The sequence below is a fragment of the Meles meles genome, chromosome 1 (genome assembly GCF_922984935.1).
Source record: "Meles meles chromosome 1, mMelMel3.1 paternal haplotype, whole genome shotgun sequence".
Classification (NCBI taxonomy): Eukaryota; Metazoa; Chordata; class Mammalia; order Carnivora; family Mustelidae; genus Meles; species Meles meles.
The window spans coordinates 45,088,127-45,232,305 of NC_060066.1; the positions used below are offsets into that span (position 1 = coordinate 45,088,127).

The 144,179-nt window shown below is 37.9% G+C and overlaps 1 protein-coding gene across 1 annotated transcript; it reads right to left on the reverse strand.

The window, feature by feature from the left end:
* Positions 1-2,070: 2,070 nt before the first annotated feature.
* SLC26A7 (solute carrier family 26 member 7) lies at positions 2,071-116,639 on the reverse strand. Its single transcript, XM_046020188.1, has 18 exons — positions 116,447-116,639; positions 88,123-88,233; positions 86,084-86,253; positions 66,936-67,100; positions 54,240-54,392; positions 50,362-50,444; positions 47,853-48,000; positions 45,741-45,854; positions 32,056-32,133; positions 30,955-31,050; positions 26,429-26,535; positions 25,281-25,347; positions 21,416-21,553; positions 17,642-17,690; positions 7,911-8,011; positions 3,382-3,436; positions 3,196-3,299; positions 2,071-2,273 (listed from the first exon to the last, which is right to left on the reverse strand). Exons 1-18 carry the CDS (start codon positions 116,637-116,639, stop codon positions 2,238-2,240), a joined length of 1,968 nt encoding a protein of 655 aa, XP_045876144.1. The 3' UTR covers positions 2,071-2,237.
* Between the last annotated feature and the right edge of the window lie 27,540 nt (positions 116,640-144,179).

The window sequence follows — 144,179 nt, forward strand, 5'->3', positions numbered from 1 at the left end:
CCTTTGTTAATGCTTGCTTTGAAATAAATATGTGTATTTTAGATTCTTGTGTGTCAAAAACTTATATTCAACTTTGGATTCTCAGAACTGAATTCCAAGGAATTCTTCCAGGTTAACAGTCATTGTGATTTTGTATGCAGAAAAAGACAGAACAAAGAGTTTTACATGGTGCGTGGTTTGGTCTTCCTTTACTTTGAAAATAATATTAACATTTGACACTCAAGTCCGTGGCTTTAAAGTTTTATCCATTAAACTTCTACATAAACACTGAAATGCATTCAAATACACCTGCTCAGACAACACTGTGTCACCTTTAACAATAAAATAGAACAAAGCATCCGCTGATTAACTGTAGTGATTTCAAGGTCATCCATGGCCTATAACCTTTAACAAATTATAAAATGCCAGCAGTGCATGATTTTAGCTATAGGTCAAAGCTGGACAGCAAAATACCAGTTTATAAACAACAAAATATATTTTCTTTTCTTAACTTTCTTTAACTTATCTTTATGTGCCAACATCAATGGATTCTGGATGGTAAATTTTGCCATCATCCAGCCCTGGGATAATTTAAATGGATAAAAGAGTGAAATTCCTTTCTCTCAAGAAATTTTACCTCCAACTATTACTTCCACTTATTCTTGGAACAATACGTGATGAGAATGAAAGTTGTCCTCACTCATTTCAATCCAAATCAGTGACGAGAGGATTGAGGCTTCCTTTAGGGCAAAGACATTTCTTTTTCTTTTTCTTTATGTCAACCAAAATTGAAACAGAAGGGGTAAGTTATGAGATTCAAAACATCTATTATTCCCCATCATTTTATTACATTGTCCTCCTATGACTTAATGTGAAAATTAAGGGCCATGTGAACGGTCACCACACATTTGCTAGGGACCTTTATATCACTTGGCAGGCATATTCTCATACAGATGCCCATAAAAATATCCAAATGACCAGTCTTTAAGTTTTGTTTTCAACCTACTTTTCAAATTCAAGTACTTTAAAGTACTTGGTTTTTTGTTACACTGGTAATTTCAAGAATAGTTCCAATACCTTCAAACTGAAGCAGACCTATCTTTGAAAATGAGATTTCTTCTTAAGTGTATCCAATTGCCTGATAAAAATATGAAACTCTGTGTAATTGTACATGATTGAAAATATATGTACAAGCATGAAAACAATAATTTATACAGGTCACCCTGGCCTATGGTGTTTTTCAGTTATCCTACTGATTTGGTATTTTTACAGATAATTGCATATCTCAGTTCTACTCTGGCAAAAGAAAAAGAAAAACATACAGTGGAGACCTAAGTGGATAGAGAGATAAATGTATTATATTATATTGGCTGTTTCTCTGAAATAGGAAAGTCCCAAACTACTATAATTAATTGTATTTTAGAATAGCACAAAGCTATTCTACTGGTGGTATTTATTTTCTCATCTAAAAATCATATTTGTGACAAAATATAAAATGTGCAACTTCCATATGCTCTGGCTCCAATGAAACCTAAGGTAAAAACAGAGACTTTTGGGGGTTGGAATGCAGAATTTAGGACTAAGCATTTCCAATATTCAGAGTAACACAGACTAATGTCCAGAACTTGGTTTCACTGGGACACTGGTTATCTTGAAAATGGTCTTGAAAACTTCCTTGCATGGAAAGACTTGAAGAACAATGGTTTCCAGTTTGTCATTTGTTTTTGTTGTTGTTAATTTCTGTGAGTTTCTCATATTGTAAAGAAACATTTAATCTTACTGATGTTTACTGGCTTGTTTTTTAGAGGGGAACATGGCACATTTGCTAAGTTGTTTTTATGTATTAGTTACAGATGATCCTGAATTTTTACAAATGTCTTGCAAATGTTCTAAATCTCTTATGCAAAGTGTTTCTCAGTTTTGCAAGTTTACTTACAACAAAAGAGAAATAAGACACAAAATACTGTGGCAAAGGAAATAAATTCATGTTTACCTTTTAGTACACTAAAACTAAATGCATAACAATTTTTATAAAATAACTGTACAATAACCTACTAAGTAAATATGCTTACTAGCAAAGAGTAGGAAAAATTGCTGGTGAATCTCAACCAGTGGCTACATGGTCATTAAGTCACACCCTCCTTACAGTTGAGGTCATCTGCAGGATCTCAACAACAGAAAAGGTTGTGCAACATGCCAGAGTACGGCCTCTTCAGGGCAGTTGCTAAAGGCAAGAACTGAACTGCAGCAAAAGGGTCTCAGACTTCACTGTGATCACTGAGTTTGCTCAAATTCTAAAATAGAAGAGGAAGAAATAAGCACATGTTCGACTCTTAAATTGGTACCATAATCAAAGAACAGTAGCAACTGATGCAAGTTGTCCAGCCAAGTGAAGCAGACAGACATTCTGTGAGGCATGAGAGTTTGGTGAGTATCTACCTCATAAAGTTGTGGCAAGTCTAATGAATTACTATAGGTAAAGCTCTTAGGATACTTCTGCAATATAAGGAATACTCAATAAATGTCAGGTATATCATCATCATAATAATTGTTCTGTCATTGTTATCATTTTGTAAATATGTACTATTCTGACTGAATGTGATGGGGATGACTCTGGGAAGTGCCAAATGCTGTTCTAAGGATGCGAAAAGCAAAACGATTCAAAGTCAAAGAAAAATTGCAGGAAGTCAAAGCTCTAGGAACTGCTCTTTAACTATAAAGCCCAGTATTTGGAGGATAAGTGTGATGCTTCACATCATGGGAATGCTGGGCTCTGCAAATAATATTTCCAAAGATGGCAATATGAACTTAGAGGTCAGAGTATTGGAGCAGAAAAAGGCTATATAAGACTAAATCTAAAGTTTTAGCATTTGACAGAGGTGAATTCAAATTCCTAGGATAGTAGATTCTGGAAGAAACATTTATTTTTACAAGCAAGCAGTTTGCACTTAATGGGTGATCCCTAAGTCCTCTAAGCCATGATATTGTTGGAGACCCAAATTATTAAACAATGTTCATAACTGATCCAAGTTGGGAATGGAAACATTCCTTTATTGCAGCAGAGGATTCTGAGAGGGGAAAAATTGTCATAGATTTTAAATACCAGAGAGGTAATAAGCTAATACAAAAAAAAAAAAAAAAAAAAAAAAGGCAAAGCCCTGGATTCTACATTCTAACTTTTCTTATAACTCCTGCATGCCAACTTGCATGGCTCACCTTATTTGAGTAGATGTTACTTAGTGCAGCAGATACTGAATCAAAATAAATTGGTTTCTCTGAGTCTGGGTTTCCACAGTACTTCATTGCTTTTACCAAGGAAGCTACAAGAAAACACAAGTAATTTAAGGCTAGCTGGAGCGGCAGAAGGATCCTGTTCAGTGTTAGTCAAAAATCCTCCCTTACCTGTGCAATGGGCTAACGAGACATCCACACTTCTGCTCTTACAGTCATTGTAAACCTGGGGGAATGAAGATAGTATCCTATAATTAATACAGGAGAGCAGGCAAGGAAGAAAAAGATGGGCTTAAGAAGAAAGGAAAATTCCTAGTTAAAAACAACAAAAAGCCAATGTGTCTGATGTCAGACCACCAGAGGGAGACATTGCTACACAGTCGGGCACACCCTGGCAAACTTCTAAAAGACAGCCTTAGCCAACACCATTAAGGCGGCAGGGTATTCACCTTTCCGGCAACTAAATCCAGCTACTTAATAAACGAAACTTCATCTCATAAAAACTAAAACACCACATTCCCTTCCCTGTAAGAATGCTAGAAAGTTGTTCTCAACCTTCTTTTCCTGGAAGTCAAGGACCCACTTACAAAAGTGATGAAAACTGCTGACCTCCTGCTTAGTTTAATATTTTACAACAATTTGTGCATATTCGTGGACTCTCAAATCCCATCCATGGATGGTAAGCTGAGAACTAACAGAATCGAAGCCGAGTTTGATTGCCCAACCTCCCATTTTTTAAAGGTCCATCAAGATGAAAGATGCTAACTAACGTGCTTGGTGTATTTTGGAGGCTTGCCTCATTCAGGTCCTAGGAAACACCATGGAGAAACAACTTATTGAAAGCCCAGATTTTAAATTCACCCAGCCGAAGTCAATCCATGAAACTCGGTGAAAATAAAATAAGAAGTTTTAGCAACAGTAGGATGGATTTGGTTATGTAATAGAGATGTATCTTACATATAAAATAGAGAAAGCATTTACAACACATTCTAAGAGTTTGCACGATACATTCAAAAATTTTCCCTTATATTTTTCCGGCAGTAAGTAGTTATATGGTGGAAGAATTGCAGAATAATAAGAGATGTGTCACTCTGAGCATGAATAAATAAGCAAACAAATGAACAATACATGGACTGAAACTTGGCCAAAATAAATGGCTCCTGTTTTTATAAAGTTAAAAGGATTAATTCAAGGTGACTGGTCAGTGTTTGACTTTTTCCTCAAGCTCAGAAAGCTCAAACACATTGCTACAGGTGGTTTATTGATGTTGATAAACATAATCTCCAGTTCACTGACCTTCCCAGTATCCTAAGTAGAAGAATAAACAGAAGTCATTCCATTTCCTCCAATCTAGAACTCACAGGGGCATGTTCCTAGCACTACAGGGACTAAGGAAATAAATGAGGAACTTTAGGAAGCAGGAAGACACCCTGGGGTTCTTTACTCTAGACCCTCTTTCAGTGGCTGAAACTAAAACAATAGTATTATTTGCATTTTAAGAAATGACTTTTGCAAAATGAAAACACATAATAAAAGCTAGAATTACTGAGTACTTATTAACTTCTAGAAACTTTGTTGTGTGCTTTCTTTGCAATGTATCACTGTAAAGCTTCACAACTTGATGAAGCAGGTATGTCTACTTTCAGCTTACAGAAAAGTAAATATGTTAGCCCAGATCATAGAACTCGTTATATGGCTAATACTCAGAGCCAGGGTTAATCTATCTTTAAAGCCAATGTTCTTAAAATACATCATAATTTACTGTAATCATGATGAAATAAATCAAACAGAAATAAAGAAATTATAAAGGGCAAATTGACACAAAGCTGCTGGTGTCCTATATACAGACAGGAAACACTAGGCCAAGAGCAAATGTTATTTTTTGCTAATCTAAAAATAAAATGCATTGGCTGATTTATCTCATAATTCCATTGTGCAGTATTTTAAAACCATAAAGATGAATGGAAAAAACAAAAACCAAGGTGTCTGGATGGCTCAGTAGGTTAAGCCACTGCCTTCAGCTGAGGTCATAACCTCAGGGTCCTGGGATTGAGCCCTGCATAGGGCTTTTTGCTCAGCGGGGAGCCTGTTACCTTCTCTCTCTCTCTGCCTGCCTCTCTGCCTGCTTGTGATCTTTCTCTGTCAAATAAATAAATAAAATCTTAAAAACAAAAAAAAAACCTCTTTCTCAACATGCTTAGTACCTGAGTTGTTTGGATTCCTCTGAATTTTCAACTTTAGATCTTAACCTTAGTGGGAATAGGTAACCGTTTCCTCCTGTTTACTAACTCTAATACTGATTTGTAGTCTCTAGAGAGGGGTGCTGATAAACATTTGAGCATATTCAAAATAAATTTAAAATACAATTAAACCAAAACTGTACATCCTGGTCTTTCCCAGTAAAGGGACAATCCTAGTCTAGTGTTTCCCAGACTATGATCTTAGACCACTTGCCTCAGAATCACCTGTGGTTGTTTAAATAAAGATTCCTGGACCAAAACTAAGACCCAGACAACCACGTGGCGGCCAAGCAACCCAGGTGAGCCCTTCTGCACACCCACTGGAGAGCACTTTTCTAGACCCTGGTGATGCAGAGGAAACAGAAAGGCCGAACAGCCAAGAACCATCTGTCTACAGTCCAGATTTGGATGCAAGAAAACATGACGTATTCAGGTTGAACTATGCCAAACTGTGCAGTTTTTATAGTGAAAGAAACAAGAAAATGAAAGCATATTATACGGGGGGAAAAAGGGTGACATACCAAAAACAGCCACTGGATTTAAGTCTAGAATATTTAAAACTCAACCATTTCTACATTATTTTCTTCCTAAATATCTGCTCATACTGAGACAAAATCCTCCCCTCATTTTTACGAGGGGCATAAACAGTGACCTAGGGGGCTTGGTGATATCCCTCATGCCTCACAGCTAGTGGGATAGTACTAGGACCACACCCCGACTGTCACGCACTACCCATATTCTCACCCTTTGTTCATAAGAAAGCAATACAGAAGTTGACCTTTGCACTGTGTTTCTTGTCTTTGTTTTTGGTGTGTGTGTTTTGCTTTTGTTTTTGTTTTTTTGGACTTCGCACTTTCTTAAATCTGGAAGTTTGGACATTCCAATTTTATATTTATAAATGGATAGAGGCACAGTTACGCAACACTAGAGAAAACAACCAACACCCATAATGTGAAACTGTCCAAAAACTACTGATCTTAACTCTTTAAAGCTCTATTTCCAATTTCTGCATCTTGCCCTGATGAGTAACTAACAAGACTATCCCATCCTCCATAAAAGTAGACAACCAAACAAAAATATACCAACAACTGTTTTCAGACAGTGGGGACAGGGAGCACAGGACTGAGTGCCCTGAGGGAAAGAAGACAGATGAAGAGAAGCTCCCTAGGAGCTCAGCTTTCTGCACAAAGCAGCTTCTGGGCCAGAGAATGATGGATGCCTGAGTAAAATGCAAGAGCTTCACTGAGCTGAGCAGACGGAAGTAGAGTTCAGGAAGGATTAGGTGGGCGGAATCAGTGGGAGAGAGTAATGGAAATGAGGGAGATAAGCAGAGAAAGAGCTCCAGAAATGTTCACATGATTTTGATTAGGTTTTTGGCAGAATACAAAATTACCCATGACTATGAGGCAGGGTAGAGAGCCCGTGGGGAGCAGATACCCAGAGACAGGTAAGCTGAGCTCCATGCAGCCGAAGCTGGTAGAGGACTGAGGACAGTTGAGGAACAGACGTTGCTCCATCCTCAAGACCCTCCCCCAATAAATTCAAGACGCTGAGAGAGAGAACAAGTGGAGAAAGGAGGTAACTTCCCTGTTGACTTAGTATTTAGTAAAAATAAATAAATAAATAAATAGGGATGTCTGGGTGGCTTAGTAGGTTAAGCATCTGCCTTCAGCTCAGGTCATGTTCCAGGGTCCTAGGATCGAGTCCTGCATGGGGCTCCTTGCTCAGCTGGAAGCCTGCTTCTCCCTCTGCCTGCCACTTCCTGTGCTTGTGGATGCTCTCTCTCTGACGCATAATCAAATAAAATCTTTTTTTAAGAAAGCAGAGGGAAAAAATTCCAGAAGTGTCTGAGTTTTCCTTGAATTGGAAAAATTAGGTGTTGTTCTTCCTGTGGAAATGTCCTGTGAGCCATGTGCATTTTACGGAAATAATCAGTTTTATATTTTGCACACTAGGGCCATGGAGACACCATGAAGATCACAGGGTAGAGAAGTAAACACTATTATCTGACAGAATGGAGAAAAGCTCCTGCACTGGGGACTGTTTGAGAGATCAGATAAGGTATCTGGTGATATTAGACCCATCCATGAGGGTGACAGAAAAGATCCTGCCATGACCAGGGCCACTTTCTCATGGAGGGGACTTTTCTTTTTAGAAGCTTGTAAGCTGACTGCCCAGCAGGCACTATGCCCACTACATCTCAAGCCTGTGTTCTGTTCTCTCTGATCACCCCATGTGATTACCCCCACCCCTGGCCCCCACACATACACACACCGGAAGCTTGGTGGGATCTCCTGAAGACAAGTCTATGGCAGAGGAGGTGTCTAGTTCTATGTCCTTTGGGGAGAATGGGTGAGACGAGCACTGAAACAAGTGGAGTCAAAACCCCGGGGCTGTGAGAGTAGCCCTATTACTACAGAAAAGGGAAAGAATCAGTCCAAACACAAGCTATGTAAATACCTCAACAAGCATGGAGACTCCAGAATAGTCAAAAAAAGTCACTCCACTGCAATCCAGGATTAAAAAGCACTTCTCACTTGGACCAGGCTGGGATGCTTCCTCTGCAGGAGAAACAGAGACTCGAGTTAGGGAGAATTCTCAGAGATGTCTGCTGCGGGCTGTGCTGAATGTGGATGTGTAACAGCCGCCTCATGCTTAACAAGACTGATTCCAAACACTCTTCAATTTTTATGTTTTTCACTTAATTACGGATTACTTCTGAACTCTTTAACATTTAATGACTCAAATGTGACTTCAGATACCTATTACATAACTCAGAGAGGAAGATGGGATGGGTTAATTACCTCTCATTTCACAGAGAGACAAGCTGAAACTCAGCCATCATTTTAAACGATTTGAAAGAACACCGGCAAGTCCTCGCCAAAGACAGACTGGAATGGAGGCCTCCAGGCATCCTGAATAGCACTCCTTCCACACAATCATACCATTTCCTTCATGGGCATGCCCAGAGGTAGAGCCCTGCTTTGTGGTGTCCAAAGCTAATATAGTTTGGGGTCACATTTTAAGGAAAAGATTCATTGCTGGGGCTTGTCTCTTGGGCATGGAAGGGATTTGTAAGAGAGACCCTAAAAAACGAAGCTTTCTTTGTTCACTGTAAATCAGCCTCTGAATGTACCTGAGGGAGAAAAATTTACTCAGGACATCATGGATCCTGACCTCTCATTTGCTGATATCTTCACCACCACAGTTTTCTCATGTGATATGGTTTCAGGCAGACCATGTCTAAAGTCCCTCTAAGGAATGATATGGCTCTCAGAACAGACCATGTAAAGTAAGATAACTCCACTGTTGGTAGGCAAAATCTATCAAATACATTCCAGGTCATTAGTGATTATGAAATTCTCTGAAGAAATAAATTCTTAATTGGACCAGTTTTGCTATTTAAAATACCCATGATTTTCCTTCATAGTGGCTACAAAACCATGGGAATATTATTGTTTCTCAGTTAGCATTGGAGAGAAGTGTAAGGGAAATTATCTATTTTTTAAAAACTGCTGCTTAAAGGTAGAAAGAGGTGGGTAGAAAATATAGAACAAACACTGAACATTTACTTTTCGCAGTAACTGCGAGCAAAAAGAGAACTGCCACAAAGTGATTTTAATGTATTTGAAAAATGGTATTCAGGTATAGGATTTGTTTCCAAGTTTCACCTTTAGATCTATACTTCTATTTATTACTTGAAATAATAACTATAGAGCAGGTACTCCATTCAGGGAAACTTTTTGAATATAGTTGTTCAAATGTAGTTCAAACTACAAGGTTTCAACATGGTAGAGGGTAATACAAGTCAAATACTATCCCTTTCTTCTAGAAGCTCATCCTTGAGTGCCAAGGATAAGATTGGTATATAAATGACATGATAAATGAAGACAAATGGACATTTACAAGAAGGATAATTCTGTGGAGTGATCACTCAAGGCTTCGGGCAAAGTAGACTTGTAGGATGTGTATGATTCCAAAAAGGAGAAATAATGTACTGTGAGTATTCCATATGGACAGCTGTAACTGAACACTAATGATAGTTTGAGATTTCAAGTTCCTCTTCACTCAACAAGCATATATTAAGGACCTACTGTGTGCTAGGCACTCCAGCAGGCCTTCTGTTTTCCTATTTCTCCCGCAGAAAGGAGGGCTAAGGAGTAAATGTAGGTTTAGGCTATGCTTCCATTGGCCCAAACAGCAAATCAGGACTTTAAACAAAATTGGGAATAACCACGACTGAGATCATCCACTGACCACTCAGTAGTAATCACTCTCATTCACTATTTGCCTCTTTAAATATGGAACCTACCTCTACTAATGCAAAGACTCTTACTTATATCCTTAGATATAATGTGCCCTGCTCATTATTAGAGATAAGAGAGGATCTCCTGTAAGATCACAGGGAAAAGAAAAATACGTATCTGAAGCAAAGGTAAATGGTGGCATGCTGACTGACCTTTATTCCTTCTATCTCTCAGTCCCATAAATACACACATATACACACACACATATATACACACATAAGTTGGTACTATAATAATTGCTGTATATATACTGTTATTTCATTTTGCTTAGAATTACAGAGAAAGAATCACCAGATTGATGTTAAAAGAGCTTCTACAACATTTGGCTCATTATTTGATCCATGATATGTATTTCCTTGAGTATTATTTTTAAGATCCATAAGCACACTTTTTTCCAGTTCAAACATTTTGTTGACTTTCAGAGTATAAAAATCTCCCTCTAATGATTAAATTACCAGATAAGCTTTCTTACAAATGTTCGATAATTCATGATATCCATATATAAAATGTATACAATAGATTAGACATTTTCTCACAAAGTTAGACATAAGTTTTAGTAAGACTAATGTTTGCAATGTACCATTGAATTCAATACTTAAATGATTTCTATGCAGATACTTTCAAATATATCAGTCTTAGAAATAAAATTTATGTGATTTCTTTAAAGGCAGTACTGGGTTGGAGCCAGCTCATACCAGCTCTCTTGACATCTCTTCAGTATGTCAATTGTGTACATATCTTCTCAACTCCAAGATTAAGAACAGCATGTTGGTAGTTTGGAATCAGTAATGGTAGAAATATTTACACCATGGAAATGGGCAAATACTACACATCAGTTCTTCTCCACCAACTTACCTCGTGCTCCCTGTTCCAAGAGTTTCTTGTTATTTACCAGCACTTCACTGTTTAAAGTTGGAGATGCTTATTAAATATAAGGAATGCAATCAGTAATTTTTAAAAATCCAGTGGCTTTAACTAAATACTTTTTTTTAAGATTTTATTTATTTGATAGAGAGAGAGATCACGAGTAGGCACAGAGGCAGGCAGAGAGAGAGAGGGCGAAGCAGGCTCCTCGCTGAGCAGAGAGGCTGATATGGGGGCTCTATCCCAGGACCCTGAAATCATGACCTGAGCCAAAGGCAGAGGTTTAACCCACTGAGTGACCCAGGTACCCCGCTAATACATTTCTTAAACCACTTCCATCTTTAGCAAGAAATCTTAAAATGACAATGATGACACAATTTGATATCAGAATCCCTATAGCCCATTTTCCACCCATTTACAGCACCATTCTTAACAAATGACATATGTCTTTTGCAAAGTAGTTCATATTTCAAAATAAGCTACAATTTAAATTCTTAGTTCAAAAAATTCTATAGAAAAAAATTATCATTAGTATTTAATCCCAAAAATTAAAAATTAAAAAATATGAATTTTTCTGAGAACTTTTTCATTATTATTTACTTACTAAAAAACATAACTGTCGTTGGTACTATCTATGAGAGAAGCTTAGAAAAAAAGTAACTATAATCTAAAAAAATACTAGAATTGTTTTATTTAGAAATGTCAAAAGAATGTCAAAGTATTGCTTTTTCTGAAGGAAGACACATAAATTATTATCTGTAACTATTACACTATGGCATGAGTTCTATCATACCCATTCCTCAGCCAGACAGAAATGGCTAATCAATCATGGTACTTTTTCCACCGAGGTCAAAGAGCTTACAATTTTTATCAACTCCCTGCTTCAGGAAGCCACTAGTAGTTCACAAGAAATGTATCTGTCAATCTGAACTCAATACAACCGTGAAAAAAACAATCTATTTAGATATTATTTAGAGGGATTGATCACTGGATCTAAATGACCAGAAAATGGTGGTAAAATGTACAGAAAATTCTTTAAGAAACAATTTTTTCTTTTTCCCTAACCCATCACACTTACTTCACTTATAAATTGCACTTGTCATTCTCTATATTTTCTCATGGTTATTTCATAATTTAAGTGGTGATAGGGTGTTAAGTATAAAAATGTTTGGGTTTTATCACTAACAGTTCAAAAATTTCCCTTCTATCATCTCAGTGGGCTTGCTTTGTCTTTCATCCAGTTTCCTCTTTCTTGTTTCCCTCATCAAAATAGGGCATTTTTTCAGACCATTCAAAATGAAGCAAAATAAAATAAAACAAAAGAATTGTGCCATGTAGTTGTAGGTAATTATTTAAGTAAGCTATTTTAAGAGAAGCAATTCATGATGCCTTTTCCAAATAAAAAAGACATCTTTAGTGGTAAAGTTACCAATTCACTCAAATGAAAATTTAAAGACAATGGACACTTCTGAAATCTTTCCACAAATAAGTAAAGTTTTCTTTTACACAGGACCCTCTCAGTTCTGCCATTGTACTTATTTTATGGCTATAACCTTGTGTTTTAAGATTCTAAGTAAATCAACCAGTGCAATAAAAATCACATCATCATAGAAAAAAGGAAAGTGAATTCACAGCTAATATCCTGCCTTAAGCAAAATGACGTAAGCTTGGAGCATGTGCAAAGGAGACAACTAATCTATACCCATGTGGAATGTGGTAAATGATGGGCTTTATCTACAAAACCCAACATTTCAGAAAGAAATTAACCATCAGGTGTGGGTGTGCAACTAACTCCAGACTGTGGAAGCTAGCTCTTTCCTGTAGAATATTCATTAACTCATTTAATTAAAAAGTATTCATAGCTGCATAATTTAGGAATGCTTTTCATATACTTCAAAAGGTTCTTGACAGTCTGTGAGTCACTCATAATTTTTTAAGAGAAGGAATTTTCTGTTGATATCAATTAACTATTGAGAAGCAGATTTACATCTCTAATTTCTCAAGAAAACAGGGAACTATGAAATATTTAGGACAAACCACAACATTCTCTTTGGAAAACATGTGCACATATTATCAAGCATCTCATTTGTTCGTTCATTCATTCAAGCAGTCAATATGGGCGTATTCAGGGCTCTGAATGCTGTCCTAAGTAAGGCAAGTAAAATGGTGAACAAGAGAGATGATGTTCTCTGCCCTCAATAGGCTCACAACAAAGCCAGCAAACCAATTGACTGAACTAGTAATCTGAAATATTCTGAAGGCTGGAAAAAAATATGCACAAAGAGCTAAGGAGATATAGGAGTGACCTGGTATGGGGTTAGAATAATGACCCCAAAGATGTCCACATCTTAATTCCAAGACCTGTAAATAGGTTGTTATATGGCAAAAAGAATTCTGTGGATTTGATTAAGTTAAGCACCTTAAAATAGAGACATTATCCTAGATTATCCGGGGGGGGTCCAATATAATCACAGGGGTCCTTATGAGAGGAAGGTGGGAGGGTGGGAATCAGAGAAGATGTGGTCAGAAGAAGAGGTCAAAGAGAAATCTGATAATGCCACCATACTGCTGGTTTGAAGGAGGAAGGGGCCAGGAGTCACAGAATGCACATGGCTTCTAGAATTTGGGAAAAGCAAGGAAATAAATGGATTTTCTTCTAGAGCCTCCAGGAAGAATATAATCCTGCCAAAACTTTGATTTTCTCCTGTGGGATTCATTTGAGCCTCTGTCCTCTAAAACCATAAGATAATATATGTGTGTTGTTTTAAGCCATTATGTCTGTAGTGATTTTTATAATATATGTGTGTTGTTTTAAGCCATTATGTCTGTAGTGATTTTTACAGTAGCAAGAGAAACCAATACACCTGGGTTGCTGGTTTGGGGAGTGAGGAGTGGTGGTGAGGGCATGGAACTTGTTTTAGACAAATTGTAGGATCCGTGATAGCAGAAATCATGCCTACTTTCATCAGCCTTGAATCTACAGCACCTACCATGGTGCCCAGAACCTAGTAAATGTTCAGTGAATACAAACTCAAATTCAGATTGCTGAGGAAACAGGACAGGAAACAATGGATGCAGGAATGAAGAGAACAGAACATGTGAGTTAGAAGTGGGGCATGAATAGAAGTTGCGTGGGTGAGAAGGGGGTGGAGGTACAGCTGGCCAACCGGAAGCCCAAGAGAGACGTGCGCAGGAGTGCCTCTTGGGAATGGCATAACATGACTATAATGTTTTGGGGGCACAACCTCCCCAAATGGAATGATAATGGAATATTTCTTCACATTTGAACAATTTTTGCTTTTATTCAGATAAATATGACTGCCATCTTATCATTTACATAGCTTGTTTCAATATATTTTGATTATTCAATCATGTGCTCAACTACAAATCGTCCCCTTCTGTGAAAATTATTGTGGGGAGTGTGGATTTTTTTATTTTCTTCTCTGTTTCCCACTCCCTTGCTCAGCTATGTCTCCCTTTGATTTAGTTACTTCTAGATCTATTTGGTGTTCCCCCTAAACCCGCTGCACGACTCTTGGATGACCTCCCAGCATCTTCAATTCGCCACCCTCCAAAGTAAATTTATCTTCCCATTTTCTCCCTCAGGTTCCATGTCATCCCAGTGTGAGAGGTTCAAAGCTTCAAAATCAAATCATTGTTTGTTTTGCCCTCTCCCCTCCTCCAACACCCAAACAGTGCCAGCTGTGTTCATAACATGCTGAAATCTCTTTCGAGTTCATCCTCTCCCTCCATTTTCATAGCCTTGTAACCAAAGCAGAGGTATTAACAGTGCTTGTCTCCCTGAAGACTTCTTTCAGACCAAGCTCTCCTGTCCCAGTTTTGAGCATCTCTTTCTGTATGCCTGTCCAACTGCAACAGGGACCCGTGTTCTGCCTCTATTCCTATCTAACTGCACAATTCAGAGCAAGTGAAGCAGCCTCTGCCGGCCCCAACTTCTTCATCGGTAAAAGAAGAGTATCCTATCACCTATTTGAAAATGGAAATACAGTATTTACTTATTACTTATTTCAGAGTTATCAAGAATGTCTTCTGAAAACTGTCCAGTGCTGTATAAATATCATCTATCATTATAATTTTCATTCATTGACTAAGTAAGTGTCCATTGGACAACGAAAGAAAACGCAGTGAGAATTCAAAATGCATTTCTTGCCTTAAAAATCTAATTAGAAGGAAAATATGCAGAAAAAGAACAACCTATAACCATAGAAGACATTATATAACTGAGTGAAGCATGTGTTATCTCTGTTTTTCTATTACTATGATCTCTATCTCATAGCTGAAGATACTGAACTCCACGCATGCTGGCAGTATGCTTCCCTGTATGGGTCTGGTTGACTTCTTTTTCTGCCTAATGGGATTGCCAAGTAGTGGGTCCTTCAATTTACTTTACTTCTCTATTAAATCTTGAAGACAGTATAAGGTTTGAATTAGCAGATGGAGGAGATGGTTCTATTCAGGAGAATCCAAACACAGGCTCAGAGCCAGGGATGACTGAATTAGATACAGGGATCATGAACTGATTTATCTGACATGGATGGAGGACTTGTGTAATGTGGAATAAAGGGAAAGCAGTTCAAGAAGAGAAGGAAGAGCTTTAGGTGCTGTACTGAGGAGGGGAGGGCACTTGATCCTCAAAAGGGAAACTTTATGATGAATCATAAGACAAATTTTTTTAAGATTTTTTTTAAAATTTATTCATTTGAGAGAGATGCAGAGACAGAGACAGAGAGAGGACAAGCTGGGGTAGAAGCAGAAGGAGAAGCAGACTCCCTTCTGAGCAGGGAACCAGACATGGGGCTGGATCCCAGGACCCTGGGATCATGACCTGAGCGGAAGGCAGACACTTCACAATCTGAGCCACCGAGGAGCCCCCTTAAGACAGATTTTAAAGTAGCGGTGATTTAATATTAATCTGTCATTACATCAGAGAACAGAGTACCAGTAGGATGGCAACTGCATCTCACCTTGCATGTCAATACCAACCATTTGCAGTAGCTTCCTACAGCCCTGGATTGAGAAGACTCTCAGGCTCACCCCCCCTCACCTCTACCCCCACCCTCGCCACCCACCCACCTCACCCCCCTCCCACCCCCGCTCATAGAACAAAGTGCCTTGATCTACTAGTAGTTCTACTAGTTCTGTCTGGGGTGAGCATAGGACACTGGATATTTTCTATCCATGGACTAAAGCCAAGGATATCTCATAGCAGAAAAAAACAAAACAAAACAAAAAAAACCCACTCACTCACTTTACACATGATTAAGGACAGAATCAGAGTCGCAGAAGTGAAAATGCAAAGTTAATAAAACCAAGAGTTATAGGTTTTAGTAATTAAATGGAAGAAAAAAATCAAGAACGTGAACAGTAGATGTATCGTTAGCATTTAAGCACAGGGAGGGGAGAGTAGGATGGTGTTTCTGAACAAGAAGGAGAGATGAGAGAACCCAGGTGTGTCAAAAGAGGGAGAGGAGGAAGATACTGGAAGAAACATTCTTTCTATTAGTTCCAGCATCAATTAGTTCTGACTTCCACAGAAGGGACCCAGCAAAGGTGATGGCGCCCATCAGCTACTGGTCTGTGAAAAGTGGGCCTGGGCTAGTGAGACAGAGGGGAGAACACCCTTAAAAAGTTTCCAGATAAGCAGGAGACGAAGACATTCAAGAAGTGATCATTGAGTCAGTACTATACCAGTATTATGCAAACATTCTTTGAGAGCATAAAGCAGAAGAAAATCAATTTGCCACAAAAAGTCAGAACAAAACAGAGAAGATGGCATCTGAGCTACACCCTTGTTGATATGGGTCAATGCTGTTGATTCATTCATGTATTTATACAACATTTATTTTATTCTATTCTATATGTTATATATTCATTCAGAATATATTTTATACAGTAATGTAAGTATTACAATATGTTATCCTCTTATATAAACATTCCATGTGTTCTTTATCTATTATACTATTAATTTATAAAAATTATTATAAAATCATACAATTATAAAGATATTTCAGTTGTCTCCAGATTTGGGGGAATCTAAATTTATATTTTGTTTACCACTCTTAGGATTTTGATTCACCTGGTAGAGATTTGGTGGTATGGTGTGTGAATTACAATGAGTAATTTCATTCATTGTAGACACATGTCTTATCATTGTATATTAGCAAGACTGTCCTTTCCTCACTGCTCTGCAGTGCCAGTTTGTCCCAAATTGAACACTAGTATGTGGGGGATTTCTCTCCCCTTCTGAGGCCCCTACTTTGTCCTACTGATCTGTTTATTTATCTTGGAACCAGTATCATAGTGCATTGATTATGAGAGCATTATAATATATCTTGACAGTTAAGAAAACCTTCTCTCCCCCTTGTTCACATATTTCAAGAGCATAGGACAATGCTCTATTGTCTATTGGTCTATTCTTGGTCTTTGGAATTTTTATACAAAATTTAGAATAAGCTTGTCAATTGCCATTAAAATGTCCCATTGGAATTTTAATAGGGATTAAATTTATATTTATAAATCAATTCAACATATATAAAACTGACACCTTTTCAATATTTCTAACCAATGGACATTGCAATTCCCTTCCATTTATTTCTAAATACCCTTTACTTAAGTGTTGCAAGTACTTTTTTGTTGTTGCAAGTATTTTTAATACCTTGTAATAAAGTTTTACAATTCATCCTGTGTAGGTCTACCCATCTTTACTTAAATTTAATTCTAAAAATGAGTAGGGGGTAAGATGGAGGAGAAGGAAGGGAAGGAGAAGGAGGAGTGAGGGAAGAGAGAAGACAGAGAAGGAAGGAGGAAGAGAGAAGTAGAAATAGGAGGAGGACTGGGGAGAAGGGCAGAACAAGGAAAGGAGAAGTAGATGGAGGGAGGGAGCAGAGGTGGAGCAGAGAGAGAAGGAGTAGAGGGAGGCAGAATGGCAGGAGAAGGAAAGAGGACTCTGGTTTATACTCAAGACAGGATACTTGGATTTTTTTTTTTAAGCTAACTCACCATTGCAGTTGCCGTTGGATAGAGAATTGAGCAATGTGTTTTGTTCACACTGAAATGAAAATGAATATAAAGAATAACATTATAAAAATTTACTTCTGTCCCTGAGAACAGCACATTTTTTCTTTTCTCCATAAATAATAAAAAATTAGGCTCCAAATATTATTTTTCACCAGTCCTTTTTTTTAGAGTGATAAATACAACACTTTGAAATAATAAAGTGACCATTGGTGCTAAGTATTCATTAGCTCAGGAAATAACATACATTACCAAGTCAGAGTATCTTGTTTAGAACATTTTCTTCAAGATTGTTTGTTTTGACTTTTGATCAGGAATTAAAAATCTGCATCTCTTTTCATGTAGTGTATCCAATCAGAAATTAACCTCATTAACACAACATTCTCTGAGAGAGAACCACTGACCATATATTTCATATAACATGAAAGTGAACAGTTCACCTGCAGCTCCAAGAAAATGTCTGAGAAACAGTCCCAATTTATGGAAATGCTGAAAAATGAAAATAACTGCATCCTACAACTGAAGTTCTTTGAAAGTGACACTAATTGATGCCGCTAATGAAATCACATGCTATCTACTGCTCAAATGTTACTGTTGATGATGATGATGATGATAGTAATTGAAATTTTTTACTACTTGCTATATACCAAGGACTCTATATTAATTATTTGATTCTCAGAAAAATCCTATGAAGTTACTAATCTCATTTTCCATAAGAGGGAGCTAAAGATTGGAAAGGTTAAATAACTTGACAAAGTCACAAAGCTGGTAAAAACCTTGGCTAAAACCAAGGCTCATGCTTTTCCATTCAGAACCTCACGCTCTCCAGCACTACGCTATACCACTTCTCCGAGACATCCCATCAGTTTCATCTTAAAGGCTGACTACAGAACATCTATCTGGGACACTGTCACAGCGAAGCAGAATCTAAGGAGACAAGACAACTAAATAAATGTGATATCCTAGATGGAATTCTGGAACAGAAAAAGGACACTCAGTAAAACTAAAGAAATCTGAGTAAAACATGAACTTTAGTTAATGATAATGCATCATTGATTGTGACAAGTATGTCATACTAACCCAAGATGTTACTAACAGCAAAAACTATATGCTGCAGGTTGTATAGGGACTCTCTACTAACACTTTTCAATTTTTTTTGTATGTCTAAAACCGTCACAAAAAATAAAGTCTATTTAAAAAAATACCTGGTCTGAGCAAAAGAAAACTTTGGATAAACAGCAAATTGAAACTTCCTTTGCAAAGTGAGCTCACAAACTGGTGACTATTACCTGAGTTTCTATATATAACCTATATAATAATGACCATGAATCCAATAAACACTAGGACCCTGAGATCCTCCAAAGCTTCTACATTCAGGAAGATATTTAATGATGACATACAGGAAATATATTGTCACAGTATGACAAAACGGGAAATCCTTTATCAATTTGTGTTTTGAATACAGTATGATTCTTCTTGACCTAGGGTGTTTTAAATGCCCTCCCATCACCTCCATCTGTTGAAAATGTGGCTGGGAGAGAAGACCAAGACCCCAGCAGAGCACCCCAGTTTAAGACAGAACGGTGGACCTCTGTATAGGGTGCAGCAAAAGGAGGTAAATCGGTAGTAGAAATTAAGTGATGCTGTCTCGTTACATTAAAACTGAAACTGGTACAAGCACAGGCCTTAAAACAAGTAGATACCCCAGACAGTGTATGATAAGAATAATATGAGATGTCCCAAAGAACATCTGTGCTACTCAAGACCATCCATTTAACCATTCTGAATAAAGGTTTATCTCTAATTCCTCAGACAGCAGATCTTCCAGATTACCATGTGCATCCTTAGGGTATCCTTTAAAACTCACAGTCTGTTAATACACAATATTTGCATTATTCTCATTACAGTGAAACATACTCTCAAGAAATCCTTTCTTACCACCACAGAGTTCTGAGTTAAAGAATCCCTTTGGATGTCATTATGTACCAATAACTTAGATTCCATGAACTCTAGTTGATTATTAGACTCAAATTTCTTAAGTCCCAAGTAGGTAAAATCGTGTATGTGGAACCTCTTCCCAGAAGGCTGCATGAATGAGGTTTATTTCTGACTTCATATGCTACAAGATAAACCATATGCTAACTTTCAATTTCTGAAAACACATTGGAACAACCTTTGTCTTTCAGGAAAATATTCAAAGGAAAATACTATCAACTACCAACAAATAACTGGTTATAAGAATATTCATGTCGAATACTCTACTAGTAATGATAAAGCCTACAAAGAAGCATATCATTTCAAGAAGTGAATTTACATTTTCGTAAAATAAGACTACATGTTTCTTATGGGTTAATTAGGTTATTTGGAACTGTGGACAAATTTTCCCATAATATTATTGTGTATGGTGGTTGTGAACTTACATCAGCCACAAGAACCTGCCTATCTTATAATAGAGCTAAACATTGCTATGAAGTAAGCATGGCTTTGTAAAAGAAAGAGGCCTTGTATCCAACTTGAACAACTAGGAATGACGTCCATCTTAGGCATGAGAGCAAGTTCTTCTCAACCCAAAATCACAGGTAGGGTTCCTAGTAATCTGATGAAAGTGACATAGTAAAGGGTAGAGTGAGAGGAAAAGACAGAGCTGGAGATATGCAGGCTGAGCCAGTCTCATAGGCTTGCAACCTGTGTGGTCATACAGGGTCCCATTCTTAGAAGGGTCTCCTACTTGGTTTAATGCTCTGTGAATGCCACCTTGAAACTCAATAATTTTTGAGCAAGGGACCTCACATTTTCACTTTGCACCATGCCCAGCATATAATATATTTGAGCCTATGTTTAGGACCTCTGTGGGGTGGATCAGAATGAGGCCCAGAGGTAGAAACAGAAAGCTTCAAGGATCAGGAATGTGTTACTAGACAGCTTCTGCAATGCTAGAAATGGGAGAGTCAATACTTCCTAGGTACCAGAGTGACGGGATAATATACACTCAAGGACACAAGAGAAAGAGACTTGTGTAATCTGAAGTAGTCAAGGAAAAGCTTCATGGAGAAGGGACTACTTGTGCTCAAACTAGTAATATTAGTTAAGATTTTATAGTATTGAGTAGGCCAGACTCTATTCTGAGTGCCTTGTATATATTAACTCATTTAATCATCCTGATTATAGATCAGAAAACTGAATTACAGAAGGTTTAATAACTCAGTTAATTTCCCACAGCTCATCAATGTTAAACCTAGACAGCTTCACTCCAAAGTCCATGCTTAAGGGCTTAAGTATTCAAATGATCACCGATAGCTTATTTACAATCAACCTGATGCACATTTGATATCTCTGTTAATGAAGATAACTTGTGCAGATAAAGAATACTAGTTTTTTATAATAATGTTACAAAATGATGGCAACAGTTAACACATTGCTGAAGTCATTTATCATAGTCTATCTCTTTTATATTTGGATCTGACTCTTCTTTCTTTTGGTAAAAAGGTCCTTTAGGGTAAGTGATTTATTTATTCTTCTCAGGGCTATAGTACCTAGTACACATGTCAACTAGATATATGCTGAGGGAAGGAATGAATGGATGAATGAGAGTAATTACACTAACTACAAGAACTAAAGTTTAATACAACAGAAGGCTTTGCTGAGGGAGAGGTCTCCAAGCACTCTTATAATGTGTTAAATTTCAAGATTCATGTCTTAGTATCATGATATAAGGTTATTTGTAGTACATTATTGTAATCATGAATGAGCTGATCCTACCTTGCTGACATCATCCAGTAGCTGGTTGTTCACATTTTCTTTTTGGATTATGGTCATTATATCAGTATGAAACTTCTTTGCATTCAGGAAAACAAGAGGGTTGTTTATTGAGACAATTTTCAGCTGCTGCAGGGTTTCCTTTTGGAGGAGAATAGAAATAAATTCAGAATTCTGAATGAAATAAGAGGATAACTCTATCCAAAGAATCTAAATCTTATAAATCCGAATATCACTCAATGATGGAAGCAATTTCTTAGCCAAGGTTGTCATTATTATAACTTTTTAGAGAAGTTAGTATATTATAATGCTTCTTATGAAAAACATGTACTTCCTCTTTACTAAAAAACATCAATAACTATGAGATGATCCTGCATCTTTTCAGAAAATGGCCCTTATTCCTATTGATTTGAGGAAAGCAACACCCTAGGATATCCAAAGAGTACCAGGAAGCCCTGTCTTCCCAGAAGTACCTCTTCCATACAATCTAGAAATCAAAATTTCATTCACCTGACCATCAGGTTTTTTTTTTAAATGAAAATCTGTCCTAAAGGGTCAACTCTCAGTCATTTACCTCATAAAAACATAGCTTTCTTTTGGCTGGAATTATAACCTTACAAGCATCAATAGTCCTAACTAGGAGAAAGAAATCAAGGAGAAGTATGGGGAATTTGGTTTCACTTGAGGCAGGCCTGGGTTACACCAGATTGCCAGGATGCAAGTAAGAGATGCAGGAAGGGAAAAGAAAAAGCTTCCAAACAAAATGTGCTGCTTTGGCCACTGCCCAGGTCTTCCTGGCACCAAGTGGTTGTAATGCAACTGAAATCATGCTCTCCATGATCTTTGGGGCAGGGGTCTGACCTAGAAATCAAGAAGCTGGTTAAGTTCTATGAAATAACTCCTTCCCAGTTAAATAAAGAGATACTCCTTCAGGCTTTAGTACTTGCATAAAAGAGGAAACTCCGGGAATAGGGAAGCATACAGTCAGAGAAAGAAAGAAAATATTGGGTGTTACTCTTCAGCTTCCTCATCTTCTAAGTAGGTACATTTTTAAACTACATAGTCTTAAAACATTTCTATGGCTACACAACTGATTAAACTCCAGAAAGTGATATTTGCTACAAATAAACTATTCCAGAAAGCAAAAACCTTACGTTATCAGATTAACTTTCAATCAAGAGTAAACCTCTTACAGAGGAAGACAAATCAAGAAACAGACTATTAATTATAGAGAAGAAACTGATGGTTGCCAGAGGGGAGGAGGATAAGGGGTTGGATTAAATAGGTGACTGATTAAGGAGGGCACTTGTAATGAGCACCAGGTGTTGTTGGAAGGGGTGAATCACTATATTGTAGACCTGAAACTAATATAACATTGTGCATTAACTCACTGGAATTAAAACAAAAAAAACAAAAAAACAAAAAAAAACTTTTTTGAAAAGAGTAAATCTCTTACATACCAAAAATAAAACAATTTCTGGGCCTGTAATATTTAGTTATCACAAAGCCCCCATATCAGGAACACCTGGGTGACTCAGTTGGCTAAGTGTCTGCCTTTGGCTCAGGTCATGATCCCAGGGGCCTGGGATCAAGACCAGCACTGGGCTCCCTATTCAGCAGAGAGCCTGCTTTTCCCCCTACCTCTGGTGCCCCCGCCCCGTCAAATAAATAAATAAAATCTTTGGGGGAAAAAAAAAGCCCCACATCGAAGATCAACCCACCAATCATACCACATGATTGGGCCAATATGTTGCTTTAAGTTAACTTTTTTAAAAACAGGTATTTGCTTAGGAAGAAAGATTCAAATTGTGTTAGAAAAGAAATTCTCAATGGGGTTGAGTTCACTCCAAAAGAGATCTCCCCCAAGTCAAGACACTTGTTTCATATGAAGAGGTGGGAGAGCATGAACAGAGGAAGGGAGTGGGGGACAATTGCCATGCTTGAAGTTGGCTAAAAACTCCACCTAAACAGCTCATGTTCAAATCTCACTCTGAGAAAGTCAATTATCATATGGTTTCACTGACTTGTGCAACATAAGGAGTAACATGGAGGACATTAGGAGAAGGAAAGGAAAAGTGAATTGGGGGAAATAGGAGGGGTAGATGAACCATGAAAGACTGTGGACTCTGAGAAACAAATAGGGTTTTGGGGGGGATGGGTGAGCCTGGTGGTGGGTATTAAGGAGGGCACGTATTACATGGAGCACTGGGTGTTTTACATAAACAATGAATCTTGGAACACTGCATCAAAAACTAATGATGTATTTTATAGTGAATAACATAACACAATTAAAAAAAATTTCGCTCTGAGCTTTCTTTCCTCTTATTTTTAATACAAAATATTAAATAATTAGTGAAGATAATGTTCCAAGAAAATTAACATTTCCATGTGACAGAGTTATTATTCAGGTATGTGACTACACTGGAACCAATGTTTAAAGATGTGTGAATTTTGGCATTTTTATCTTCCTACAAATCCTCTCATTCACTTGCCCATATGTTTAACCTGGAAAGAAGGAACAGATTAGACAGGACTTATTCTTCTGCATAATCTTTAAGCTGAAAAATGGTCAAACTGGAATTCTATTTCCAAGCTACAAATGTCAAGGGTAATGTGCATAGCCTTATGTGTAGGGTGGATACACAGAGGCTTCTAGGGGCCCAAGAGCCAGTCTAGGACTTTGTGTGAGCACTAAATTCTCATGGAAAATTTAAAGAAAGAAAAGAAAGGCATCACTGGTGGAAAGCTTGAGCCTGGGACACTCTTAGGGCTCTGGACTCTAAAAGTTCTCTATGAAGCAAACTTTTTCACACTTATTAAAAACACAAGCTATAATGTATATAAATACTGAATTGCTATGTTATATACCTGAATCTAATACAATAGTATATGCTAATTATTCTTCAATTTACACACACACACACGTGCATATTCATGTGTAAACATGTACGCCATTTCCCTGCATGTCACAGAGGACTCCTGGTGCTACTTCCTACTTCTGGTCTACTCAGAAATACCCTGACAATAGGTCCTTCTGGTGGAATGCCAATTCTCTTTGTTCTGAAGGCAATCATGAGGTACCGAAACAAATAAGATAAATAGAGGAGAAAAAAAAAAAATAACAGTTAGTCAAACATTTACAAAGCAGGTTCAAAGTGCGGACAATTTTTTTAAATGGGCAAAATATTTAAGTCAACATCTTTCTCCTCACCTTAAACTTGTTTTGGCCATCCTTCAGAATGTATAAGTTATATAAGAAAAGAACTCAAACACAATTGGCCTGCTCTAACATGCACAGGCAAGACTATTTCCATAAGCTGTTTCCTTAAAAAAGTTGTCCACTGCGCAAGAAACCAATTCTATTAGCATTCCATAACCATTGGACTTAGTTACCCTCTGCTAATAATGCAATCTAATTGTGTTTAAAAAAATAAAGCGATACCATGATCCAACCTTGCTTTATTCTCTTCTTTATTCCCTATCTTCTTCCATAATTTAATTCAGAATAGACTATTTGTCTAGATTGACTATTTTATGCAACTTAGCAAATGGAAGGGGTTTCCAAATGTCTGAACTAATCTGGACAAAGATTCCACTGTGAACTGTAGTTCTATGACTATCATCTCAGTGGAATGTTAACACAAGAATTTTTGTTGTTCTGTTGATTTTTTGCATGTCAACTGCCACGTGTATGGTGGTCACAGATACCATGGAAAGTTCATGCCAATTAAAAATAAAATTATCATGACTTTAAAATCACTTAAATGAATTTAAAATCTACTTAAATTCCATTATCTACTTTGATACCTTAAAACGATCTGAATGAAATTTTTAATAATTACACAAAGGAAAAGAAAAAGAAACTTACACCATCCATTTCTGTCTTCACTTTCAATTCCATTTCTTTCATGTTTTTTATACTCAGAGTCTTTGCCCTAGAATTCAGTCAGATAAAAATAAAATGGCATTTCTAAATCACTACATTAGCAATGAAAATGTAAAAAGGATGTCACTTTATTTTAACAAATAGAACTTATCTGTAATGGTTAAAATCCTACATCCCATTTGTTCATAAAACATTGGTAAATCTATATTTCTCTGGGATCCTCAGGAATAGAGAGTAACACTGGAGACATCTAGGTAGAGATTAATCAATATAATTTACCTCATCTGGGTTCCCAGAACCCCATATGTCCAAGCCACAAGAGGTAGATTAACCAAAAGGATGTAATAAGAGAGTGGATAGTGTTTGGGAAAATCTTGTTTTAGGGGAAAAAGAAGTAAAGAGGGAATCAGTGGCAAGATAGGACCATACTAATGAATTTACACAGATTTCTACAGAAATCTCTTTATAGAATCTATAGAGGTAAAACTTAAAGTGTTTTTGAAGTATATTATTTCACAAAGAATTTCAAGGGAAGGAGAAATGAGTAGAAGCATTATCAGGTGATGAACACTTGAAGTAGAAAAATAACTGGCCAAAATAGGGGAATGGTTTACAGATGTTCAGTAGAAATCTTCAATAAATTATCTAGAGCACTTCAATAAATCATCTAACTTATCTTTAATAAATTATCTAGTTCTTCAATAAATTATTATGTATATTATATATTTATGTATATTATATATATATATATCTGGTTCTGAAAAATTTACTGAAGTTATTCAATTTTCTAAATGATTAAGTTTTATGTAGACACTGCATAGTATATCACCTTCACTTGATTAAAAAAAAAAAAAACAGCTCCGCGGCACCGTGTATGGGTATGGGTTAATTTATTTACTTTGCCAGACTTTATATGTTTTACTTTATAGTGTGGACAAGATAAGTCTCTTCATTAAGACCAAAACTGTTACATATTGTATGTAGAGAAAGCTTTTCCCTTCATCTCTAATTCTCTGATACCAACTAAAACATGATCATAGCACTCAACATTCCACGGAAATAAAAGTAACTGGCAATATCATTGACTTTGCTGCTGTGTCAAAATAGACAGCATTTAAGTAAGATCTTACCTTGGGAAGCGACCGATTATGATAGCTATGGTACAGACCACACCAAACAGCAGCCCCACGTTGGCAGCAAAGCATATTGTAAATACATATGTACTGACCCAGATGCCCTGAAAGAGAAGGAGGAAAATAGGAGATACGAGCCCTTTGGTAATTTCTCATCTTTCTCATGATCGCTAAATTCCTCACAATCTTATTCTACAACATTCCTGTGACCAAATCTCTTAGCAAGAATATATTATTTAAAAAGGAGTAAACAGAAGCCTGGGACAGAGAGAGGAATCCTGGTTCCATCAGACTCCCAGCAGCAAAAGTGGGAAAAGACACATTCTTTCATTTCTAGAAACTGCCAGCCCCCAGTTCAATCCCCGATAACACTTCCTTTCAGATCTGTAAATATTTGGTTGATGTGTATGGTTCAAAAGCATGCCATACTCTCCCACTGTTTTCTCATTTAATGTAATATTACAAGCAATTGTTAGCAGATTTTTGGTCATTCCCCATAATGCCTGTGTTCTAAGATTGTTATACAAAGAACAAATGTAGTTTATTACTACATAAGACCCACAAAGCCTAACAGTTAAAATGACTAAATCTAACACTACCAATGACACTTTTAGATCAGCCACTATAGAGATTGTTATAGTTTTATTTGCAAGGGGCAACTTCTTATGACATTGTGAAAGTTGAAAAATCTGGGCCAATTTAGGCCTTGGGAATATTTCAAAAGATGGCAAGAAAATTATTTTTCTTCTTTAGTTGGGATTCCAACATTATTCAACATTATTACAGTTTTGTCCACCTCCTGAAATGACAATCTATCACAAAACACTGTATTATAGTTGACATTTCTAAGTTTATTGTTGGCAAAAAAAAAAAATCTTCAAGAGCAAAATAATTTGTGAAATCCAGGAGGTTATATTTCCTAAACACAATATCCTGCATTCATCAAATAGTAGACCAACAAAATGTTCAAGCTCTCTCTTTTCCCTCAATTATTTGCATCACTTTTACCTATGCATACAATTCTAAAGTTCATTTCTTTCTGTCCAGATGGCTATATTAGAACTTTAAAACATCTTCAACAACCTAATTCAATTTCATATGCAAATGAAAAAGTTAGAAACTTCTCTATAATCTGAAGATAGCACAGATTTTTGTGGGGCGGGGTGAGACAAGTTTGAAGCAAATGTTTCTAAATAGCATTTTTTTACTCAAAATTCTTCTCCTTTGTATTATTTAACTAAATGGAGCTTGAGTGGTTCTTTGTGATGGGCTATTTAGAAAAGCCAAGCCCTTGAAAGCAAATGGAGGGATTTTTATTTATCAAATTCTTTTTGATATGGAAGAAACAAACATTCTGAAGTAAAAAGAGAAAATATATTTTAAGTTTTCTCATATTCAGATCCATCACCAAGAAATGTAATGCTAAGTTAAGACTTATTATGACATCATCCTCAGCCTGTCGTCTCATAGGTTAGACACTGATATGTTTTTCCTCTATTCAGGCAAAAATACAATCATTTGAGTCTTTTATATGTATACAGTGTAATCTTCCCCCTGAATGTATTACATTATGCTTCATCACATACAAAATAAGGCTGCAAGTTTTTGATCATTACTTCAATTTGCCATGATTGCTTTGTTTCTTACTCATCCCTTAATGCTGACTGAACCCGCCTGGGTGTGGCAGAATAAGATTTTACCCGAAAGCTTTATAAGTCCAATTCCTCATGGCCAACCTCCATGATTCAATATAGCATTAGGGAACTGAGGATCCTGGTTCCTGCCATTTAAAAAAAAACCACAGAGCCCAGAGGCCATGATTCATCAGAGCAACCAAAAATTTTGGTACCATCTGGTTCTATTTTTAAAGCATATTTACTCTCCCACAATATCATCTATTGTAAGTTGGGTTCACAATGCTTAGTTATTTCCTGGGGCTACATTTATAGCTTTGAAAAAAATACCAAATGTAAATTAACAACACAGCCAGTATATAGTTCCATTGGTTAGCGTTTTTAAGTCCCATCACTATTCTGTTACAATATCTATTAAAGATCCAAATGTTTGTTGTCACAGCTATAAGGGATTAGTTAACTCCCAGCCTCCTATTTTTTTCATTATGTGTTCCCACTTGATCCCTCCTCTATTAGTACTCATAGCCCCTAAACACAAGCTAACTCCAAAGCTGACCTCAAGTAGGAAATACATAAACACATAAACTCTTATACATTTGAGCAGCTACTCAATCACTTCACCTCTTCTTGATCTGTTCTGGTGATTGATATACATTATTATATTTCTGTAGATGTGAATTCTATTCCCACTGTTCAGTTACTCAAACTCAGCTCTGAGCCCATGGTCTCCATTTTGGATTCCTATTTCCTTATTACCTCAGAGAGGGTTTTGATCTAGAGCTCAAAGTGGAATCATTATTCAACTATAAACAATTTAAAGTAACAAAAATTTCTGACTTTTCATGTGAGAACTGCTTACATGATTTTCTTAAACTTTCAACCTTCAAATTATTTTGCATATATACACATCTTTGGTAACTTCACTTCCATGATATTTTAGGTATCTATTGAGTAATCTGGACATATTCTGTCTACTGGGTAATGTAATCTACATCCAAAAAAGTCTGTGCAATATTCTCACTATAAATACTATGCCCAGATTGTATCCCAATCATCAATGGCTTCTCACTGTTAAATTCCTTAGCAACTAAAAAATACCTGTCCACTTCAACCTTGTATATAATCCTTAATTCTGAGGTCAAAAGGACACACTGCTCTCATAGAAACTTGACGCTGGGTGTTCAACCACAAGAAATATTCCGATAATATTACCAAACATCATGGCAAGAAAGAACTTCACTGAACATCCATGCAGAAAACTAAGTCACATAAAAAACAAACAAACAAACAATCATGTTAACTTGTGATTTCTCTGTCTTATCCCTCAATACCTGCAGATAGCGCCAGGTCTAAAAAGTCCTATGGGAAAGCATTTTAGACTCATCACCTTTTGACGATGTCTCACTGCCCTCAGAATGACGTCTAGTCTTCTTTGCACAACATTAGCAGCCTTTCCAAGTCCAACTCATTCTTAAGTTTTGCAACCCCATCTGTCACTACTCCCACCCTCACACTAGATGTTCTACCCATCATTTCCTGGCAAAAGCCTTCCCTGACATCACTCCCCTTCTAATATGGTAATGTGCTCCCTCTTATGTAATTAATGCATTCCTTAGAAATACCTTTATCTTAGGGTTATCAAATAGCTTGTTCAGTAAGTCTGCATCCTCTAATTTCTCTATATCCATGTGGTACTTCACACATATCACCTTTAAAAAGTCATGATCCTCCATGAGTCTGACTAATTTTAATCCTTTGGCCTGCCTATCAAATATTGTTCCTTCAAGTCTCAGTTCACATTTCAGCTGTCAGACTCTTTCATTTGGACCAGTCCAAATTAAACACTCCAGCCTCCATTTTTTCCCCCAGAACTAAACTTGTACTTTTGCTTCCAGGTCATATTGTATCGTGCTTTGCATAATAAGTTGATGTTTCTATGTCTGCTTCTACACAAATATTCTGGAATATATATAAGGGAATATAAGTGTCTGGAGGAGACAAATAGTTCTTTATCTCTGAATTCCCCATGGCACCCAGCCTTGTACTTTGGTAGAGTAATACTGAACCTTGGGAAGTATAATATGAAAATAGGCACCAGCACAAATAATCCCCCCAAAGTCTCTCTGAACAAAGAATCTAAAGGAGGGGAGATATATAGACAACTGCATTTCAATATGGTGAATGCCATCATAGAGCTAAATAAAGGGTACTTATGAAATACTTCACCTATGTTGGAAATGTAAAGTATTTTGGATGCTCCTGCATAGCTACATTTCTCTAGAATATGTATGTTAAACATTTCTGTTAGTAAAAGCCACTTGATCACTGATCAGTAATATTTAATCTCTAGCTGGCAACATCCTATTAACATAACACTCCTCCCAATGTAACCCCTTTAAAACTAAGTTCGTGAGACTATATTTAGAAGGAATATGGTCACTGTTAAGATGTTCAACCTATATTAATGCAACACATTTCTTAGCAATTAATGATAGTTTTTCATATGTGTTCTATTAGTGTGTGCTTCCTTGATGAGCTTCATTTCCAGAATCAATTCAAAATGGAAACTGAGAATCCCTAATTCAAGTTAGCTAGCATTTCATTAAAAGTTCTCAAACAACACATCAATCAAAATTTGACAAAATTCCATTTCTGTTTTTTATATACCTCAAATAAATATTTTCTATTTTACAGTCTATATATTTACAAAAATAGTTTACTTTCTATATTTTAATGCCTTTATTAAGAACTTAGACAATAAATGGTAGCTTATGAAGTGTACAAGTTTCAAATGGCCAAAATTATTTTCTGCAAATAAAAATATTACAGTTGATTTTGCAGTCCATGTTAAAGCCAAAGAAGGAAATTTTAGGTCAAATTTCTACTTACCCAATCAATTTTATCCACATTCCAATATTTTTTTAAGTCTCGAAACTGTATTAGCATTCCCTTCAGTCCCACAACAATAATACTTGCAAGAACACACTACAAATAGGAAATAAGTTGATGAAGAAATAAGATAAAGATTTTAATCTGAATTTAAAAATACCAAGGAATTTTTATGCCTTTGTTTTTAAAGTACTTACTAGAGAAAAGCAATCACCATTTAGAAGACTAAAGCAATATTCATTTTGTTTAGAACTAACCTATTATTGTACTTTAGGAATATAATATCAATTCTAGGAAATCACAATATAAAATTTATGCCATTGTAAAACATAAGAAAGAAAAGAAAAGTAATGAATTATAAGGGTGCATGTTATAAAGCCGAATGTCCTCTTAACTTTAATTAGCCACTACCGTTTGAAGTTTGTTGCAAAAAAATTAAATATTTATATTATATATTTCTTTATAATTGCCTTCAGCACCAATGATCTGGTATCACACATGTGGACATTTATAACTCTTTTGAAAAGTGAACTTGATTATTAGAAGATCTGCTGTGGAAATGATTGTTACTCACTATATGAATGAAGAATTAGAACAAGACAAGAATGAGATGCTCTCTGGCTCTCTGAAGACCAGGATCTTACTTGGGTCACTTTGGTGCCCCAGACTTATGAAAAGCACCATGGTGTTCTGGGTCACCAGAATCAAGATATCAAGGGTGGCAAGATGTATTTTGTTCCTTACTCCCTTGCCCTACGCACATTTTTCTAACAGTCCGAGTTCTGATAAAATTCTCCCAAAGTGTGTGCCTTACACCAGAGATTGCCCAGGTCTGCCCTCCAAACGAGCACAGAATAAATCTAATTCCACAATGCCCTTTTTACACATAAGCCTAAAAAACAGAAAACAGCCACAGTCTCTTCCCATTCTTCCCCCATCAAATGTGGTCTCTGTCCAATCCCCCCTCCATTCAATCATTACTTCTGTCATATGGTTTTCAGATGTAGGGCCATTGAGACTACTCTTCTAAGACATTTTAATATACAATGATTTCATTAAAAGTAAAGTTAAAAAGTAGATAATGAAAAAGTACTACCATACCATGGGCAGCCAGTAAAGCAAGGGTCCTACCGCATAGATGACTATCAGGACAAGAATGCAAGATATTAAACAAGCCACCTGTAAAAAACAGGACAGATGAAAAAGAAAGCTTTGAACTTTATTATTCCAAAGTCATAGGGGGAAATAAAATTCTTAGTTCATCTTGATTATAAGAGACCAAATGTTGGAGCATGATTGTTAAATTGCATAGACTCCCATTATCTATAGTTTGCAGCTGAGGGAACCCAAACATGACAGCTGACAAACTGTTGCAATCAAATTAAGTCAGTGATGGGAGAAAAGCAATTCCACACAAAGAAATAGGACACCATCAACTTTTATCACACATCATAGCAATGGCTTTTTTTGTTTAATAGTGAAAGTGACATTTCAATTAAAAGTCTGTTAGCCTGTTGTTGTTCAGCTTGACTCTCCCCATTTCCTAGCGAGTTGTTTGAATAATAACTGAATATGCAGTTTGGGGTTTTTCTCCGCTGATGATAAATTTCCACTAAAGCATTTACTCTCTTTGGAGTTCTTTGTTAAGAAGGGTTCTAGTATGAAGCAGTTATATGGGATTATAGGAGCAGTCTCTGTAGTCAAGTAGACTTAACTTTATTAATCCTGAAGAGTCATTAGTATCAGGTTCCAACCAACTCAACCTGCTGACAAAAGGCAATTCAGAACACCTGACTCCTAGCTATGCTCCACTTGATGGAGAACCTGATTCCACATAAACAAATATGCATGACTTAGTAAAAACATTTAGCTAAATTGTCAGCTTAATGAGAGAAAAGTAGTTCACAGGACAACAAAGATGCCCAGAATATCATTAAGGAGATCGCAAGAGAATCAGGATCTAGTAGGATGGCTAAAATCAAAAATAAAATTATAAACCATCAATCAATATTAAGGATTGACATGGACTCAAAGCAACTAGAGCTGCCAGACATTGCTGGTGGGGATGTAGTATAGTACAACCACTTTGAAAGGAGTTTGACAGTTTCTTATATAGTAATGCATACACCCACATGTGTCCCAGAACTACCTAAGAGAAATGAAAACACATGCCCATGCAAATACCTATATGTAAATATTTATATCAGCTTTATTCATAAACACCGAAAACTATAACTTAAATGTCCACCCCTTGGTGAACAGATAAGCAAATTGTGGTACATCCACATGACAGAATATTACTCAGTAATAAAATAAAAGAACAGACTACTAATATATGCAACTGTATGGATGAAACTCAAAACCATTAAGCTGAGTGAAAGTAGGCACAGGTTCATTTCATATTTAGTGGAACTCATCTCCAGCACTCCCCAACATATAAATAGGAAAAAAAATTCTTCTGTGGGAAAAAAATCATTACGGAACCAAAATCACTCATAACACAAGTCATGGTACACCTAACCGTTACAGTGATCTTTTAGGTATAACTGGTTATTTTACAGAAGAATTTTTAAACAACAAAATATGTCTGACATTCCAGTAGGCTAGAGAAAGGCCGGTGTCAGAGAGCAGCAGATCATAGGATTCATGCAGATAGCTCAGTAAGTGAAGTATGTTTATGGAAAGAAAAGGGTATTGAATGCAAAGGTTTATTTCATGACAAAAGATAATGAATGGCTTGCACCCCTGCTGTGAGACTCTTTACTCAATACACTTACAGTGTACTTGAAAATAAGACTCTTAATCTTAGTTGTAGTTATGAACTTTGGACAGCTACAGTGTAAACTCCTGGGAAGGGTTTGCGGCACAAGGAGGCAAAGTGACTAGTTCAAGGTCTTAGAACCTGGGAGCCAGAAGGCATATGGATTATGAGCCAAATTGGGATCCATAAAACTAAATGTATTTTAAGGTTCCTAAATATCTTATAATACACTGAAGTTGTTATAGAAATTACAACCAAAGTAAATAATTTTATTTAAAAACACTAAATTACAACTACCTTTGGTCTTTTCTCTAATATTTAACTGATCTTTTGTTTACCTGATGCTTTGTAGGTACATCAAAAATTATGCACTCACTGAACTACAATTTCAGTCATTGTCAAAATAAGTCAAGAGCTAAATGGATGTTATTTCCAAAGGTGAAAAATATTATTTATGGTACCTTCGATGGTAGGTCATTTAATGAAATAGATCATATAAACAAATTGCTTAACTCCTTCAATGCACTTGTCTCATCCCTGTTGATGCCCTAGCTCAAAATATAAGAGTATGTAATTGCACAAGAAATTTTTATCAGTTCTGCCCAGTGAATCTACTCCTCAGACATAGAAATCAATAATATAATAGTTTCTGCCCTCAAAGCTCTCAAAATACTGACATTCATTGTGTCCCCAATCAAGACCCCCATATGCTGAAGTATAGATTTGTAAAAAATCTTTGAGGTCATGCAGTCCAAGTCATCATTCATACACGGCTGACTCAGCAACTGTGCAAGAGGTTGAACAGAGATTAGATATTTGCAGTGCTATCACAGACTTCTCTAACTTAAGGTTTCTGGAATAACACAGTTGAGCTATATTTTCAAGTATTACCCAGTTTCTGAATATCTGTTACTCTGCATATGAAATGCTACCTTTTATATATCTCTGATCTACCAAGAGAAACGTTTTAAAGGTAGGTTGCTACCAAAACCAAAGAGAATCTTGTTCCTTTTTTTTTAAGATTTATTTATTTATTTGAGAGAGAGAGTGGTGGGGATGAGGGGCGATGCACAGGGAAAGAGAGAGAAAGAAAGAGAATCTCAAGCAGACTCTCTGCTAAGTGCAGACCCTGATTCAGGGCTCCATCTCATGAACCTGAGATCAGGACCCAAGCCAAAACCAAGTTGGACACTTAATCAACTGTGCCACCCAGGCATACTCCCCCCCCCCCACTGCTACTTTTTTCCAAACCTCAGAAAACAAATGTCACTGAAGTGCCTTCTTTTTAATAAGTTTCAGGTTGACCTCTGTTGCTAACCACTAAGGAATTGTTCTCACCCCTAGTGATGCACAGAGCAAACAGTCTAGGTATTTTACTCTTCTTCAACTCTTTCCACGTCATACTCACTAAATGGCTAGAGACATTTTATTTTTTGCTCTAAAATCTAATTACTCATATTGAGTTAATTCTGCATAAAGGATAATGGAATCTATATTTTCTTCTTGTTACATTATTGTATGTATGGTGTATGTTATAGGTTGCTTACAAAGATGACTGCAGGCATTTGTGTTACCCATACCTATATAGACGGCTGAAGGAAAGGTAAGATGTTAGCCATTTCCTTCCTAAATAGTTGTTAAAGAATGCAAAGTTGACTGGGGCGCCTGGGTCGCTCAGTGGGTTAAAGCCTCTGCCTTCGGCTCAGGTCATGATCCCAGGGTCCTGGGATCGAGCCCCACATCGGGCTCTCTGCTCTGCGGGGAGCCTGCTTCCTCCTCTCTCTCTGCCTGCCTCTCTGCCTAGTTGTGATTTCTCTCTGTCAAATAAATAAAATATTAAAAAAAAAAAGAATGCAAAGTCGGTCAAGAGCTCACTGTATGCACAGCAAAGTGGTAGAATGGCAAAAGTGATGGGAAAGGGCATCAGGAGAGAGAGGATACTGGGTAACTAAGGCTAGATTTTAAAAGCTTTAAAGAAGTTGGAAACAATAAGCCAAATTTGAAAGAATAAAAGAATATAGCTTGGCAAATTGGAACCTAGAGGCAACATCAGTGTTGCAGAAAAACATGCCAGCTGTCGTTTCCGGCTGTGACCAAGCTTCGCCTACAGCAGATGCTGCCTCTCATCCTTCATGGTTCGGTTATGTCTCCTGTACTGCCTGCAGAGCACCAGTGTATCTACTCTGCTGGAAGCAATGGGAAACACAGGGGAGAGAGCCAGGGCATACTGTGCTCCCTCCCATGATGACCAGTCCTCAGAGGGAAGGCTGGAAGGAGGACCTGTAACACTGCTTTGTGCTGTATGTCTTCGCAGCACCAAGACATTCTTATTCCTACATATCCTTGCTCAGCATGTCACATCTTAAGGGAATCAGTGTTAAAGGGTTTCTTTTCTTTTTTTTTTTTTTAAGATTTTATTTATTTGACAGACAAAGATCTCAAGTAGGTAGAGAGGCAGGCAGAGAGGGAGGAGGAAGCAGGCTCCCTGCTGAGTAGAGAGCCTGATGCAGGGCTCGATCCCAGGACTCTGGGATCAAGACCTGAGCCGAAAGCAGAGGCTTTAACCCACTGAGCCACCCAGGTGCCCCGTTAAAAGTGTTTCTTTGTGTGGAGGACAGAAGTGTATTAGCCTCTTGGGTGCCTGGCTGGTCAGTCAGTTAAGCTTCTGGACTCTTGATTTCCGCTTGGGTCATGGCCTCAGGGTCCTGGGATCAAGCCCCACTAGTGGGATCCATGCTCAGCAGGGAGTCTGCTTGAGATTTTCTCTCCCTCTGTCCCTCCCCAACCCCACTCTCTCTTGCTTGTTGGCTTGCTCTCTCTCTCTCAAATAAATGAATAAAATCTTAAAAAAAAAAAAAAAAGAGCAGGAAGGGCAAGATGGCAGAGAAGTAGGAGACCCTGTTTCAACCAGTCCCCTGAAGTAAGCTAAATATCTACCAGAACACTCTGAATACCCATGAAATAAGCCTGAGATGTAAGATTATTACACTTCTGGATCTCTGTGGGGGCAGGAGATCATCTGTGGAGAGCTATACATTCCTCAACTACCTCTCACCAAAATAACTAGGAGGAGAACTCCTCTTAGGAGGAAAAATTCAGAGACTGCGACCTCTGTCACAGAACTACTGGATATGGACATCAACAGTATGTTAAAAATGGAATTCAGGGTAAAAATTGCCCAGGCAATGGCTAGGTTGGAGAAGACCATTCGTGGCAGCATAGAATCTCTAAGGGAGGAAGTGAGAGCTGATCTGGCATAAGTAAAAAATGCTATCAATGAAATCCAATCTAATCTAAATACTCTAACAGCTAGGATAACTGAGGCAGAAGACTGAATTAGACAAGGAAGACTAGAAGACAAACTGATAGAAAAGCAGGATCAGGAGGAGGCCTGTAACAACTTAGAAACCATGAAAACAGAATTAGGGAAATAAATGATGCCATGAAACATTCCAATGTCAAAATTATTGGGATCCCTGAGGGGGTGGAAAAAGAGAGAAGACTAGAAGATATAGTTGAACAAATACTGGATGAAAATTTCCCTAATCTGGAGAAAGGAACAAGTGTTTGTGACCTGGAGACAGAAAGGCACCACCTCCCCAAGATCAATAAGTCTAGAAAGACATCTAGACACTTAATTATGTAATTCATGAATCATAATTTCAGACAAGATGTCTTAAGGGCAGGTAGGGGGAAGAGATTCCTTACGTACAGAGGAAGGACCATCAGAATAATGTCAGACCTGTCCACAGAAACCTGGCAAGCCAGAGGGGCTGGCAAGGCATATTCAGGCCACTAAATGAGAAGAACATGCAGCCAAGACTACTTTATCCAGCAAGGCTGTAATTCAGGATGGATGGAGTGATAAAGAGCTCCCAAGAATGGCAAGGTCTAAAAGATTATGTGACCACAAAGCCAGCACTACAAGAAATATTAATGGGGAGTTCTATAAAAGAAGAAAGAACCCAAGAGTGACATAGAACAGAAATGTACAAAGACAAAGTATAGAAACAAGGACTTCACAGGCAACATGATGTCAATAAGAACTTATCTTTTTTTTAATATTTTATTTATTAATTTGACAGAGAGAGAGGTCACAAGTAGGCAGAGAGGCAGGCAGAGAGAGAGGGAGAAACAGGCTCCCCACTGAGCCGAAGGCAGAGGCTTAAACCACTGAGCCACCCAGGCGCCCCAAAAACTTATCTTTCAATAATCACTCTCAACATGAATGGCCTAAATGCCCCCATAAAAAAGCACAGGATTGCAGACTGGATAAAATGACAGGACCTGTCATATGCTGTCTACAAGAGACATATTTTGAATCTAAAGATACATCCAGACTGAAAGTGAAGGGATGAAGAATCGTCTTTCATGCAAATTGGCCTCAAAAGAAAGCTGGGGTAGCAATTTTCATATCAGATTAAATTCATATCAGATAAATTAGATTTTAAGCTAAAGACTGTAGTCAGAGACACAGAAGGACACTACACCATCCTTAAAGGGTCTCTCCACCAAGAAGATCTAGTAATTGTAAATATTTACGCCCCCAACATGGGAGCAGCCAACTACATAAGCCACTGTTAAACAAAATAAAAAGTCATATTGATATGAATACATTAATTGTAGGGGATCTGAACATGCCACTCTCAGCAAAAGACAGATCATCTAAGCAGAAAATCAACAAGGAAACAGGAGCCTTGAAAGACACATTGGACCAGATGGACCTAATAAATACATACAGAACATTCCACCCTAAAACAACAGAATACTCATTCTTCTCAAGAGCACATGGAACTTTCTTCTGGGTCACAAATCGGGACTCAACTGATACTGATACCAAAAGATTGAGATTATTCCCTACATATTCTCAGACCACAATGCTTTGAAACTGGAACTCAACCACAAGAAAAAGTTTGGAAGGAATTCAAATACTTGGAAGCTAAAGACCATCCTGCTCAAGAATATTTGGATCAACCAGGAAATCAAAGAACTTAAAAAATTCATGGAAACCAATGAGAATGAAGACACATTAGTCCAAAACCTATGGGATATGACAAAGGTGGTCCTAAGGGGAAAATACAGAGTCATCCAAGCCTCACTCAAAAAAATTGAAAAATCCAGAATACACCAACTCTTTACACCTTAAATAACTGGAAAATCAACAACAAATTAAGCCAACCCCACACACAAGAAGGATAACAATTGATTAGAGCAGAGATCAATGAGTTAGAAACTAGAGATACAGTAGAACACATTAATGAAACTAGAAGATGATTCTTTGAAAGAATCAATAAGATCAGTAAACCACTGGCCAAACTAATCTAAAAGAAAAGAGAGGAACAGGGTTAGTAAAATTATGAATGAAAGGGGGGAGATCATGATTAACACCAAGGAAATAGAAACAATCACCAGAAACTATTATCAACAGTTATATGCCAAAAAATTAAGCAATCTAGAAGAAATGGATACATTCCGGAAACCTATAAATTTCCAAGACTGAAACAGGAAGAAATTGACAACAAGAATAAACCAATATCTAGTAACAAGATTGAAGCAGTGATCAAAAGCTTCCAAAAAACAAAAGTAAGTCCAGGACCTGAAGGATTCCCTGGGGAATTCTACCAAACTTTCAAAGAAGAAATAATACCTGTTCTCCTGAAGTTATTTCAAAAAATAGAAACAGAGGGAAAACTTCCAGACTCTTTTTATGAAGCCAGCATTACCTTGATTCCCAAACCAGGCAAAGACCCCATCAAAAAGGAGAATTCCAGACCAATATCCCTGATGAATATGGATGCCAAGATTCTCAACAAGATCCTAGCTAATAGGATCCAACGATACATTAAAAAGATTATCCACCATGACCAGGTGGGATTTATCCCTGGGATGCAAGGGTGGTTCCATATTCACAAATCAATCAATGTGATAGAACAAATCAATAAGAGAAGAGAGAAGAACCACATGGTCCTCTCAATTGATGCAAAAAAAAAGCATTTGACAAAATACAGCATCTGCTTCTGATTAAAACTCTTCAAAATATAGGGATAGAGAAAACATTCCTCAAACTCATAAAATCTATCTGTGAAAAACCCACAGTGAATACCATTCTCAGCTGAGAAAAACTGACAGCCTTCCCATTGAGATGAGGAACACAACTAGGATGCCCATTCTCACCACTGTTGTTCAACATAGTACTAGAAGTCCTAACAGCAGTAAGACAACAAAAAGAAATGAAAGGTATTCAAATTGGCTAAGAAGAAGTCAGACTCTCTCTTTTCACAGATGATATGATACTTTATAAGGAAAACCCAAAAGACTCCACCCCTAAACTACTAGAACTCATACAGCAATTCAGTAATGTGGCAGGATACAAAACCAATGCATAGAAATAAGTTGCTTTCTTATACACTAGCAATGAAATTATAGAAGGGGAAATTAGAGAATCAGTTTCATTTACTATAGCACCAAGAACCATAAGATACCTTCAAATAAACCTAACCAAAGGGGTAAAGGAACTATCCTCAAGGAACTACAGAACACTCATGAAAGAAATTGAAGAAGACAAAAAGATGGAAAAACATGCCATGCTCATGGATGGGAAGAATAAAAATTGTTAAAAGAATAAACATTGTGGGGGTTCCTGGGTGGTTCAGGGGTTAAAGCGTCTGCCTTCGGCTCAGGTCATGATCCCAGGGTCCTGGGATTGAGCCCCGCATTGGGCTCTCTGCTCGGCAGGGATTCTGCTTCCTCCTCTCTCTCTGCCTGCCTCTCTGCCTACTTGTGATCTCTGTCTGTCAAATAAATAAATAAAATCTTAAAAAAAAAAAGAATAAACATCTTAAGAAAATAAAACATTGTTAAAAGAAATATTGTTAAAACAATGTTAAATATCTATACTGCCCAGAGCAATCTATATTTTCAATGTCATCCTGATCAAAATTCCACTGGCACTCTTCAAAGTGCTGGAAGAAACAATACTAAAATTTTATGGAACCAGAAAAGACCCTGAATCACTAAAGAAATGTTGAAAAAGAAAAACAAAGCTGGGGGCATCACGTTGCCTGATTTCAAGCTTTACTACAAAACTGTGATCACCAAGACAGCATGGTACTGGCACAAAAACAGACATATAGACCAAAAGAAAAGAATATGTCCAGATATGGACCCTCAACTCTATGGTCAAATAATCTTTGACAAAGTATGAAAAAATATCCAGTAAAAAAAGAGGGCTGACAAAGGGCTGATATCCAAGATGTATAAAGAACTCCTCAAACTCAACACTCAAAAAACAGATAATCATGTCAAAAAGGGTGCAGAAGACATGAACAGACACTTCTCCAAAGAAGACATACACAAATGGCTTACAAACACATGAAAAAATGTTCATCATCACTAACCATCAGGGAAATTCAAATCAAAACCACATTGAGATACCACCTTACACCAGTTAGAATGGCCAAAATTAACAAGACAGTAAACAACAAGTGTTGGTGAGGATGTGGAGAAAGGGGAACCCTCTTACCCTGTTGGTGGGAACAAAAGTTGGTGCAGCCAACTTTTGAAAACAGTGTGAAGATTCCTCAAAAAATTAAAAATAGAGCTACACTATGACCCTGCAGTTGCACTACTGGGTATTTACCCCAAAGATACATAGTGAAAAGAAGGGCCATATGTACCCCAGTGTTCATAGTAGCAATGGCCACAGTTGCCAAACTGTGGAAAGAACCAGGATGCCCTTCAATGGATAAACGGACGAAGAAGATATGGTCCATATATACAATGGAGTATTATGCCTCCATCAGAAAGAATGAATATCCAACTTTCGAATCAACATGGATGGGACTGGAGGAGATTATGCTGAGTGAAATAAGTCAAACAGGGAAAGTCAATTATCATATGGTTTCACATACTTGTGGAGCATACGGAATAATATGGAGGACATTAAGAGAAGGAAAGGAAAAGGAACTGGGGGAAATCAGAGGGGGAGATGAAGCATGAGAGGCTGTGGACTCTGAGAACTGCTGGTTTTAGATGGAGGGTTTTAGATGGAGGGGGTGGGGGGGCTGGGTAAACCTGGTGGTGGGTATTAAGGAGGACACATAATGCATGGAGCAATGGGTGTGGTGCATAAACAATGAATCTTGGAACACTGAAAAAAATAAAATTAAGATGTTAAAAAAGAAGAAATGTGTTGGTCTCTGACTATGGCACTTGGTATTAAATGATTAGTATCTTTTCCTATTTGAATTCAAACATTTTAATTTAATTTCTGAAAGCACTGAAACACTTTACTACCAACCCTCTTGTATGTAAAATGTTCCTAAATGCCCTAATATGACCACATGTAGGTCTTGGGCATTTGAGACGTGGATAGCCCATATTAAAATAGGCTGGAAATGTAAAATACACACCAGATTTTAAAGACTTAGTACAAAAAGAAAATAATGTAAAATATGTCATTGACAATTCTTAGATTCTTTGTTGAAATAATATTTTGACTATTGGATAAATCAAATGTACTATTGAGTTAATTTTAATAGCTTCTTCTGCTTTTTAAAAATGTGACAACTAAAAAAATTTAAATTACCTATGTGACTCCTATTATGTTTCTACTGAACAGCACTTTCTTAAGGTCTGTGATTCTAAGACTGATTTCAAGTGGGATTTTCCTAACTTCAAACATACTGTATTAAGTCTCAATAAAAGTTGCATGGCTTCACCTGTCCCTTTTCATGTCAGCAAAAACCACTAGTTCTATCATAATCAGATACTTTCATTTCATTCATTCTTATCACACATAGTTACTGAACACCTACTATGTGCTGAGTCCTAGACTAGACACTGAGGATGTGGTGGACCAAAGCAGAAGGGATCCTGTTCTCTAAGAGCCTCAGTCAAGAGTAGAAGGCAGGCATCAATCATAAAATCACATTGATGAATGTTTAATGTGCAGTAGAGCTTAGAACCCTGAAGAGAACAGCTGTGCCAGAAGGAACAGTGGGATCTGAAGGATGGGAGGAGTTTTCTTAGAGGGGAAGGGGAGATATCCACAGCAGAGGACACAGACACTTGTGGCCCACCCGAAGGAAGAAGGATCCTGGGCCCAAGAGCTGGGAAAGAGGAAGAAAGGAGTCCAAGATGAGACTGTAGAAGGAAGCACTCAGAACCTGGTAGATACTATAAAGGTGTGAATTCCAAGACCCATGCAAAGCCTTTTAAGTGCTTTAGGAGGAAATAACAAGAACATATTTACATTTGAAAATGATAACTTTCTACAGAAATACCAATAATATTTCCAAATAAGAAAAGAGTCTGTTGGTGAAATAATTAACAATGGAAAATGGTTCCCACTGTTCCTTTAATTAGTTGTCATTAGCCTGAAAGTTAGAGTTCTTAGGTCTTCTAGACTAATTTACTGAGGATAACTCTAATTCCTAAAAGAGACAGAACCATTTAAGGGGTTGTTTTGTAAAGTCTTGTCACACAGAAAACAGGTTTCACACATAGCCTATTTAAAACAAAACTTTTCAGACTTGGCTTTCCCAAGTGCCTTCTTCAAGTCATGTCAGTTATCCGTTATACCCACATGCTGAACATCTAAACCAACTTCAGTGGGAAAGCATTCTCAACCTCGGTATGCCCATTAAATCAGATTCCTTCCCTGTGCAGTTTAATGGGTATTGTTGAACAGATTAGTGACCATCCCAACAAGCGGAACAGCATGAAAATACTCTCCTGCTGAGCTTTGTTTCTCTGAACTTGTGTTTTGTTCGATTTCTTTCATTTCTTCTGAAGTCTAGAATAAAATGCCATGTAGAAGATAACTCTGAAAAGTCGTTAGAGAAGTTCTGTTGCTGTTATTATTCAAACATATGGCCCACAGAACAGAGAAAGGTGCCCCTCCATCCCCACCCTCTTAGTCGAACAAATGCACATCCAACTAAAAGGAAAAAAAGACATCCAAGATTTTAAAAAGTAACTATGTTTTCTCAATATATTGTCCCCTTAGACATTCAATATTTAAAGTTACAAGGACGAATGAGGCAGTTTTGTTATTACTAAAAGAGTAACTGGAAAAGTAGTAAATGCCTAAGGAAACTCCAGGTATGATATACCCTGAGGTGGAAGACATCTCACAGATTCTATTCCAACCTCCTCTTGTCCGTGGATGGATGAGGAGACTAACTTGCTCAATATCCCCAGCAAGTTGGAGGGGCAACTTGGAATTGAAATTGCCTTACTGCATTGCAATGAAACTAGGATTGTCGAACAAAAGGTTCTGGAAAGATTTTATTATAATAAAAATATTGAACAATAATAATAATGCAATCAATGATCATTGTTAACATTGAAGGAGTATTTATTTAGTGTTCAGGCTTTGGGCAAACTAAGCACATATTAACTCATATAATCCCCATAACAAATACATTACCAGCCAAGTCCAGTTAGACTAGAAAGGTCAAGTTAGTTGTGTTAAGTCACTCAGTAACTAATGGTGGAGCCAGAACATAGCCCAGGCTCTGGAATCCATGCCCTCAGCCATTTACTTTATTTATCTAGTCTGAACACAAGGAGAGGAAATGGAATATATTTCTCCCTCGTGAGAAACCAGGTGGAAACTTCTAAAATCCTAGAATTTTATAGATAGATGGGTCTTCAGAGTCAGGGATGATACTGAGTACACTACATATTAAACATTCAAATTTAACCCCCAAACACCTGAGAGTCCAGTTTGCAAGTGTTCGTGTCGGTGCACACGATAAACCTAGGCTTGAAGTCACTAGCTGCGTAAAAGCCAAACAAACTGTCATGTAAAACAAGGCTGAATGAAGACATCACATACCAGCTCATGAGTTGTGGCAATTATCTCTGAAATTATTATACATTCTGAATTTGTTGCTGCTTCCTCTCTGCTCCATGGTATGTTCATCAGTAATTTTATTAGTTACTTTTGTGCTACATTTTAATTTCCATTTACCCATCTTTCTCTTGCTACTTGCCGCCAAGATCAAGAGCCATATCTTTCAAATTCATTCTTCTACAACCCCCCCAAATGACTTAATATAAAGTAGACCCCTAATAAATGTTTGAGTCATCACATAAAATGTTTTCTAAATTCTCATTCAATTGCTTTAATGATCGTTAGCTGTTAATTTCTTAGAGTAACATCCGCATAAATTTTCATATGTGAAACAGTACTAATAAGTGCAAGATTTGAGGTTGATCTATCTGGGTTCAAATCCCATTTTGCCATTCACGAGCTCTGTGACCTGGATAAGTTATTTTTAACCCTCTTTTCCTCAACTCTCTCATGTGAAAACTGAGGATAATAATTAGACCTCCTTCACAGAATTGCCTAAAGTTTAAAAGAGTCCATTTATAGAAGAAGCATGGCATATGCATATAACATACACATTTATATAAAAAGTATGACATAGTATATGCTTTCACCAACACTCCCACCATCATCATCCAGACAACATCTTCATTATCACCACTGTCTGCCTACCAGCATCCAGCATAATACCTGGTATAAACGAGGCTCTCAACAAATGTTGAATTAAGTTCCTAAAACATATATAATGGTTTCTTTAGCCTAAAATGTGCACACGTGACTTACCACTTGTTTATATACTTATACATCTCTATAGGCAGAAATTTCAGCATCAAGGACAGATTTTGCATATAATTGATTTCATTTTATTTAAAGGAAATGAACAAGAAGGAAAAATTTTCAAATTGAATGGCTAGATTAGCAAAACACAAAACCAGCAGCACCACTAGAGGGAGCTTTATTCAAAGGTTGCCAACAATAGTGCTAGTAGGATTTCTGCATGCTCCCTCAGTCACTGGGCTTCTGGAAGGATCATTCATAAGAAAGAGACAGACTTTCTCAAAACTAGTTAGAAAAAAGTTGAAGGGGTGAAAATGTTTTCAGGACTTTAGAGAGGAGCTCAATTTTCCCCCCTTCCAAAAATGAGAGTAACCAGCAGTTTTTTTGGTCCATCCTGAATGATGAACTTACCTGTGTCTTCGCACCTGTGCTGTACAGGCCAGCAGTCCTTCCCATGGCGGCAGCACTTGGTATGCAGAAGAAAAACGAAGGAATCACATTGCTGAGGCCATGGGCCAAAAATTCCTATAGGATTGATGGTAAGAGAATATATTACTTAATCAGAATCAACTTTTGGAGACCACAGGGACATCTTGTCAAAGGATGGAGCTTGTTTGTATTCAATTTCAGTTCTCCCTATTTGTTGTGACCTGTTATTTAAAATATATATATACACACATATATTTATATGTAAATAGACATATAAATATGCATACATTCAATAAAAGCTATATATATAATTTTTACTGAGTGCTTACAATAAGCCAGAAACTGTTCTAAGCATTTAATGCTCATAACCACCTTCTAGGGAAGTAAACCATCCACCAATGGCCCCCAAAATGCTAACTCCAGTGGCTATTTCCTATCTACCTTGCCTAAAAGTGGTCTTTGAGATAGTTTCTCACTTCTTCCACCTTAAAGGTTCCTTCTAGGTCCTGCTAAGACCTCACACCCTCCTATTTTCGTCCCACCTCCCTGGCCACTACTTCTCCATTTCCTTATGGTTCCAATCACAAATTTGGACCACTTCTCTCCCTGATCTTAGCTACCCAAATACAGGTTGACAACTCTCAAATTTACATCTCTAGCCAGGGCCACTCCTCTGTAGTTCAGACTCATATGGCCAACCTGCTACCTAGCATCTCCATTTGGATTGTTGGCAGGTATCCCAAACTTCACCAAATCAGGCTCTTGTTCTCCACCATCCCCAATCGGGTCCTCCCACATTCTTCCCCACCTCAAGTTCCAATTACTTAAACCAAAAGCATTAGAGATGTTTTTGGCTTCTTCCCCTTTTCCCAGATAGTATCCACATCCAATCCAGAATCTGTCTTCCTCTCATCTCCTGCACTGTTATATCCCAGTCCCAGTCATCAAATGTTACCTGAATTATTGCAAAAGCCTCCTGATGTTTTCCTGCTTCTGCAGTAAACAAAACAAACATCCCTGCTCTCAGACAGCTACACTCCAGTGAGTGAATGCTGACAGTAAACAAGATTAATAATGAAAAGCAAAGCAGAGAAGGGAGTGGAAAAATCTGGAGTTTAGGATTTTAGCTTACCAAGGAAGGCCTCCCTGAGAAGAGAACCTTTGAATAAAAGAGGCATGCAGATATCTGAAGGAACAGAGTTCCTGGCAAAGGGTGTTGCAAATACAAATGTCCTAAACCAGAAACATGATTAGCAAGGCATTAAGTGTGGCAAAAACAGAGTGTAAAAGGGATACGAGATCAGAGAGGACAGAGATGGTGGCAGGTGGTGTAGAGCTCTGTAAGGCATGGAAAAGAGGCGTTTCGTTTGCACATGATGGGAAGCCACTGGGAGGGTTTGAGATAAGGAACAACATGGTCTGTGTAGTAAACCATGGCATCCCTTGTTCCTAGACCAGTGTCCAGCACATGGCACAGCTCAATACATATCTGTTAAATGAATAAATGTGGGTTTTTTTCATAGATAACAAAACGGGGCACACAGCCAATTAAGGACACATAGCATCAGAGTGAGATTTAGACGCAGGTAATAGAACATTCATAACCGCTGTCCCACAGCTGCCTCTGCAGACCTATGCAGGCATGTGGGAAGGGCCACAAGGATTGAAATAAGAAACTAGCAGAAGTCGTTTCAGAAGTAAATCAGTAAAATTTTCATTCTTTGATATTCTTAAACCCTTGCGCTCTTTAGTTTTTTACTAACACAAATAATATTAGTGTTATTTTTACTTTGAAATCCATGATTTTTAAAAGTCAGCATGCAATGGCAAACATTTGTAGATTCTATCCTAACACCAGAAAGGACATCAAGATGTCCTTCTCCCTAGGGGGAAAAATTTTTATAGTTTAAACCAACCTGTGGAGGCCAGATTTTCAGCTTTCTATGAATGATTCAGAGATTTCTGTTTTGTTCTACCCATTCTTGCTATACACTCAGGAAAGTTCTATTTCTCATAAGTCCAACATTGTCAGGGTCTGGGAGTACGGAGTACCATGACACTACCACCATAGAGGGGGGCTGAGGCGTACTCCACCTGGTTGTCATCCACTGAATATTTGTACTTTTTAGCAGATCCTTGAGCCAGAGCCAGGGAGGCCACATAGCCGACAAGTGCCACTCCAAAAGCTTCAGTGATTACTGCAGAGAGGACATTCATGGGGGGAGCTCTAGGTGGAGGGATTCTGTGGAAAGAAAGACCATACTGATGTTATCAATTTTCATGTAATTTCTGTAACAACTTACACTGAATTCAACTGTGGTAATGACTATGAAGTTTACAAAGAGAAAGTAAAACACCCATGTGAACAAGGAGCCTTGTGGTTGGGAGCCCTTTGTTTTCAATATTATTTAGCAGAAAAGCAAAATCACAAGGATCACCATGGAGATGGGCTCCATGCCTCCACCGGCATTTACGCCCAGGTTACAGTGCAGAAACTGACTCAACAAAAATTTCCTGTATCAGAACAAAAGCAGATCTGGAGTGTTCTTTCATTCGAACCTTTCCAAATATGTGATTGGCAGGCATTAAAGACTATACTTTCTGCCCTGAGTACTACAGTGTTTTATGCAAACAATGGTTTACTGTGAGCTACAATTCTTAAGCTAGTCCCTAAATTTGCCATAATCTTAATTATAATCTTAATTCATAATCTTAATTATGTTTTTAACTAATCCTTTCACAGTACACTTAACTATGCATCACATACGTTAAGAAAAATGTGTGTAAAATTTCCATGTACCCTCCGTTGCAAAATACAGTTCCCCAGTTTTTTTTTCACAGTTCCTCAGCTTTAAGGAAGTGTTTAAAATATTTCTTTCAACTAATACCCAGCTATTGTTTCCTTGTCTTTTGAAAACCGCTTGAGCCAAGGGATCATTGTTTATTTATCCCTGATGATGCTTTGGAGGACTTACTTCTCCAAAAACAAACGAAAAATCCCTCTGGGGGAAAAGTAGAAGAAAAAGGGAAGATAAATCATGTTGACTTAATATCTAGCAAGAAAGTGGAATGCTCAGCTCTCTCAATTAGCTGTTTCATTCAGTCGTCCACACAACCCCACATGAGTGCCACTCATGCACTCTATGGCAGAGAAAACATTTTAAGAAAGTTTAGGTAATGCACTTAAATCACAAAGTGAATGGTAATGCTGGGGTTCACTGTCTCTTTTCAATGCCACACTCCTTCCATAATTCCTTCAGAGAATGGGTGCGGAAAGGTCACTCAAAATAAAGGAGAATTAAAGCAGGTGGGGGAGAGGCATGATTTCTTTTATCCACTTCCTTAAGTTTACACCCAAGAGAAACTGATGCATAACATTATAGGCCCTAAGATATTTTAATATGATATATAAGAGAGCTGCCATTTCAAAGTATAAGAACTTCTGTTTCATAAAAATTGAGCTTCCCTAATTATTATTAATAATAAGCTGACCTAGGCGAACCATAAGAGACTATGGACTCTGAAAAACAACCTGAGGGTTTTAAAGGGTCAGGGGTGGGAGGTTGGGGGAACAGGTGGTGGGTAATAGGGAGGGCACGTTTTGCATGGAGCACTGGGTGTTGTGCAAAAACAATGAATACTGTTACGCTGAAAAAAATAAATAAAATGAAAAAAATAATAATAATAATAAGCTGACCTAGAAACAATAAATTGACTTTTGAAGGTGGAAAAGTAGAGACCCCCTGCAGAAAACCCAAGTTGATTTAAATAATAACCATTAGCCTGCATCTAACATAAAGGTTAAAGACAGGATCTTTTTTTTTTTAATCTGTTTAACCCTTGACAATTTTCTACTGTTCCTCCATTTTAATGTTATGAGAAACCAAAATTTGGAAGATAAAAATACAGAGGAAACAACTGTAACGCTGCCCACTATTTATAAGTACCAGTGTTTATACAGCCCACTGAGGGGGAATAACCCTATGACACCCCTCGCTTCCCCAAGATGTCTTTGTGTTCCTCCAGGCTATATTTGGCTCAATGTTTTTGCCCTTTTAGGGTGAACACTTCTTGTTAACCTTCCTCTTAGGGTCCAGAGGAAGGCTCTGGGAAACCATACCCTCTTCTCTACTTCTACCCTCTTTTACCATTATATACCACCCAAGCCTGTGGGATTGCTATTTCAGATGATGCTTATGTGCTTTTACTACATGTTAAGTGAAATAAAAACAGTCATAAGAATACATGTGTGGAATAGGGAACAATAAATCCCAGAGCATGACTATAATTTAGAAATTCAATGCCCTCCTTTTTTCGGCCAAATAATATCTTTGTAAATAATTTCCAAATCTTTAACCTGAAGCAATGTTGTATAAAATAGTTGTCAACTTCCCTAGTAATAGGCAAACGGTTTAAAAAGTTACTCTTTCTCCGTGTGTGTATTGTTGTTTCTATCATTTTCAAATAGAAATTAATTAGAATTTGTCCTATAGAGGGCCTTTGAAACAAATGAAATCCATTGTCACCTACCCCAAGACTTTTCCTCCATCATAAACAAGTAAACAAACAAAAAAGAAAGAAAGAAAGAAAAAGACTACATTACCCTTTTGGAATATGACCAACTACTTCTAATCCATATGTGATTTCCATATTGGTACAATAACAAGCAAATGATGCAGCAATAATCTGTGTGGTTCCATTTGAAAAAAGAAAAAGAAAATTATTACTGGCCTCCCAAACACCTTGAAGCTATTTTTGAAAGTAAACATTGTTTATGTGTCCCATGATTGTTCAGAGTAATGTAGTAGTCACACAGACTTTTAAAAATTAAGAAAATTTATAAAAATAAAAAAAAATGCCTTTGAAACTTGAAAGCACTTTATTTGTAGTCTCAAAAACCAAATGGCATCCCCACAATATGGCTTTTCTAACATCCTTTCCAACACATCAATCCAAACATGACTGATTTTGAAGAGGCACAGATTAGAATATGGGAGTGTATGTGTGTGTACAGATACCATAACCAACCTAAATACTTATCTCCTGGAACATGAAGAAATACTTTATATCACAGAACAATTCCCTCCAGGACACCAACTTTCAAGAGTTTGAGATATTGCATAAACGACTACATAGGTCAGTAATCGATAATGATTTATAGTCTCCTTGAATAATTTTGAATTTTGAGCTTTTACTATTTCTTGAAGTAAAATGTACTAGTTAATAACAAGCTGGACTCACTGTTCTTAAAATTACCTCTGTTGGAGTCTCAGGTTCCCTATGCTCTATTATCTGACCTACAATAGGCAAGATCAGGTGTTCTCTTCCTCCTTTAAATCACCTTTAAAAAGGATGCTCAGAACCCAGTTCAGTCTCCATTATTCTAGCCATGCCACCCCCATGTTTTCCACCCATTTTCACATTCTCTTTTCATTCTTCTCATAATTTTAGTAGGGACTGGGAATTTCACATGGTTATGGTATCAGTTTGGTATTAGCTTGGATCTACTTATTACTATACTTTTTTGTTAAAAAGAGACATGCCAACTATCTATTTAAAGTATGAATTTACCACACAGTTGGCCAGAAATAAGGTATAACAAAATCACACCACCAAATTAAGACATATTTAACAATTAATGCCCAAGAATTTTATTTTGTAGGGATTTTTCCTATCTGTGTATTTCTCTTCTCTATAATAATATTTAACTTAATTTACAGAGGATTTTAAAACATCAAATAGACTTAAGAAGCAACACAGACTTGAGGATTTTTTAAAAAGGCAACAAAACTGTATAGGTTATACTGTTGAACAATAAGTATTGTGATATAATAGTGTTTCCTGATGAAGAAGTAGTTAAAAGTTCAGCCTATTAGGTTAGAATCAGAAGCATTAACATACTTAAAAGTCCCTAAGATGATTAATAAATTTTAATTGCTAATATGGTCAGAAAATACTGTAAGCTGTAAAAGAAAATATATCATAGCCACAAAATACTGGTTTCTTATTGAAAATGGAAGAATACATGATGCTCAATACCTATAGGCAATATTAAAATTAAGTAATTTAAGCCACTGAATTGGCTTTCAGACAATATCTTATTTCCTCACTCTATCTCTTTGACAAAATTAAATTCCTCTATAAGATGAATCATTGGTTCCCTCTTCAATATTATTTTAATATTATATGTGTGTATAAGGCCAGCACTGCCCTTAGACTTGGGACAACAGGGGATCCTGGTCCACTCAGACCCAGTGCGTCAGGGCTTTCTAATCTGGTCCTTTCTAATCTGGCCCTCCCCATAAAATGAGAACTTTGTAGGGGTGCCCAACTCACCTGTACTTATCTTTCTGGACCCCACTTTGGATACTCAGGAATCTACAGTTTCTTGCTCCAATGGCCCAAGGCTGCTCCCCCAGGTTCATCCTCCCAGTGTGGCCCACGAAGAGGTCAAGGGACAGTTTTGGTGATGAAAGAGTGAGGATGTGTTTGGAGCTTGGAGCAGGAAGAGCCACACATATACATACGAATCCCCTGGTCGGTGCCTCAGAGCTGGAGTAGGAAGAGAAGGGGCAGGCCAAGGTGCTGGCTCACCCCATGCCGCCTCATTCTGATAGAACCCGAAGGATGGAGAATTCTCTATTCTGACCTTTCAAGGTAATCACTAAGGTGGTTTAGTCAAAATAGGAAAACAGAACTTGCTTTTTTTTGGTTTTTGTTTCTCGGGGTATTTTTTAGAGAGCACTTACAAGCGGGGGGGGAGGGGAAGAAGGAGAAAGAGGATCTTAGGTAGGCTCCATGCCCAACATGGTGGCCTACATTGGGCTCGATCTCAGAACTCTGGGATTGTGACTTGAGCTGAAATCAGTAGTCATATGGTTCATCAGTTCAACCACCTAGGCACCCCAGAACATGTCTTATTTAACACTTTGATCTATAACTTTTAAGTATTGGTGCCTGCATTAGTACTTTTACCATGGATCTTGCAAATATTAGGGGAAACTTGTGTAAGAATTACCTCTCCTTTTCTTTTTTATAAGGATAAAGTATATCTTACTACTTTTCATTGAATAAGTAATTTTTTATTACTAGCTCAAGGGTAATGTTACCTAAGATTATTTTCAATTTTTGGTTCATGCAACATACATAATAAAGCTTCCTAAGATATAATAAGATTTCTTAATACCTTAGGATTTTGGAATAAAATAGGTATTTTTCACAGTTGTTGTGAGGACTATTAATAATCATAGTACCCTCCACTTTTATGGCTTATTTGAAATACAAACACACACACATTAAATAGATCACATATATTACATGGATTTCCATAAATTACCAGGAGTATAGAATCATACAAGGTCTAGCTATGGAGAGAGGCCATCCACCTGAGCTCTACAAAAGTAAGTCACGGTCCTCAGAGATAGTTTCTAACGTGCTAGGTTTATCTATTTATGTAAACCTACCATTTCAGCAATATAAATGAGTATTTCAAGAGGTGAAATTATTTAGACACCACTTGTTCTGTACATGTGTAACCCAAAGACCATTAAAAAACTAAAGCCAATTAATGATTAAGTTAGTAGACTGTGGTTGTGTTAACATTACATTTTCAACTTAATGCTTTGTTTAATTAGGAGTTCCCATTAGAGGCTCTTAAAATTTCAAAATGTGTTTTTTAATGCATAACCCATAAACCTTAAACCATAAACCTTAATGCAAAGTATAATTCATTGTTTGGCCAGCTATAGCAACAAAAAATATCTTAGAGAACCAGCCCCGGCCAGTGAAAATCATGAGTGTCCTTTCAATAAAGCAAAATTAGGTTGGTAAAAAAAGTGTTGGGGCACCTGGGTGGCTCAGCGGGTTAAAGCCTCTGCCTTCGGCTCAGGTCATGATCCCAGGGTCCTGGGATCGAGCCCCGCGTCGGGCTCTCTGCTTAGCTGGGAGCCTGCTTCCTCCCCTCTCTCTCTCTCTCTGCCTCTCTGCCTACTTGTAATCTCTATCTGTCAAATAAATAAATCTTTAAAAAAAAAAAGTGTTAATAACTCTACCAATCATTGATGGATATTTGTCAACTAATAATACTTCTATGCATATCATACAAATGCCACATCAATAGGATATGATATCCCTTTTTACTGCTTTAGAGAGAATCATTCCAGAAATCTTTCGAGTCTCACCCTCAGAAATGTCTCCTTATTTAAAATCTTAAGTTATATGTTCTATTATTTCTGTAAAAAAATTACAAGCATATGAGAAATGCTGCGTAAATTGAAAACATGTGTGCCTCCTTTTTAAAATTATTGACTCAAAATGTTTCCTGTTCTTACATTAATGTATAGCCACGCAAAATTAGCCCTCCTTTAATGAGAGACAGGAATGCTTTGGGTTACTGCGAACGATATAGGGAGTCTCTGCAGGTTACCCCAACAACGAGCAAGCACTGTAAGGCAGAATGCTAAATGTTGATTTCATACTCACCAAAACTAAATCGACAGGAAGGACAACTTTAATTTTCCTTTTAAACTGTTCATTCAGCTCCTTAACCAGAACGAGCACCACGATACTCAGCAAGGATAACAGCAGTGCTTCCAGTCGGACAGACTTGATGTTTTCAAAGACATATGCGTAGATCTGCAGTGATGAGGGAATGTGCAAACAAAACTTGGGGTCATCCACAGTGGACCAATACTGAAATCTGGCTCCCAATGAACTCATTGATGTTTTGCAAAAATCATGTTAAGGGGCGGGGTGTGGAAAGGTGGGCATAAAGTGTGGTCAGCACTAACGCAGAGCAACCTATAATTCATTTGCATGTACAAAACTGCTTTGTCCCTGACTCTTCCACTAAACTCAGTGTCGCTCCTTCCTACATAAGGACACTGCTAGAGAGGATGACTCTTCCGGGGCCTTCATCGGGCAGAGATACTAAAACTCATTGCCCACATGCAGATTCATCAGGCTCTTCCTCAAACTGCAGGATCGAACAACCACATGCACTTTAAATATCTATGGATGCATCTGGAAAGTTAAGAGCTCTGCATAAGGAGGTATTTGCATTTATCTGTATCTTCCAAATTCTCTCTTGCGAAGATATATCACTTGTATAATTTTAAAGGTTTTTAAATAAGCTTTAAATGCTTATCTTCAACATGTCCCTTAACTCCTCCTTCTGTTGGATCATGCCGACTCTGATTTTTATAAGCTCATTTTGATTTGTCCACAACAGATTCTTCAAATCATTTCAGGTGACAAAAACTAGCTTTTGCTCTAGGTCACAGGCTATTCTTACAGCAGCCCAACTTGTTGGCATTCTTTGGCCTCTCTTTTCAGTATCTCAAATATGAGCTGACCATAACTAAAAATACTGGATCAAAATATCACATACACGACGGATCAAAAGAGCTCACACAGTCTATGTTCTTCAGGTCTCCGAAAATTCTGCTCCATAGGTTTCCTAACCAAAGGACTTAACCCATCTGGTCTAGACATCTGGTCCAGGGATGGTATAAGGAGGTACATCAGGTTCAGGTTACCCGAACCTGAATTCTAGAGGTTAAGCATTACCATTCACACTGCAACTCTTGCAAACAAACAAATTAAATAAACTCAGTTAAACTGAAGCATCACTGAGCGAAAGGGACCACAGTAGGTAATCCAGAATCCCTTTTGCCCACAGTTTAAAAACAAAACAACAAAAACCAACAGAAACAAAACAAAAACAACCTAAAAAACCCCACTACTGGGCGCCTTGGTGGCTCAGTGGGTTAAGCCGCTGCCTTCGGCTCAGGTCATGATCTCAGGGTCCTGGGATCGAGTCCCACATCGGGCTCTCTGCTCAGCGGAGAGCCTGCTTCCCTCTCTCTCTCTCTCTCTCTCTCTGCCTGCCTCTCTGCCTACTTGTGATCTCTCTCTGTCAAATAAATAAATAAAAAATCTTAAAAAAAAAAACCCAACTACCTGTGTATCAGATACATTAAGGAATAATAAGGGATCAGAATAGCTTTACCTGTTATCTTTTTCTATTACTAATAGAATACTATATAGTATTCTATATAATAGAATAAATAGAATACTAAATAGTGTTCTATTTTATCCCACTCTACCTGAAAAGAAAATTAGGTACTATAATATCATAGCTATCTGAGACACAGACAACATTTTTTGCTGTCTCTCCATGCTGTGGACGATAATTGTTCACTGAATTCCTACAGCAAGTGAAGGAGCAAGTTCTATTTCTCATAGTCACCCCTTACTCAAAACCAAGGACTAAAATTCAAAAGGCCTCTCAGTGAAATATATTCTATAGCGGCTAGGGTTAGAGGAATATCAAGAAAATTTTGTCCAGATACATTGCTTTCTGATGATTTAAGGACAAAAATGAGGATATCTTTCAGATGATTTGTCAAGAAAAAACACAAGGACCCAAATGTTTTAAAGGGTTTAAAGGATTATTCCTTCTGTTTTATGGTATTAAAAGTATGCCGCAAAAGTGCCTGTCTAAGAAAGGGGGGAAGGGCTATGCTCAACTGCCAAGCCATACCAAATTTGCTGTAATGTGCATTTTGAGAACATGTGTTTGCAATAATAAAAATGACCACCCCAGAATGAAAGGAATGAGAAAAGCCCCCCCGCCCCAGGGTTTTTATTGTCTGTCTGGGTTAAACAACTTGTAGGGCAAAGCACTTCTCACAAGATGCTCCAGAAGAACGGTGGGGGTGGGCAAAGGCTTGTTACAACCAGCATGAAGAACACAATAGAACAGCAGGCTGATGAGGAGTGTCATCCTAATGACTGTCATGTGGTCCCACAGGAAGAAGTCACAGCTAAAGTCAGCTTGCAGGCCACAAGTGGCATATGGAGACAGAGACAGGAACAGGGAGAGGAATACAAGCAGATATGCAAACACATACAAACACACAATTACATATGCTCGTTTAATGCAGGTCTAGGCATCCTAAACACACATTAAAATTTCTCATTGCTCATCAATCCAGTCATCTGGGAATGCTATCACACACTAAGCTCCAGTGGATAAAAATTCCTACTGAAGAGCATCTTTCCCTCAGAAGAACAGAGGCAGTTTAATACGTGTATGGATAAATAAATAAGCGGTGTCATCAGAACTGACCACTTTAACAAAACAGGAGTTCAGTTCATTTTGAAACTATAATGCTAATTCTTTAAATTTACCATTTACTACAACTTAACATTAAATGAAAACTATGGTATGTCCAAACAAATCCATTTTGAGATATTTCAAAGAATAAAAGTAGTCTACTCATGATACATATGTTGTTTCTTACTGTTTTCTTGACAGATGAGATTTTTCTGAAGTAGTTAATAGATGTTTGCACGCTCATGCACAAATTTTTTTAAGATTTTATTTATGTATTTATTTATTTGAGAGAGAGAACATGAGCAAAAGAGCACAAGCAGTGGGGAGCAGTAGAGGGAGAGGAAGAAGCAGACTTTCCGCTGAGCAGGGAGCCCAGTGTAGGGCCCATCTCAGGACCCCAAGGTCATGACCTGAGCTGAAGGCAGTCAGTTAATTGACTGAACCACCCAGGTGCCCCAACAAATTTATTTATAGAATGTGTTCTTATCTGAGTTGGCCAATCTTGTTTTTTTTTCTTTAACTGATGGATTTTCAACTTCTGGAATAGTGTCTGGCAGATGGACACTCAATAAATATTGCTGAATGAATAAATACTTTGGTCTAATGTAGTAAAAATAATAATAAATAGGAGACTTTCACTTGAATAAGCAGAATGATGAAGAGAGACAGGCCCAGAGTTTTCTTTTCTCACTATCAATACATGAGCTATATCACATTATGGGGCTTTGTAGCTATCATTTATTAATCACTCAACATGTTTATTGAAGTTTTATTATAGGCAAGGTCTTGAGCTAAATATTAAAGCTATTATTGCAGTAAATTTCAAGTAATCATTGTTTTTTTGTTTTTTTGTTTTTCAGATTTTATTTATTTGACAGACAGAGATCACAAGTAGCCAGAGAGGCAGGCAGAGAGAGAGGCGGAGAGCCTGATGTGGGGCTCGATCCCAGGACCCCAAGATCATGACCTGAGCCGAAGGCAGAGGCTTAACCCACTAAGCCACCCAGGTGCCCCTTAAGTAATCGATTTTTTATATCTTCTACCTGATCTAAGTAATCAGATTTTTAATAACTTCAGTTTTATAAGAATGAGGCAAAATCCAAAGCTGAAAAAACTCATATCTGGGATTTAGTTAAGGAAAAAAAAACAAAAAACAAAAAACAACAGGCAAAAGAGGTTGTACCCATTCAATAGTTTCTCATTATGTAACTGAAAAAGCTAAATTATGTCCATTTTGTTAAACTTCATAAGGCAAAGGGAAAGATCTTAAATGCTTAGAAAGGTTAGTAAGTATAAAAAAAACTAAGGATTTTCTGTCCAATACTTAATTAACCAGAAATTTCTATCAATCAAATATCCTTTCCACCAACATTCTCCATGCTCTAGGTATTGCTATAATAAAATGTCCATGACAGAAAAAAATGATTTTAATATTTTAAGTATATAATGTTATCATTGACAATTCTTCAGTAGCAGTGATGAGTATATTTCTGAACTATCTATAAAGGGACCACATGAAATATGCTAACATATATTTTATGCCAAAAAGAACACATAATCCCTTTAGTATAATTATTTATCATTCCTGTGCTATTTTTGTATTAGGAATCTGTCATAAATCACTTTATGTTTCACTGGAAAAACAACAGAGTGATGGTACAATCAGCAAACCTTAACAAAGCTGTCAACATTCTACTTTATAGTAGGTATAAAGTACTAATCTGTGATCCACAAGTCTTGATTCCCAGTATATGACTTTGAGTCTGTCATCAACCACAAAACCAGGAATATCTCTAGGAAAAAAAAAACCTGCAACATTCATAAATGCTTCTACCATGTGTTCAGACTGTGGTCTGAAAACACTGGTGGCATCATCTGTGCACAGATATTTGTCTCAAATCCAACAAGTGCACTTATAAGAGACAAAAGAGGAGAAGACAAGGACACAGAGAAGAAGGGGCTTTGGGGTAACCAAGGCACAGTTTGGTTGCTGTAGCCACAACCAAGGATGCCTGGAGCCACCAGAAGCTGGAAGACAAGGAAGGATTCCCCTAGAACCTTCAGATAGATCATGGCCCTGCTAATACCTTGATTTGGGGGCTACTGGACTCCAGAAATGTGAGAATAAAGTTCTCTGTGTTTAGTCCCCAGGTTTCTGGTAATTTGTAATAGTAGCCACAGGACACTAACATAGTTACCAAGTCAAATGCTTCTCACTGTGTTCCCCTAAAGTTTATATGCTGAGGCCCTAACCCCCAGTACCTCATTAGATGACTATATTTGGAGAGAGGGCCTTTAAAGAGGTAATTAAATTAAAATGAGGCCATTAGAGTGGGCTCTAATCCAATCTGACTCGTGCGATTATAAAAAGAGGAGATGATGACCTACAGACAGACACCGGGGAAGTGCGTGGCCAGGGGGAAGACCATGTGAAGAGGCAGGAGGGGGGCCATCTGCAAGCCATGGAAAGCGACCCCAGAGGACACTACTATGCTGGCACCCGGATGATATCCAGCCTCCAGAACTGTGAGAAGAGCCATTTCTGCTGTTGGATCCACCTAGCTTGCGGCCATTTGTTACAGCAGCCTTACCAAATGAACGCAGAGGATATTATGCCTTCAGGATTTCATGTATACCTAGGAAATTGCCCCTTCTTCAAGTTGACTGAGATAGAAGTCTTTCTAAAACACAAAGTGAAACTTAACAGAAAGCTTTTAGTAACCGTCACTCCTTGAATCCGTACGGTGCATTCACCGTAACCACTTCTTTCCACCTGAACAGAAGAATTTTTATATTTTCACCACCACACGTAGAAGTGGGGAGGGCAGCTAGTGGTAGAAAGAACACGGGAGCCTATTTCAATATCATCATTCTCTAGAAGAGTGGGAGAAGTAACATTTCTAGGCACTAGGCTATCTTATGTGCAATGACTCATTGAATTTCCCAATTAATACAAGGTGCGTATTATCATTTCTCCTTTGCTCTATCCCATTACCCACCTTCAATTACAAGAGCTGGCTTCCTTCATTAACATTATCTGAGATGATCTTGTTCACCAATCTGTCTCCTCCTGCCCTATTTCATGCCCGCCTCAGTATTTCAATAAAACTCCATGGGAACAGGGATATTAATTCTCAACTGCATCCTCAGTGCCTAAGAGGCAGTCAGTTAATATTTGCAGAGGAAATCTATTCTAGTGGTTCTTAAATCAAGGATGCATACATGCTAATCTCTTCCCATCCATGTGTAGTTCCTAAAATCTCCCCAAATTAATCTGTTGAAGATTTCTGGTTTTGAAGCCTCGCACTTAGTCCAACTCTCCCACCTAGCCGGTGGAGAGACAAGTCCACTCTCAGGTCTGGCTTTTGTTCTTAAAGTCAGGTTTCACATCCTTGGGGCCTTTAAACATGAGCTACAGTTGCTCAGACATGTCCTCTCCCTGCCTCAACTCACTTTCAAATTCATTATATTTGAATCCCACCTCTAAGCATATATAGATTCTTCTTGGAGATTCCCTAAAGCCATATCCAATCCCTCCAAAATTGATGTGAGTACTAATTCTCTCTGTTCTTAAGAATTTGATGTCTCCTATAAACTCTGCCTACATATCATTGTATCATTAAACATTTTAGGGTCAGTATTGTTAAATCAAACTCCTCAAATCCCTCTACTTCTTAAAGTCACGCAAACAGAAAAACAAGAGAAATATATTAAGCTGAAAGCTTAACCCCAGGCTGTGTTTTCATGAATACAAACAAAACCTCCAAAGATAGGGAAACACACACACACACACACACACACACACATTCCACTTATTTTTTTACATAATTATATGCAAACTTCTGATCAACAAGTGCTTCTCACACTGGGAATAAATCCATTCACTATTGGGGTGCCTGGGTGGCTCAGTGGGTTAAGCCTCTGCCTCCAGCTCAGGTCATGATCTCAGGGTCCTGGGATGGAGCCCCATGTCGGGCTCTCTGCTCAGCGGGAAGCCTGCTTCCCCCTTTCTCTCTGCCTGCTGCTCTGCCTAGTTGTGATTTCTCTCTCTCTCTCCATCAAATAAATAAAATCTTTTTAAAAAAAAATCTATTCACTATTGCTTTAAGGGATAAATTAAGTCTGCAACCAAAATGTGAACTAGAGGAAGTATGGTGTGTTAGACACTAGAAACAACAAGGCGCACAAAACTCCTAACACATACAACCAAGCTCTCCACAGCCTTAGTGGCATCCGGCCATCCCTTGTTTAGAAGACGAAGTTTAGGGGCGCCTGGGTGGCTCAGTGGGATGAAGCTTCTGCTTTCAGCTCAGGTCATGATCCCAGGGTCCTGGGATTAAGCCCTGCATCCAGCTCTCTGCTCAGCAGGGAGCCTGCTTCCTCCTCTCTCTCTCTGCCTGCTTCTCTGCCCACTTGTGATCTCCCTCTGTCAAATAAATAAATAAAATCTTAAAAAAAAAAAAAAAAAAGAAGACGAAGTTTAATTTGAATTACTTGAGCATGGATTTCATAGTGCTGTGATTTTCAGTGAGCTTTGGGGCCTAGAGAGAGCTCAACCCAAGATGGTTGAGTTGCAAAAATTAACTGCCCTCTGATTTAGAATTTTAAAGTAATCTTTGTTATAAATTCCCATATAATTGTTCCGTATCCAAATTAAACCTGCCACATTCTCTATCCCCAACGTCACTGATTGAATCAAGCTGCAGATGAACATTCCTTTCCTCTCCCCTTCGATTTATTCTGTCCATTTTTCAGGGTATATTGTACATCCCAGCAATTCACAATAGACATGTCACAGTAACAAGAGAAAACATAGGCTTTCCGAAACCACCAAAGCGTGTTCTTCATTCAGAATTCCCAGAGGGCCTAGGTCTTCAAAGTAGATTAATTCTCCACATATAAACCTCATTTGTACATATTTAATTGTGAGCTCATTCTCTATTAAAAAAATGTTTTATTGGCTCTGATTTCCTTCTGACGTTTCTACCCCATTTTATTAACATTCTTGGTTCCTGCCTTGCAGCCTTCGGGGATGTCCAAACTAGAAAATGCTTGCTTGTACTTCAGGGATTGGGGTGGGAATGAAACGTTTTTCAGTCCTGAAACTCCTCAGATTTAAGGAAGGAAATAAAAACTTCCAAGAAGGGTAATTGAATATGTTGCCAAGCTTGCCTTGTGCTCTTGGGTTTAATGTACAGAACTGTACATAATTATTTAGAACAGTACTCACATGAAGCCATGCCAATGAGACTAAATCAGCCAAATTTATCATATGTTGCTCCAGGCTGAGACACTGGCGCCATCTCAAAGAAACCCACATGTGCTAATAGGAACTAGGAATTTTTGTAATTTTTATTATGCCTTTTGGGGAAACATCCTTTCTAACAAAAGATACATCATCATTTCTCAATTAAAAAAATGAATTTTGAAACACTGAAAAAAAATAAGATTAAATTAAATTTTAAAAAATATTCTAGAGAAGAATTAAACTTTTCCATCTTATGTTTGTGGGGAACCAACTATCAGTCAAATATTCAAATCGTAAGAAAGACAGGAATAAAATAGTGTCACTGGTTTGCCAGAGTCCCAAGACAGAATGTTATTGCTTCTGCTTAGTGTGAAATGTATCCAGCACTGTTATAATTCGTTAAGTGAGTTTTTAACTATTGGGGTGGTGAGCTGAATAGATGGAAATATTTTTAGATAAAAATAAACTAAAAACATAGCATTTCTTGAATTCTGACGACTAACTCTTATTATAAACAGCAGATAGTTTTTTTTTTTAAGTTTTATAAATTTTGAAGTCATCTTCCTAAGTTGCAAGAAGAGATATAACTTTGTTTTACTGTTTAGCTTTGGTTATCTGATCGAGTCCTCCACAGTTTACAGGAAAACTATCTATTACTATTCTATTATTATTAATAGACGGAAGTATCTCTTACATAAGAAGCTCTTTCAAAAATCTTAAATTTGTTATATCCAACAATGCATTACTAGAACAAAGATAATGGCTTCTGCTTAATGAATATGTTCTAGGCATTTCACTTAGGGAATGAATCCCAATAAGTATAATTATCATCAGTTTATGGAACAGGCAACCAGAAGTCAAAGATACTTGGTGATTTGGTCAAGACCAGAGTTATGATCTGAATATGGGCCTCTAAAATTTTCAAGTTCTTTCTCCTGTTGCCTCTTTCTAAGGAAAAGAAAAGATGAATTATGGCCTACCTGAGTGTATGGGCTCTAAATAAAATCAGCAGAGCTAAAAGTCAACTCAGAGAAAAAATTTTTTCTGATTTCTGATTTTTACCCAATAAATAACTAAAAAAGAATGTGCAATACTTCAAAGATCATTAAGAAATGGCCATAATTTAAAATTTATTAGAGGTATATGAATTTAGAGATTAAAACTTGCATAACAAAGGGGAAAGTAAAACAGGATGCATGAAGGAATTTGGGAAGTTAAATAAGAAAGAAGAATTTTGCCTAATTCTACTCACTTTCCTTGGGAATCAAGGAGATCATAAGGGTGTACCTGGGGATCTATCTGCATATAAAGATCCTAGAAATTCTGAGAGAAGCACTCAAAGGACCAGCAGCTGAAAGCTTTAGTAGGCTATGACACTTATGGGAGAGCCCCTCCTCTGGTGAAGTTCCTTACCAGTTTTCAGCTAGAAGAGAAGAAGTGGCCTCTCTGATCTTAGCTGGCATTGGTGGCCTGTGATCTACATGGCAGATGTAGAAAGGGGAGAAGCATTAGGCACATCTACTTCTTACGACTTATCAGACGTCTGTTCTACAAGCTGACAGGGCAGAACCTACCACCAGGTGTTTCTGACTCAAACTGCTCTTTAAAAATGTTTTGCTGAGGCAAGAACACCCACCAGTCCAGAGCAACCAAAGGGATGGAGATTTTAGATATTCAAACTAGAGAAATAGAGTCTCTTAATAACACAGCATCAGGCATCCCCCAGGTAGAAGACACTTAAGAAACCATCCCAGTGGCAGAAAGGAGAGACCCCAACCTCCAGTGACCTCAGAACAGGATGAAGGCAGAAGGTTGACGTTTTCTCTCCCTGTTGATAGCAAAGATTGCAACTATCAGAATTAATCAACAGACATTTTCATTGACCAAACTTGAATTCTTTTAAGAAAAATGAGTGTTCCAGCTGAGAAAATTAGGCGTGACCACTGACTCTTGTACAAGAGTCTCAAATACTCTAGATATTAATTTATGTTCCAAAGATAATCAGCTACATATTCTTTATCTCCTATCAGCTTGAGTAGCTTTCAAAAAGGATAGAAGAGTTGTGAAACCTCAGAGGTAGGAAACATAGTCAAAATTGAACAATCCCCCAATGTGTTAATTCACCCTCCTCTGGGTTCTCTGGCCCTGATGATCAAGGCCTCCATTTTGTTTTCTGTTCTATACCTCAGAGCTGAGTTCAGCTTTGGTCCTGCACACCACACCCAAACAAGCTAGGGGCAAGTTCACATTTACATTATCATCATCAGCTTCCTCAGCCTAACTACACCAAAGCTCACTTTGCAAATGTCCCAGTAGAACCTACGCATGACACAAAATTTATTTCTTAATCTAAAGCTCAGATCACCACAATTTTTGATGTTAAAATACCCACATTCATTTTTGAAACCCTGGCAAAGACTCAAAGCACCATTCCAACCCAGCAACTAAACAGTGTAGGACTCTGGGACGTGGAAAAGCAATAGCAACTTTCTTCATTTTCCATCAGCACACAGCTTAGCAATTCCCACCAACTGAATACTGTAAAGCCAGCCATCTATAAGTATTTTAAAATCTGATCCTGTTTCATTGTGAGAACTTAACCCCTTGCCTCCAAAAAGCCACAGAGGATTTGACAAACAAGGTAAAGATTAAGTAGCTTACAGTTTTCCTCACAAGAAAATAAAATGGAAAAAAAAAGAAATCATACACAAAACACTTTAACATGGCATTTTATATACTTGCCATGAGAGAAACAAGATGAAAGACTGAATGTCATTCCCTTATCAGGCTCCCCTGCTTCTTTTAACAGAACTGGAAAAAGGAGGGATGATTATTTGTGTGTGAATATGACTGAAGAGACTAATTTGTAATCCGCTCACATTTCCTTACACTTCCCATGCACAGATGAGCACACCATTCAGGAAGGTCAAGACAGAATCCAGTGCTGATTTGGTTCTCTGGGGTAGACCTGCTGTCACCAGAAGTCTTAAGGGACCCGTCACCTGACGGCTTACAGTTACTTTGGTCTGCATTCCTTTGATCTGGGGCCTCCAGGCTCAGTTCCAGCGCTCTTGTTTTAGTTTTAAGCTCTCTTATAATTAATGAATCATTGAGCAGGATATTACCCAAATAGCAAAAATTCAGAATGAGCTTCCAGCTCCATGTTGCCAATTACTATCTTTATTGACTGCTTCACCACCAGTCACTCAGAGAAACACACACTTAAGCAGATAGATAATACTACTTTTCAGGTACCAGAGTGACAAATTTTAAAAAATAGTAATAATTAGAGTTGACAATGATAAGGTGAGTGGGCAATATTAATGAGCACAACTTTTCAGACTGAAATTTGGCAAACAGCTTATATCCTTCTGATCCGGTAATTCCATTACTAGGAATTTATCCCAATGAGATAATTAGTGATGCAAATAATAACACACAAATAACAAAGATCCTCGTGAAGCTGTGTATCATAGTGAAACACCGCAAACTACCTTAACATCAGGCATTAGATGAAGAAATTATTGTACTTAGATGTTAAGCTACTATTTTGCCTTTAAGATCAAGAAAATTGAGGGTCAGAATTCTCTCAACACTGATAACACATTAGTGTTACTTAGTATGCAGCATTACATTGTGGGAGCTCAGGAGGTACCACCCCAAAATATGCCTGTTTGACATAAGGATTATCTTCAGGTTGTTATTTTGAGAAACTAACAGACACAAAGAAGCTCTGGAAACAGAATATAAGTGACCCTTTTGTAAGGGAAATTTACATTCATAAAGGAATCTCCACCTATAAGGTGTCTCCCTCTCTGTAGAAGGAAAGGGTGACTCTAAATCGCAAAGCACTCCCATCAAGAAGGAACAACTTAAATCTGCACTGCAAACCTTATCCTTGTTTACCGTACTTTCCCTGGTCACCTTCCCATAACTTGGCTCCTCACACTCTTTCCTCATTTGTTTTGGGTGAAGAACGTATTTACACCCAAATTCTAGCCTTTCTCCAGTTACTCATCTCTGAGTTTCTCCCTTGCCTATAGGATACACATGTTAATAAACTTGTTGGTTTTCTCTGGTTAATCTGTTTTTTTGTTAGAGGGTCCACAGCTCAGAACCTAGAAGAGTACAACGGAAATATTTTCTTTTTCCTTCTCTACTACATAAAATTAAGAAATTAAGTAAAATGAAGTTTGGTTGCCCTCCAGTTTATTGACGAAACATTCATTTTCTTATAAAGCTCCATAGGATATGACTTCCTGAGCCGTCAGAGATTTTAGGTCAGCTTCAAAAAGAGACAAAATCAATGGAGTATCATTAGGGTAATATTTTGAAATTGGCCATAGGTTCCTCCCTCAGGTTCAAGTGAATTTTAGTAGCTGATTGTCAGGGACTGGGGCTCCAGCCACCAATTTTGCCCAGGCCTGTGATTTGAGCCGAACCAGAGTTCACAATACTGAATGAGTGTGGTAGAGTGTCCGGTAGTCAAACTGGGCCCCAATCCCAGTAGACAACTTCCACTAGAAGTTGGCAACAGAGCTGGCCCCTGAAAAAATTCCAGTTATTTTTTTCTAATCATGACCCCAAATTACATCATACTCAATTTTTATCAAGAATTGCTTCCAAAATCAGTAGATAGAACACATTGAGTTAGCTTCATATCCTAAATTACATTAAAAGTATCCCAAAAAGATTGTATTTAAACCCACGTTCCCTTCCTACCGAGAAATCTCAGTATTAGAATTCACCGAATTCTACTTTGTGAAACACACTCCCAAAATACACGAACAAAGACATATGGAAAGCTCACGTAAAAGAATCCAAGTGGTCCAGATATATATGGCATTTTCATTCCCAGGAGATACTTGACTTGTGAAGTCACAACGTGGGTGGCAGCCCCGGTTGTCATCGCACTGATCACGGGCTCCGTAAGCAGGAAGGTGGCGCTGCCCAGCTGCAGTACAAACATGGCCACCTAAGAGGACAAAGGAGAGTGACATTTCCCAGAGGTCCAACACATTTTCATGTTCATTCCATACAGACCTAAAGAACTCACACAAAACGGGATTCTGAAATCTTATATATTCAATATCTGGAGTTTTTCTTGAAAATATAACTAGGTTCCAAGACTTTTCAAATGCTCTTAGGTATAGAGTAAGTGCTCCAGTTAAAAGGAACACAACTTTCACCCCTGAAAATTCACTTCTTTTTTTCTCTTTTCCTCATCACAAAAAGGGGAAATATGCTCAGATCAGTTCATAGATGGGGCTCTATGGAGAAAAATTAAATTTGCATTATCATTTAATTTAAGAAAAATTCGGAAGGACATGATGCACTACTCCACACGCAGGAGGCTTAACTGTAGAAAAAACGCCATTTCTTGAGTTTCTCCCAGGTTCTGAGAAATAGGAACACTTTCATGACTAGAAACTCTGTCAAGAGGCTCTAAATGGCCAATTCTAACAAGAAGATATGAGGACTTATTTGTATGTGGAAAAGACCAAAAGACAGAGGTAGATTAAACGGATATGAATTCAGAAACCCAAGAATCAGTAGAAAAGTCATTTTCCTTAAACAGTCCCTTTCTACTCGTAACATCGTGCTCCATCGTAAAAACATGTCATGACCAGGCATAATGATCAGGTCTGAATAGAAGCTGTGTATTGAGTTCTGCTGGGCAAAAGATGACCGGAAGAATCAAAATTCTCCTCTCTCACTATTAACACAGCAGCGGTTAGTGTCCTTCCTTTGCCAGAGGAAGAGAGCTTTCAGAAGACAGCCCATCCTTTCACGGACTACAACTGTGTAAACTCCATCAAGGAAACTGCAAAACACAAAATTCAGTCTTTTTTTAATTTTTTTTTAAGATTTTATTTATTTATTTGACAGAGATCACAAGTAGGCAGAGAGGCAGGCAGAGAGAGTGAGAGGGAAGCAGGCTCCCCGCTGAGCAGAGAGCCCGATGCTGGACTCCATGCGGGACTCGATTCCAGGACCCTGAGATCATGACCTGAGCCGAAGGCAGAGGCTTAACCCACTGAGCCACCCAGGCGCCGCAAAATTCAGTCTTTTGAAAGTAACATTAAATTACATTCATGAGTTTCCACACCGGAAAAGGGATACTAAGTGGGTCGTGTTGATAGAGCCTCGCAGTGTGTTAATTATAATATTTAGGTCAGGTCTTAAAATTCCTGCTGGAAAATAAGATTAATTATTAAAAATCAGAGGAAAGAATAACAATGAGATCTCGTTCTACGAAGAGCTCACAGTGATGGGAAAGAGAAGTATAAAGTGCTGTCTGATAACCCTAGAGCATAAGTTGCAAAATATATCATTGCTATCATGTTGCAAGGCCCTTTGACCAAAAGCAATCATGCTCTGAACTTGTGTAGTTTCCTCAAATCTGAAAACCTAGGTCCTAATCCTGGCTCCTAGCCTGACGTCCTAGCTGTGTGACTATAGAAAACCTACTGAAATTTTCTGAGCCTCCTCGTCATCGAGAAATCATTACAGTGATGTCTATGCTGTCTGGCAGAATCATTATAAAATGAAGATGAAATAATATAAGAAAGGGCTTTGAAACCTGTAAAATGTGCCACATACGTGATGCACCAGGAACATGGTAAGGTGCCATGCATGTTTCCCCAGTACAGAACACCAGGCTCAGTTTTGAAAACGTACGAAGGGCCACCCCACCTTTTCCAACACTGGAAAACTTGAGAGAATTTATCAGTGCAGAAAGAAATGTATCCCAATTGTTTGCAGTATAGCAGTCCCCTTTTACTCAATATGCGATAAAAAAAAAAAATAGGGGGATCGCCAACATAGAAATCAGGCAATCTCTTTCTGCCAACATAGGAGGCCAGAGCAGCAGCTTCTGCTACTAACATTTTTTTTTTTTTTCCCAGAAACTATGTGTGTGTTTGTCAAAGCAGAATTATCCTGAGGGAAATATGCAATCAATGGTATAGGTACAAATGGAACGCACTGATCTTCTTGGCAACTCTTTATTCATAGTCTGCTGATTTTCACCCTGAAAGCACAATCAGTTAAGAAAAACATTGAACCAATTTCCCCCAACCATCTATCTACTAGTAAGTAAATTCCAACTTAGGATATTAACTCTTACAGGCCCTAAGGATAAAATTCGCATATCATTGGGGTAAGGTGAACACCAGAGAGATGGATTTTCAATTCAGCTAAATCCAGCCTACAAGCAATCCAGATCTTTGAAATTGTGAAACCTGTTTGCATATATGGAATTTTATGCACACATGGAATGTTGGAAAGTTCTCATCTGGATGCCAAGAAATCTTATCTTCACTTATTGTGAGAAGCAAACTCTTTTGGAAGCCCTCGTTTAACCACCACTGCTTTACCTTCTGTTTATTATTTGTTTCAATTCTAGCACCTTTTTAGAGGACTTAATGATTTTTCATGGCTGAGAAACAAAGGCTCACTTCACCTGAAGTCATTCAACAACCACTTCCAGCTAACCACTGGCTGTTAGTAGCAGCTTCTTAGTCATTTCCGCAACTTGAATGTTACAAATAGAAGGGCTCAGGAAAGTACAAGATAGACAGAGTTCAGCCTTTTCACATGTTGAAAATACATACACCTGCCTTACAATAGAAACCAGAAAAGATGGAGTACCCTCCTTTAAAACTTAGCCAAAGACTCAAAGTGTTTCTGTAATATTCTACTTCTACACATTTTTATGCTTAAAAAAAAAAATCTTCCCAGCAAGAGATAAATCCCTAAAACGGAGAATTCTTGACTCTGAAAGGTCAACAAGCCCCTTAATTGCTCATTTCTGACACAAACCACTGGGTATTTGAAGGATGACTGCAAACATGTGAGATTTAACTGAAGAAAAATTGCTCCTGTGGGTGACAACATTCTCCATAACCCAAGACAATGGCAGCTATTTTAAGAAGGACAAAGAGGAAGAAGAGGAGGAAAAAGGAAAGAGAAGGATCAGAAAGAGGAGAAATTTAAGAACTCCTCTTTTGCCACTACCCAAATTTGAAGTTTTTTACATCAAATTAGGGCTCTAGCATGTAGAGGCTGATGTACACAGCTTGAAGACAGCAAGTACCCATCCAACGCAGGTTTTGTAAGAAGCACCCACAGATGGGTGCAACTTCCAAGATTATCTTAGAACTTAAGTATGTGAAATGAGGATCATTCTAGGCTATTTTTTCGGAGGCCCAGTATTTAAATTTTATATCAACGTTAGGCATTTTTTTTAAGCTAATGACTTAATAAACAGCCACCTCAGCTCCTTTTACTAAAAATATAGATAACAATAATTCTAAGCTGGTTAGCCAACTCCCAAAATTTGGCCATGCAACATTTTATGAGAAAATAAATTTTATACCATCAATATATTTCAGCTGTTTGTAGTAAAACTGATGATCTGGGCTAATGCTGAAAACCTCTGACACATATTATCAAGGTTCACTAGCGTGATACTATTGAGTAATGCTTCTATAAACAGCATGTGTTCTATATAAATTGAATGCATCTCAGATTTCAGGCCATTTTTTTGCAAGTGGTCTTCACACAGTGAAAAAAAAGAAAAGAGTACATAGTAAACAAATATCCTACCCAAGTGGATGGAATATAGCATGCATTTCAAGTTTGTCAGTTCCTTTGCCATCTGATTTTTACATTGTACCAAGTCATTTATTTGTCTGCTCAATAAATATTTACTGCATACACACTAGGGGCTAGCCGCAGCATTGTTCCAGAATACAATGATAAAGATACAGTTTATGCTTTAAAAAACCATACAAAGAGAGGTGAAACGAAGATGTTGGGCGGAGGCAATATTAATCAAAAACATAAAGAACTGTAATGTTCTTATGTTCTTACGTAATGTTCTTCCTAGTGTGACTAGGAAGGTAGAGTCTGAGAAGCTCCTTGGGTGGGAGCTAAAATGCTAAGAGCTGTGTTCTTTACTGAGCAGCATATGCAAGTCTGGGGAAGAGAGCTAAATTGTTCATGACAATAGGAAAACAACTGAGTGCTGCACAGGGATACGGCAAAAAAGCTTGTGTGGCCAGAAAACTTGAGAATAAAAAATGTCAAATGGATACCTACGCACTGTGGATTTGAGAACATAAAACCCTCTTCCATGCCGTTTGGTGCTAAAAGGGAAGGAGCTATCAAGCCATGCGAAGACTTGGATAAATCTTAGGTGACTACTGTAAGTGAATCAAGACAGTCTGAAGAAGCTATATACTGCACGATTCCATTTACATGATATCCTAGGTAAGGCAAAACTGTAGGAACAGTAAGCAGATCGGTAGTTGCCAGGGTCTTGGGAGTGCGAGAATGTGTAATAGGCAAACTGCAAGAAACTTGTTAGGATAGTGAAACTATCCTGTATGATACTGTTATGGTGGACAAATAACAGAAGCATTTGTCAAAACCCATAAATCTTTATGGCACAAGAGCAAACCTTAATGTATGAAAATATTTTTTTTAAAAATCATTTGGAGGTCAGGAGGTCCCAGAGTGGAATGCAGAATATGACAAAGAATTTGCAACCACTACTGTGTTTTCTATCTCTATAAATTTTGCTTTTACCAGAATGTCACTCAAATGGCATCGTATAATATATAGACTTCCAGACTAGCTAAATGGATAACCTTACTGAAAGGGGTGGCAAAAAAAAAAAAAAAAAAAAAGAAGAAGAAGAAGAAGAAAAGAAAAAAGAAACTGCTCATGTGAATAACTCTAGAAAAGAGTAAAGTCTGTAAAACCAATGATGAAAAAGAAACACTGTAATCCAACGGATAAAGTTGTTTCCCATGGGGATAGGAGTTAACAATTCTGAGACCACTCTACATATATACTGGAATGAAAAAATTAAGTAGATGGATGGTAAATGGTGGGAGCCAGGTTTCTTACTATTGGAGAAGTTAAAGACCAGCAAGGGGAGAAGGCTAGGATGATCGATGTGGTAAGGGATTAGAGTTGGGGATGTCTGGGAACTGGTGTTTAAAGGTAGATACAGGTAGTCTGCTTCTGACTTTTTACATTTAGCAGACTGTGCAATACATTTACTCATTGTATTACTTTTAAAAACTAACAAACCTGGAAAAATGCACACTTCAATTCTGAAATATAAACTCAGTGCCGTAGGCAGAATTTTTCCCCAAATTCCTATTACCAGTTATTCAATAAAACACTAGTTTATGGGGCCACCTGGGGGGCTTAGTCAGTTAAGCATCTGCCTTTGGCTCAGGTCATGATCCCAGGGTCTTGGGATCAAGCCCCACATCGGTCTCCCTGCTCAGAGGGGACCCTGCTTCTCCCCTCCCTCTACTGCTCCCCCTGCCTGTGCTCTTTCACTCTCTGTCAAATAAATAAATAAAATCTTAAAAAAGAACACACACACTAATTTATGAAGGAATTTTGCAGATGACATTAAGGTTATGGCCTTTATAACAGAAAGAGTATCTTAGGGAAAAAATAGAAATAGATACAGGTAGATACATATAGAAATATATACAGATATGTCTGCATACATATATATATATTTCCTCACTCTGTCAGCTGAGAGCGCTAGAAGGAACAACACCCAGTTGCAATGAGCATATTTACCACCCAGATCTTGATCTCAGATGCTATTTCCCCAATAACAAGAGCCAGGGCTCCTCAAAGAAATGGTTGATTCTAGGACTGGGGAAGGAAATATACATTTGGAGCCTGGCTTATCTTGTAGTGTCAGAAACAAAGGAAGTGCTCCAAAAATAAACAAACAAATAAATGGGGCTATGTCAAAGAGGGACATAGGAGCCAACTGAAAGCTCTCCCAATGCCCAAAGCTAGAACAATTTGAGGAACAACATAAATAAAGTAACATTGGACCATAGTCCAAAGGATGAAATAAAAAACCTTAAGTCCATACTGATAAATAATTGATTACATTTTTTAAACGGAGGAGCTGGGAAATCGCCTGTGTAAATTATTACTCCAATAATTTACACAGACACTCCCCACTCCTTATCTCAACCTCTCACTTAAGGTAACTCCCACCTCTTAAGTGTGTGCTCTGCATGTTGCCTTCTTTCCAAAAAATACAATAAGGAAAGGGGGGAATAGAGAAACTTTACATTGGAACAATCTGACAAACACTAGTTCAGCCAACTGATTAAGGTTAACACCAAGAATGATAAGTTATATTGATAGTCTAGATTTCTGATATGATGTAATCAGAATGTCACTCGATCTCCCTGGTCTTCCTCCTAAAAATCCGTAAGCCCAGTCTAATCATGAGAAAAATATCAGACAGATCCCAATGGAGGGACATTCTACAGACCACTGACCAGAAGTTCTTAACTTGTTAAGGTAATCAAAAACAAGGAAAGTCTCAGACATTTTCACAGTTAAGAGAAGCCTAAAGAGAGACAGGACAATTAAACATAATGTGGTGTACTGGATAAGATCCTGGGGACAGAAAAATGGCATTAGGTAAAAATTAAGGAAAGCTGAATACTACATGTGGATTTCAGTCAATAGCAATGTATCAATCAGGCTCATTAATTGTGACTAATGTACCACACTAATGTAAGATGTTAATAATAGGGGAAACTGTAGGTGGATGGGGTAGGTGACAGCTCTGCTCTTTTTGCAAATTTACCGAAATCTAAAATTATTCTAAAACAAAAAGTTAAAAAAGGAAAAGAAACCTCCTCCACGTCTTCCACAGAATCTTCAGGTAAGTTGACATTTCTTCCCCATGTGTGTGCCGCATGTAATGAGTTCCTGAGTTCTGTACATGTGGGCAGGGGGTGGGGGGGCGAGGGCGGAGAAGGTACTTCAGAGGAACTTGGCACAGCTGGGCATCAAAGGTATGACATGTGAGTAAATGAGCACTCCAAGACAACTGTGCACACATACAAAAGAGAGGAATAGAAAGCATGCCATAGATTTCAGAGGGAGATGGGAATTATGCTGGATAGGGGTATCCTCGTGCCTTGACACATAAGGAGGAATCCAAGTAGGAGAAGTTATTAGAAAGCACTCCAGAAAGAGGGGAGAATATGAGAATAAAGCAGGACAGCATGGGATATGCTCAGAAGACACAGAGCTGCTGGTTCCAGAGGAGCACAACTAGCCCGAAGGGAGTAATAGAAAATGAAGCAAGACACTTTGAGTCAGAATATGGAGCACCTTAAAAGTAGTGAAAAGGGAGTTTTGCAGGAGTGAGTGACATCACTCTTCCATACATTTATTAAACACCTAATTTTGCCAAGAAGTGTGTTGCACACTGGCTCAAAAATAAGACCTGGGCTTTACTAGAATTAATCTGATGATGAAATGTGGAACAACTTGCCATTTAAAAGGTCAGTATAAGAGGAGTAACTAAAGGAAAAAGGACGGAAAACACCTAAACTGGACACAGCAGGAATGGAGAACAGAAATGAGTCAGGTGTTGGATAATCCAGAGGCAAATTGATTTTAGGCTTAGGAAACACATTTTATTTTTCATTTGATTTTTTATTGTCGAATATATCAGAAATTCGCTGGTGTTAGGAATTATTTTTATTTGGAACTTCATGGTTGAAAGGGGCGCCATCATCTTTTCAGTTCTCAGACTTTACTGGGAAGAGAAAAAAAAAAAGCCTCTAATGCAAGAGACGATGAGAATCAGAAGTGCTATGGGTATACAGTGATCTGACTCTTCTGCCTTCCTTTCTGCCCCAGTTACAGAAAACAATGACATCATAGGATGGGATGACTGGAGCATGACAGTATTAAAAGACACAGGAGCATGGGAAGTGGCTGTATTTTTATTGTTCCCTGGGTGGTGGCCAGGGAATAGCTGTGGGGAGAGGCGGGAGATCTCACTGACTAGGTCTTCACATTCCCACTGGATGGATCTGACAAAATCCATAACCAAATTAGGAAATTATAATACATTTTCTTATTCCTTTTTCATTAAGAACCATTTACAGTTTAAAGAGATATAAACACATTATCTTCTGGTCAGGGATAGAGAGAGAAATGGTAAATTAATAAAAGTTTTAAAAAATCTCAATTTAATTTTGGCTACTTAACATAAGTGATACCATTAACATTTAATTGACCTTTTTCTTATTCAAATTATTCAACTTCCATTTATTAAATACTAGCTACTGGAATTATAGGGATAAACAGTCTCTGCTCTAGACTCACAGTGCTTCTGGACTCACAGTCCAGAAAGGCAGGTGTAAATGTGTGGAAAATATTTCCTGGTAGAAAGAAAAGTCCTATTGTGTAAATCATGAGCAATGTCTCACCAAAGGAAGTGGGGGGAATCACTTATAACCATGTCAAGAGATATCAGGAAAGGCTTCTCTGAGATGATTATATTTAAGTTGAGCCTTGAAGGACATGCAAGTGACATGGAAAAGGACCTTGAGCACCTGGAGGATGGTAGGCACATAGCCGTACAGCCAAGACTATTGCCGCAAAGCCTAGTGCATAGGCTGCTGCTACCACTGAGGAGGTGAATTGTGGGAAAGAACACACACAACACCCGACCTTAGAAGCTACTGGATGGCGTTTTCTTGGTTCCTATCTCAGGATGAGTTGAGAAAGCCAGGTAGCTAGCATAGCAGTTAGGAGGATGTATACTGGAGTCCAACTCCTATTTGGCTAGTTCCTAATTGTGAGATTCTTTTTTTTTTTTTTTAAGATTTTATTTATCTATTTGACAGAGAGAGAGATCACAAGTAGGCAGAGAGGCAGGCAGAGAGAGAGGGGGAAGCAGGCTCCTTGCTGAGCAGGGAGCCCGATGCAGGGCTCGATTCCAGGACCTTGAGATCATGACCTGAGCTGAAGGCAGAGCTTAACCTACTGAGCCACCCAGGTACCCCTCTAATTGTGAGATTCTAAATAGAAGTCACTTTGCCTTTCCATATCTTCATTTGTATAATGGAAAGAATAAAGTGATTTATTTCATAAAATGGCGATGGGGATTGGATGTATGAATACCTGCACTAAGATGAGAACAGAACTTGGCATATAGTAGGATAATAACTATTATTGTTATTTTCAATGTGAAGAATTATCATTGTTATAATTTTAAGGATAATTCTACTTTTAAGTGTATTACTTCTTAGCTTCGCCAGGTACAAATACAGCTGGAAAGATTTAGATTAAACAGAATAACGACTTCCTGACTATAATGGTTGTGAAATAGTGAAACATCCTCAAAAGAAATTTTAGATTATCTTCCCCCTGCACTTCAGAAGAATGAAGACAACGATTTTTCAGGAAGCAGTATAGAGGATGTGCTGAATAGGCAGGTTAAACTAGTCTATATCTTAAATCTTTCTATATTCATGATCTCATTATTTAATACACCTAAAAAATGTTCAGTACAAAACCAAAAGTAAACGAAAATCTCCTAATTGGGTCTGCAGTTGGTTTCTATCATTCTTGAAGACGTCAGCCTGTGTGTTTTCAGAATGCAGCAGTTCAATAATACAAGGCTTTGCGCCATTGAACACCCCCTCCTTGTGCAACTGTCAAACAAAGGAGCTGTATATCCCCATGTCCTCCAGGGCAGAAATCTTGTCCCATAGTCGCTTCAGAAAAGTAGAGCTTGGGAAAACTTCCAGAAGTAAATGTGCAGGGGACAATCCTAGACCCCTCTCAGTTCCTGGAAGAAGGAAAGGGCAAGATGCCCAACATGAGAATAACAAAAGCTACAGGCAGAAGAGAACAATGGTTTTTAAAAGTGCCTTAACTTTTATGGAGTGTTTGTTTCCTCAACAGAAATGCTTACTGATACTGACATTTTAAAAGGTTCCACCTTGCCTTGAAATTAACACCTCATTGCTGTGAGTGCGCAAGAAATTGCTCTGTTGGCTGCTACTGTTTTTTGGCTAGAAAGTGTTTCTTTTTTATTTTTTTATTTTTGAAAAGTAACACTGACAGCACAAAATTGCATCAGTTACAACAGAAACACTTCCTGTGCAAAATGAGACACTTACTGTACCTTAGAAAGAGATGGTACAAGGGGAAACAAAAAGATTCCCAGACCAGAAAGTTCAGTTACAATCAGATACTGCATGAGTTCTAATCACAGAGGTCCTTGCTATGTTACAAAACCATTACCAAAAGATCTAGTGAATCAACAACAATGGAATTACACAGAGGGAAAGAAACCTGACAAAAATAATACAGTGAATACATTTTTATGAAACTTTAGAAAATGCAAAGTAATCTACAGTGACTCATGGTTGATGGGAGGTGGGGGTCCTAAGGCAGTGAGAAGGTCAAGTGTCAAGGAAAAATTTAGGGGAGTCACAGATATTTTCACTCTCTTGATTGCGATGCTGGTTTCGTACATATGTCAAAACATCAAATTGCACACTCTAAATGTGTGGAATTTATGTGAAGCAATTACACCTCAATAGAGCAGTTTTTAAAGGGCCCATAATCTAATCTACAACATAGAAAGCATCATATTACATTATTGTGGTTGTATAAGTGCACTTCATACTAGCAATGTTAAAAAAAATAGTAAGAGATAAGAGAAATGGTAAAAAAAAAAATGGTAAGAAAGAAGAGAAACAGGAATCACTTCTTTGCCTGAATGACAACGAATGAGAGATATTTGAAAACATTTATGTTTAAGATGTACACATAAACAGTTTACCTAAAAGGTAATCAAACCGCTACAAGGCAAGTCTGTTTATTGTAGTGAAAGCAGCCTACAGTAAGGAATGCATTATTCTCGGTGCAAGAAAGACCAAGTAGACAAAAAAATGAATAAGAATGTTGAAAACTTGGTAACTTAAATCAATAAGGCAGAGCTTATAGCTAAACACTAAGAGACTATACCTTCTTCTCCCCAAGTGCTCATGAAGCATTCACAAAAATTGATCATATATTAGTTACATGGAAAACCTAAGTAAGTTAGAAAGTGTAAAGCTATTACAAACAGCTCTCTCTGACCACAATGTAATAACACCAGAAAATTATTGGCAAAAACCAAAAAGGTCCATTTGTTTGGAAATCTAAAACCTTTTCCTAAATAATTGTTGGGTAAAAGAGGAAATATAAACTGAAAGTCCTGAATTTCTAAAAAAAAAACATTGACAGTTAAAAGCTTTCAGAATGTATAGAAAACATTTCAAACAAAGAACATGAGAAAATTCACTAAATGCACTAAATGCATTTATCAATAAAAATCTTAAAATTATAATAAATGATGGAATTCCCAACTAAAAAAATTAGAAAAAGAATAAATAAACTAAAAAAAAGCAAAAGAAAGGAAACAAAATTAAAAGCATAGGTAGCAACAGAAAAAAAAATTAGACATACTGTTTCAAAATCCCAGTTTTTTTAGAATTTTTTTTTAAGATTTTATTTATTTGACAGAGAGATCACAAGTAGGCAGAGAGGCAGGCAGAGAAAGAGGGAGGGGGAAGCAGACTCCCTGCTGAGCAGAGATCCAAATGTGGGGCTCCATCCCAGGACCCTGAGGTCATGACCCGAGCTGAAGGCAGAGGCTTAACCCACTGAGCATCCTAGGCGCTCCCAAAATCCTTGTTTTTTTTAAATAAATAATTAAAATAGACAAACCACTAGCTAATTTAACCAAGAAAAAAAAGAGCAAAGTATAAATTCAAAACTAGAAAATGTCAAAGCAGAAAACATTGAAACAAGAAACTGTTTAAAAATCATAAGAAATCAAAGACCTACCTACCAGTAAATTTGAAAAGCTAGATAAAAAGGACAATATCTAGGGAAATACAGAGTACCAAATTTGACCATATTGGAGACAGAGTGCTGTACATGACAACTTTCCAGAAGAAGAGAGAACGTTATCAAGAAATTACCACCAGGGGTGCCTGGGTGGCTCACTCAATTAAGCATCTGCCTTTGGCTCAGGTCATGATCTTCAAGGTCATGGGACTGAGCCTCACGTCCAGCCAGCATCTGGCTCTGCCCTCAGTGGGGGTCTGCTTCTCCTTCTCCCTATGCCCTTCCCCCACTCATGTTTTCTCTCAAATAAATAAATAAAATCTTTAAAAAAAAATTGATAAACAGAATCCATGACCACATTAAGAATAAAACACACCATGATCAAGTGGGAGTCGTTTGAGCGATTTAAGGTTGGTTCAATGTTAGGAAATCCATTAATAGAGTATAACATATAATAGACTTCAGAGGGAAAAAAGATCACATGATTATCCCTATAGATGCTGAAAAAGCTTACAGCAATATTCAGCCCTTTTTCTAATTTCTATTAAATACACACAAAAATATAAAACAATAAGTAATTTCTTAACATGGTAAATTTATATACTCTATTCTCAAGGTTAGCGTCTTAAAGGAGATGCTAATGGCCTTTTGAGCAAGTTCAAGAAAAGGCAAAAAAAAACAAAAACAAAACAAAACAAAAAACCTTATTGTTTCTGCTATTATTTACCATTATAGCAGAGGTACCATCTAATGCAATTGAACAAGAGAAATCATGAGTGATATTAATTTGTAAAAAAGTAAAAGTACCTCTAGGAAATACTAAAAGAATCAATGATTAATAAAACATTTAAATAGTAAAAAAGCAAAAAACAAAAAAATGACAATTCAATAAGGTTTTATGATATATAATGAATAGACCTGAGCACTGCATATGTACATGTACACAGTACTAGAATGATAGTATTTTTTTCTTGATAATGACTTGTTCAGTTACCCATCTCCCTACTAGACTATATCTTCTATGAGAAGTGATCTGAGCTTGTTCTCTCATTCCAGTTTTCCCTATGTCTAGCAGATAGCTGACTAGTGTAGAGTTCCAGAAAGTTCTTTCATGTCTGACACTGATATTTAATCTTCCAGTAACTATCACATTCTTTATCACTAGCAGAATCCCAATTTGTTCACTTTTCTTTTTGTGAGGTATTCAAAGAAGGAGTTCCTTGAACTCCCAGAGTTCTATATCCCAGAGATGAATTTTAATTAGTCTATGACAATTATGGTGATATTATCTCCCACCCCACTTGCAATTCACTTAAGAATGGGCATATGATACTTCCAAGCAGGAGAAGTTCACCAGGGACTTTCTGGGGTCAGCTTTTATTCCTGACAAAGAGATGCACAAGGAGAGACTGCCATTTTTCTGAGTCTTGATGTGATTGTATGAGGATATGGTGCGTGGCACGATGGCAGCATTTTGAAACCATGCAGTCATGGACTGAGGGGTGTCACCCAGGAAGAAAAGTAACCAGCCAAGGATGGCATAGCAGGAAGCTATAAAAAAATATAGGCTATGGAGCAATTATAGTTACTGAATTAACCAACCAGGAACCCTGATACTACCAGAATTCTTGTCATATGAAACACTAAACTCCATCTTTTAAGCCACTTTTGTGTATAAATTATATTTTCTGCAGCATCTTAACAGATACGTTTGTTAAATAAAGAAATGAGTGGGGGGAAATCAATAGCTTTTATAGACAGAAGCAATAGCCAGCTGGGGAACATAATGGTAAAGAAAGTTCCATGTATAACAGCAACAAAGATGATGAAATACTCAGGAATAAATGTGCAAAACGTGTAAGAGGAAACATTCCTGAAAGACTTGAAAGTCTAACAAAAGTAGACATGAACAAAACTAAAGGCACATGTTTTTGGTTAAGATAATACCATGGCATAAAGATGCCACTTAAACACAATCCCAATAAAATATCAACAAGTTTTTTTTTTTAATGGAGCTAGACAAGTTGATGCTAGAGTTCAGAAGAAAGAACCAACATGCAGGAATAGCCAAAAACACACTAAAACGTAAAACCTATGAAGGCGGACCAGTCCTACCAGATTAAACCATACTACAAGACTCCATAATTAACACAGAGTGCTATTTACAGACCAGCAGAATGGGATGGAATAGAATAGAATAGATCAGATCTAACTAAATGTGGAAACAGTAAAGGTGGCATCATAAATCACAGAAGCAAAGCTAAACTTTTTAATCAATGTCACGGCCCAACTGGGCAACCACTTAGACAAAGAAGACCATTAGATTCTTTTTTTTTTTTTTAAGATTTTATTTATTTATTTGACAGAGAGAGAGAGAGATCACAAGTAGGCAGAGAGACAGGTGAAGAGAGAGGGGGAAGCAGGCTCCCTGCCGAGCACAGAGCCCAATGCGGGGCTTGATCCCAGGACTCTGGTACCATGACCTGAGCCAAAGGCAGAGGCTTTAACCCACTGAGCCACCCAGGTGCTCCAAGAATACCATTAGATTCTTATCTCCCACCACACATAAGAATAAACTCCACACTGATCAGGAAAGTAAATATTTTTTAAAATGCATATAGAAAATAATTTAATAAATTAAATTTTAAAAAATATGCTGAATGTCTCTATACACTTAGTGTAAAGGAAAGCTTTCTAATATTGACAAAGTCCAGGGGCAATCAGAAAAATTATTAATAAATCTACATAAATTTCTTCAATTGCATGGTCAAATAATTGCATGTCTAATTAGACTAAAACGCTTGAAGTATGTATCATAGATGAAAGGCTAATATCCATAATATATAAAGAGGTTTTAAAATTTGAGGGAAAAAGGACCAAAACCTTAACAGAAAAATTAGAAATATATATGAACAAAAAATACAATCCACAAAATGGATGCAAAAGAGTCTTAAACATATGCAAAGATGTCATCATTTGCCATCAGTCACAATTTAAGAAATGCAAATTACCCTTGAATATGATTTCTTACTTATCTGATTGATTAAAACTTAAAAGTCTGACAACATGTTCTGTTGTGAAGCCGAGGGTGCTCCCATTTATTTCTGTGGGGAATGCAAATTGCTACAACTCTTTTGGAAAGGAATTTGAAAATATCAACAACCTATGCATTGACCTTTTGATCCAGTAATCCCATTTAGGAGTTCACCCTGACCAGACACCCCCAACAATATGAAAATACATATGCACACACATAGTAGCATTGTTTACAAATGCAAAATGTTGGAATTAACTTAAATGCCCAAATATAGGAGATATGTTGAATAAACAACGACATATCCATGCAACCCAGCATAATGCAACAATAAAAAAGTATGAGGGAAAAAAAAAAAAAAAGTATGAGGGGCATTTCTAGGAGCTGACATGGAATGATTTCTGGGATATTTTACTGTTAAGCAAAGAAAGTCAGACACATAAGAATGCTAACTTTCGGGGCGCCGGGGTGGCTCAGTGGGTAAAGCCTCTGCCTTTCGCTCAGGTCATGATCCCAGGGTCCTGGGATCGAGCCCTGCATCGGGCTCTCTGCTTGGCAGGGAGCCTGCTTCCTCCTCTCTCTCTCTGCCTGTCTCTCTCCCTACTTGTGATCTCTATCTGTCAAATAAATAAATAAAATCTTAAAAAAAAAAAAGAATGCTAACTTTCATGTAAGAAAGCAGGGTAAATAAGAAAACACTCATTCTGCAAAAGTATCAACCAGAAATGAATAAGACGGCTTATCCACAGGAAGTGGGTGAGAACCCAGAAGAAAGGAGAGGGAGACTAGGGGGTGGGCTGGGGAGAATGACAGTTCTCTGATGTACCTTTTTTCAGAGTCTCCTCGTGTTATAATAATTAAGTCAACAAATGTCAGATTTAATTCTTTTAAAATCACAGAATTATTACCTGGCATGACATCTGCTATTTCTTGATTTTCAGATTCTGAATAGCTCATTTTTTAATTCACTAACTTTTCTGCGAATTTACCATGTGTGGAATGCTAGGCTACGTACTATGAAAACTGGAAAATAGATAAAGATACTGTAACCGCAAAAACCTTGTGTTCCACATAATGTCTTATGTAGAAAACAAACCAAAATATTACAGATGTACAGAAAGCTGAAAGAAAGGCAAAAAAAGAAGCAATCTCAAAACCAGAAATCTTATGGTAGAGAACAGTTTGCTCTAAGTATACATCTTAATTCTAATCTCTTCATTATTTTATGCCATAGTTTCTTCTAAAAATTAAAGAGAAAGACATACTAAAATCATTAACACAATGTTAAAGAATATAAGTCCAGTAATGAAGTAGAGAAACAGTTGCATGGGAAAGGAAGTTACATAAAGAAAAGCAACAATTTAGAGGAAAAAGTTATTGATGAACTACCAGAAGAGAAGCCAAAAAAGGAAAAAGCACTAAGTCACAGAGACCTTACTATCTAATGAAAAAGGCAGATCAGTTCATCAATTGAATGCATTGCCCAACACTGATGAACCTGGTATCTGCCAAGACCTCTTGTAACACAAAACGCAAAGAATGTCTGTATAAGTAAGCCTCCGATAGTAAGGTTCTCGGTTACTTTCAGCTGAAAGCATTTCCAGCTAATCCACAATCGGTCAACCAGATCGGATGTAACTGTTTCAAACACCTTAATATATAATTTTATTAACCTAAATAGTTCCATCAGGGGTGCCTGGATGGCTCAGTGGGTTAAGTCTCTGCCTTTGGCTCAGGTCATGATCCCAGGGTCCTGGGATTGAGTCCCACATCAGGCTCTCTGCTCAGCAGGGAGTCTGCTTCCCCCTCTCTCTCTGCCTGCCTGTCTACTTGTGATCCCTCTCTGTCAAATAAATAAATAAAATCTTTAAATAGTTCCATCAGTCGGAATTAAAAATAAATAAAACAAGGTAAACAAACAAACACTGTGTTTATAGAAGCTGGAAACCCTGGGACTGCCCTCATATTCAGGAGGTTTCAGATCTGAAGGAGGAAAGGAAAAATGACCGAAAAGCTGGATCCAACAGATCCAGCAGACCCTAGGGTTCTGGTTGACAATGGACAGATGAGTTTGGAGGTCAAATAGAGTCCAGCCATCTGTTCAAAAATTGGCTGAAACATAGGTCACATATCCAGGATCAGAGTGAAAGACAAAAGAAAGCAGATGTTTGATGAACTTATAAGACAAGACATACGACTCTCTGGATCAGATTTTACATGTAATAAAAGTCCATGAAAACCAAATTATTTTTATTCTCTTTAATAATATCCTGCTTTACTCTCATGATTCTCAGGAGTTTCATTCTGAGAAATGAGACATTTATTTTTTATGTTATTAGAATCCTGGCTTTTACTTTTATATTTTATTATCATTTAAATTCTTAACCTAAATATGGCAGATGATAACAAAATACCTGATGATTGTTTTAAACTATGGAAAATGGCTAAAATGAGACAAAGCCGAAGGTTGTTGGGTCTTACTGTTAGTTATATACCCTCTTGGATTTTTCAAAATACTAATGTCCACCTAAAACTAAGCATGGTGTTCCATGCTTAAAAGAATAAGAGAAAGTCCAAACCTAGTAAAAATCATAAGTTCAAAGGGAGATATGAATGCTAGTTAGTGGGACCAGAAGAAGTGATATTACTTTTGCTTTGTTAATATAGAGATTTTTATTTTATTTTAAATGAGCAGAAATTAAGGAAAACCTAGACCAAATCTATGGCAACATACCCTTTTTGAATCATCAACTCACATGGCTGATTATTTCTGAGGTCGACACGGATCACAGGTCCATCAGAGAGTCTCACAGTGGCCAGTTAAGGAAGAAGAGCCCACTAAGCTTGCTTATGCGAGTCTCAGAATACACACACATCATAAAAACAAAACGAAGTTTACAGGGTACTCAGGCAACCAGTCTGAGCACACAACCAGGGTGAGCACACAACACCCATTGGCCTTCTAGTCCGGTAGTCTCCTAGGCAAAGCTGCCCCTCACATGGTCTATTCTCTAAAGAACTGGGAAGAATTGAGTAAGTATTGGTCTTTTATCCTAAATTTTCCCACCCTTTTTACCTCATTAGAAAGCAATACAATTTGTCTCCTTCCCTCTCGATCACATCTTTTCTTCTAACCCTCCAATTCCAGGCAATCATCAACTCTTCTTCTCCCTTCTTGGCCTTTACACTGTCTTTGACCTTGTAAATAACATTGCACTGTAAAACAGAGCCTCTACCAATGCAGAAAATAGTCGCCCAGGAAGTTTATGTACATACAACTCATTATAACACAGAAGACTAAGCCAAAATGGCCATCAGATAAATTCCATGTCTAATAGTACTATCCTACATTTATTTTATAGTCACTTCTGAATTGTCTGATTCTGACGACTGATTGAAACAGCAAATTACATAGTCTGATACTCTGAAGAAGCAGAAAGACTGGAGCAGACCAGGCAACAAAACAGCTGCCTGATGCTGAAAAAGGGGTCGGGTCCAGGTCTGAGACAGAAGACCTCACACCGGCCAGTCTTCAGCACAAATGAAATACCAGTTGTTACTGCTGGAGGCAGTAACATCATAAACTCTGAAAACTGGGAAGGACCTGAGAAATCTAGTCACATCTCTTCCCATTGTAGGAACTTCTCCTACCCTATCCTACAGTGATGATCCAGTCGCTGTATAAATTTAAGGACTGCCTCACTACCGTATAAGGAAGCCCATTCCATTTTATAAAATGTTTTTTAGGAAGCTCATTCTTTTCTTTCTTTCTTTCTTTTTTTTTTTTCCCCCTGACAGACAGAGATCACAAGTAGGCAGAGAGGCAGGCAGAGAGAGAGGGGGAAGCGACTCCCTGCTGAGCAGAGAGCCCGATGCGGGGCTTGATCCCAGGACCCTGATATCATGACTTGAGCCACAGGCAGAGACCTAACCCACTGAGCCACCTGGTGCCCTAGGATGCTCATTTCTGAAGAGTCAAAAACTTCTCTGTAACTTCTGTAACTCTGTAACTTCTCTTAACTCTGATTTCTTGATGCTGATTCATTTATTCAACTGGCACTTAGCAGTGTTTCCATAAAGATAAAACACATCGATAAAAACTTCATCCCTCTATAGAGACAAAGACACGAACAGGAATAAAAACAAAGCACCAACTGCCTTTCCTTCCAGTCTCCCTTTCTTCATTCCCAAGTCTCAGTACGGCTTACCTGAATCACACCTCCCAAGAAGGAAACGGCTGCGGCAACACCAATCCTTCGCAGCTCGAAGTCCGATAAACCCAGTGTGCTTATGTTACTCTGTGTGAAGTTCTGGCTGCTCAGAGGGACAAGCCGTTCCACTGCATTGGCTGATATTAAGGATGTCAAGGCGAAGGTGCCTAAGAGGGGGTGGGAGTGGGGGAAATCTTTTGTTAGTAATGGACTCGAGAATAATGGTTAGATTCCACCATTAAAGTTGAGCACATTGTGTAAAACTAAATAGATCTATTGGAAACCTCTTTTCAGCACCCGATCCTCCACTCTTCACTCCACTCCACAGAAGAAGCAGAAACTTTCCTACAGATACACACAGTCCTTCAACACATGACCACACCCAGCTCCTTGCTCTTCCCAGATCCTATGTACATTTTCCCACCACTCTGCAGACCTGCACAGAGAGTATCCTCAGGACAGGGATTAAGATCACAGTTTAGGCTTGCATGCAAATCCTCTACTTATCCATAATGTGACTTAAAGCGCATGACCCTGAGTCTCCATTACTTCACCCGTAAACTGCAGATGATAATATTTACCTTTCAGGGCTTGTGGGAAACATAAATGAGATGATAATTATGAAAACCTCACTAGGCTCAGTGGTTAACTGTGAACTCTTCCCCTTCAGTATTAGCTCCATGCAACTCATTTCAGATTTCTGACTTCTAAAACTATAGGATAATAAATTTATCTTGTTTCAAGCCACTAAGCACCTGGTAACTTATTATATTGGAAATAGGAAACCAATGCAGTCAGTGACACAAACTGACCAGTGAAGAAATAGACACATACTTACAGGCTGAGATCTTAAGCACACAAAATAAATAGAAATGCCTCTTTGGATATTTATAGTTAAAAGTATTTTTATCATTATTACCTTAATATTTAAGATTAAGGTATCATTTCTGTAATAATAATAACTAACTTACCAACTCTTATGCAACAAGTACTAAATTAGACACTATACATCGATTATCTCATCTAATTCTAATTATAGTCATATGATTTTTTTTTATTTCACTATCCAGAAAGCAGCAAATAAGCCTTTGAAATGTTGTCTAAGGTCATGCAGATAGCAAACAACAAATAGGACATATACCCAGAACCATCTCACTCTACAACCAGATTTTTAACCAGTTTGTTCTATTATCAGACTATTTGTGATAATTCACATTTTATTTAGTAAGGCAGAGATAGCCAAGGTAAGAGATATACTAATTAAAGGGCATTATATGTCTGTTAGCCGTTTGTATGTCTTCTTCGGAGAACTGTCTATTCATGTCTTCCACGCATTTTTTGACACAGTGGGTAACTGAACATAATAAAAAATTTTTAAAAAATGAATAAAGGGCATTATGGAATCTAGCTTGGACAAAACCTAAAAGATCATTGAGTCTAAGTACCAATTATATAAAAAATGTTTTTTAACATTTGAGTAAAGAAATTCAATAGTTTTTTCTTTCCCTTAAAGAGCTTACCTTCTCTCATTTCATTGTAAATTCAGAATGTATGCCCTTTTCTTATGACCTTTTTACAACTTAAAAATGCAAAGAATTTTTAAAATAATCTTGATTACATAATAATATAGTAGTAAGTCAGTACATATTGAGTGAGGCACAGAGAGTGAAATGTCATGTTCTAATATTTGCTGAGGTTTTCAGAAGTAAAGTTAGAATTGCTTTGGAAATGTAATCAGTAACTAATGAGCATTTTTTTTTGAAAAAAATTATTCATTTATTTGTTTTAGGAAGCGAGATTGTGGGTATGCACTCACACAAGAATGGAGGGCAGGGAGTAAGGGTCTTAAGCAGTCTCCGTGCTCAGTGTGGAGCCCCAATGTGGGGCTTGATCTCATGACCTTGAATCACAGCCTGAGCTGAAACCAAGAGTTGCAAGCTTAACCAAATATGCCACCCAGGCACCCCTCTAATGAGCACTTCTGAGTCCTTTCCATTAGTAGCATGAGAAGCATAAACAGAGAGAGAAAATATTACCTGTGGCAACATGACGTCCCATTCCAAATATGGCATAAATGATGGCAGGAAACAGAGACCCGTATAAACCAAACACAGGATGCACGGATGAAAGAATTGCAAAGGCCAACCCTGTCAAGCAGACCCAGGTAATTAGGACCTTCTTAAAACTCCAAGATATAGTCCACTACAAAGCAGAATAGATATTTATTTTAGTGACTAAAGGAACTATGACTTAAGTATTCCACTTGCTCAGTGAGATTCTAGAGTTACTATCCTAAGTAACTAGAAATTCCCTCATTTAGTTCATATTTAAATTTCAGTTCTAAAAACCATTATTTTGGGACCACTACCTTTCCCCTGGATTACAGAGACATCTCCAAGAAAAGACTGGTTCAGAGAGTCTTCCTGGTAAAAGTGATACCAATCTAAGGCAAAACATCTCACACACGCTTCAAGAAGCAATACTACAGTTTTTGGGGATCATTTGATTGGCACAGTAGCATCTGTGGGGTAGGCAGGACTAGCAGCATTACTGCTGACAAGGGTCAGGAAAGCTGGGGCCAGAAGGACACACACTCAAGGCTGCCTGGCTGGCCGCTGGCTAGCTGATCTCAGACTGTGTCACAGTAGCAGGGTGACGTATGAACCAAGGTACTTCCCATCCGGGATCACAACCTATTTCAGCTCTAGTTTCTTAGAGTGAAAAAAAAAAAAATCAACTTTGTTTATTCAAAGAGTAGGTAAGGAGTAACCCATAACTGTTCATTTTTATTCCTCATTGATATCACTGCCTACATAGTTTGTATGTTACATACAAATAGATAGTTTTCTTAGACTTGTCTAAATGACCACTAGTGGCTTACAATTGACCAAAATACATGTGAGTACGAGCTCATTAAAGTGATCTTGCTGGTCATAGCTAGTTAAGCTCGGTTCTGACATATCCATCCAAGTCTATACAATTTATTGATAAGCATTTGATTGAACATAATGCATTTTAGAAGGTACAAAGGGACTTGAACCTAATGCATTTTAGAAGGTACAAAGGGACTCTAATGGAGGTACATTAGAATGTGGATTACCTGCATATCAGGTAATTCATTATTCACCCTATGGTTCTAGGATAAATACTTTTTTACTGTTTAAATTTTACTGTTTTAAAATTAAGTTTAAAATTTTCTTTTTTAATAAATAGGCGGTAGTTATACATCAAATATGTTTTTCAAGCACTACAAGACATTTTAGCTTTAATTAAAATACATAAAATGTTTACTGGTGACCATCCCTTCTTTATTTTTAAAAACCCATCTGGGGGCACCTGGCTTATTCATTAAACATCTGCCTTCAGCTCTGATCATGATCCCAGGGTCCTGGGATCCAGCCCTGCATCATGCTACATTCTTGGTGGGAAGCCTGCCTCTCCATCTCGCACTCCCCCTGCTTGTGTTCCCCCTCTCGCTGTGCCTCTCTCTGTCAAATGAATAAATAAATAACCTTAAAAAATTTTTTTTAATTAAAAAAATCTGGATTGCTATTTACTTACAATGTATTCCTAAATGTCTGGTGAAAATAAATAAAAAGTGATTCTAGAAGGTTCAGTGGCAGATGCTGCTCTAGAATTTCATTACATGCAGGATGAGAGGCAGCATTCTGGTTGTTAGGAAGGATGATGTTAAGTGTTCCCCTACCCTCCCCCCCAACAATATAGCTTATGCAACTTTGTAAAAATTATACATTATATCAGTCACACAGAAAGCTAGAAAATAACTTTTCCCTTTCATTTTCAGAATGAGTTACCTGAAAAAATTACCTATCAAGAGACAGAATGCTGAGTGTTTCCAGATAAGAAAAAATGTGGCCCACATTTCGGAAGATCACCCAGATCTGCTTGAGGATGGGGACAAAAGAAAATTGCACGCGGCATCTTTGACAAAAGATGGTTGAATTATATGCACACGAAATTGAAAAATGCGATAAATATCAACAGGATAAGAGTTGCCCTGTTTGGCTACATTTGTATTCTATCTGCAACAGAAAATGTATAGACAGATCTAGAAGCAGTGAGATCATTACCTCTTGCCTAGTGAACAGCCAACTATTTGTCTGTTTGCTTTATTAATTCCTTTCTCTCTCTGCCAATCTCTCTCTCTCTTTCTCTCTCTCCCTCCTTCCAGTTTCCCTCTCCCTCTCTCTCCCTGTCTTTCTTTAACTCCCCGCAATATCTATATATAGCAAAATCCATTCGAATTTTGGTCAGAATTTCTTCAGATCTCATACTCTGTATCAAATTAAAATCAGGATAATCATGTAAAACATGCTTAATCCAAATCTTTAAGAGATCTCTAAACCTAAAAATGTAAAATATTACTTCAGTAGTGTAAACCTGGCGATTCACAGACCTGTACCCCGGGGGATAAAAATACATTATATGTTTATTAAAAAAAAAAAAAAAATTTGGAAGGGGAGGCGAACCATAAGAGACTATGGACTCTGAAAAACAACCTGAGGGTTTTGAAGGGTCAGGGGTGGGAGGTTGGGGGAACAGGTGGTGGGTAATGGGGAGGGCACGTTTTGCATGGAGCACTGGGTGTTGTGCAAAAAGAATGAATACTGTTACGCTGAAAAAATAAATAAAATGGAAAAAAATGCAAAAAAAAATATTACTTCAGTAGATTCTACAAAAACAACCTCAAAAAACAGAAATACTGTTGTAACCATTTCCTTCCTCTCATCTGACACCGATGCTGAGCTTTCCCTTTGAGCAACAGAGTCCCTCACCCTCAGCCAGAATCTGCTTCTTTGCTAAGATGGCAATGAGGAATGGGTGAAACCAGATAAATAGTGCTTGAAAATACTCTTTCCACAAATGAGAACCATAAAACCCAAGCCATCCTCCCACACACACCTCCAAAATGTACAGGGGCCTGGGTAAAGTTTTCTTATTCTGTCTGATCCTTTTATTATTCTGGGTCACAAAATAAGCCACATACACATTTTCATACATGCACATTCACCCAGCTAAAATATGGTAAACACTTCAAAAATGATGAAAATATTAACTAGTTCAAGTCACATACAAATTACCAGAATTATCTATACTCTTCTCCATGTTTATGAAACAGGGTATTTAATAAATTAAGAGCAGGATTACACTCTCTAATTCTATTATTTGGGGAGGAAATACTGCAAATGTTAATAAATATTTGTATTACCTAATCTAACTTAGACTAGAAGAGAAGCAAGAGGACAAAAAGAAGTTTCCAGAAATAAAAACAAAATAAATATCAGGACAAAGGGTGCCAAAGAGGGATAGGAAAGAAACAGAGCAAAGGAAAGGAAATAGAGAAGGAAAGGAAACAGAGATAGGAAAGAAACAGAAGCAAAGGGGAAAGGGAGAGAGAGAGAGAGAGATTGGAGGACAGAGCCCAAACCTTAAGGTCTTTAGAGGGGTGGTTATTTTTAAAGATCAAAAATCATATATTGGTAAGGCAAGTCTGATGTAACCACAAAAGAATGGTCACTTTCTGAAGGATTGAAAGATGGTTTTTAAGAAAACATGTTTTGTAGGTGTAGTAGTAATGGCTCTTATAGCACAGAAACAGAATGGACTCTTTATTCCCACATCAACACCATCACTCGCTTCAGGGCTTGTGAGCACCACCAGACTTTGAGGGGTCCTGAACACGATGTCACACATTTCCCACCATTCCCCTTGCCCCTAAACCCCAGCTGCAAGGAAAATGGCTTCGCTAACACAGTGCCTGGCTCATGGGGGAGAGGGAACACCAAGGCTGGTAGGTCACTCTTGAGTCTGCGCCTCTGCTCCTGATCTAATCTCTTGGTTGAAAAGGCTAGAAAGTCACACTGTCATTACTGGTGAGAAAGAGAACTGTTTATCACAGAGAAGACAATGTTCGATACTTGAAGATACAGATTTTTATTTCCCTGTCAGCCATTTTATCCGGATTTACATGATGGCAATTATTCAGAAAAATCCAAGAAGCCTGGAATTGCAAAAGATCACGTCTAAAAATTAAGCAATGTGTTGGAAGTTGAGGATCGGGTGCTGGGGTTACACACAGAGAACCACTGTGTTGGAGCCTCCATGTTGTGCTGGCTTAGGGACTCACCTGTTTATGCTAAGGTCAGGCAGCCAGGACTCAGAAGCATGGGTTTTACTCCCCCTAGAACCATAGCCAGTCTTTAAAAACTCTGTGAATTGAGTTTCTATACGAAGTAATAACTGAACTGTCTCATGAATCTCTCCAATTTCTAGTACACAAGGAAGAAGATATTTACAAAAATATCAAGAAGGCTGAACCCAGGCTGACGGGCTCACGGAAAGATCCCGGCCTTGGCCCCCAGCCTGCAGCTAACTGAAGCTGGTGCTAGATAGCTCCCCACTCTATGCAAATTAGAAAAAGGTGCCCCCTGCTGGATGATCAGCACCCCTTATTTGTGAGCTGTGACTGCCCCTTTAGGAAAGCATAGATAGCTTTCCCTTATCTTCTGCAAAAAACAGGAAGCTTTTAGTTCGGTCACTCTTGAAAATACCCATTTCTCAAAATCACTGTTAAAGCATTGTATTCAATTTAAGCTGCTAAGCAGAAAACAAACGTTCCTTTTCAGTTCTAGATGCCGGGCCCACAGATAAATTGTTGCCTTTGGATAAGACAGAGGAACTCTAGGATTTGAGATAGAAGCTAATAATCTATTCAACTGGGGCTGTGGGGGGTGGGTAGTGTTTGTCACCTACCCCCATGCCCCCTGGTTTTATTTTAAAACCAAAGCCGAGATTCTAATCCTAGTAAATCATGCCACTTGATAAATTGTAGCATTATCCAAATGACACCCCCACAGTAAAGATACTTCATAGGAGTAAAAGCCAGTAGCAAAAGCTTAATTATTTCTTATAAATGCCTAGGGGCTGGCAGTGGACATCACAGTGTGATGTCATGAATATTAAGGATCAAAAGTAATTTTGTGTGCATTTCAGAACTTATTCTGAGCCCAGAATTGCTAAAGATAGAAGCACTTAAAAGTTCTCATTCCAAAGAGTGAGGACTAAACACCAATAATCCCAGAAGGGTTAGAGAAAGTGTTTGGAATTTAGAGAAAGCACCCACAACAAAACTCAAAGAAAGGAAATGAAAGAGCCAATCCTGTGCTGCATTCCTTAATCACTGACTTAAGGCTCTTATGACTAGCCTTTTTCATGAAAATGAAAGGGCCGCTTGTATGGACAAAGGAAATGGAAGGCAAGGTGATCCTGTGGTACTTTTCCAGGTTAACAGTTAAAAAGGAGAAAATGCTAGGTAATGAAAAAAGGTTTTGTGCGGTTCTGCTCTCCCCACCTTCTTCCCTCACTGTCTCTCTCCTCCCCACCATCTCCTTTTCTCTTTCTCTCTTTTTATAGCATTTTTAAAAGATTTTATTTATTTATTTGGGAGAGAAAGGCAGACCATGGGTCAGGTGGAGGGGCAGAGGGAGAGGGAGAAGCAGGTTCCCCACTGAGCAGGGTGCCCTAGGCGGGGCTAGGTCATGAATTGAGCTGAAGGCAGATGCTTAACTGACTGAGCCCCCTCTCTTTCTCTGTTTTAAAATAATCTGATATTTTCTGACTCAGAGAAGGTGGTAGAAATATCTAGAATGAAGACATTAGGACAGTAGGAAATTAAGAATACTGAATCCCAACAATCAGCCTACCAGCTACACATCTTAATGGAAATGAACGGAATAGTCATCAATATGGAGACCATTAGATGAATTATGGTATAACAGAACTATGGAATATAACATAGCTATTAAAAAGAATGAATTAGACCCATATCCATTAACCTGGAGACATGTCCATTATATATTGTTAGACATGACGAACAGATTATAGGTGTTGGGTCCCCAATGTTGGGTCCTCCAACAATGGGTCTGTGATTAAAGGAGCGAGACTGATACAAAGCAAAGGTCAAGCAAAGCTTTATTTCGCACCAAGCATCAAGAATCAAACTGACCGGCCAGGGCCACACCTCTTACAGAGAGCGTGACCCCTCCCTGCCTCATAGACTAACTTTTATAGAGCAAAGGCCATGTGGTTGGGCCTGGCCACACACAGGTGGCAGGCAGGGTCATTTAAGTTTTACTGCATAAACAACAAAATGACTGTTCAACGAGGTGGGGCCGCTCTGGCTAAATAGGCCCTTACAATAGGCATATATTTTTTATGTAACACTTTTAGGTAAAAATCCAGGAAAGAGGATTATAAATCTTTTTACACATCTCCAAAACTTTTTTCACATTTTACATTGTTTATATAACCATACAATTTACACATGTTTGATGGAGACTTTTGAAAGCAACCTTAATATTATCCTTAATGTTAGAGAAGTCATTACATTTTTTTTCTAATGGAAGCAAGGTGATGAGATTTGTTTTTAAAGCAACCACTTTGGGGGTTATGTGGAAGACACACAAGACAGGTAGAAAGAACAGTTAGGGAACTCCTGCCAATATCCAGGTAGTAGCAGTATTGAAAGGAACTACAGTTCCATCACATATAAAGGGACATTACACACAGTCAAAAAACAAATCAGTTCCTTGACCTGTGGCTTTAGCACAGAGCACTTTCTTCCTAGAACATGTCACAGGGCCAGAGGTGACTGACTGGATGTAAGTGGAGGTAACAGGAACCTGCTAACATCCTGGTTTCCGTCAGAAGAGACCGGGCAGGTCAGCATAGGAAGACTGAAGTCCTGGTCAACACCGAAATTCAAAGAGTGAAGAAACTGCCAGATGCATAGGAAGAGAATTAGGAGAAAAGGGCAAGAAGAAGCCAAGGCCGAAGTCCGTGGCAATTCCATAGAAACAGTATGCATGACAAAGAACAGAAATGTCCTTTGAAATAAATAAAATCTTAAAAAATAAAATGAAAAGTTGTAGGAACCCTCCTATATTGCTGGTGGGAATGCAAGCTGGTGAGCCAATCTGGAAAACAGTATGGAGGTTCCTCATAAAGTTGAAAATAGAGCTACCCTACAACCCAGCAATCACACTACTGGGTATTTACCCTAAAGAAATAAATGTAGTAATCCGAAGGGACGTGTGCACCCGAATGTTTACAGCAGCAATGTCCACAATAGCCAAACTATGGAAAGAGCCTAGATGTCCATTAACAGATGAATGGATAGAGAAGATGTGAGATATATATGTGTGTACACACACACACACACACACACACACACACACACACAGGAATACTATGCAGCCATCAAGAGAAATGAAATCTTGCCACTTGCAATGATGTGGATGGAACTAGAGGGTATTATGCTGAGTGAAATAAGTCAATCAGAGAAAGACAATTATCATATGACCTCCCTGATATAAGGAATTTGAGAGGCAGAGTCAGGGGGTTGGAGGGTAGGGAAGGAAAAAATGAAACAAGATGGATCGGGAGGGAGACAAACCATAAGAGATTCTTAATCTCACAAAACAAACTGAGGGTTGCTGGGGGTAGGGGCGTATGGAGAGGGTGGTTGGGTATTGGGGGTGGGGCATGTGATATGGTGAGTGCTGTGAAATGTGTAAGCCTGACCATTCACAGACCTGTGCTGCTGGGGTAAATAATACATTATATGTTAAAAATATTAATAAAAAATAAAAGAAAAACAAAAATAAAAAAGACAAACAAACACAAAAAGAAATGTCCTTTAAATTGGATAACAGAAGAGCCACTGATGACCTTAGACCCAGCACTGCTGGGGAATAGAGGGCATAGGAACCCGGGACTGGGGGCTGGGTGGACAGGGGTGAAGTTTAAGGAATGGACCTGAGGGAGGAGAGGCAGGAAACATGAACCAACCCCTAAAAAGCCTTATTAGTGAAGAGAAGAGAAAAAGGCTCGGGGCCAAATGGAGACAGGGATGAAGGAAAGAAGAGTTTGTTTATTTTCTTATTAGTTTTAAGATAGGATACGCATGAGCCCTTGGGCAGTCAGGGATTGTTGTTGTTTTTAGAGAGGGAAAGAGAAAGGGAGAGAAGAGGGGCGGAGGGAGGAGAGAGAGAATCCCAAGCAGCCTCCATGACCAGTGCAGAGCCCAGTGCAGGGCTTGATCCCACAACCCTGAGACTTTGACCCAAGCCAGAATCAAAAATTGGATGCCTAACCAACTGAGCGATCCAGGCGACCCTGGGCAGTCGGTTTTATGAGCCCAAAAAAGATAAATTTACAACATAAATTTAGTTACAAAGTTGAGTATTTATTTACACTGAGAAATCACATTAAATTATAAATTCTAAAAAGCTGACAAACTCCACGACCAAATATCCATAAATATACTATTTGTATTAACTAACTGCCTGATACATCTCTATACTTCTTTTTCCCCCTTATAATTTTAGGCTGGATGTTCTTTGAACACTTCTTCATCTGATGACTTTTATAATACTTGCTATGGAGAGGAGGAAGATAAATTTGGCTTTCCTCTTGCACATCAGACATTTCTAATATATCATTTCAAGTGTTCTTGGCCTCGCCCGTCTTTCAGAGCTCTGCGGGGGCTGTCTGACTTCATGTGGTGCAATTTGACAGCTTCTCTTTTTCTCACCCTGGTGTTTCTCTGTTGACACCTGCTCTGCGATTCTATTAAAGCCCAGACTCCCACATGTCAGCTCAGAGGAGAACCCAAAGGGTGTGTCTTTAACCTGTGACGGAAAAAACTAGTGACTACAACCTTCCTCATTTCTCCCAACTGAAAGATGGTCTGGAGGTGCAGGCCATACATTCTTGGGGGACACGGCCCCCATGCCAGAGTCATGTGACACCCTTGGAGAGAGCCAGCCCCCTTATAGACATCTCTCGCCCCACTGTCTCTCCCTAACAGTCCCTCCCCCTGCCCTCTGGGCTTGCATTCCTTAATTACAAAGTCGCACAGAAGCTCTCTGACTCAGGCTCCAGTTGGGGGGGAATCAGACTAAAGTCACCGTTGTGATTTAAGTTTGTTTTTTATTACTTGATAGATTAGAAATTTTTATTTTAGCTGTGTAACTAATATCACATGTAATTCAAACTGTCAAACTGAGAAAGTCTCTTTTGAGATTCTTGATAGCTGTAAGATTTCAGGGCATTTCAAGTTTTCTTGTGCAGAAAATTTAAATATGACTTGAGAACTGCTGACATTAATTACCTAGTTTCTTGAAAATGCCCTTGTTATATTACTGTCCGATTAGTGTTACTTGATCTCTGTCCGTGTCAGCCGTTTGTGGCAACCTCATCTTAGCCAGATTCCCCAAATATCTGCAGTCATGCCAACGCCACCAGACAGAAGCAGCGGGGCCTGAGGGAAGCTGAGTTGGGAAGAGGCAGCGTTCTTAATTAACTTCTGTTAAAATATCTCACCTGGGAAATTTTGCAAAAATACATGACCATGTGAAGACAACTGACCCTGGAAGGAGCACAAGCAAAGGGAGATGCAGTATTGAAGAGGATGGATGGTAAGCATGGAAATACAAGTATGATGTGTTTTGTATGGGAATTACCAAGGGCAATGGGAGGACAATGAACCTCCACCTGAGAGGCGTGTCCAGGGGGATAATGCCCTTGAATGAGAGCGCAAGCTTTTTTTTTTTTTAAAGATTTTATTAATTTATTTGACAGAGATCAAATAAGGCAGAAAGATCAAGCAGATCAAACAGGCAGAAAGACAGGCAGAGAGAAAGAGGAGGAAGCAGGCTCCCCACCAAACAGAGTCCGACGCGGGGCTCAATCCCAGGATCCTGGGATCATGACCTGAGCCGAAGGCAGAGGCTTTAACCCACTGAGCCACCCAGGCGCCCCAAGAGAGCGAGCTTTTAAGAAAGACGAACAAGTTGTGAGAATATCTTGTGAACATTTTGGAAGTGTGGATTTTTATTCCCTAAGGAAGAGGGAATAAAAGGGTGCACTGGTAAAGGCTGGCCATGAAGCTATCACTGGGAATAACAAGCCAGAGAGGACACACGCTGTGTTAGAGGAAGGGAAGGAGAAGGAGACGTGAGAGAGGAAGGGTCTGATTTTGTGTGATGATGAAGAATCACAGGAACCAGAGGCAAGTGTGCAAGTATAAACTTAAATATATGCAACATATACCATTTCTTTGCTTCTTCTTACTGTAATCATGGGGACTCTGAGACCCACTAATTAGGAAGAGAAAGAGATGGCAATGGTGGTCTCTGGCTTCCCTGTCTTGAACTGGGTCAGTCTGAAGGACTTTCTCTGGGTCACGTCCATCCTTTAATATTTTTAATACTAGAGTTATTACCTAACTATATTCAAAACTGTAATTTTCAGGGTGAGGGAAGAAAAGAAGTAATCCTTGAACTTTAGTGACATAATTATATAAGTAAACATCAGACCAGGCCTGTGAGATTATATCACTTTTCAGACTGTAATGGTTTAAGTCATTTCAAAAATGGATTATATACAGCCCCCATGCTCAGAAAGGGTTAATTTACTCCTTAAAGATAGCCCAGCTACTTCTGGTAGGGCTTCATTAGCTCACCAGTTTCAAGTGTCTAAGTGTGTTAAGATCAAACAGTAAGGCCCCCATGAGAATGGGGACCTGTTCGAGCAGAGGAAAGGCACACTTCATTAATCCCTGGCTCCGGACAAAACCAAGGAGCCCTTGTCTGTGCAGACCAGTGCAGACAGCCACAGTCCGGGGTTGGCACTCCCTCCTCACATAAGGCAGCCTCCGAGACGGGAGCCGCTTGGCCACACAAATTGTACCAGAGCAGTAATGAGCCTCCTGTCTGCCCAGTGCCATCCTCCAGCAATGCCCCCAGTTTACACACAAGAAGCTACATGAGAATGATTGTGAACCCGCCGGATACAAACGGTCCTCAAAACATACTCTGACCCAATCACGGATGTAAGTGCTGGCTCGCAGGCCTCCAGAGCCAAACAGAACAATACAATGAGCTTAAAATGCTAATTCCCTTATTTGGCACCTCTTCCCATTCCCTTTCGGATTTGTTTTCATTTCTGTTTCTGTTTTTAACTGGGTAGACCGGGAAGGAAAGAGAAGTGGGAGAGAGACAGAGGACTTGCACATTCATACACTGAGTACCTGCATATGTTCAAAAATATCTGTCTAGCAACTGGTATCAGTGATAGCTGGAAGGAAGACCTGAAGGACCACCCTGGCAAATTTGGGAGGACACCCTTATTCTGTAAGATGCCTAGAATTTCTCTAACTTAATTGTTCTGGAAGACTGCAGGCAGCACTGATTATTTTCCATCTTCTTACCTTTCTTTTACCTCCAAGTAGCAGCACTCAAACCTAGGCGTAGGACCTAGGCATAGGAGGACATCTACCTTGAATGAAACACATACAAGGTACCATGCAATTGAGGTACAGCAATTAACAACCCAGAAAAAAATCCCTGCTTTCTGGAGTTTACATTCTCATAGAAAATAGAAGACAACAATCATAGCATCAAAATAACAGCATTTATTAAACACTTCTTTGGTACTAGATACTGTCCTGAGTACTTTATTGTCTCTCACTGAGTCCCCAAAGTAACTCTATGTACTAGGTGTTATTATTCCCATTGTACATACAGGAAGACTTAATCTTAGAGCAGCTAAAGAACTTGACCAAGTGATGCAGAATTCAAAATTGAGGTCTTTCTGATAGTTATCCTATAAGTACTTAAGCCTTTTACTGTGTACCCAAATTCACCTTCAATTTCATTAGAGATATAAAGGAACATGGGATATGAACTATAAGGTTCTTGCCTGAAACAATTACATGTGCATTTTATAGAATGATCACTATGGTCAAAGTTCAGAGATGACAGAGAAATATGGGAGTCATAGTCCTAGAAAGTTTTTTTGAAAGGTAAGAATTGAAGTGGGGGTTGAGAATAGAAAGAATTTTTTTCCACAAGTTTCCCTCATTCCTGAAGAATTGTGAAGCATTTTGTTTTGGTACATCTGAGTTTATCATTAAAAATATTTTCCAGGGGCACGTGGGTGGCTCAGTGGGTTAAGCCTCTGCCTTCGGCTCATGATCCCAGGGTCCTGGGATCAAGCCCTGCATGGGGCTCTCTGCTCAGCAGGGAGCCTGCTTCCCTTCCTCTCTCTCTGCCTGCCTCTCTGCCTACTTGTGATCTGTCTGTCAAATAAACAAATAAAATCTTTTAAAAAATATATATTTTCCAGGGGTTCCATCAAATTTTACATGATTGGCTTATTCTTTAAGTCCTGGGAACTCTACGCTTCATAAATACATTTTACCATGTCAACCACACTCTTCCTAGTACTCTAGTACTCCCAGGGCACTCTCAGGGACCATGACTTCTCATTCCCCTTTGCTAGTTCTGAAAGTCTCCTTTGCTAGCCACTGAAATGTTAGTGTTCCCCAAAGTTGCTTTCTTTTTGGTTTCTCTTTTTGTTCTATGAACTAATCATGAATGATCCCATCCAACCCCATGAATATAATCTTTCCTGAAGGGAATTTCTCCTAACTAGTCGTTCCTAACTAGTCTCTTGCCTCTGCCAAGCATGAAATAGAAGCTGCTGCCAGAGTGATTATTTAGTAACACAAACCTTTGTCACACCCTGGCATCCCTCAAGATCCATCAATGCTCTCCATCACCTTGGAAAATAAGCCCAAACACTTTATCCATGTTACTGAAGCCTTCTGTGGTGTGGGCCCTTCTATCCTCTCCAGCTACAACTCCCACTGAATGAGATTACTGATGAGTATTTAAATGAACTGTTCTTTTATTCTTCTTATGTTTTCATATGTTTTTTTTCTCCTGTCTGTAGTGCCCTTCATCTATGGACTACCTGGGAAACTATTGTTTAGCCTTCAAGACCCAGTCAAAGTATAGTTTCCTCTTGAATATTTCCTTAACTACAAACCTCAACCCCACTCCAGCAAGACTTGATCATGCCAAACAGTGTAATTGTATATTCTTCATTTATACTACTACCAAAATTATTACAATTATCTAGCTTTTGTGTCTAGGACTCCAATGAGACTGTGAGATCTATTGTTAAGGAAGAGAATAAAAACTATTTCCATTTATAAGTAAACTATTAGGTGTCGAGCGAGGTACTGGGATCTTTTTCATGGGACTCTGATAAAGACAGGAAGGGTCCTAGAAATAAATTGATACATTTACCCAGATTTACCAGATACCCATTTACTCAGCATGTGAGGAGACAAACAAAGGATCAGAGACAAAGAAAGGTACTGGTTACAAGACAGATGAAGACATAAGCAAGGTCAGGGAGTCAAGAAACTATAAACAGTTCAGGAAATAAGGTTAATAAGTGGCTCACTGTGGAGACCGGTACCAACCCAAAGGTGCCAAAGGCCAGTTTTCTAGGAGGTGCTAACCACATCGGGCAGAGTATGACTGCGAGCGTTGAGACTTCTCATAGATCCTGACGTTCTTTCCCCTTGAACGTTCTACCTGAGTAAATCTGAACAGGAATTGCCCCATGGCATCTTTCAGTGTTTTTTCTGAGTACCACATTTCCTTAACACCCATCTAGACAAAACACCAGAGCGCGGAGCAGCAGAGTGCAAGAAATTTCATCTCATGTTACATTAAATGCTGGCTCATGTTTCTGCCTTCTCTTTGCCAGCCAGGTGTATTTTCTCACTGTCTCCACTGGGCTCAAGTCCACCCCCCAAAATTTGAAGCCTGCTATTATACTGGGTAGAAAATTAGAAAAGACACTGAGATATGTCCATGCTGCTGGCTTCCTAGATTGTAACGCAGACCCTTTTTACCCGGAATCTTGGACCAAGGTCCTAATCCGGCATTGCTCCTGGGCTTCACCTTAGCTTCTAACACTTTATTCCCCAGTTTTACCTCTTATCCTGCTCTCACTGGTGGACACCCAGGTGCTAAACTTTACACCCACCAAAGGATGAATTTGCATCTCCCAGCTCACCTTCCTGAACTTGACTTCAGTCCTACTTTCTCAAATGGCTTGATTCTATCCCCCTCTCTCCTGTCACAGCTCCAACCTCAGCTCAAACAGTGAAGCAGAAGTTCTCAGACCCCTTCTCCCCACGACTCTCTACCTCCCAGGAGGAGGGCTACTAATTGGAGAGGTGAAAGTTGAACACTCCGATGAGGAAACATTTCTCTCTCTCTCTTTTTTTTTAATTTTAATTCCAGTATATTTAACATACAGTGTTAGTTTCAGTTATACAATATAGTGATTCAACAATTCTACATACTACTCAACATTCATTGTGATGTGTACTCTTAATCTGAAAAGACAAATTTCTTGATGGGCAAAAGTATATCCACACATGTGTGTTTTTCTCTCTTCTACTATATCCTCTTCTATGCTCCTAATATGATAAAAAGACCAGGGCCTGCCTCAAGGTAAGCACTGATACATCTTTCTCTCACTCTCTGGTCACAAGCACATCTAAACCTCAGTTCTAGGTTGTTTTTTGACACAATCCAGCTTAGCTAGAGCTACGCTTTAAGCAGTAATGCAGCAGATAAAGTGGGACACTGGTTGCCTTCCCCTAAATGTTACCTGTGTACATAGTTCCCTTGAGATCCTCTCCAGAGAAAGAATGATGAGCAGGACTTGATTTCTTAAAATGCCATTTCATATAATACCATATGTCTATACAAATCAAGTCTTGCCAGCTGTTTAAGACAGCCACTTGGATCTCTATATTTGCTCAGTTTTTACCACCAATTCATTTCATGTTATGTTATATAGATGGGCTTTTACTACTTTTCATGTTCCTAAATAAAAACACATTCTTTGGCAGCTGCCTAGCTTAAACAACCTACTCACAGCAGAAAGTGGCTGAAACCAATACTCTACAAACTTTCATTAAGAAAATGTTCCCACCCTTATGTATCCACACCAGATTGAGATCTTTAAGGTTGAATAACAAGATCATATTCTCATATACTTTGTACAAATTTCTGAGGAAGGGAAAATAATAAGGCCCTTGTGGGCTGGATTGTTGTCTTATACTTCTCTGTCTCTTTCCAAGAACATAGCAAAATACTGTGTATTCTTTCAAGTATGTTTTTTAATAGAAATGAATAAAGCACCCTAGGAAGAGAGATTAGTATTCTTGAAAACAAAATAATTAGGTGGCAGTAGGTACTTCCAAGAACTACACATAAGAAATCAAACCCAAACTGTGTGGGTAATGATGAAAGTTTATTTCCCTCTGGTAACTGGTTTGTGGTAGTCTTAGAATTGTTATTAGCAAACCACAGTATAATCAACTGTCTGATTCACAGCATCATTGGGCTCAGGGCTAAGCAATATTACAAGTGGGTCTCCCAGAGTAAATTTACATATATTCAAGAACCACAACTACAGGCAAACAAAATTCCTATAGACATACATTCTCTAGGTTCACAGACAAAGATTGTTAATCAAAGATCATTGGTTCTCACTAGAAGAGTTAAATCATATAATTCTTTCACACCATATATAGCTTGTTATACAGGTGAGAGCTCAACAAGAGTGAAAATTAAAAAATTACCATGACCAAGAAGCTTCAGGATGAACAGACTAAAAGCTGATAAAGCAGAGGGAGTAAGAGACCGAAAGTTTCCATGGGGAGAGTGCCAGCAAAAGCAGAGTGAACGTAGGAAAATTTGGTCCTGTCTTTTCAATTATGATTTTTTTCAATGTCAACAAACATTTGAGTACCTGCTAGGTGCCAAATACTTTGATAGGAGCTGAAAGTGTTTCCCAGGACTCAGGACCTTCACTGTTGAAACCAGGATGTTTGATCACCCTAGACTATAAATAGTCCCTGTCCTCAAGGAACTTGTAACTAAGGGGGAAAATCAATACAAATCGAAAACGAATGCAACAGTTAGTTTAGCAGATAAGTGAGAGTACTATGGGGGAACAAAATCTGTAATTCTAAACCTAGCAACTCATTTTACTTCACTTTATTATCAGTTGAAGAAGCTAACTAAGGCCTAGGAAATTAAATGATTTTCCCTAAATTCCCCCAAATTCTAATTTAACTGTTCTAGCAGTTGAGAATAGGTTTTAAATGCCAAAAGAGATTCTTTTTTTTTTTTTTTTCAATTATATTATGTTAGTCACCATACAGTACATCATTAGTTTTTGGTATAGTGTTCCATGATTCATTGTTTGAGTATAACACCCAGTGCTCCATGTAATACATGCCCTCCTTAATACCCAACACAGGGCTACCCCATCTCCCTCATCCCCCTCCCCTCTGAAACCCTCAGTTTGTTTCCTGGAGTCCATAGCTTCTCATGGTTCATCTCCTCCTCTGATCCCCCCCCCTTTATTTTTCCCTTGTTTTTCCTCATATCCACCATGCCATGCCATATGTTCCACATATAAATGAAACCATATGATAATTGTCTTTCTCTGCTTGACTTATTTCACTTGGCATAATCCCCTCCAGTACCATCCATGTCAATGCAAATGGTGGGTATTCATCCTTTCTGGTGGCTGAGTAATATTCCATTGTATATATGAACCACATCTTTATCCATTTGTCTGTTGAAGGGCATCTTGGCTCCTTCCACAGTTTGGCTATTGTGGTCTTGTTGCTACGAACACTGGGGTACATGTGTTCCTTCTTTTTACTACATCTGTATCTTTCGGGGTAAATACCCAGTAGTGCAATTACTGGGTCATAGGATATCTCTATTTTTAACTTTTTGAGGAACCTCCATACTGTTTTCCAAAGTGGCTGCACCAACTTGCATTCACACTAACAGTGTAGGAGGGTTCCCCTTTCTCAACATCCTCTCCAAAATTTGTTGTTTCCTGCCTTGTTCATTTTTGCCATTCTAACTTGTGTAAGGTGGTATCTCAATGTGGTTTTGATTTGAATTTCCCTGGTGGCTAGTGGTGTTGAACATTTTTTCATGTTTTGCTAGCTTTTTATATATCTCCTTTGGAGAAGTGTCTATTGATGTCTTCTACCCATTTTTTTACTTGATTATTTGGTTTTGGAGTGTTGAGTTTGAGAAGTTCTTTATAGATCTGGGATACTGGCCCTTTATCTGTAATGTAATTTGCAAATATCTTCTGCCATTCCGTGGACTGCCTCTTGATTTTGTTGATTGTTTCCTTTGCTATGAAGAAGCTTTTTACCTTGATGAAGTCCCAAAAGTTCATTTTTGCTTTTGTTTCCCTTACCTTTGGAGACATGTCTTAAAAGAAGCTGCTGTGGCCAATGTCAAAGAGGTTACGGTCTATGTTCTTCTCTAGGATTTTGACGGATTCCTGTCTCACACTGAGGTCTTTCAGCCATTTCGAGTTTATCTTTGCATATGTTGTAAGGTAATTGTCAAATTTCATTTTTCCATATATAATTGTCCAATTTTCCCAGGACCATTTATTGAAGAGACTATCTTTTTTCCATTGGGTATTTTTTTCCTGATTTATTGAAGATTAGTTGACCATAGAGTTGAGGGTCCGTATCTAGGCTCTCTATTCTGTTCCATTGATCTATATATCCGTTTTTGTGCCAGTATCATGCTGTCTTGGTGATCACAGCTTTGTAATACAGCTTGAAATCAGCCAAGCTTTGTTTTTCTTTTCCAACATTTCCTTGGCAATTCAGGGTCTTTTCTGGTTCCATATAAATTTTAAGATTGTTTGTTCCAGCGCTTTGAAAAATGCCATCGGTATTTTGATCGGGATGGCATTGAAAGTATAGATTGCTCTGGACAGCATAGACATTTTAACAATGTTTATTCTTCCAATTCATGTGCATGGAATGTTTTTCCATCTTTTTGATCTTTTTCAACTTCTTTCATAAGTGTTCTGTAGTTTCTAGAGTAGAGATCCTTCTTTTAAAAGATTTTATTTATTTATTTATTTGAAACAGAGAGAGAGTTAGAGAGAGAGAGGCAGTGAGAGAGGACCACAAGCAAGAGGAATGGGAGAAGGAGAAGCAAGGCAGGGAGCCTGATGTGGGGCTCAATCCCAGGACTCTGGGATCGTGACCTGAGCAAAGGCAGACACTTAACTACTGAGCTACCCAGGCACCCCTAGAGTACAGATCCTTCACCTCTTTTGTTAGGTTTATCCCAATGTAGCTTATGGTTTTTGATGCTATTGTAAAGGGAATTGGTTCCCTAATTTCTCTTATATATAGTATAATTCCCATTATACTACATAATGTATAGTTACATTATAGGAAAGCAACTGATTTCTGTTCAGTAATGGTTCCACATTACTGAATTACTGTTTGAGTTCTAATATGCAGCAAAGATTAAGAACCACTGAGCTACAGGGTTATGATCTCAGGGTCCTAGGATCGAGTCCCGCATTGGGCTCACTGTTCAGCGGGGGGCCTCCTTCTCCCCCTCTCTCTCTGCCTGCCTCTCTGCCTACTTGTGATCTCTGTCAAATAAATAAATAAAATCTTTAAAAAAAAAAAGAACCACTGAGCTAAACCCAGCCCTGATAGATGCTAAGATATTATCAGCTGAAGATATAATCTATATAGAGTGAATCCAGGGGGAAAGGCTATCCATTTAAGAAGAAGCAGTATGTGCAAATGTCCTGAGGCAAAACAAGCGTGATCCTTTAGAACACTAAGCAGTTCAGTGTAACTAGAACATAGGGTGAATAAGTAGTGGTGTGGTTGGAAAAGTGAGGTCCAGATATCGAAGGGCTTTCAAAAACATCTTCGGAAGTGCAGTGCTATCTAATGAGAGAAAAGTTGGCTATTTATAGCCATAACTACCTTCTAAATAGTTTATGCTTTTATATTAAATATGTTGTTCTTTGAATACTCATGAGTTTGGACAATCATGGTGCCATGAGCTGAGCCTGAGAACATCCTGCCCTAGTTCTGACGAGACGGAATAAGAGGAATGAAGTGGTACTAATGGAAAAGAATAGCAAGTGTTGGGGAATATGATAAATTGGAAAGTCCACGCCCATAGAAAGGGTACAAGCACCAATAAACTTCAGCCTACGGTGTTCATTTACAGATATGAGTCACTTGTTTTTAAATGATTACATTTAAATGAAGGGGGAAACCCTCTCAGTTTTAAAATGAAGTCTTCTGATATTTGAATGTCAGCTCCCAACATGATATAAGTCAATAAACACACACCTGAGGTTTCAGTTCCAGGACCACATGAGAGAAGTGATGAGAAGAAAGATGGTTGGGGAAGTGAGAGAGAGACCAACGAAACAAGGGTGTTCTATGGAGTCAAACACCAAAAAAGATCCAAAAGCCATTGGCAGAGTTGTAGCTGAAGGAATTTAAGACAAACATCCCCATCTAACTCAAAAATTTTTTGTTGTAGTTTGAAATAAAGAATACAGAGACAATATTATAAACAAGAAGACATTCTAACTGGCATGGAAGGAATGATGGTGGCTTTTAATTAAGATAAAAGCATGGGCTCAGGAGCCAGAAAGACAAACATCAGAACACTCCCTCTATAAATATAATTAATTAATTAATTAAATTTTAAAACTTAAATAGTAAATGCTCCAGATTTGAGCAAATATGTCTTTAAACTCCCTCTGAGAGAAAACTTACATCCTTTCTCTGTCCTTGGAGATGAAAATCTTATTATGTAGTTAAAATGTAAACATCCAAGAAGATAACTTCCAGCTAAAGCAACCCCGTACCACTGCCTAGGCCTGAAAAATAAAATAAAACAAAAAAGAGGCTTTTTTGAAAAAAAAAACCCTCTGCTTTATAGAAATTGTACTACTTGGCACTACAAGCAAACTAACCCATTTTCTTTCATTTGTAAAATACAGATAATCACAGTATCAAACTCTTAGATTATTCTGAAGTTTAATTAATATAATACACAATGCATGTTTAGGACCATTTGTGGCACATTTTAAGCATCAGCAAATAAAACAATACCTATTAAGTACAATAGTACAATATCTATTAATACCGAGGTCTAATATCTAATTAATATCTATTAATACCATTAATACCAATGATCAAAAGGGCAATGGACATCAGGTATACTTAAGAAATGTTAAAAGGAAAGAATTTAGAGAACCTCCTCTGCTGAATACAGTTTTTAAGGGGGAAGGGCAGTAAGGATCATTCCCAGACTTCTGGTATAGACAACTGGGTAGATGGAGGTGACTCTCCTATCATACAGAATAGAGGATAAGGACTGATTTTGAGAGGGGAAAGTGATGTATCCAGCTGTAAATACGTCCCTGGGAGACGGTAAGATGATGTTTAATAGGTAGCTAGATATTTACATCTAGGACAAAAAAAGAGAATGTTGAGCTAGAAATATATTTTTACAACTCACCAGCAGAAAAGTGGCAACTGAAGCGTGGAAATGGGTTAGCCCATGAGAGCTAATGTATAGAGAAAAAGATGATCAAGAACAAAGACTAGAGGAACAGGCTATTGTGTTTTTTATTTATAGAAATGGTTTAAAGCTGAGACAGACCTATGCTGCTGAGCTCATGGCTACGGAGGGGCGTAGAGTCATGCCTGGTGGGCAGACATCTCTAGTGGCAGAAAAGTTAGAAGAGCTCCTGGGAGGCCACCTTCTCTTGGGCTTAGAATGGCAAAGGATAGATGTGCACAGTGCTGCCCTGAGCAGAGGTGGCTAGGGTTAGAGATGGCACTTACTGTCATGGAGGACAGCAGAGCTGAGAATGAAGGGGAATAAACGGTGTGAAGACGAGTAAGCCTGGTTACAGACCTGCGGCACTCCACTTTTCCCTTTTATTGCCTCCTGGCCTTTAGTGAAGTCTCATCCAAACATCTGATCCGTGTGCTCCCTCTGCCACATGGTACAAGGGGTACAAGCTATTGTTCATTGATGCTCAGGGCCAGTGTTCAAACACATCCTCTCTCCCTCTTTCCTCTGAAACAAGTCTAACGGGGGTAGTGAGAAGCTCTCAAGGAAAAGAACAGGAGCCCCACCTCCCAGGGGCAGAGTCCTCTTCCGCTCTCAACCGGAATCTCCCAGTTTTTATTTCATCAGCAAGGTGACATGTTATCATGGGAAGGGGCACCTGAGGAGTGGGTGGGAAGGAAGGCTAGAGCATTCTGTTGCCCAGAGTCAGTCCCAGTCCTACTCAGGTTATATCTGTTCTAGTCGAACAAAACTGAGGAACGGAAGGCAGTGAGGGCTGAGGGATGGAGTATGTAGATTTGAACCCCTCTTAAGCTGCCCATTATCTAGTGTTCTGAGCCTCAAACTCCTCTTCTCATAAAAATAAAAAGTATAGTGATATTTATCTTGCTGGGTTCTGTAGAATTAGAAAAAAATTGTGTGATACATTTAAATTTAACAACACTCAAATGTGTAGTTAAGGTGATTAGAAGTAACCCAACTTAAACCTAATTAAGCAATTAAAAATAAGTGTTTGTACATGCAAGTAAAAAGTTGAAGGTAAACCAGCTGTCATCAGGACTGTTTCTCTCTGCTATGCTCTTTGCCAGGCTGGCTTCATTTTCCGGCTGTGGAGGCCCTGAGAAGCTACAGAGGCACATCATCAGCCTCCCTGCCAGCAGTCCCAGGACAAACACAAGTGTCTCTTCTTGAAAGGTCCACACATACGCTGGGATCCAGACTGATAGAACCATTCAGGTCATCTGTATTACCATTATCATTTTAAAACAAAAAATGACTGACTTACTGCATAGTAAATCCACGCTCTTGTGTCTAGGTGGCAGATCTCTTCCCTGAACCAGTCACTGGCCTGATGTATGGGATTGTACCAACTACCAAGGCTTTAGCCGTAAGCCTTCCCCTGGAGTAATCACTGTGTCTGCATCCAGTTCTCAACACTGATGCACAATAGAGTCTGGGACAACTTAAAGAAGAAAAAAACATAATGTGTCAATGTCTGGGAATCCTTCCCAGGAAGTCTGATAATAGCTTGATAATGGGATCCAGGTATCCATATTCCTTGGTAAGGTGGTTCCAGTGGATCTGCAAGGTTGAGAATCTGGTTGAGGGGGACCCAGCCTATAACTGGCCTTGACTCCATCACTAGAGTCAAAATTCCAACCTCATATACACATATACTAGACCACATATACTAAGAATGGATATAGTCACTAACAAAAGTAAGAATGGATCCTAGCTGGTAAAAATAGAAGTCTATTCATATATAGGCCACACAACTTATCCTCACACTCATTGCTGATCTATTTCATTGGAAACCTTGCTAAGGTCTGACATGCTAAAAAGGAAGGTCATGATTCTTCCATGTGAAAAATTCTAAATGTTACCAAGAGCATTACTCTAAGTGCAAAAGTACATAAATGGCCCTTTACTATACAGATCACCATCTTTTTTACATTTAAGAAAAATCAAAAGAAAACTAGAAGTATCGAATGAAGCCTGGAGTTATAATGTGAGGATGGGTTACAGGATAAAGGGAAATGGAAGAGAAAAGCCAGCAAAGAGTTGCTAGCTTGTGGGCATATTTGTATAAGGATCAGGACAAGTATACTTTAGACTTATATAGCAATGTTTTGCTGCCCTTGTTTCTGGAGAAGAGAAAAGTTACTAGCAGGAAGAAACAGTCTAGGGGGTTAGTTTAGAGAGACATAGCTAATGACAGGATTCTGAATCCTCAAGGCTGAGACCATGCAGCAAAAAATTCCCAGACAAGCCTTTCATCTTCCCAAGGCGGTATGCTTCAGGAATTTCCACTTATTGTTCCACATGTCCCTAAGCTGCCCTCAGGAGTGCAACGAAGCTCAGCTTCCACACATATGTTTTGGTGCCAGTAATGCCACACATTCTGCATAATTATAAGGAATATCCATCTTTTGTCTGCGGCCCAAAACACTGTGGTTTGAACATCAGGCAGCCCTATGGCAGCATAAAATTTTCATGGTTTGGGAACACGATTTCTAGGTGATCCCTTGGAATGCAAGGCAAAACATTCTCATATTCCTTCTCGTGGATCAGCTTCTTACATGGCAAGTCATGCATTTTAGGGCTCCGCCCTGTCTCAGTGCTTGAGTTTTCAGGTTGGAAACAAAGAACCTACTTCCCCCCAAGTGCTTGCTTGGGCTAGAATGTGGTCCAAATACTCTAGAGACCACAGCCTTGTAGTGCTTAGCTTGCCCACCATGTCTGGGACATGTTTTAAATCACTGACTTTCTCTACAATGTTTGCTCATCTTCAAAACACATTCTGTAGTGAGGTCCCACAAACGGTCAGTTAAAGGAGATTGTGGTAGATGCAAACTCTAATGGCTTGTACCTAATGGTAATGATAAGAGCCTCCAGATTCGTTAAATAGTTATAAAAGACAAATTGTTTCTAAGAAATGCTTGAACATGCTGAAAGAGGGTCTAAGGTTTCTCTTCCTCAGCAACGAGAACACCCATACTTTTATTTATTTACTTTGAGAAGGTACAAACTCCCCTTTTAGCAGTCTGGCAGAGCCTGTGGACACCTTCCCAGAAAACTCTTTAAAAAATAATTAACAGAGAATACAAAGGATTATAAAAAAATAAAGTCTATTGGAATACATTAATCCAGGTACATAGACCTAAGGGTTCTGTGGATCTAAGTTAAGAACCTAATCTTATATACATAATCTCTCTGTAAAGGTTTTGTTTAGGGATGAGTTCAGACATTCGTGGGCCTGGGCAGGTAACAGGAGCACTAGCAGGAAGACTGGCTTGGCACAAGTGAGTGATGAAGAAGAGTGTGGCAAAATGCAAAGTGTGTGCCCTGTCTAAAAGGAGTCCCCTCTCTGAAGTCCAAAAGATTTTTACCAAATGGGAATGTGGGCCCTGTATGGCCATGTTTTCCCCCCTTTTTAAAAAAATTTTTAAAGATTTTTTTTTAATTTATTTATTTGACAAGGAGAGAGATCACAAGCAGAGAGGCAGGCAGAGAGAAGGCGAAGGAGGCTCCCCGCTGAGCAGAGAGCTGGATGCAGGGCTCAATCCCAGGACCCTGAGATCATGACCTGAGCCAAAGGCAGAGGCTTTAATGCACTGAGCTGCCCAGGCACCCCCATGTATTCCCCCTTTTCAAGAGAAGCCAGGCATCTGGATTTATATATAAACTCTTCATATTTGTTGATGTTGGCTGGAGAAAATATTAGCACTTTTGGGGACAAAGGAAATCTATCTTTTACCATATTTGTCTGGAGGGCTGCACATCTGTAATCTCAGCAAAGTAAGAGGAATTGGAAGAAATTAATTACTCATATTCGTAATATATTTTTTACTAGTAGTATCTCTGTTGCATATATTCTGAAAATCTAAGAACATTAATTTCCTTCCTTGAGTGGTAACGTGCTACTATGGGATAATTAGAGGCAGCAGGAACTAAAATGTTTTGTATACTTCCAATAGATATTTATTGAAAACCTACTCTATGTAACAGGAAATATACAAGTTGGTAATAACAGGAAGATTAAAACATTATCTTTGTTTCCAGAGCCTACAAACCAATGTGGAAATGGCTGTTTTGAAATATTGTAATACAATCTGTTAAGGCCTATCATGGAGATACCTAAAAAGTACAGAGGGAGTAGGAGGGAAGAAAACATGCATCTTCCCAGGAGACTGAGAGGGAGTCTCAGAGATCTCTTTGAGTAGACCTTAGTATCAAGGGGCCCAGATTATTAATGATCTAATAAGTTATTAATAATAAATCTAATATGATTAATTAATTATTAATGATCTAACAAATCATTAATTATTAATGATCTAATAAATTATTCTGAAAGAAGTGGACTTTTATCCTGGAAGAAAGAGAGGATTGAAGATTTTGAACAGAGGAGTGCTGTGTTCAGATTTTTATGATCATTCTGACTGCAATACAGAATATGGCCTACAGGAGGAGACAAGGCAGAAGGAAGGCCCACAGAATGATGAAGGCAATGGTTCAGACAGTGAACTAGGCCTCAGCAGGAGGCCTATCTTTCCCTGTTGGAAAGATAATTGGGGACTGGAAATAACAAAACCTAGGGGCTGACTGTGTGCTAGTGGCTAAGTGGCAAAAGACAGGAAAGATTTGGAAATGGCTTTTGGGCTCTGCTGTGAGACGCAGTCTAGTCTAAGATGAGAGCCTAGTCCCTGGAGCCTGACTACGTGAGTGCAAATCCTAACACTTTTGCTGTGTGACTTTAACCAAGTGACTTATTCTCTCTGAAACTCAGCCTTGTATATAATGTCAAATATTCTTACAACAGTGTTTACATTCGTGCCTAAAAATTACTGCTATTATTATTGATCATTATGATTCTGGTTAGGATGGTGGTGTTATTCAATTTGTTTTCAAAGACTAAATGTTGCATTTGAAGCGCTTTTAGAAGGGTGTGTGTTGTGTTATATGCAACTAATAAATCCTTGAACACTCCATCAAAAACTAATGATGTGCTACTGTATTTTGGCTAACTGGAAAAGAAGAAGAAGAAGACTCCAGGTTTGCACAACTGAATATGCAGATCTCAGGCTTATAAGAAAGTTTCATTTGAAGGATGATGGTAGTTAAAACCTCCAGCCTCCAGCATTCTTGGAGAAGAAGGCCAGAGGTTGAGTCTCCGGGACACAGATGCTTAATGGATGGATAGGATAGGGTCAAAGTCTGCAGAGACTCACAGAAAGAGAGGGACAGAGGGGTAGGAGCAGAAAAATGAAAGAGCAATGTCTCAAAACCAAGACAAGAAAGTTTTAGAAAGAGTATAGTCAATACAGGAAATACTTTACATGAGTTAAATATGATGATAACTGACAATCATCTCTATGTAACAACTGGGAAATCTTTAATAAAGTGATTTAAAATACATAATTTAAAATATCTGACCTATAGAATATATTCACAGGTTAGTTTCCATTATTCTTCTCAATTTTAAATGCATTTATAGAGAGGGAAGAATGAAAAACTACTGGATTGAACCATATAACTTTCCATATTTGTAGGTAAAAAGTGTTAAATTCAAAACTTTCATGTAATTCAACTATGCTGAGTAACTGAAAAGCTACTTCAAAGCTCAGTAGAGTGAAAACAGGTATTTGTTTCTATTGTGTTATGATGCAAGAGCAAAAATTACTCCTTTCTTCTGATTTTCCCAAAGAAATAGGGCTGATAATGATTGCTTATATTCACATAAATAGAAGCTAATGATATCTAAATGCTGTTCTTACTCTATATTCTATGGTAGTTATTTCCCTCATCACTCACCTTCAAGTCTAAAAACCTCAGGGATGAAACTTAAATGCAAAAGTAATTTGAAGGGAAGGATATTCATACCTATCCCAAGAAATAGCTTCTATTACTAATAACATTGGTATAATGAAAAAGTCTAGTTATCTTGGCAGTGTAGTGCATAAAGTATAAGATGTTGAAAGTGTTGGCTTTGGAATCAAGTCCTAACTCTACCACTTATCAGGTGTGAGGTCCAAAGAAAATTACTTGCTTTTCTAAGCCTCCATTTTCTCATGTGGAAAATAGAGAAGAGACTGCTGTCTCTTGGGATTTTGTTAGGAAAGGGGAAGATAATGAATAGGGGGGTTTAGCTCAGGGCCCCTGACAACAACGGTAATTTATTTATATTTCACTTTTTATCTCCCCATAGGGCGTGAGCCTGAGAAAGTTTGAATTGTCTTTAAAAAGAGTAGGTACTTTTAGGAGGATTAGTCTTTTCATATATCAAGAAAAACCCCTAAGATCTTTCTAGCAGTGTAGCCTTGATCAGTCACTGGTAGCTTTCCAAAAGAACCAACAGCCAGATCCATAACTTCAGTGTACAGAGCTGAATAAGCTTTGTGCTTCTCCTCAGTCAGAGGCTGGCCAGTGTGTTTCTTTGTGACCAATGAAATATATGACTCATAAAACAAAATCCCTCAAAAATCTCCATCCAAATGAAAGCCGTACAATTAACTGCCAAGGACTTATACATAAATACTATTGCTAAGGGTGTATCATAGACATTTATCACATCCCCAAATTTCCTTATTAAGTTGATATTTTACAGAGATGAAACTACAAATTGTCTTAAAAATACATTTCTCTTTCACTCTACATTAAATTAAAGCAAAATAAATGTATAAGATATACTGACACGATCTGGTGAAAAAGCCCTTGGAAGTCAATCACCTAAGATTAAAAACACACAGTAGTGTCTCATTTTGAATTTAAAATTGAACAAAAACAAGGCTGAAAATGCCCTAACCTTATTTACTTTGCATTTTTATTAAAGATTACCATGCTTCACTGTTGGCAAAATGGTCATTAAAAATTTAATATAAGACCACTCAGGGAAATAGAATCCTATAAAGTATGATAGTATTATGGATCTTAAAGTAAAGCCACCAGTGCAGATGTTCCTAATCATACTAAAAATACAAATACACAAACCAGTTTGTTCCAGCTATAGAATAATTCAGTTAAAAGAGTGCTTATAATTTAACAGTATGAATAATAGTTGAAGCCAGGGATACAGTTAAACTACAAGGAAATATAAATCTACAGAGTCTATGCCAAGGAAAGTGTTCCAAATCCTCAAGGTTGAGAAATTGGTTCCTTTCCTTGCTACAGGTAGGAAATTGTTACTTGAACTAGAAAAAAAAAATCATAATAACACTAATAATAATACAACAAATGTACCTTTAAGGCAAACAACATGTGCACACACACAAGCTCACACACACACATATACATACCACTTAACTTACAGCTTTCACCAAAAGAAACACATATCTAAATCCAGAATATCACTTAGAATCTGCTTTGGGAAAGTTAAACTCGGACTTCTCACCAGTTTAAATTTCTTATTGAGAAATAAATACAGGACGTAATGTAATACAGAATTAAATCAGCATGCACAGTAAAACATAAGCTCTAAGGACATACAGGATTCTCTTTGCAAATAATGATCTTGGCAAAGAGCCTCCTTTATGTACAGAAAGCTCTGTTCCTTGCTTACAGCAACTCGCAAGGCTACAACAGGTCATTGTGTGGTGCTAATTAGGTTTACAAACTTTACGTACAAGCCAGAAGATATTTTATAGCCTGATTCCGTGAAAGTAAGAAACTATTATCAGTAAGGTCAAACTATAAAAACTCACTTTCCTACAATTACTGATCTTTTCCTCTTACATAGTATGAATTTTAACATTGCAAATACATATTAATGTTATTCAAAAATTGGTTGTGCGTAATAGCTTTCAAAAATAGAAAGAAAAAAAAAGATCACTAGGAAAGCCTTCGTGCACAGGTATTCCGTGTGCTTATTTCCCCCAGAGTTAATGAACTATCCATTTCACTAGCAAATTATAGCTCTTGGGTCATAATACTCTTCCAAGAAGGCGAAGTGACATCTCTTCTGCATAAAACAGGAAAATCAAATGCAGTACATTACCTTGTGTCACCTGTTGAACTGCCAACATTATCCCAGACATGGTGTCTGGAAGCAAGTTTTCTTTCAGATTGTAGTGTGGTGCCCATTCCAGAATAGGCAGACGCCTTCGACACCACTGTTTAAAGTCTTCGCAATGGGGGGTTTGCATCTTGCTCCACAGCAGGCCTTTCTTTTTCCTCTTTGTCCCTGTCATTTTTCAGATTCCCTCTTGTAGAAGTAAACTTCTTTAGACAAGAAAAAAAAAATTGTTGCAGAACACCTCCTTTCAATGCCAGGCTCCAATTCGTCTGTGGTTTTCAATGTCAAAGCTATCCAGAAAACAAATCAATAAAAGAGAGAGAGAGGGGGAGAGAGATTAACAGAAACACTTAAATATATGCAGCCAGGCTATATGCCTTATTGTGGTGAAGCTAATTATTCCAGATAAAAGGTATAGATTTAAAACCTTGAATCGTTATCTGAACAAGATGGGGAAATGGTTCCTGTTAGTGTATGATTTTTCTGAGCTTGGAAAAGTAATGGGTTCAGTGTTAAGCTGGTCTAGAGCTCTTTTGCCAGTAATTCCCCTTATATTCACTGTAGTCTTATGTTTTTGGCTCCAATCCCAATGGCTAATGAGGTAGTTCTGGGCGTGTGTTGGAAGGGGCTGGGTTATGCTAATGCAACCAGGAAGCTAGTCCAGTCTCTGCCCTACATGCTGTGCAAAAACATAAAACTGCCAGAGGGGTCTATCGTGCAAAATACATTCAGCCGATCTAGGCTTACTTTTTGAGAAAGTATATATTTTCAATATATCAGACGACTGCCAGTTCTACAAAATTCAGAAAAAGAAGAGGGTATTGCTAAATATCCTTACCTTGTTTTTTCCCTGGAAGATGAGCTTTTCATTCATACAGAAACATTCAGACAGCCGCTGTCCAGTCAGAGAACGGAATAGCCAGTTCTCACAAACAAACTGAAATTTCATTTCATGGGCTGGGAAAATAAGCATCACTATGAACAAATACTTGTGGCAACAGTGCTTCCCTGCCTCTGACATTGTTCATTCAATTTTTCTCTAAATCATCTAATTCTCACACTCATGCTATTGTAACTAGAATTTCTAAAGGAATAATGTATGGTTCAAGCTATGGTTTAAAGTGTCCCCAAATTTTTTTGTGCTGCTGCCTTCTTTTCACGTGACCTTTGGGGGGGTTCTCTTTTTTTAGGTAGTGTGTTACATTTTATAATAGGACAGGCTGTCAAAGATTTTTATTTTATGATTATTTCCCCCTACCCCAGAAGAAAAACACTGCATTTATGAGCTGTGGCATTGGAATTAAACCAAAAAGTCAATATATTAACTAAAATCATGAAGCCAAGAAAAAGAGTATCATATACGAGTTTGCACAGCCTCTTTAATACCTATTTATTGAGAGAGCAGAAATCTGATTTCTGAAAACCTTCAGCATAACAGAGTACTTGGAGCCCTTGACTACATCCAAGCTCCTCTACTGTACCTTTTTCCATTGTTTTTAAATTAAGATAGAGAACTATTCTCTCTGCTTTCCAAATATGACATGGCTTTCTATCTGTGCAAAAATAATTTGCTTTATAAATACAATAAATCCCAAATATGTAGGGATGCAGGTACACTTTATTCGTACGTACAGGATAGAATTTGTTTTGCATTTTTCCAATTGTTTACATCATGTTAAATTTACAAACCCTTCCTTAGTTTAGATACTGAGTCCCATTAGAGACTGAGTCATAGCATTTTAACCCTACCCCTTGGTATGAAAGATAAAACCACCAGATAAGTAAATCCAGACTCTTTTTGTTTTATTTATTTATTTTTAAGATTTTGTTTATTTATTTGACAGAGAGAGAGATCACAAGTAGACAGAGAGGCTGGCAGAGAGAGAGAAAGCACACTCAGGTGTTGGGGGTGGGAGGGTGAGGGTGGGAGAAACAGGCTCCTCACTGACCAGGGACCCAGGTGCAGGACTCAATCCCAGGACCCTGGCATCATGACCTGAGCCAAAGGCAGACCCCCAACCAACCAAGTCACCCAGCGTACGGTGAATCCATTCTTAATAGAGATGCTCCATTGCTTTTCCTTCACCAACAGCACTCTTTAACTTTATTTTATATACTACCTTCAGTATACAAAGATACATATGCATGTATGTATGCTTCTATAATCAAAATTAACACTAAAGATATTTTTTCAAAACAAATCTAGATCATAAATTCAAATCTATACTGACAAAAGTAAAAAAATAAAATAAAACTTGACTGAAATCACCAAGCAACAGCTACGATTTGTGTAATTTCAATCATTTTCTTAAACCCTTATGTTAAATATTTATCACAAAGAATTCACATGAATGGACTTTTAGAATTGAAGATGAATCTGTATGGAAGTATCTAAGTATATTAGTACTGGCAAATGTTCTAAAATATCCTAAGACCAGGAAAGAGGAGAAATTAGTTTGATAAAATAGTTTTGTTTTATTTCAATCAAAAAAAAACTTTTAAAATACAATAAATCTTTCCAAAAAAATTTTTAAGTATAAATCTGGAATTCCAAAATCCAGAATTTTTTTCAATTTGATATGCTTGCACATTTTTAAAAACATGCCAAAATCTCACTCCAAAGCAGGGTATCACTCCTATTTATAACCAACAATACCAAAAAACCATATGAAGAAATTTATTCACACCCACAAGATTCTCAGAGTACTTTGATCCAGCCCATAAAATTCAAGAAGACTAAATATATTTGTTCAAAAGTTTCAATGACTAAAATTAGCTTGAAGTTCAGTACTGTGTATAATCTATGAGACAGCTCTTCCCAAATGTCCAGGCAACACTTACACAATAAAAAGATGACCATATCTTCCACCTCTACCTCTTAGGCAAATGACAGAAAAATTCTTCTTCCTAAAATAATATTTTGATCACATTGGTGACATTTTTGAACTTCCAGTGATGTCCAGTATCAAACTTAAACTCATCAGCACAAGCATGTGACCCTATTCCATTCCCCTACCCACCTCTGACTAGCTTCTCATCAAATCCATTTAATTAAGTATTTATTGAACACCTACTATTTGCTAGATTCTGTGTGAAGGGCTACAGAAATGGAGTAGAGTGGTGGGGGCAGGCAGATTGTCTTCACTTTCTGAGAGTTAGCATTTAATGAACAAAATAGGAAATGTATAACTAATGGACTCAAAGCAGAATGGGATAAATTAATAAAAGGTCACACAAGAATGTGATGGTTGCCCAGAGAAGGGAGAGAATTGCATTGCCACTGAGAAAAAAGTCTTCCCACCTTACTTAAACCCTCTGTTCCAGCAGATAAGTAAACTCATGGTTTACTCTTTAATAGATCTCTACGCTAATTTCCCTTGTTCCATGGCCTTTTTCCTCATCTAAACAGTTTACTCAGTGCTACCTCTTCCATGAAGCCTTCCCTGACTTCCCCATAGTTCTGTTCATACTATACACTAAACACCCAAGTAGCCCTGAAGCTATTCATGGGTGTACAGTTATAGTCATTTTCACTGTCTATTGGTTTTCTTTTTTGAAATCTATTTCATTTGATTTTATTCAATTTGGCTCATGAGATTGTAAATTCCTTATGAGTAGGGATTATTTACATAGCATGTTTTGTCTCTTTTCCTTAGGAAAAGTCTGGGAAATCTAAGAACAAGGCACCCAAAGAGTAGATGTTCGGTGAGGGCTCTCTTCCTGGTTTGTAGACAGCCACCTTCTCATTGTATCTTATATGGCTGAGAGAAAGAATTCTTGTCTCTTTTCCTCCTTATAAGGGCCCTGATCCTATCAGGACATATCTACCTATCAGGACATTGTCTCTTTTCCTCCTTATAAGGGCCCTGATCCTATCAGGACATATCATGATTTAAGATTTGAAAATGCCAAAAGAGGGAATTACCCAGTACACTGCTAGAAATCCACCCTTCTAAGAGCTCCATGATTGTGAATCTATAAATACTGCTTTAGCTTTCCTACTTCTAAGAGCATTAACATTAACATTACACATGTTAAAGGAAATACGTGTAAATTGGAAGGTTGTGATTGTGCTTCTCTTGTGTATCCTCATTTTCCAGCTACATGTCCTAAGTTACTTCAGTTATTGGCATAGATTGTAATTTTTTGAATTATTTAGACCATTTAAATTTATATGATTGTCAATATGGTTGGGTTTAAATCTACCATTTTACTATTATTTTATACTTATTCCATCTGCTCTTTATTTTTCCTCTCCTATTACCATCTTTTGGATTATTTTCTATGATTATACTTTATTTCATTTGTTGTTTTATTTGCTATAACTCTTAATTTGTTGATCACTTTAGGGTGTATATTGCACATGTTTGACTTATCAAAGTCTATCTTCAAGTGATAATACACCACTTCACATTTAGTATAAGGACCTTACAACTGTATACTTCCACTATCCTTTGTGCTATTATTGCCATAGATTTATATCTACATTATTACTTTCTGTCTTAAAGTTGCTTACCTTTTAAAGACAGTTAAATAATTTTAAAATTCTATTATATTTACCCATTAAGTTACCATTCCATTGGTCTTCATTTTTCCCTGGATAGTTCCAGATTTTCATCTGGTATTATTCTCCTGTCTGAAGTACTTCCTTTAACATATCTTCTTGTGAAGATTGGCTAAATAAATTCTTTCAGGTTGTATATATCTGAAAAAGGTTTTATTTTGACTTTTCAAAAATATTTTGTTTATTTATTTGAGGGAGGGAGAGAGAGAGAGAGCACAAGCACACAAGGGGGCTGGGGCAGAGGGACAAACAGACTTCTCACTGAGCAGGAAGCCTGACTCAGGGCTCTATCTCAGGATTCTGAGATCATGACCTGAGCCTAAGTCAGACTCTTAATCAACTGAGCCACCCAGGTATCCCTATTTTGCTTTGTTTTTGAAAGATATTTCCATTTGGGTATAGAATTCTAGGTTGACAGAGATTTTCTTCCTTTTTGTTGTCCCTGTTGTGTTCTTTTTGTTTTTTTTAGTACTTAAAGCCATTGTTCCACTGTCTAGCTTTTTCCAACAAGAAATTTTTGTCATCATCTTTGTTCTTCTGTACATGTTGTGTCTTTCTTCTCTAGATCTTTTAAGACTCTGTCTTTATCATTGGTTTTAAGTAATTTCATCATGCTGTATCTTAGTGTTTCTTCCTTCTAGCATATTTTGTTCCTTTTTTGATGTATGTACTTGGTGTTTGTCAAGCTTCTTAGATCTATGGGTTTACAGTTTGAACCATATTTGGAAAATGTCTGACAATTACTTATTCAAATATTTTTTTCAGCCCTACATCCTTTGGATACTCCAAATAAATATACATTGGGCTACCTGATACTGTCCCACAGTTTGCAGATGCTTTTATGCATATTTATGTCAACTTTTTTTATGTTTCATTTTAGGTAGCTTCTATTGTTGTCTTCAAGTTCATTCATCTTTTATTCTGTAATTTCTAATCTATTGTACATTCCATCTGGTGTGGTTTTCATCTCAGAGATTAAAAGCAAGACCTGAAAGCATTTTACTGGTAGGCGGGACCTGAGGAACATTTATTCCCTCTATTAAGATACAACCAAAGTCACTACCTGATACTCTGTGGATCATGAGATTTTCACTCAGCCTGATGGAAACGTGAACTATTCCTGGAACTGTAGGAATCTCTAGGATTGTTCCTTCTAGCCATTTCCCTAATGTCTATAGATTCCTCACACTCTTGTGTTCATCTTTATTTAGCTGAACATTTTGCATGTGCAGATTTCTGACACTGTCTCTGTATCACCCTTTTCTCTTATACTCTGTGTGAAATCTCTCTGCTTTGGCCTCCCAGACTCCAGGTTAAGGAGACTACCAGTCTTCTGAGTTCTCATATACCCCTAGGCTCTGCTATACCTTGACTTGGAAATTTTCCTAGCAGTAAGCTGGGACAATCAGTGCCTCATTTAGTTTGTTTCCAATCTTTTCAAGATTATTGTCCTTTGTTGCCTGATGTCCAAATTCTTGACAGTATTGTTTCACATGCTTGTCAGGTTTCTTTTTGTTTCAGGCAGAAAGATAAGTTTAGTCTCTGTTACTCCATTCTGGATGGAAATTAGAGTTATTCATCATAAAATATGGCTTTCAAACAGTCTACCATTGTGATCACTTCCTTAAAATTTTCTATACCTTGCCAATTTTCTTTTTAGAATGTGGTACCAAAATTTAATAGTGATTAGCTGTGTTCTGACTTGAAAAGTGTAAACAGTACCATACAATTAAATTCTAGTTTTTTCCAAACCACTCTGTTAAATGATTTGTTCTCTATCCTTTTTATGTAGGAGATTTTATAAAAAAAATCTAAATACTAAATTTTTTTAAACCTTATCTGACATATTGAATCTGGTTAATTAATTCATTGGGCCAAAGTCTTTCTGAATCTGAGATAGTCGTTACTAATACTGGTAATTATATACTTCACTTCAACATATTTGTTATTCCTTCAAATACTGTGTTACCTGTATTAATTAACTTAGGTTGCCATACAAAATACCATAGATTCAGTAGTTTAAACCTCAAGAATTTATTTCTCACACTTCTGGAGCCTGGGAAGTCCAGGATTAAGGTATGGTGATTGGGTTCTTGGTGAGGACCCTCCTTCTACCTTGCAGACCTTCTCACTCTGTCCTCACTGTGTCACACAGCAGGGTGAGAAAGAAGAAGCAAGCTCTGATATCTCTTCTTATAAGAGCACTAATTCCATCAGAAAAGCCCCATTCTCATGACCTAATCTAAGCTTAATTATCTTGTGAAGACCTGTCTCCAAATATCATCATATCGGAGGTTAGGGTTTTAACATAAATTTAAGGATACAATTCAGTCCATAGAATTGGGAAAAAATGATGCATGTTTTATGTCCTTATTCAAATCAATAAATAAGAAAAACCAGACACATCTACTAAAATGTCCTTCAGATTAAAATTTATTCTTTAGTAGGAATTATTTGAGAACAGTCAACTATAATTGTTCTCATTTTGTCTAAAAATGTATATGAAGAGTTTATATCAAACTTAATTCCTAAAATCAAATATACTATGTCTTCAGCAGTCATGTAACTTTGTAACCTTTCAATCTAGTACTTCTATTAAAAGACATAATGGAGTTTGTTTACTAGCTTCATTAGACTCTCCCTCCGGGCACAGAGTCCTCATCTAGAAGGGATCATGGTATCAGAGAAAAAATGGACTCATTGGAACTGTTGTGTTACTCAGAGGAAAAATAGTTAAAATAATCTATATAGTCTATGTTGCTGCATGAGGATCAACATAAAAAAATTTCCCCAACATTATCAATATTATTCTCCAATATTATCAATGTTTAATTAAATTATTTTTAGTGAAAATTCAATACTAGAATGGATCTTATACTGTTAGACTTATTCATTTTTAAGTCTTTTTTTTTTTTTAAGATATTACTTATTTGTCAGAGAGAGAGAGAGAAAGAGCCAGTGAGCACAAGCAAGGGGAGCAGCAGAAGGATAAGCAGGCTCCCTGCCGAGCAGGTAGCCCCATGTGGGACTGGATCCCAGGACCCTGGGATCATGACCAGAGCCAAAGGCAGATGCTTAACCGACTGAGCCACACAGTATTACCTGTATTAGTTAACTTAGGTTGCCGTACAAAATATTATCCCTCATTTTTAAGTCTTAAAGTTGAAATAGTACATAGAGATAATCCCTAATGAAGAAGATCCAAGCAGTGTGGAAATAATTTTTATAGCATTTATGAGATGGTCACTAAGCTTTTAATGCATGAAACAGGGGGCTATTCTAAGATGCAGGACTGATAACTACTTTAGGTTCTCACTTACTTGCAAGAAATGTTTTTCTTTTATTTGTTTTATTTTTAGTAATCTCTACATGCAACATAGAGCTTGAACTCATGACCCTGAGAGCAAAAGCCACATGCATCTTCTGACTGGGCCAGCCAGGCACCCCCAAGAAGTATTTTTATCAAAAGACAATTACTGTACACATGGAATATGAGTAAACTTACAAAACTGAAAATTAGCCAAAGTACTCTCATAACATATATGTATTAAAATATCAAAAATTAAAACTCAAGTTCCTACTCATTCAATTGCTTTTACTTTCCATGGTTAACCCCATGGCTTTGAGGTTAGAGATGAAGAGAGCAAAATGCAGAACATTTATACTTCAATAAGAATTCAGAAATCATTTATTTTTCATATATTTTTCTGGTTATTAGATAATCAAATTACTACTATAAAATAGAAAATTTTGAAAGGTATAGAAACATTTAAAAAATAGAAAAGGAAAAATATAATCCAGAATCATACTGATGATTGAAACTTCAATACACTTGTCCTAGTTTTTTTTTTTTCCCCATGAAAAGTTTTCCTCTAAGTAGTTGAGACATTACTGGATATATAATTTTTCATTTCACTGAGTAGTATATCATCAGCCTTTATCATTTCATAGAAAACTCTAAGGGAACAACATTTTTTTAAATGACTGCACAATATTCCTTCATAAAGATGGTATGGTTTACATATCCACTCCCCTAGGAGTAGATACGTTGGTTCTTCTAGTTTGAGGGCTTTTTTTTTTAATTACACATAACACTGGAATATACATCTTTGGACATAAATCTTAAACCAGATCTTGGACTATTTCCTTAGAAGTAGAATTATTAGGGTCTAACTGGCAAGGAATCATTACAAATGATGTCATTTTTTATTGGTGGATATTTTTCTCATGCTCCAAAGCACTTTTTTGGGTTAACATCTTACATTAGCCCTGATTTATAATAAATTCATCTTTTGAGTGGTCTCACTGGGACATTCTTCGACCTGTCACATGTTGACTTCTACAACACCTAATGATGTCTAGTTTTCTGATCAATTGACTTTACAATAAAAATTTAAAGTACCATCTTTAGAATTTCTTGGGACCTTGAAGCCACAGAACATATTTTTCTTTTGAGATAGTTTTTACTTGCTGGTTTACATTCCATATCTGACAACATAATTCTAATATGTGCTACCACTAATGTCTTGTTACCAGAAAGCACATAACAATATTCAGACAGCATAGGGAAGACAGTCAATAATATTATAATATACTTATTGTGGTAAAATGTCAGAATGTATATAATTGTTAAGTTACTATATTGTACACCTGAAACTAATTTAGTATTATATATCAACTATACTTCAATTAAAAATAAAAAAAATTTTAAAATAACAGTATTCAGAAATTCTCAGTGCTCAAGTTTATTTGTCCTTAAGAATTCAAATTAGGTGACTACATATAACTCTAACAGTGAAGCCAAACAGAAAAAGAAATAGTTAATAATTATAAATTTATCATTTATTGGAAGATGTAAACAAAAAACCAAGCCATTTTAGTTTATTGAAAATTCAAAATTTTAAGGATCTTTTTATACTTTCCATAAAGCACTTCTCTTGCTCCAAGAAGTAACATATAGGGGACAGTACCAGACTTCTCATTCTCTCAATTAATTATTGGCATTACTGAAAATTACACTAGAAGTTGCACAGTTCATATTGCACATAGATTACAATGATATTTTGTACCATATCCACTGTAATATTGGCAGTAAAAACTATATGCACCAGAGCAGATAAACCAAACCCTAGAGAATATTACTTTTTATTCATGTCAAAAGGAAAACAACAAAAAAGAAATATTTGAAGTGTTATACTGCGGAGCCAGACAACCAGTCAGCACATTGGCAAGCAAAGCTAACATTCTATGCTAACTTTTCAAGGTTGTTGAGGAGAGGACTTAGATAAGTAGAGTACCAAGGACAATGTCTGGAGCATGGGAAAGGCACTGATAAATCTTACTTGTTAACTCCTATAAATTTCTTTCATTGGTTGCTAAGATGATTTGAACGATGTGTGTGAGTATTTCAACAGTTTTGAACTGAGCTTTTAGAATGCCTTAATGCATTAAAAGCATAGAAGAAGAACACCATATATGTCTTACTTCCCATCATTATTCAATTAGAATGGAATGTTTTCTTCTGGAATTGATACTCCTATTCAGTTTATAATTTTTTGCAAACCAGTCTACTTAGCATCCACATTGAGTTACAGCCCAAATCTATTGCCATCGACCTTGCTTGAATCTGAAATTCTGACTTAGACTACAGCATTATTTATTTATCCTTAAAACATGGTCATCTACTCCTGTCTGTCTAGTCTGGAGATCTGCATATCAACTTCACTCTCTCTGCTCAGATCCTAAACATCGTCATATCCTCAAAGTGGTCCCGAAATTCCTAAACTCTTGACTTTATTTTCTGGTATTCATCCTCTCTATTCTGAGTATAATTAACAAAAGGGCCACCCATATCCCATGTCAACAGAGATGAATTTTTTCTTCAGTTGAATTACTGAAATTTGAAATTGACAGAATTCTAAAGCAATGCATCATGCTCAGCAAGAAAGTTTGCATAGATATATTGGTGATGTCTTCCACAGGCGTTGGCAGAAGTGACCACACATACAGTGTAAACTTACCATATTTACTCTAAGAACTTTTAATCTAAGGCAATCCTTTAAGAGAGCTAGCAGAAACATTTTCTCATATTTTTATCTATAAATTATTTTTAACAAATTAACTGTCTCAACCCAATCTATAAAAAAACAAGGTTTTATTGCACTTAGAAATTTTAAATTAGTGCAGAATAAAAAGTGATGAATATGCTTAGTAGCACATACTACTTGTGCCTATCATTCTTTTAGAGAAGAAATTCTTTAGAGAAGAAATTACTTTTGATGGACAGTTGACTAATCTGTACTTAAAGGAAAATCTCCACCTAATTAAATATATTTTCCCAAAGTCTCCAATCCAATGAACATTCTTATTATTTGAAACCGCTGTTTTGATGGGTTGCTTAAAAAATTATGCAGGATGATCAGCATGTTTTCTGATGTATCTCCATGGATTGCCCATTCCCAGGAAGTCTCAAGATGAGGAAGCATTATAGTTTAAGAGACCTAACATAATTAGGGTTGCAAAATCAAGGGCAAAGGATTTAAGAGTTCAGAGTATAAACTGCCTTTCTGGAAAATGTTCTTGAGGCTAGAAATAAGGCAATGCGTATATATGATCTTTCCCATATTCTAGACCACATCTTGAGTAGATAATGCTTAAAACAGTGAATGTAATGAAAATAACTGTATCATGTTTATCAATAAAGCAATTTCTGAACATGTGAACCTGTTGACCCATTTCAGGTACAAGATAAGAAAAGTAGTTCATCCCCCACCTCCATTTTCATGGGTCAGGGGATCACTCTCCAAAAGCAAACAGCTGAAAGCAGAGAGCTCATCAACTTATCCACAAGTCCAGAAAAATAAAGAACCCTTTCACTAGAATACGCTTTTTATTCCTGTCGCCCCAGGATAATCATCAGCTAAGCAGACTAAGGTGGAGAATAATAGAAGAAAATTCCTTTCCTGTTAATCTTAATTTTTAAAAAAATCCTCAGGATTTTTTTACTTTACTTCTTCCTTTGTTTGATTAATTGATCAAATTAAAAATCAAAAGGAATGGATGGATGCAAGAATGTAGTAGAGGCAGAAGCTGCATAATAAAGCAAAAAAAAAAAAAAATGGGGGCCAAAGAATGCCAAAGACAAATCTTTCTAGTATCTGGGTATATGGTGATGCCATTATTACAATAGAGATAAAGATACTGAAAACCTCAGAGTACACAAGAAGGTGATGATGCAACCATGGGAAATAGCCCTGAGAACGGAAATAAGGGATTAGAGATGGAAGACCATCAAACAGAAGGAAAAAAGAAAGATGAGGGCTTAGAAAAGGATGGAATTTAGCAATTAGAAAGTTGGTAAATGTCTTTCAGGATAGACATTTTATTATAGTAATAGGTAAGTTACCAAATTGCAGCTATCTGAAGAATGAATGGATGATAAGAAAATATGGGCTACACTTTCAAGAAGTATAAGCAAACAGGATGCAGAGGAAGCCTGAGGTTCTTTGAGGCAGAAATCTCTAATCACTTTTATAAGTGGAAAAAAAAAAAAAAAGACCAAGTAGGGAGGGGAAAATAAAGTGAAAATGAGACATGCATGACGGTACCAGATGGAGCAAGTCTGGGAAAAGGCAGGAAGTAAAAGGATGAGGGACACAGACCACAGGATCATCCTCTAAAAGAACAAATGTGTATTTCTCAGATAGGAATGGAAGGAGACATACAGAGAAAAGGGAGAAAGTCCAAGATAGAGGGAAAGGAAATTCAGGTGAGTATTTGTTCTACTGATTCAAATTAGCTAGAGGAATAGGTAAGATGATGTTGCCAGATCTAGCAAACTAAAATGGATACCTAGTTAAGTTTGAATTTCAGATAAACAAAGAATGATTTTTATTTTTTAAATATAGATATGCTCCATGCAATATTTGAAACAGACTTACACAAGGAATAAATCTATCTTGGTTGTCAAAAATTGAGATTTGTGCATGGGACATACACTAAAATGTCATTTATCTGAAACACAAATTTAAATGCGGAGCCTATGTTTTATCCAGTAATCCTAAACTCAGGTTATCTGCTGTGAATAAAAATATTAATAGGTATATCAAATAGACACAGGTGTTGTTTTCCCCACAAATATGAGTTCCCAAAAATGTCTTTTAAAAGTAATGTAAAGGAAATCATATTATGATTATGTTAAACCTGCTCTACTACTTTTTTCCCTAGACCCTGTTTTGTTTGTTTTTTAAGATTTTGTTTATTTCTTTGTCAGGGAGAGAGTGTGAGCACGACTGGGGGACGAGGCAGAGGGAGAAGCAGGCTCTGAGCTGAGCAAAGAGCCTAATGTGGGACCCAGTCCCAAGACTCTGGGATCATGACCTGAGCTGAAGGCAGATGCTTAACCGACTGAGCCACACAGGCACCCCTCAATTCTGTTATTTTGATATAAAGAACTGGGTTGGAAATGCCATGACAGAGTTCAGGTAGTGTCCTGCCCCCAGTCTACCAGGGGACTGGCCACCACATTATCCATGAAGGGACTGGAGTACCAGCTAGATGGGATCTGAATTCCCCTTCTGCTGCTTCTTTGCTATATCATCGTTAGCAAGCTTGACTGACACAGGGATCCAGTAAAATAATTACCTAAAACACTAAGCACAAAGGTCATCAGAGACCCAGCAGCTGATAAACACTAGCCATTGGTATAGCAGCAGAAGTAGTAATAGTTTGCTTTATTCTCAGCACTTGTACATTGTATATAATAAATAGTATCATCAAAGCAATTCTAATAATACTGACAATCAATATTAGGTCAATTTCAGGCCAGTAAATCAAATATGCTTATTTAAACATTAAAAATATGTTTATCACAAATATAAATAGCCCTGCTTCTGTAACTTACACGGTTAATGGCATGTCCCACACTAACTCTGTGAAGCAACAGTGTCACCTAGTGGTTGTCAAGTCAATAATGAACAACTAAGAACACCTAGAGATAAAGATTGTAAGGGCTTGTATCTGCACAGAACCCACCAGATTTATCTCAGTGATGACTGATCACTAGGCTGATGCTCGTTAATATTTTCTGTAATATGATACATCAGTTCTTCTCACTTTGTTTGATTAAAATGATGTGTGCCCTCCCTCAAGAGGGTTTTGGCTATTTGCTGCTTTGACCTGCTTCATCTGACAGTCTAACATACTTTGCTAAAGAATTTAACTGTCCAGGATGCTTGAATTATGCAATGATTCAAATGGATCTTGGACTTCTCACTGCTTCTTCTGACTCTCACTTCCTGAAACCTTGGCAGAAGAGGAAGGAGAAGTGGGGAGAACTGGAAATTTGAAGCTTGAGGCTTACTCAATTACCAGCTTCAATTTTGTCCCCTTCTATTTAGGTTAGAGGTTTCTCTTTCCTTTCTCATGCAGTTTAGGTTAGAGGTTTCTCTTTCCTTTCTCATGCAGTCAAGAGGATCTATGCCTTTCTTTGGGAAAAGAAATGATATGATTTTCCCAAAAGTCAAACTGAGATATAAATAGACTACTGCAAATCTTGTTTCTGTATTAATTGGGACTAATGTCTACTCCAGATATATTTTCCCACTTCTGTCCTAAGGGCCTCTCAAAGAGATGAGAGATTTATAGCTCACGGGGTTATGCATGTAAGTAAAATGTTCAAAAAGTAATGAATAGTGCAGGGTTTTGTTTGGTTTGGTTTTTTTTTTTTTTTTTTTTCACTTCCAGAAATGTCAAGAGAAATGAAGTTAAAAATTCTAAGTAGCTTTGGGGGGAGATTTTACCCTGACTCTATTTAACCTGTTTCTTCTATGAGAATATTACAGAAGTTCCAAACCAAAATCTGGTTTTTTTTACTTAAATTAACCAGGATATGGTTAATTTAAGTAAACTTGGCATTTAAACTGGTAATATATCAATTCAAATATGACTTGGGAGTTATTAGTCAATGGCTGTTAGAAATTTTTCCTGTGTTTGTGAGAAATATATATACTTGAAACATCCAATAGGAACCAGTCCTTTTAAAGAACCAATCTTTTCTTAGCTGTATTTTTTTAAATCCCCAGACAATGATTCTCAATCATCAAAATATTTGTGTCTCTCAGACTTTTCAGTCCTTTCCTCCCCCAGACTCTGCTTCATCCAGAATCTCTCATAAATATTTCATGGCTGACATTGTTTTACAATGTTCCTAGACTGGTAGGAATTTTGATTTTCTCTTTTTCTCCTGATAGGAATGGATAAGAATAGGCACATGGATATTTATTAGAAAGTGCATGCCAGTGTCCCAAAAGTCAGCCCCATACGGAGGAAGAATATATCTCTTGCAGTATTTCCTTCCATCTCCTCTAGTTGCCCTTTCTTTTCTGGAGGCTTATTTTCACAATGTAGGGACTAAGCCCTCCATGTGCAGAGGTAGACAACTTGGACACAATTGCACGTTGCAGAAATCCAGATACAGCAACAGAGACAGACCATTGAATCCTCCTAGGACCTCCAACTCCTGTACACCTCAGAAACCTGCTCACTAATTCATGGCATGCTTATTTGTAAGGCATGAATGACTGTACTTAGAAGAAAAGGTAAACTTGAAGTAACAGGTAATACTGCACAGTCCCTTTGAACTCATCCATGTGAGTCAGGTGGGGAAAGAAATGACATATTCTTCCTTGAGCATACTGTTTGTCTGAATACGTCTAAGAAAACCAAGTAACAATACAATGATAGCTGGGTCATAATATGTCTATTCATTGAATGGGAAGATTGTTTTCAATCACGATCATCTGCTATCTGAAAAATACAGAGTTCTCATTCAGGTTTGGCTGTCTTATTTAAGAACATCATACACTTCAAATTTGGTTTCTCAATTCCTTCATTAGAACTGAGAATGAGCCAGTATTTTATGCAAGTGAAAAATAGGCAAAGATACATGCCCTTTGCTGCCAAGTCTTTCTGCACCATTTTTATAAATAATAACAGAGGAGCCACCTAAATTTAATCCATGCAAGGGCAATTATTTACATATATATATACATATATATACACACACATATATATGTGTGTGTATATATGTATTATATATGAATATATATATATGTTTAGCGATGTACATATCTGCTTTGCTTTAGTAATAACTTAATGGTAAGCAACTACTCTACTTCCTAATCTACTTCTTAAAAAACATAGAAGAATTTCCTAATAAACAAACCAACTATAAAGGCTTTGGGAAGCCACTCTGGAAAAAAATGGGTTTAACATGTTAAGCAAGCCCTGAAAAGAAAAGTTTGGGCTATAACTAATAGACTTGATTAAAACCAATTAAGTTATAAAGCCAGTAATCTCCAGAATATATTCCTGACCAACACTCCACCCCTAGAGGTGGTCATGCTTTGAAGAGCAAGAAAAAAAACAGAAACTGAGAGTTTCAGAGAATTGAGAATTATACTTGTTGAAAAGAAATTAAACTAAGTTAAATATTAAAACTAACTCCATATTCATAGCAACAAATTAAATCCATTCTTCTTATTGCCCTGGTCTTCTACATCTGCCATCTGACCCATCTGGAATAAGCAAATGCTTCTGAGAACTCAAAGTTGGAATATCATCTTTGAGGGTATTGGAGAAGAGGAGAGATAAAAGACAGAGGGAAGGACAGTGACAGGGGCTGGAAGGCAACAATCACATTTAAGGGTCTAAAGAACAGCACAAAGAATAGCCTTGTGTAGCAACAAGATGCTTAAAAATGATACATTACAGGAAGTCTGGCTCTCTGGAAGGCTCTATGGGCAAGGCATAGATATATTAAAGAAAAAATTTGAACTAAGCAGGATGCTAAGAGTTTAGGCTTTTCCACTGCCATACTAAGTGATTTTGGACAAGTTACTTTACCTTTTTGTATTTCAGGAACATATTTATTTCAAAAGTGAGATGATGTCAGGTTATGTGCCCCTCCCCCACATTTTCTGAGGGGAAATTAACCTACTGCCTTCTACACTGTCTCTTCAGAGACCAACTTTTTTGTTGCTTTTTCTCTTCACATTTCCTCTTCTCCCCTTTTGGGCTCATCCTGTTTTCTATTTTGCAAGAGTCAGTCTGATGCACCTTAACTAGGCTGAAAGAAATGATCCCTAGGGTTTCAAAAGGACACCAAAAACAACATAATTTGAATATAATCAGGCAAGACCATGGAAGTATCTTGCAAACCCAAGACATTCTCCACCAACTAGAAATATGCCCAATATACTTCAGTTCTCCGAATGAACACTGAGCAGCCTTCTTGGCTAGAATTATCAAACCTCAATTTGTTAGTAATCACCAACCTCAGAAATGCATAGTCTTTCTTAGAATCACAGGACTAAAAAGATCAGTGTTCTGTTTAGATTGAGGCTTCATAGGAATATATCATAAGTCTGCTAAACATAGGCAGTGACTGATTCCTTTTTACAATACTTTGCAACCCATGGATGGTTCTGTCAACAAACACAAACTAGGCCCATTTAGCATGCCTGGTGACGTCTTCACTGGTTCTGCCTTCTTGTCACCTACACAAGCACTCTGGCACTCTGTTTTCTCCAAAGCACTGTGCTTTGCTTTGATATTTCTGAAATTCAGCAAGACATGTTCAACCAGAAGAACTGATTCTGAGATAGGTACCCTGGAAAGTCTACGAGTACTAAGCTAATGGGAATACCATTAGCACTGCAAGGACCATAGTAGAGTAGAAAAGTACTTTTCTAACAATAAATAATTCCTTTCATGAAATGAGAAGTTTGGAATCAGCAGTAAGATACCTGGTGTCTATGACATGAAAGATTCTCTCGGTTTCTCCAAATAACTCTTTAAAAATACAATGTATCAGAATTCTGGTTCAAAATACAAAGCCTTGCATGAACATAAATGCAAATAATGTATTGTGAGTAGATTCACTTGATTAGATAGATAACCCCTGGAAATGTTTAGATGGAAACAATTTGACTCCATGACTATTTCTATCAGGAAGGCAGCACTTTATTTATGGCTTTTATTTATGTATTTCTAAAATACATCCAGAGGAAAAAAAATTTAACTCAGATCAGTTTCTTTTTTCTTAATGAGTAATTCTGTCCTAAAAGGACTTTTAAGTTCAGAAATCTTGGGAAATTTTTGTTATAATACACTCTATAAAAGTTATATAGAGTAATAGATAAAAATTGCATACACATAATTCTCTAAAAAGTGACACAAAGCCCCAGCATTACAACTAGGAAGTTTTTATTAGTTTTTATTTATTAAAGGAAGGCCACAGTAGCAGTGCCAGACGGTGCTCTGATCTCTGGTTCCTGCCTAGCAGTGGAAAAGAATCAAAACAAGGAAGACAGGCAACACATGCACGCGGGCGCGTTCTCTCTCTCTCTCTCTCTCTCTCTCTCTGTCTTCCCTGTGTCATGTATTACTGGCCTCTTGCCTTGAGATCAGGAATCTAACAGCTACCTACAGACTCCATCTTTTTCTTCTCAGTTTTTGGATTTAAAATAATCCGCCCTAAGCTGCAAATTGGAACACCATGATTCAAAGTGCCAAAGTCTTAATCCTTGAGAAGAAAGAAAAAAAGAAGAAAGAAGCAAAGAATCACAGCCAGAGCCAGACCTTATTAAGTAGTTCCCTTCAAACACTGCTTCTTCCGACTTTAAACAGGTTCCTCAGGTGAGCCCTTGGCCCTCTTCTACTAAAAGAGCCTTCTCCTCTACCTATTCCTGTATCTTTGTTACCTGAGACTGAGTGTGGAAGATTCAGAGCTGTCCACTTATTAGAATCCTATCCGGGATCAGTTTAAAAAAGGAATGAGATCTATAGAACAGCAATAGAAGTATCATCATTTTATTTCCTGGAAGAGAAAGTCCTCAGATGATACAAAGATATAATTCATTCCTGATCAAAATCATGCTTTTGATTTTATTTTTGTTTCCAGTGTTCTGGTGGACAGTTCCACCAATGTCCAGCGAGCATCCTTAATTTATCTAAAAAATCTAAAATCAAACTTACTTTTCACCAAATCCAGTCCCTCTGAGTCCCTTATCTTATTACTTTGCACCAAAAATTTCACAGATAACCAATACAGAAAGCTCCGAGGTATCTATGTCTCTACCTTGGACTTCACTCTTCGACATTCAGTCAGTTCTGACTCCAAAATAAAGGTCTTCTGAATCTCTCACATTTTCAGTTCCTACTGCCATTACCTCAATTCCCACTGAGTGTGCTCACATGGACTATTGCTCCCATCTGGTCTTCCCCTGTGTTGGCCTGCTTCCCCTAATTGCTCTTCCACTCTGCTGCCATCCCCTTCCATCATTCCCATGCAGGAGACCTAAAGCATAAGCTTCTAAAAACTCAAGCTCAACATGGGGTACTAACATTGAACACTTACTGTGTTGCCTAGCTAAGTGCTTTCCATATGTTAGTTCAGTTAATCCTCATAACAACCCCTTGAGAAAGGAATGATTATTATTCCAGGACTCTGACAAAGGGTTAGGGATAGAGGGCCACAGAGATGAGGAAACTTGCCTATAGTCACCCTACAGTAAGTGGAGGAGCCTGAACAAAATGTGCCAGGCAGCCAGGAGGAGGCAGGAGGATTCCAATGGGAGGGGACTGCATATAAAAGACCCAACGTGGAAGCAGCATAGAAACTTCCAGGCACTGAAAAGAAGATGACTGGAGAGGAGTGAACTTGAGAAAAGAACAGTGAAAGGTAAGACCAGGGAAGAGGTAAGGAAAGCTAACGTAGAAAGTGTCTGCGAGGCATAATAAGGAGGTTCTACTTCATCTAGAACTTGGTTGGCAGCCACTGGATGTTTCCAAGCATGGTCTGGTTCATAGCAGATTATTCATAATAGACAGAAACTGGAAAAAAGTCCAAGGTGAAGAACAAGTGAACAAAAAGTATTAAACTTATATTATGGAATACTATTCAGTAATAAAAAGGGACAAATGCATGAAATATATAAACGATGTGGATGGATCTCAATACCATCACACTGAGTGAAGAAAGTCTTATAGAAAAGAATATGTATTGTACATCTCCTTCTGTATACACAAAATCTATAGGGGAAAAAAATCAAAACGATGGTTCCTCTGGGGCTGAGGCAAGAATTTACTCAAAATAGATGAAGGACCTCAATGTGAGAAAGGAATCCATCAAAATCCTTGAGGAGAACGCAGGCAGCAACCTCTTTGACCTCAGCCGCAGCAACATCTTCCTAGGAACATCGGCAAAGGCAAGAGAAGCAAGGGCAAAAATGAACTATTGGGATTTCATCAAGATCAAAAGCTTTTGCACAGCAAAGGAAACAGTTAACAAAACCAAAAGACAACTGACAGAATGGGAGAAGATATTTGCAAACGACATATCACATAAAAGGCTAGTGTCCAAAATCTATAAGGAACTTAGCAAACTCAACACCCAAAGAACAAACAATCCAATCAAGAAATGGGCAGAGGACATGAACAGACATTTCTGCAAAGAAGACATCCAGATGGCCAACAGACACATGAAAAAGTGCTCCATGTCACTCGGCATCAGGGAAATACAAATCAAAACCACAATGAGATATCACCTCACACCAGTCAGAATGGCTAAAATTAACAAGTCAGGAAATGACAGATGCTGGCGAGGATGGGGAGAAAGGGGAACCCTCCTCCACTGTTGGTGGGAATGCAAGCTGGTGCAACCACTCTGGAAAACAGCATGGAGGTTCCTCAAAATGTTGAAAATAGAACTACCCTATGACCCAGCAATCGCACTACTGGGTATTTACCCTAAAGATACAAACGCAGTGATCCGAAGGGGCACGTGTACCCGAATGTTTATAGCAGCAATGTCTACAATAGCCAAACTATGGAAAGAACCTAGATGTCCATCAACAGATGAATGGATAAAGAAGAGGTGGTATGTATACACAATGGAATACTATGCAGCCATCAAAAGAAATGAAATCTTGCCATTTGCGATGATGTGGATGGAACTAGAGGGTATCATGCTTAGTGAAATAAGTCAATTGGAGAAAGACAACTATCATATGATCTCCCTGATATGAGGACATGGAGATGCAACATGGGGGGTTAGGGGGATAGGAGAAGAATAAATGAAACAAGATGGGATTGGGAGGGAGACAAACCATAAATGACTCTTAATCTCACAAAACAAACTGGGGGTTGCTGGGGGGAGGTGGGGTTGGGAGAGGGGGAGGGGGTTATGGGCATTGGGGAGGGTATGTGCTATCGTGAGTGCTGTGAAGTGTGTAAACCTGGCGAGTCACAGACCTGTACCCCTGGGGATAAAAATACATTATATGTTTATTAAAAAAAAAAAATTGGAAGGGGAGGCGAACCGTAAGAGACTATGGACTCTGAAAAACAACCTGAGGGTTTTGAAGGGTTGGGGGTGGGAGGTTGGGGGAACAAGTGGTGGGTAATAGGGAGGGCACGTATTGCATGGAGCACTGGGTGTTGTGCAAAAACAACGAATACTGTTATGCTGAAAAAATAAATAAATTTAAATACTGAAAAAAAAAAAAAAAAACTAGCGTTGCTAGGGGCACCTGGGTGGCTCAGTAGGTTAAAGCCTCTGCCTTCGGCTAAGGTCATGATCCCAGGGTCCTGGGATCGAGCCCCGCATCGGGATCTCTGCTCAACAGGGAGCCTGCTTCCCTTCCTCTCTGCCTGCCTCTCTGTCTACTTGTGATCTCTGTCTGTCAAATAAATAAAATTTAAAAATCTTAAAAAAAAAACTAGCATTGCTAGATAAATACAGGATTTCCACTTAAATTTGAATTTCAAATAAACAGTAAAGTCTTTTTTAGTATAAATATGTTCTGTGCAATATTTGAGACATTATTGTACTAAAAATGTGCTCGTTGTAATTAAGAAAACAATAACACTTACAGTTGTAGCAAAAATAATAAAATACCTGGAAATAAACTTAGCCAAGGAGGCAAAAGACCTGGACTATGAAAACTATAAGACATTGATGAAATAAACTGAAGATAACACAAACAAATGGAAATAAGAGTCCATGCTCCTGGATTGGGAGAACAAATATTGTTAATATGGCCATACTACCTAAAGGAACCTACAGATTTAATGCAATCTCTATCAATATACCAAAAGTGTCTTTCACAGAACTAGAACAAATAATCCTAAAATTTGTATGGAATCACAAAAGACCCCAAGTAGCCAAAGGAATCTTAAAAAAGAAGAACAAAACTGGAGGAATCTCAATCCCAGATCTCAAGATATGCTACAAAGCTGTAGCAATTAAAACAGTATGGTTCCAGCACAAAGGAACATAATAGAAAACCCATAAATAAACCCATGGTTATATGGTCAATTAAACTATGACAGGAAACAAGAATGTATAATGGGAAAAAGATAATCATTTTAACAAATGATATTGGGAAAACTAGACAGTTATTTGCTTAAAAAAATGAAACTGAACCACTTTCTTACACGATACACAAAAATAAACTCAAAAATGGATTGAAGACCTAAATGTGAGACCTGAAACTACAAAATTCCTAGAAGAAAACATAGGCAATAATCTCTTTGACATCAGTTACAGAAACACTTTTCCAGATATGTCTCTTTTGGTAAAGGAAACAAAAACAAAATTGAAATATTAGGATTACACCAAAATCAAAAGATTTTGCAGATGGGGCGCCTGGGTGGCTCGGTGGGTTAAAGCCTCTGCCTTCGGCTCAGGTCATGATCCCAGGGTCCTGGGATCGAGCCCCGCATCGGGCTCTCTGCTCAGCAGGGAGCCTACTTCCTCCTCTCTCTCTGCCTACTTGTGATCTCTGTCTGTCAAATAAATAAATAAAATCTTAAAAAAAAAAGATTTTGCACAGTAAAGGAAACCATCAACAAAACAAAAGATAATACAGTGAATGAGAGAAGATATTTTTAAATGATATCGCCAATAAGGGGTTAATATCTAAAATATATGAAGAACTTATACAAGTCAACACCAAAAAAAACCCCACAAATAACCCAATTAAAAATGGTCAAAAGACATGAACAGATATTTTTCCAAAAAAGACACAGAGATGGCCCAGAAACACATGAAAAGATGCTCAGCATCATAATCATCAGGAAAATGTAAATCAAAACCATAATGAGATATCACCTCACACCTATCAGAATGCCTAAAATTAAGAACACAACAAACATGTATTGGCGAGGATGTGGAAAAAAGGAACCCCTGTGCACTGTTGGTGGGAATGCAAACTGGTGCAGCCACTGTGGAAAACAGTATTAAAATTTTTTTAATTTAATTAAAAATTTTTAATTAAAAATAGAATTACCATATGATCAAAAAAATTGAAATTAGAATTTCAATTAAAAAATTAAAAATAGAATTACCATATGATCCAGTAATAACACTACCTGGGTATTTACTTAAAGAAAATAAAACACTAATTCAAAAAGGTATATGTACGCCTATGTTCATGGCAGCATTATTTACAATAACCAAAATACAGGAGTAACCCAAATGTCCATAAATAGGTGAATGGATAAAGAAGATGTAGTATACACACACACACACACACACACACACACACACACACACACACACACATGCCCCTGGAATATTACTCAGCCATAAAAAAGAATGAAATCTTGCCATTTGCAACAATGTGGATGGAGCTTGCGTGTATAATGCTAAGTGAAATAAGGTAGTCAGAGAAAGACAAGTACCTTATGATTTCAATCACAGGTGAAATTTAAGAAACAAAACAAACAAAGAAAAAAGAAACAAACCAAAAAAAAAAAAAAAGACTCTTAAATATAGAGAACAAACTGCTGGTTGCCCGAGGAGAAGTGGATGGAGGCATGGGTGAAAGAGGTAATGGGGATTAAGAGTACAGTTACCATGATGAGCACTGCATAATATACAATTGCTGAATCACTATATTGTACACCTGAAACTAATATAACCCTGCATGTTAATTATACTGGAATTAAAGAGATCAATAAAAATTTATAATAAATCAAAATGTATTTATTGTTTTGCTGAAATTCAAATTTAACTGGTTGTTTTGTATTTTTATTTGTGAAATCTGGCAACCCTACAGGGAAGGCACAGGAGAGAATTTTCTGGGATGATGGCAATACTGTGTATCTCAATAAAAGGTATATAAAGGCACTTGTCAAAGTCACATAACTTTGCACATATAAGCAGATGCATGTAAATTTTACCTCAAGGGAAAAAAAACAAAACAAGTATCGAACTCTAATTAGTTACATGCACCCTGAAATATTAGAAGAAAAGTACTCTGTCGTCTCTAGCTTCAAATTATACCAAAAATGAAATGGTAACATGGATTCATGCCTGAATCGAGGGATGAATAGATATGTAATAAAAGTAAATATAGTAAAATGTGAATTGTAGAATCTAGGTAATGGGCATATGAATGGTCACTGCAAAATTCTCCCAACTTTTCTGTGTGTTTGAGAATTTTTATAATAAATATTAAGGGGGAAAGCTCTGCCCTGCTCTCATGGAGTTTACATTAGAGTAGAATGAGACAGACAATAAATAAAATTGGTAGGTCAATTATGAGTGAAAGAGAAAGTGACAGACGCCTAGGAGAAGCAGAAAGTAAAGGGTTTAGTTATGCTGGATGGAACTCCCAATCAAATATGTGGCCAGGAAGTACTTTTCGTTTAAACCAATCTTACTTACTTAAGCAGACATTTAAAGTGGAAAGCTTTAAAACCTTTTAAACGCCCTTTTTTCTTCTATTTGAAAAGATAACACAAAATGACAGGCCACCCCTGATTTACATGAGAATGAAATCAAAGTTCGTGGTGATAATTTGATTCATTGGAAGCTGTTTCTAATTTTACCAGAAGAGAGGTGGCTATTTATGATCTATTTCCCCTGCATACAGATATCGCATCCTCCAAAACACTCTCCTTTTTCCTCTCTCCAAATTGTTATCAACTATTTACGGGAATAAAAGGCAGATTTCCCATAAAATGGCCTTGTGAACGTGCTGTGCCACACGGCCCCGGCCCCACATTGTCTGCCTGCTAGGGGCAGTCGAAGTTTGTCCTCGCCTTGAGTCTGCAGTGATGCTGATGAGCCCCACCTCTCCTTGCAAGGCCCAGACACCAGCCCTCGGTTGTGTCTGATCTTTCAGCTGCCCTGGGATGGCCTGACTCAACAATATCACAGATCCTTTATTTTCTCCGCCCACCTTCTGAAGCAGCCTCCCTCTTTCAGCTCTCCTAGCTCACTCACCCACCCCCAGCCCAGGTGCTTACTGATGCTGTTGCCCTAGTAGCCCTCCTCGCTCACACCAAACCTATGTAGAGACAGGGTATGCATGCTACACTCCTCTCTACCTCAGGTGACTGCTCTGGCCCCTCAGGGTACCCACTCTAGCAGGATGAGGGTTATTTAAAAGTCCCCTCATCAATCCTGCTGTGCCACATCTGGTCTAGGCATCTCAAAGTACCTTCTGAACTGCAGGTCAAAAAACTCCACGTGATTTGGAGTCCTGGGGCCTTCAGAAAGCTCCCCACGTTCCAGCACTGGGTTTGCAGATTAAACTGCCCTGCCTGGGAACTTTCTCTGCACCAAGAAGCAAAACCATTCTTTTTAGCAAGTGCAACTGGCTTTCACCTATTTATTTTCTCACAGCTGCAGTCTGGGAAATAACCGAGACAATAAGGAACATGCAAAGAGGTATTTCATGGAGAAATACCAATCAGAGTTCCAACGGTTATTTTCGAGTTTTTAGAAACTTTATCAGCCAAAAAAAATTAAATCTCCCTTCATCTAAAAGGGGTGCCTCAGTGAGGTGCCTGGGTGCCTCAACTGGTTAAACATCTGCCTTCTGTTCATGTCATGATCCCAGGGTCCTGGGATCAAGTACCACATCAGGCTTTCTGCTCACTGGGTAATCTGCCTGTCCCTCTCCTTTGCACCTCACCCCTGTTCAAGCATGCACTCTCTCTCTGCTCTCTCTCAAATAAATAAAAATTTTTTTTTAAAGATTTTATTTATTTATTTGACAGAGAGAGGTCATAATAGACAGAGAGGCAGGCAGAGAGAGAGAGAGGGAAGCAGGCCCCCTGCTGAGCAGAGAGCCCGATGCGGGACTCGATCCCAGGACCCCGAGATCATGACCTGAGCCGAAGGCAGCGGCTTAACCCACTGAGCCACCCAGGCGCCCCCAAATAAATAAAAATTTTTTAAAAAGGAATATCCATCTTGAAAAAATTTAAAAATAAAAAATAAAACTTTCTCACTAATGGTCACTAGTAAACATTAACATAAAGAAAACAATGTTTTTTTAACCAAGAAAGTGAAAAAAAAAAAAAAGGCAGATATCACAAATATCATTAGTGGCTTATTGCTTTGATTATACAAAAATAGTACCAGTACTTAGATAGATTTATTGATTCTTTGCCCACAGAATTCAACAAGCACCATTCTGAACAGATATTGGAAATATTGGGTAATTAATACTGGGAGAGGGATGCTTGGGTGGCTCAGTGGTTAAGCAGCTGCCTTTGGCTCAGGTCATAATCCTAACATCCTGGGATGGAGTCCCACAACAGGCTCCTTGCTAGGCAGGGAGCCTGCTTCTCCCTCTGCCTCTGCCTGCCACTCTGTCTGCCTGTGTTCACGCTCTCTCTGACAAATAAATAAACAAAATCTTTAAAAAAAAAGTTACTTCCTCCATATCTTAAAAAGATCTTTTAAAAAAATTAATACTGGGAGAAAAATCCACATTGGATTACGTACACAAAGCATATCCACAAATATATTTGTGAGATTATGCTTGGATTATTCATAGTAACTATAGACATATGGATATTCATAACAGGAATAGGAATAGAATAATAAGAATAGAATAGAACAGAATAGGAATAGAGTGGGAAGAAACTAGTAACTAGGGACAAATAGAATTCATTAGTAACCCTAAAATAATAAATATATTCTTCTGCTTGAAATTACTTCCCAATAGCTGATGATGATATGAGTTTATGAAAAACAGTAGAAGAGACTGAATTTCTCTTCATTACTCTCCTGTATCTTTCTGAGGCAAATATGAGTAAACCAAAAAAATTCCAGAGAGCACTCACAACAGAGATAAAAAAAGGGAAAAAACTGAATCCAAATAATGCATAAAAAGTCAATGTTTCAGCTACTTCAACTTCCCCTGAATAAATAAAGGTCAGTTGTATCTGTTAGGAGTAAAATTATTTTGCAGTGTTTCAGATTCTCATAGTGTCTCGGATGGGTACGGATTGGCAAGGAGAGACCACAATCTCACATGCACACACACACTCACATATATACAGAATAACATTAACTAAATTTCTGATTTAATTAACCAATGATTCAGAACATGGGGTGGCCCCAGAAGGTAGAAGCAGGTGCACCCTTCTCCGGTCTGGTTGCCATGGTGACGATACATGACCATGCATCCAGCAACACTAAATTTTCTGACATCAGAGTCACGATTTTTCTTCAGCACACCACTGGTTACCTGGCACTTTTAGCACCATCCTGAACTGTCTGCCTTTCAAACACTCAAATGATTCCAATTCATTGTATTCTATCTGTAGAGTGCATGCCCTCACTTGCTTCAGATCTCTGATCAAATATTACCTTATCAGGCCCAGAACACCCTCAATAAAAAGTATTCCCATCATTCTCTATCTCCCAAATCTTATTTTACTTCTCTTTGAAGTATGTGTGTGTGTGTGTGTGTGTGTGTGTATCTCACCATATTATTTGTCTCTTTTTCCTCGTTTGCCTCCCCTGCCTCATTAGAATATAAGCTTCCTGAGAGCAGGCCCTGCCAGTTTGTTCTGTTATATTCTTAGAACAAAAACACAATGCCCGGCAGAGAGTAGTGCCTCAATAAGTATGTGTTTACTACAACGGAAGACAAAAATTTGTGAAGAAGAGAATCAGTCTTGGGGTGCCTGGATGGCTCAGTCAGTTAAGCATCTGCCTTCAGCTCAGGTCATGAACCTGGGGTCCTGGGATCAAGCTCTGCCTTGGGCTCCCTGCTCAGTGGGGAGTCTGCTTCTCCCTCTGCCCCTCACCTTGCTTGTGCTCTTTCATGTTCTCTCTCA

Excerpts from the sequence above, each read along its gene's own strand:
- SLC26A7 (XM_046020188.1), bottom strand. The coding sequence starts at position 116,639 with ATGACAGGGACAAAGAGGAAAAAGAAAGGCCTGCTGTGGAGCAAGATG. Across the intron at positions 67,101-86,083 it reads TCTTGGGAGGTGTGATTCAG|GTGGCCATGTTTGTACTGCA; the intron begins GTAAGCCGTACT and ends TTGTCCTCTTAG. Across the intron at positions 54,393-66,935 it reads GACCACTTGGATTCTTTTAC|ATCTACGCATATGTCTTTGA; the intron begins GTGAGCTTTCCA and ends TCATCACTGCAG.